Below are 144,179 nucleotides of genomic sequence, written 5' to 3' on the forward strand. Positions count from 1 at the left end.
GCCGTGACGACATATTACGTGGCGACCACTCGAACCCATATCGAAGGAGACACGCCAGTTGCTATCTCCTGCCAACGCGGCCATTCCACATGATGCCGTGACGACACATTACGTGGCGACCACTCGAACCCATATCGAAGGAGACACGCCAGTTGCTATCTCCTGCCAACGCGGCCATTCCACATGATGCCGTGACGACACATTACGTGGCGACCACTCGAACCCATATCGAAGGAGACACGCCAGTTGCTATCTCCTGCCAACGCGGCCATTCCATATGATGCCGTGACGACACATTACGTGGCGACCACTCGCACCCATATCGAAGGAGACACCCCAGTTGCTATCTCCTGCCAACGCGGCCATTCCACATGATGCCGTGACGACACATTACGTGGCGACCACTAGAACCCATATCGAAGGAGACACCCCAGTTGCTATCTCCTGCCAACGCGGCCATTCCACATGATGCCGTGACGACACATTACGTGGCGACCACTCGAACCCATATCGAAGGAGACACGCCAGTTGCTATCTCCTGCCAACGCGGCCATTCCATATGATGCCGTGACGACACATTACCTGGCGACCACTCGAACCCATATCGAAGGAGAAACCCCGGTTGCTATCTCATGCGAACCCGGGCATTCCATATGATACCGCGACGACACATTACCTGGCAACCACTCGAACCCATATCGAAGGAGAAACTCCAGTTGCTATCTCCTGCCAACGCGGTCATTCCATATGATGCCGTGACGACACATTACCTGGCGACCACTCGAACCCATATCGAAGGAAACACCCCAGTTGCTATCTCCTGCCAACGCGGCCATTCCATATGATGCCGTGACGACATATTACCTGGCAACCACTCGAACCCATATCGAAGGAGACACCCCGGTTGCTATCTCCTGCCAACGCGGCCATTCCATATTGTAGCGTGTGCAACAGCAGCCGCTAAGCGGCTGCTCATCGAGAGTCTCGTGCACGGACTCGAAGAAGTGCCCCGTGGCGTTCGAGAAGAAACTGAAGTTAGCTGCCGTCTCTCGGTGCTCCGACCCTGCTCTTCTGCGCCTGCTAGCTCAACCCCCCATTAAAACCCAACCTTCTGGTTACGGGCCTAAACGGCTACGTGACACTGGTGGAGGTGAGGCCTTGAACTACATGTCTCGGGCCTCTCGCAGCCGCTCATCGAGTCCCAACCGGCTTCCGCTCGTATCTACACCCGTTCATCGCTGCAGCCGTCGCCTCCGGGGTCTGACGGCGGAATTCGCTCCACTACCTGAACCGACGCCAGCTGACCAGCAGTTAGAGACTTCTGCAATGGCCCAGGCAAGTCAGCATCAGTTGCTGCTTCAGCAGCCTCGTACGCCCCCCCCCCCCCCCCCCCAGTTTCCTTGGCGGTACTGGGGAAGATGTCGACGACTGGATCGACCAGTTCGAGCGAGTGGCGCAATTTAATCAGTGGAACCCGGCTCAGAAGCTGCGCAATGTGTATTTCGCGCTTGAAGACTGTGCTAAAACGTGGTATGAGAATAGGGAGGCCAGTCTTCAAAACTGGGATTCCTTTCGCCAGCAGCTGCGGGAAACCTTTGCCAACCACGACCGCCGTGATCGCGCGCCGCCTCCTAGAAGCTCGTGTGCAACTACCTAACGAATGTGTGGCCATGTTCGCCGAGGACGTGACGCGTCTCTGCCGACGGCCTGATCCCGACATGACGGAATCAGCGAAGTTGCGCCACCTGATGCAGGGCATAAAAGAACCCCTCTTCGCTGGTCTGGTTCGGAGTCCACCTCAAACCGTCGCGGACTTCATCAATGAAGCTACCCTCATTGAGCGAGCCCTGCAGCAAAGATACCGGCGCACGGAGTCTGCCTGTGGTCAGCCCTTCAGCAGTGTGGCCACATTGAACAGGTCCACTGACGATCACTCTCTGCGTGAGCTGATCCGCGAGGTAGTTCGCGAGGAGCTCCTCAAGTTCAATCCTGGATCGCCTAACCCGACTGCCGTGGCTGTCACCGAAGCCGTGCGGGAAGAAATACGTCAGACATAGTCACCGCCTGAGTCACTGTCGGAGCCACGTTCGATGAACTACGCAGCGGCTCTTCGTCGGCCTGCAGTGCCTCCTGCGCAACAGCTTCGTTTCGAAGCACAGCCGCCGCCCACTTTGCAGCCACCGTTCTACCAACCGTCCTACCAGCCGCCATCCCAGCAGAGCCTCGTCATGCAGCCGTCCGCTCCTCAGCCACTGTTCTACCAGCCGCCATCCCAGCAGGGCCCCGTCATGCAGCAACCGGTTCGGAAGGCAGACGTCTGGCGCACTCCTCGCCAACGGCCGCTGTGCTACCACTGCGGAGAACCCGGCCACTTGTACCGTCGTTGTCCATACCGGGAACTCGGTCTTCTGGGTTTTGCTCGTGATTCCCCGCGTCCTCGGGTCGGCGAACGCCCTCCAGAAATCGAAGAATATCTGGCAACCCGTGCAACCTCTTCGAGCGACAGTACACAGTCTTCTCCCGTGCGCTACTCGTCACCCGGCCGCCGTGAGTTTAATCATGTGCCGAGGCGCCGGTCGCCAAGCCCACACCGGGGAAACTGAAGGCGACCTCAGGGGGGCAGGTTGCTGACGAACAGAATCGATGTCCCGAAGACCCTCCCGTGACGAGCTCAGCCCGATGCTGTGACTACGATGCCTCCGCCGCCCCATGAACCCGAAACTCCCAATCAACCTCAAGCCGATCACGTTGTTAGCGTCGACCTTTCCATTCTCGTCGACGGACACCCAGTAACCGCTTTGGTAGATACCGGAGCAGACTTTTCAATAATAAGCAAGAATTTCGCAGATCGGCTCTCCAAGGTTACAACTGAATGGCTGGGGCCGCAAATTCGTACTGCTGGCGGTCACCTTATGACGCCGATCGGACGATGCACTGCCCGAGTAACCATCGCCGATTCAGCCTTTGTAGCCGTTTTCGTTATCCTGCCACACTGCTGCAAGGACCTCATACTCGGCATGGACTTTCTACGTGAGCATGGGGCCATTATTAATGTTCCTCGCCGTACTGTCACGTTTTCGACGCCTGCAACGACGACCGCTGACTCCGAACGACGCCACGCACCTCTACGCATCGTTGACGGGGATGTATCTATGCCGCCACGTTCGTCTGCTCTCGTCACAGTCAGGTGCGACGACCAGTCCTGTGCTGCCGGCGTTGCCGAACAGAACACAGAGCTTCTGTTACATCATGAAGTCTGTGTTGCACGCGGTATAGTTCATCTGACTAATGGTCTAGCTCACGTGCTGATTACGAACTTCGGGAACGAACCGCAACGCATCGCTAAAGGCACCACGGTAGCCTACTTTGAAGGTGTCGCAGAAGCAGCCCATGACTGCTTTGTTCTTGAGACCAACACGTCTGCCAGCCAAACGCCCAACTTCGACCCTGATGTGAATCCCGCTCTATCACCGGCAGAGAAGGACAGACTCGTCGGGCTACTCTTTCAGTTTCAAGACTGCTTCTCATCCGCCTCCGCGGTTAAACAGACGCCCTTGACCAAGCACCGCATAATAACCGACGACCGCACCCGACCAGTCCGACGAACCCCTACCGAGTGTCACCGCGGGAACGCGAAGTCATTGCTCAACAGGTAGACGAGATGTTAAATGACGGTGTCATACAACCATCGAGGAGTCCCTGGGCTTCGCCTGTTGTCCTCGTTAAGAAGAAAGACGGAAGTTTAAGGTTCTGTGTGGACTACCGTAAGCTCAATCAAGTCACAAAAAAAGACGTCTACCCGCTGCCACGCATTGATGACTCATTAGACCGGTTGCGCCACGCGCGCTAGTTTTCATCGCTTGATCTTAAGAGCGGTTACTGGCAGATCGAAGTCGATGAACGTGATCGCGAGAAGACAGCGTTTGTCACGCCCGACGGACTTTATGAATTCAAAGTCCTACCTTTCAGATTGTGCTCCGCTCCAGCGACATTCCAGCGAATGATGGAAGCAGTTCTATCTGGTCTTAAATGGCAGATGTGTCTAGTCTACCTGGACGACGTTGTTGTGTTTTCACCAACGTTCGAGGAACACCTCCAACGTCTCTCCACTGTGCTACGGGCTATCAGATCTGCCGGCCTCACGTTAAAACCACAAAAGTGTCACTTTGGCTATGAAGAACTCCTGTTCTTCGGCCACGTCGTCAGCCATCGAGGAGTTCGTCCCGATCCCGCTAAAACAACAGCCGTCACCAAATTCCCTACTCCATGTAACAAGAAGACAGTTCGCCGTTTCTTGGGCCTCTGCGCCTATTTAGTTCAGTTCAGTCGTTCAGTCGTGTCCGACTCTTCGTGACCCTATTGACCATGTCAAGCCACGCTTTCCGGTCTCTCACTATCTTCCGAACATCACATAACTTCATCTGCAGTGCCTCGAGGATGCCATCGAACCATCGCGTTCGCTGCCTACCCCTTCTCCGGCAACCCTCAACCTTTCCCAACATCAAATCTTTCTCCAGCGACTCCTCTCTTCTCATCAGATGACCAAAGTAGCTGAGCTTTAACTTTAGAATTTGACCCTCCAATGAGCAGTCAGGGTTTATGGTCGACAATATTGACTGATTTGATCTTCTGGCAGTCCAAGGAACTCTCAAGAGTCTTCGCCAGCACCACAATTCAAACGCGTCAATTCTTCGGCGGGCAGCCTTTTTCACAGTCCAACTCTCGCATCCATACATCACAACTGGAAAGACCATAGCACGAGTTATACGTATCTTGGTTGGCAGACTAATGTCTCTGCTCTTTACTAGGCGGTCAAGGCTAACCATTGCTCTCTTTCCCAGAAGCAGGCGTCTCCTAATTTCATGGCTGCAGTCTCCTTCCGAGGTAATCTTGGAGCCCAAGAAGGGAAAATCTGTCACAGCTTCCACTTCTTGTCCCTTGATGCTCCAGGACTTGATAGGGCAAGACGCCATGATCTTTGTCTTTTTAATGTTCAGTTTCAGCCCAAACTTCTCACTCTCTTCTTGTACGCGCATCAGAAGTCTCATGAGTTCCGCTTCACTTTCTGCCATTAATGTGGTATCATCTGCATATCTAAGGTTGTTGATACGTTTTCCAGCAATCTTCACTCCAGCTGAAGACTCGTCCAGACCGGCCTTCCTCATGATGCACTCTGCATATAGGTTAAATAGGCAGGGCGACAGTATGCAGTCTTGCCTCACTCCTTTCTCAATCGGAAGCCAATCAGTAAGACCATGCCCAGTTCTGACTGTGGCCTCTTGCCCTTCATACAGGTTCCTGAGGAGACAGATGAGGTGAATTGGAACTCCTATCTCTTGGAGAGCTTGCCACAATCTGCTGTGATCTACGCAGTCAAACGCTTTCGTATAATCAATAAAGCAGAAGTAGGTGGGTTTTTGGAACTCTCTTGCTTTTTCCATGATCCAGCGAAGGTTGGCAACTTGGTCTCTAGTTCCTCTGCCCTTGCGAAACCCAGCTTGCACGTCCGGAAGCTCCCGATCCACATACTGCTGCAGCCTACCTTGGAGGATTTTCAACATCACCTTGCTAGCATGCGAAATAAGCGCGATCGTGCGGTAGTTGGAACAATCTTTGGCACTGCCTTTTTTTGGAATAGGGATGTAAACTGACCTCCTCCAATCCTGTGGCCACTGCAGGGCTGTCCAAATCTTCTGACATAATGTATGCAGAATGTTAACAGCGTCATGGTTAAGGTTTTGAAGCAACTCAGCTGGAATGCCATCAATTCCGCTAGCTTTGTTCTTAGCAAGGCTGGCTAAGGCCCATTCAACTTCACTCTTCAGGATGCCCGGCTCGAGATCAGTGATCACAACCGTCTTATGTTGGGTTTGCACATTCGGGTCCTTCTTGTATAGTTCTTCTGTGTATTCCTGCCACCTCTTCTTTATCTGTGCGGCTTCAGTGAGGTCCTTGCCTTGTTTGTCCTTTATCACGCCCAGCTTAGCACAGAAGCTTCCTTTGATATCTTTGATTGTCTTATACAGAGCTGTTGTGTTCCTTAATTAGCTGTTGTCCTGAACTGCTTGGCACTGTATGTTCAGGAAGGCATTCTTATCTCTCCTAGCTATTTTCTGAAAATCCGCATTGATAACCTTGTATCTTTCTCTTTCCCCCATAACTTTTGCCATCCTTCTTTCCTCAGCTACATGCAAAGCCTCTTCAGATAACCAGTTTGCTTTCTTGCATTTCTTTTGCTTTGGAACTACCTTAGTAGCAACTTCTTGTATTATATCACGAACATCAGTCCACATCTCTTCGGGTTCTTTGTCTTCTAGATCTAATTCTTGAAATCGATTCCTACCGCAGGTTTATTGAAAACTTTTCGCGCATTGCCGCTCCGTTGACACATCTCACCTGGGATGATGTCACCTTCACCTGGACGGACGAAGAGCAAAAGGCATTCGATGAGTTACGGCACCGCTTGCAGACAACACCTGTGCTTGCCCATTTCGATGCGAATGCCGAGACTCTGGTCCACACAGATGCCAGCAACTTGGGTCTAGGCGCTGTACTCGTCCAGTGGAAAAACGGTGCCGAGCGAGTTATCGCATACGCCAGCCGGACTTTGTCCCGTGCCGAATCGAGCTATTCCACCACCGAAAAAGAATGTCTGGCTGTTGTATGGGCGGTGATGAAATTTCGACCCTATCTTTATGGCCGGCAATTTCGGGTTGTGAGTGATCATCACTCTTTGTGCTGGTTAACGAACTTGCGAGACCCCTCCGGACGCCTTGCACGATGGAGTTTACGGCTACAGGAGTTCGACATGACCATCGTGTATAAGTCTGGACGTCAGCACAACGACGCCGACTGCTTGTCCCGTTCACCTGTCGAGGCTGCGCGGGAAGACGAAGAACCAGACTTCCCCCTTATCGCAGCCATCGACGCGCTCTGTTTCGCAGCAGCAACGTGACGACCCGGCTCTCGCACCACTTATCAATTTTCTGGAAGCGCGCTCTACAGAAGTTCCCCGTCTCTTCGCCAGAACGCATTCATCGTTTTGCATGCGAAACAATGTTTTATACAAGATCAACTTCGCTCCGACGGGAAGAGATTACCTCCCCGTCGTACCAGAGTCTCTTCGCGAAGAAATCTTACAGGCATGTCATGACGAGCCCACCGCGGGTCACCTGGGGTATGCTCGAACTCTGGCCCGAATTAAAAAGAGTTATTACTGGCCAAACCTTGCGGCCGCAGTACGACATTACGTGAAGACATGCCATGATTGCCAGCGAAGGAAAACACCGCCTGTGAAACCGGCCGGTTTACTGCGTCCTGTTCAAGTGCCAAGATACCCATTCGAACAAGTTGGCATGGATCTGTTGGGTCCTTTTCCAATTTCTGATTCGGGCAACAGGTGGATAATTGTCGCTACAGATTACCTCACGCGTTACGCTGAAACGGAGGCTCTCCAGCGCAGTACAGAAATCGAGGCAGCGAAATTTTTCATCAAACGCATCGTCCTGAGGCACGGCGCCCCGACAGTTATAATAACGGACCGAGGCACTGCTTTCACTGCCAAGCTACTGGAATCTGTCATGCAACTAAGCGGCACTACCCATCGCAGGTCAACCGCCTACCATCCACAAACTAATGGCTTAACAAAACGTCTGAACAAAACTCTCGCCGACATGATGTCCATGTACGTGGATGTTGAACATCGGTCGTGGGATAACGTCCTGCCGTACGTCACGTTTGCGTACAACACGGCGCAGCAGGAAACAACGCAAATGACGCCGTTCTCCTTATTGTATGGCCGCGAAGTTTCGACAATGCTCGAAGCCGTGTTGCCCCACGACGGCCGTGACGTCGAAGTTGGCGCCGAGGAGTTCACTCAACGCGCAGAAGAAGCGCGACAGCTGGCTAGGGCACGCATCCGGAACCAGCAAGGTCGAGACGCCCAGCGTTACGAGCACCGCCACCGTGTAGTGCCTTTCGAACCGGGCGATAGAGTGTAGCTTTGGACTCCGATTCGACGTCGGGGACTATCCGAAAAACTTCTGAAGCAGTACTTTGGCCCATACAAAGTGCTCCGTCAGCTGAGCGACGTCAGGTACGAAGTGCTTCCAGACGGCTTTTCTTCTACTCGTCGCCAGCAGAAATCCGAGGTTGTCCATGTCGTGCGCATGAAGCCGTACTTTTCGCGAGGAAATTAGCACACCGCCTACCGCATGTTTCTTGCTTTATTTTTTTATCTCTGATTTCGAATTCATCAAGTTGACATTTATTTTTTTAGAGAGGGGGCTAATGTAGCGTGTGCAACAGCAGCCGCTAGGCGGCTGCTCATCGAGAGTCTCGTGCACGGACTCGAAGAAGTGCCCCGTGGCGTTTGAGAAGAAGCTGAAGTTAGCTGCCGTCTCTCGGTGCTCCGACCCTGCTCTTCTGCGCCTGCTAGCTCAACCCCCCATTAAAACCCAACCTTCTGGTCACGGGCCTAAACGGCTACGTGACAATATGATGCCGTGATGACACATTACGTGGCGACCACTCGAACCCATATCGAAGGAGACACCCCAGTTGCTATCTCCTGCCAACGCGGCCATTCCATATGATGCCGTGACGACACATTACCTGGCGACCACTCGAACCCATATCGAAGGAGACACCCCAGTTGCTATCTCCTGCCAACGCGGCCATTCCATATGATGCCGTGACGACACATTACCTGGTGACCACTCGAACCCATATCAAAAGAGAAACACTGTTTGCAAACTCCTGCCAATGCAGCCATTCCATGTGATGCCGTGACGGCACACTACCCGCCGACCACTCGACCCCATATCGAAGGAGAAACCCCAGTGGCTATCTCCTGTCAACGCGGCCATTCTATATGATGCTGTGACGGCACACTACCCGATGACCACTCGAACCCATGTCGAAGGAGAAACCCCAGTGGCTATCTCCTGCCAACGCGGCCATTCTATATGATGCTGTGACGGCACACTACCCGCTGACCACTCGAACCCATATCGAAGGAGAAACCCCAGTTGTTATCTACTGCCAAAATGGCCATTTCATGTGATGCCGTTACGGCACAATACCCGCCGACCACTCGAACCCATACCGAAGGAGAAGCACCAGTTGTTACCTACTGCCAACATCCCGCAGCAAACATCTCACCAACTCCCCAGTTCCTGGTCAGGTCAACTGCCAGATACCACCTCCCAGAGGTATGCACCTGATATTTCGCTCACGACGTCGACACATGTTTTTATGGAGAAAAGGCCTTCAGCGCTACCATGCTCAAATTGGCTAATGCGTCACCCATGCAGCCCCAAAAAATCACGGGCATGCCTCAGGCAGGTGGCATTTGGCAGACATGGGCTGCGCACTAATCTTTGTTTTAATTCCGATGACATGCCATGCAACATAAAATGTTAACTACAAATAAAAGTACAGGTCTGATTCTTTGACAGCGACAGGTACGCATTGGTGGGGGGATGCTATATGATATAAATCCACACTCCATGGTTGAGTTTGAAATATATAGAGGTGAAATGGGAGGTGGTCGCACTCCCACCGACGTCCTTACACTGCCAGTTATACACGCTACTCTTATTCTTATACACTTACTGCTCGACCGTGCAATCTCTTTCAGGCCACTTTGTGAAAAAGTGCTTCTAAATCAAGGCTGGCTGGCTTTTACCATGATGTGACAGGAGGCGCAGGGTTATTTCCATTGTTTGTGCGCAGTTTTTAGTGCGGATGCTCTCATGCGATTTTCAGGGCCAAGCAACGACATTGCTTGTGCCCAACTCGCTGGCCTGCCAGATCTTGTACAGTGCGCGCGTGCTAATTGCTCGTAGTTCATACAATTCTTTCACGCAGTATCATTTGGTGTAACCAGGAAAAACCCCAAATACAGAAATTGTCTAACGCTTTTATGTACGCTTTTACTGGTTTCCCACTAAAACATAAAATAAAAAGAACGTCACGCTGGCGCGGATCACAAACCAGGTATTTCTCCCACGAAGCAAGTGCAGAATGTCGTAGCTATCACCGCAGCTTTTTTTTTTTCTAGCAGTACGCTGTTTTAGCTTCTGCTTAACGGTAGCTGTTACCACAGCCGATCGCCCGCCGTGTAGATTGCGGCCCATTGTCATGCTGTGCATTTCACGTCGCCGTCTCCGAGAACTTCCATTTAACCGCAGAAGCTTTCGTACGTCTTACTTTGTTTAAGCACGTTAAAGCCCTACGATTTTTCTTTATACTTATCGAACAGCCCTTTTCCGGCTGGTCCCTTTGTTGAAACGAGGGGCGTATGTCACTAAATAACATTCGTGAGTGTAGCATGGTGCGCAATTCACGGGGCGCTCATGTTGTCGCTTCCCTCCTGAAATGTCCGCAGTAATCCTCAGAAAATGAGGGGTTGGGTTGGTTAGACACATAACTGCAATAAGCCAACAGTCATCAGGGGCAAAGAAAGCATAGTTGATCGTTTCTTGTTCATTTTAACGCGGTAGCGTTAAGGAGCTCGTGTCGCAGAAAAGCCGGTGTCATCGGCGGCGTTGGCCGTGAGCGATAAATCCCGGCATGCACTTCATCAATAAACAGCGACTTCCAAGATAGGCTGGGTGGAATCGAACCAGGGTCTCCGGAGTGTGAGACGGAGACGCTACCACTCAGCCATGAGTTCGATACTTGAAAGCGGTACAAAAGCGCTTCTAGTGAATGCGGTGTTGCCTTAGAAACGTGCCGTAGAACGTTATACTGCGGTGTATATTGGTAATTATGAGCATGTTACTTACAGAAGTCGCAGTTACACGAGCAGCGAAGTACGTTTCCGCTACATTTCTTCTGCGCTCTGCGCACATGCAGAGCCATCTTGCGGCAAACACAGAACCCCTCCTCGCAATGTGCGGCGCTGCCCCGACACGTGGCGCGCACCCGCTTCTCCCCCTCGGGCCGCGCGGGTACCGGTGCGAGGATGCCCCAATACCCTTGCGTTTAATAAGTTTTCTCGCTCTCTCCCCTTCCAACATCCAGCGTGCGTCACTCGAACAGTGGTGTTTAGGCGACGCGGCTCCTCTTTCCGCTCACAGCGCGATTGCTAGGTGCAGCGTCTGATGCCGGACGCCTCTGACGTGATCGCTGCGCCGTAGCGCTTCTGCTGGGAAAGCGTCCCCTGCGATGTGTGCCGAGCTGCTTCCGAGGAATCATGCTTCTGCGTGGTGCTCCCAAGCGAGATCGAGGACGATCCCATCAAGGCGTCAGCCCCATGATCGCGTCCGCCTTCATGGCGCGTCGCTGCCCGGCTTTCTCCCTCCGAGACACCGAGTTCTTTAGTGGGCGGTGCGAACGAGGTGCAATAACGCTATCGCGTTCCACTCTTGAAGGCGAAGCTTAAGCGTCCTCCAAATTTTTGCAGTTGGCATGAACTATAGTAACGTAATCGTTTTATGCATAAAATATAATAACTAATTGCAAATGTTTAGTCCATTATACTTCGCCCATGAAAAGAGTCTAATACTAATTTATATCAGAAGAATATTTAAACAAAATCAGTCCTGAATGCTTTCCATGGCCTCAATGACGGTTGGAATTTTTCAGTCGCAGCCATGCTGGGTGATTTACAGGACTTCACACAAAACGGTTATGGTGTAGACAGTAAGACGGTCCTCCTTTTTTTTTCCCTCTATGGCCACGCCAGCACATCAAACGAATCGCTCCGCAAAACGAAGGGAAAGACAAAAAAGATTACGCGTGTGTCACTGGCTGAATTGTGAAATTGCTGCATTCTGTGGCTGTCGATAATGAAGAGATATTATTTGATACCACCGAGGTGTCACTTCGTTTAAAACACTAGTGAATAACTATAACCGTGTCCCTGAAAAGACGACGACGTGCGCGTGGAAAACACGAGCAGGAAGAACACGAAAAAGGAACGTTTCTGCAGATGATCGGCCAGAGTGCTTCGTCTCAGTTTTAGAACCACCTCCTCGAGATTTAAGATGCGAAGCCGACTTCCGGCCCCTGTGTCGAGCGTACTGGTGGATTCCCGACAAGAAGACACTTTCTGGCCGACCGTCAGCGGCGCCACCGCCGGGAAGACTAGCGACGCAGTCCTTCGCCGGGTACCGCGGGTGAGCACTACTCCTGCAGCCTCAAGGCGCCACATCCGAAACACCGATGCTTCTTCGAGCCTTTCCTTCCGGCCCCTTCCCTACGGTGGTGGCGAGGAAGCTAAGACGGCGCCCAAGAAACGCTTCCGGACCGCAGATGGCTGCATTGCTCTCTCGTTTCGGACACCACAGTGCGGCGGGCGTCGAGCTCTTCTCTCCTTGGGGTCCGGGTACAACGGAAGACGCTTGTGAGCAGCCATGGTGTTGCCAAGCGGATAACGGCATGAAGGGTCGTCGCCAATCATGGGGCAGCAGTTGGATTCCCCGACGTGGCATTGTTCTTGGAGCCCGGCTGTGTTCCCCGTTGCGGCTTCAGTTGGTCGCAGTGGAGATGACAGCAATGGTTAACCTGCGAAAGCTTCCCGAAAATACTAGAAACTTTATCTGAATAAATTCGCTACGATAAAAAAAAATGCTCTAAATGTAAGTCTTCATGCTTCCCAACTGCAACTTAAAGTGTTCAAGCAAGGCATAAAATTATTAACAGCAATTTAGCGTCGCTTGGCTCGGATATGCCTACGGGAGCAATTCTTAGAGCTCTTGTAGTTGCGTTTTGCTTCGTTCGGCTTTGCTTTGTCCCGTCTAACTAAGAATACGTTTTTCTTCCTCTTACCTTCTACTTCTCTCACAGCGCCGTCGTCATCAAAACCACAATTTGTGGCAGCAGCGCAGCGAAGTCGAAGTGACTGACTGGGCGGGAGCACAGAATTCAGCCTACCTGTCGCGTATGCGCAACATCATTCACATAATACAGGATTTTTGGGACCGTCTACCTCACATGGAACAAATGGCTGATCCGACACTTAATACGTGAAAGAAAAAAAAAACGTTGATGGTGGTCAACGCAGTTAGGCCTGGATATGTCTAACAAAAGCTACCAAATGGATTGTTCACACACTACGACTCGAATATTCTCATCACCGATGCACTGGCTACAAACCGTCCATTTGACCGCCTTCATCCTCTTCTTCCTCTTCTCTCTTTTCCCATTTTCTTTTACTCTTCTTTTGTCTTCTTCTTCTTAGCGTCTTCCCAATCTTCTTCCACCATTTGACCGGTGACCATTTGACCTAACATGAAAACACACACAAGTGAGACACAGTGACACGACATGAGGCTGACACGACGCTTCAACACGACACTTCAGCCTCGTGTCGTGTATTTTCACTTGTGCGTGTTTTTATGCTAGGATGTAGTTCCACATTAATATGCGCCAACTAGCTCAGATTCCGATCATTATTTTCTTCGCCTCCCTTTTCTCTATTTCCTTTTTATTCCTTTCATCTGTGGCTCGAAGCAACTAGTTGCCGTTACGGCGCATAGTTGACTACCAGCGCAGTAGTGACTACCAATGCTTCCCCAAAATGCGTCGCTCCCTAGCATAGTGCGGATTTCGCTACATAAGTAAATGCCAACGACAACGTCACACCCGGACCTGAGCCAGGGCATGGTCCCAGAATCATCACGGTTTCAGACGCTTCTGCTGAACACGTTCCCTGCTCCCTACCCCCCCCCCCTTTCCTTTTTTTTTTTTTCAATGAAGTTGTACTTGAGTATATCTCGGGGGATTGAAGCTTGTGTTACGAAGCCGACAGCATCCGGAGCACGGCTGCAAAGACTGGCAGCTTAGGATGTTTAAACTGATCACATATATATACACATGGCTTTCAAGATAAGATAGTGTTGATACCCTATGAAGAAAGTCGGAGAATGCTGAACATGTGTCTATAGATTGTTCCGATGCGGTTTTCTTTTGGAGTGTCTTATAGGAAACTTTCCAGAAAGATTTTCATTTATATATCCTGAAATTTCATTTCTATCTGTTAAGAATGAAGACGGAGTTCTGTATCATATCATACTGCTATTAGCTTTGCATAGCATGTGGAAACGCCGAATAGGTGCTCGTTATGCATATTTTCATACCAGAGCTTTCTGAGAGTATTTTGGGAATTTTTTCGGACAGTTCATTGATGTTCTGAAGATTTAACCATGTGTAACTGCGTTTACCCCTTCATGGATCACTGCCTTGTCGTGGCGGAGGGGCTTACAAAACTCGATGAAGTCGTGAGCTCTACTGTGTAGGGACACCCCAGATAGACAGGTCACGGCAGAGAGTTCTGACAAAATGTGATTCACTGGAGAAGGTAACGGCAACCCACTCCAGTATTTCCTGCCAAGAAAATCCTATGGCCAGTCACAATAGCATTAATGATATGGCGCCGGAAGATGAGCCCCCCAGGTTGGAAGGCGTCCCACATGTTACTGAGGATGAAAAAAGGGCGATTCCCAGTAGCTCCAGGACGAATGAAGCGGCTGAGCTAAAGCCAAAAGGACGCTCAGTTGTGGATGTGTCGGGAAGCGACCGGAAAGTCCGATGTTGCAAGGAGATATATCACGTAGCAACATGGAATGTAAGATCTATGATGCAAGGTAAACTGGATGTCGTCAAGCGAGAAATGGACAGATTGAACATTGATATCTTGGGTATCAGCGAGCTCAAGTGGACTGGAATGGGAGAATTTAACTCCGGCGACTATTATGTCTTTTATAGTGGGCGCGAATTCAAGAGAAGGAATGGGGTCGCTCTCATAGTAAACAGAATAATGGGCAAAGCAGTGCTAGGGTACAACCCCAAAAACGACCGAATGATTTCACTTCGGATCCAAGGTCACCCTTTCAACATAACAGTTATCCAAGTCCATGCACCAACCACTACTGCTGAAGAAGCTGACGTTGAGAGATTTTATGCGGACCTGCAATACCTTTTAGACCGCACTCCATCATCAGACGTCTTTTTCTCATAGGAGACTGGAATGCTAAGGTTGGGAGTGAAGAAATATCCCGAATTACAGGCAAGTTCGGTCTTGGTGAGCCAAATGAAGCTGGGCAGAGGCTAGTAGAGTTCTGTCAAGAAAACAACCTGACCATAGCGAATACTCATTTTCAACAGCCCAAGAGGCGCCTGTACACATGGACTTCACCGGACGGTCTGTACGGGAATCAAATCGATTATATTCTTTGCCGGCAGAGATGGAGAAGCGCTATATAAGCAGTAAAAACAAGGCCTGGGACCGATTGTGGCACCGATCATCAGCTTCTTGTTGCAAAATTAAGTTTCGATTGAGGAAAACGCAGAAAACTAGAAGGCCTTTCAGGTATGATCTGGATCAAATTCCTTCAGAATATGCTGTGGAAGTGAGGAATCGATTTCAAGAATTAGATCTAGAAGACAGAGAGCCTGAAGAGATGTGGACTGGTCTTCGTGATATAATACAAGAAGTTGCTACAAAGGTAGTTCCAAAGCAAAACAAATGCAAGAAAGCAAACTGGTTATCTGAAGAGGCTTTGCAAATAGCTGAAGAAAGGAGGATGGCAAAAGTTAGGGGGGAAAAAGAAATATTCAAGGTTATCAATGCGGATTTTCAGAAAATAGCTAGGAGAGATAAGAATGCCTTCCTGAACATACAGTGCCAAGCAGTTCAGGACAACAGCTAATTAAGGAACACAACAGCTCTGTATAAGACAATCAAAGATATCAAAGGAAGCTTCTGTGCTAAGCTGGGCGTGATAAAGGACAAACGAGGCAAGGATCTCACTGAAGCCTCAGAGATAAAGAAGAGGTGGCAGGAATACACAGAAGAACTGTACAAGAAGGACCCGGATGTGCAAAACCAACATAAGACGGTTGTGATTCGAGCCGGTTGTGATCTCGAGCCGGGCATCCTGAAGGCTAAAGTTGAATGGGCCTTATCCTGCCTTGCTAAGAACAAAGCTAGCGGAATTGATGGTATTCCAGCTGAGTTGCTTCAAAACGTCAACCACGACGCTGGTAACATTCTGCATACATTATGTCAGAAGATTTGGACAACCCTGCAGTGGCCACAGGATTGGAGGAGGTCAGTGTACATGACCTCCTCCAAAGAAAGGCAGTGCCAAAGATTGCTCCAACTACCGCACGATCGCGCTTATTTCGCATGCTAGCAAGGTGACGTTGAAAATCCTCCAAGGTAGGCTGCAGCAGTATGTGTATCGGGAGCTTCCGGACGTGCAAGCTGGGTTTCGTAAGCGCAGGGAAACTAGAGAGCAAATTGTCAACCTTCGCTGGATCATAGAAAAAGCAAGAGAGTTCCAGAAACCCATCTACTTCTGCTTTATTGATTATGCGAAAGCGTTTGACTGCGTAGATCACAGCAGATTGTGGCAAGCTCTCCAAGAGATGGGAGTTCCAATTCACCTCATCTGTCTCCTCAGGAACCTGTATGAAGGGCAAGAGGCCACAGTCAGAACTGAGCATGGTCTTACTGACTGGTTTCCGATTGAGAAAGGAGTGAGGCAAGACTGCATACTGTCGCCCTGCCTATTTAACCTATATGCAGAGTGCATCATGAGGGAGGCCGGTCTGGACGACTCTTCAGCTGGAGTGAAGATTCCTGGAAAACGTATCAAAACCTTAGGTATGCGGATGATACCACTTTAATGGCAGAAAGTGAAATGGAACTCAAAAGACTTCTGATGCGCGTACAAGAAGAGAGTGAGAAGTTTGGGCTTAAACTGAACATTAAAAAGACAAAGATCATGGCGTCTTGTCCTATCAAGTCCTGGAGCATCAAGGGACAAGAAGTGGAAGCTGTGACAGATTTTCTCTTCTTGTGCTCCAAGATTACCTCGGAAGGAGACTGCAGCCATGAAATTAGGAGACGACTGCTTCTGGGAAAGAGAGCAATGGTTAGCCTTGACCGCCTTGTAAAGAGCAGAGACATTAGTCTGCCAACCAAGATCCGTATAACTCGTGCTATGGTCTTTCCAGTTGTGATGTATGGATGCGAGAGTTGGACTGTGAAAAAGGCTGACCGCCGAAGAATTGACGCGTTTGAATTGTGGTGCTGATGAATGCTCTTGAGAGTTCCTTGGACTGCCAGAAGATCAAATCAGTCGATATTGTCGACCATAAACCCTGACTGCTCATTGGAGGGTCAAATTCTAAAGTTAAAGCTCAGCTACTTTGGTCATCTGATGAGAAGAGGGGAGTCGCTGGAGAAAGATTTGATGTTGGGAAAGGTTGAGGGTTGCCGGAGAAGGGGTAGGCAGCGAACGCGATGGTTAGATGGCATCCTCGAGGCACTGCAGACGAAGTTATGTGATGTTAGGAAGATAGTGAGAGACCGAAAAGCGTGGCGTGACATGGTCCACAGGGTCACGAAGAGTCGGACACGACTGAACGACTGAACAGAACTGAACTGAACTGCGTTTATCAGAGTATTAGAGAAAGCGGCGGCCAATTTAAACATTTTATAATCGGATGTGTTCCCTGTAAACGGGCAGACCTTTTACAATTCTTGCAGCCGATAGTCTTGGTGAACTAAAGGCTATAAACACACAAAACACCATATCATGCTCTGGTCAAAAACAGTGGCCAGTCCAGAAGATTTCTTTGATTCAGTCTAAATGCGAAATCCACCAGCGGCGAATATTTGTTCGTTTTCCTTTTTTTTTTATTGCTTCTTCATAGGAGGCTTCTCATCTTACTCGTCAAAAGAGAATTGTGCGGGTAGTAATGCTCTTGCGATCAAAATGCACCATCGAAAAATTGTCATTATCTGTTTTCAATGCGACTGGAAATACCCGCGTCCTCTTGTTTTTTTGGATTCACTTGTGCACAAGTGGAAGTTGATGAAGACGAGAAGATCCGCTGCAGAGCGCGAAAGACCGGTAGTTGTGGCGATGACGTAGTAGTGCAATGCGGCGGCCAGCGACAGTCCACCGCGGGTTCAACTCCACTCGAGCCCCTCAGGCGTATTTCCGTACTACAAACGGCACAGTGCTGGACGGCAACCGTCCACCCAGCAGAAATTAGAATACTGAAAATGGGAACAACACGATTAGTAGACCCCACAAATATGTCCAGCTATCGGCTAGTGCGCTGCTTTTGAACGCTTTGACAGCAGTACAAATCCCACTTTTGCTTGTATTATATATTTTTTATTTTTATATATTTAAGGTACAAAAGACATTGGTCATTCAGCCATTTATGCTTTAATTTGTTTTGCTTTTTAGGTTGTATTTTAATGCGCTTCAAAGCTTCTCTCAAACAATAATGACCGCCTAGGAAATATTCTACAAAATCGCCGGGGGTATGTTTCTCACCGTTTAAATTGTGTCCTTAGCTGCTTAGCCAAAATCTCTTCTTAGCTCTTAGTTCACAATTCTTAGCCAAAATCGTCGTTTTAGATCATTTCAGGAAACCCGGAACGTCGATGCATTGTACCGTGAACAATTCGGAAATACGCGGTCATACTGTATTTCATTTGTTCGCTTAAAGTAATCTGTGGATGTTACATCAAAATATGTCATCATTTTCTATATCAATGGGATCATTTGTTGTCATCACGTGTCCTTGCGACGTCATCACTGTCTCAACCAACAAGCGAATATTGTGAATAATGAAACGGTGTTGTTTCCGTCATGAGGCTCCTAATACAATCCCATCAACAATGATTAAGGAAGTGCCATAGTGAAAAGCTTAATGTATTTGTTCTTGCATTAATGTAGTTACGAACTCTTTTTACGTTACTAAATAATTTACATCTGCCAGCTCTTTTTAGCATGGACAGTAACTGTAATGAAAGGTTTTGAATTTTACCTCCATGGAAATGAGGCCGCCGTGGCTATGATCCAATCTGCGAACTCGTGCTCGTCAGCTGAACGCCAAGCCACGGAGCCAGGGCGATTAGTCGTATCCGGTATTTTCATTGCCCAAGAAAGTTGAATACTGTATTCTGATGTCTTTCTGATGTCTATTCTGACAAGCTGAATACTGTATTCTGATGTCTGTGCATGAAGCATAAAAAGAGAAGGAAATACGTCGACAACCTCGACAACCACTGAATTTGACGGTGCTGTGCATAAAATGTGAGAAATCTATAACAGCAGCTTCAACGCGGCTCAAATTTTATGGGGTGTTTGCTGTTCTCAACGATATAAAATTAGAAGATAATGAGACTGACAGGATCACAGACACTCACGCACTGAATATTATTCCATCCAGCTTATTGCAACGAGAAGACGAACACCAAGAGTCTCATGTCCGGAGTGGAAGGCCGACGGAGACGACGGTGATCTTTTCCTTCTTGGCGTTTCTGACAGCTGCATCCGCTGGCTTTATATTTGCCTTTATATTGATCACAACGTCACATGACATGACCACATTGGCAATAGTTAATGGGGTCGTGCAACATAATTTGAGTGTATTGTTTTGCTTGTTTTTAGCAAATGTTGAGTTGTGTCGATATTACTACCACTGGCCCTAACGCGTATAATTCAATATTTATTATTTTAATTTTTTCGAGAAATAAAATTATGGCACTCATGGTGTCAGCACACAGTATTGGCTCTTTACAGCGGATATGATGTCAACAGGCACGCGTTTGAAGACTGAATAAAAAGCACATGCACTGCAAATAGGCAATATCAGGAAAAACAATTTGTGTGGCATTCATCATCATCATCATCATCAGCCTGATTATACCCACTGCAGGGCGAAGGCCTCTCCCATATTTCTCCACTTAACCCGGTTCTGTGCTAGCCGCATCCACTTGACCCCTGCGAACTTCTTAATCTCATCCGCCCACCTAACTTTCTGCCTCCCTCTGCTACGCTTTCCTTCCCTTGGAATCCAGTTTGTTACCCTAAGCGACCATCGGTTATCCTCTCTTCGCACTACATGTCCTGCCCATGTCCATTTCTTCTTCTTAATTTCCACTAGAATGTCGGTAACTTGAGTTATTTCTCTGACCCACTCTGCACGCTTTCTATCTCTTAATGTTACCCCTACCATTTTTCGTTCCATAGCCCTCTGGGTTGTCCTCAACTTAAGTAGAACTCTCTTGGTTAGCCTCCACGTTTCAGCCCCATAGGTGAGTACAGGCAAGATGCAACTGTTGTATACTTTCCTCTTGAGCGATACCGGTAAGCTGCTAGTCATAATCTGCGAGTGCTTGCCAAATGCGCTCCATCCCAATCTTATTCTTCTTGATATTTCCTTTTCATGGTCCGGATCTGCGGTTACTATCTGTCCTAAGTAGACATATTCGCCTACTATTTCCAGTATTTCGCTACCTAATGTAAACTGCTGTTCCTTCCCGAGGCTGTTGAACATTACCTTAGTCTTCTGCATATTGATTTTCAAGCTACCTTTCTACTTTTTCTGTCTAGGTCATCAATCATTATTTGCAGTTCATCCCCCGAGTTGCTTAGCAAGGCAATGTCATCAGCAAATCGCAGATTACTGAGGTATTCTCCATCTACCCTTATCCCTAACTGCTCCCATTCCAAGTCTCTGAATACTTCCTCTAAACAAGCTGTGAATAGTACTGGGGAGATTGTGTCTCCTTGCCTAACACCTTTCTTTATGGGAATTTTGTTGCTTTCTTTATGTAGAACTATGGTTGCTGTGCAGCCACTATATATATCTTCCAGCACTTTAACGTACGGCTCGTCTACCCCCTGATTTCGCAATGCCTGCATCACCGCCGAGGTTTCAACTGAGTCAAATGCTTTTTCGTAATCAATGAATGCTATATATAAGGGCTGGTTATATTCCGAGCATTTTTCTATCACCTGATTGATGGTATGGATATGATCGATAGCAGAGTACCGTTTCCGAAACCCTGCTTGATCCTTTGCTTGATTGCAGTCTAAGGTTGTCCTGATTCTATTAGCGATGTGGCATTGTTGTATGTTATATTATGTCAATGAATCCAACATGTTTATTTACGCAAAGACACTGAAAAGCAAATGACTCAAAAAGCGCCAACACAGGCGCTGGTTACTACTTTGTATCAGACACCTTCACTGCTTTCAAGAACCTCTACACGTGGACTGCTACCTTTGGCTATGCAGCCAAAGTAAGGTGGGAAAGAATTCAGCCACCTCGCTACTCGCCAATCGCAGTTGTAGGATGCCTGTGGATAGGGAGAAAGGGGCAAAGAAGGAGCCGGCCCATAAGAAAAGCACAATAGACGGGGGAGGGGTGCATGGCTACAAAGTAATGTCTCCTCCCCCTGCCTGCTCGCGGTCTCTTTGTTCTTCGTTCTATTTCTGAGAGGTGTCATGGAAGAAATCTCGTCAACTTTAGTAAAAACGTGATATAGCGACCGGAAAATGATGATTGTCCGCGACGTTGCAGTGACGTGCTCATGTAGACTGTTTCGATTAGTCACGCACGTGTCGTCACCGGGCGAGTGCAATGGAAAAGCGAAAGGGCGGGAAAATTGAGTTGTGGGCAATTTTTGGTTCTCTTCTAGGTTGAAAATTCATTTTTTAATAACTTCGCTTCTAGTGCACTCATTCCTTTAGTTCTTTCTGATTCGGCATCGGCGTGATATAAACAATACATCGCAAGTGTAGCGGACAAGCGTTGCGGGGCTCCTTTAAAAACGCGGGTTTCTACTTCGATATGAGAGGGTGTGGTCGGCGGGCTGCGTGCGGTCATAACATAAAGTTCTCGAGTTAAGTAGCGGCTTTCTCTTTTGATATGGGTTGAAGTGGCCGGCGGGTGACTACCATCACGACACGACATGATTGGCCGCGTTAGTAGGAATTAACAAATTAACAAAAGTTCACGTCATTTATTTAATGAACTTTCACCTAGATTGAGCCGAAGATAAAAAAGTGGGAAACCAGCCACACATCATTTGCCTTCATGTGACTCCTCTTGAAATTATCTTTATTTTGCGTTTATTTATTTATTTATTTATTTATTTATTTATTTATTTATTTATTTATTTATTTATTTATTTATTTATTTATTTATTTATTTATTTATTTATTTATTTATTTATTTATTTATTTATTTATTTATTTATTTGATCATACTGCAGACCCAATGAAGGGTCCTGGTAGGAGGGGCAACAATTCCAAAAGAAAACAGAAAAGCATAAAGTGCAAAAACATGAACATAAAATTTACACAAGTACAAGCGAGACAGCAAATCAATGCACGGCCTTTTCTAAGGAATCAAAGTCCTGTAGGGATGATAATGGCAGGTTATTCCATTCGGTTATGGTGCGCGAGAAAAAAGAAAATTTGAAAATGTTAGTTCTGGCAAATAAGGTGTTAGTGATTCGGTGTGCGTATTTCTTGTTGCCCTAGACGATGCCGGTTTAAGATACAAATCAGGAGCCATTGATAATTTATTATTTTTTAGTAAAAAGAGGAATTTTAGCCTGTGTATTCTGCGCCGAGATTCAAGGGACTGTATGTTATGTTTAAGCATTAGGGTAGATGGTGAGTCAGTGCTGCGATATTTAGAAAATATAAACCGAACAGCCTTGCGTTGAATTCTTTCGAGAACATTAATGTTAGTTTTAGTGTGTGGATCCCAAACAGTGCACGCGTACTCAAGTTTAGGTCTAATCATGGTGTTATATGCTAGCTGTTTGACGTCGGAAGGAGCTTGTTTTAACTTATGTCTAATAAAACAAAGGTTACGGAAGGAAGATGAGCATACAGTGTCAATATGTTTGTTCCAGCTAAGTTTATTCGTTAGTGTTACACCGAGGTATCTGTAATCTTCGACTTCTGAAATGTTCCGGGTGGGAAGACTGTATGAAAAAGAATGGCGGTTCTTTTTGTTCGTAATTCGCATAAATACTGTCTTGTCAGCATTTAATTCCATTCCCCATTTATTACACCATTCGCTAATACTATATAAGTTAGAATTAAGTAAAATCTGGTCGCCTGGAACATTAATTTCATTATACAAAGCACAATCATCGGCAAACAATCTAATTTGAACAGGGTGAGTAATGACGTCGGTAATATCATTAATATAGATAAGAAAGAGTAGTGGCCCAAGGACACTGCCCTGCGGGACACCGGAGGTTACTGGAAGTTGGCTGGAACAGTTACCATCGATACTGACATATTGAAATCGGTCGGATAAATAAGCTGAAACCCAGTTAATAATAAATGAAGGGAGGCCAATTGTTTCTAGTTTATGGATAAGTTTACTGTGTGGAACTAAATCAAAGGCTTTCTTAAAATCTAGAAATATGACGTCTACTTGGCCGGAATGGTCAAAAACCTGAGCAAAGTCGTGAATGACAGATGTAAGCTGGGTGACTGTGGAAAATCCTTTCCGAAATCCATGATGGAATGGCGATAATATGTTGTTGTCGTCAAGAAAGGTTTTTATGTAATTAGCTATAATATGTTCAAGACGTTTTGCAGCATGAAGAGGTCAGCGATATGGGGCGATAATTATTAAACAATGTGGCATCACCTTTCTTATGTAGGGGTACTACACGGGCAACTCTCCAGTCACTAATTATGTTAACTAACTTCAGCCGCAACCTTTATATTCCACTAAAATATAAGCCGTCAAAGACTTTTCTATTTCAAACTCGCCCAAAAATGGGCGGGCTTATAACACCCTTTCTTCTTACTTCTGCTGTTTCATCAAAAATATGGCCGGCGTCACTCATCCTCTCACCGACCGCCCTAAAAGATACCCCTTTTCCATGGAGACCTCTCCAGGAGAACATACTTGCGACGCTAGTCTGCTTCTTCACTAGTCACCCACTTTGGCACGTCCTGACCCACCAGCACACACTGAGTTTCGCACAGACTCCTTTGAGTACAGGATTGGCACAGTCCTTGCCCAACGTCACCAGGGTGATGACCATGTGATATGCCATCGATCTATACTTTCCTCCGAGCAGTGCGAATTCAGTAAAGGAGCACGAATGACTTTCCCTTCCATGGTCTGCAGCTTTTTTTAAGCAATATCCAGTAGGATGTTACTCCTCAGCTGCCACATTACGCCGTTCTCTTGATTGACTCGCTTTACTAAAACCGATCGACCGCTTTGGTCCTTCGCCATTTTCTTCCATGGCCAACTATTCACTAGTGTGACCACTTGTTTTCTGACGCGATAGCGTTAAAGGCTCTGTTCACCAGGTTTCCTGAGTATTGGTTCGTGTCCCACTCGCATAAAAAGAAATGGAATGAAAATGTGTCCGATACAGTCTACCTAAACTCTTAAATAGCCCAATCCTCAACAATGTTCATGTTAGTTATAGTCCTAAGCATTGCTTGTCAGAGTATTTAGGATCCTTCCAAATATAATTTTGGTACCGGCGATTTTTTATTTATAAACTGTATAGGGATGTTTTATTTTCCTATCAATTGTATTCTCTGTTTTGGAACATGCAAATGAGATTTTTTGTTATTTCTTCCTTACTTCGAGCATAACGCAATGTCTTTTGTGATAGCATGTATTTTTACTGCTGCCTCTGCCGCAAGACGGGATCAGGACAAGTCACGTTTCCGCGTACAACCATCTCTCTAAATTCCGCTATAAAACTGTGCATTTTATGAAAATACATATTGTTCGTCTTTTTCTTCTTCATTAAAATCCGGCATCGTCATCTTTGTCGGCGTCGGCTTTGTGAGCGAAAAATCACAATCATGACGCAGGCAGGCGGTGGCTACAGCTGGCACACTACGCACTGACCGGCCGTAGGCAGGATCTGGTATCTCGGGCCTCTTCTTTGATATCGGGGGGTCATATCGGAATTGGCCTGCCAGAACGCTTGCATTTACGTTTCACTCTGAGGCACGTTCACACCCCTTGGTTAAAGGGGGGCTTCATATGTGGGGTGGTATATAGCCTACACTATCCATTCATGCTCTTAAATGCGGAGCTAAAATGTAACTCATGAATTTTCTTTCGTCTACCTTTTCCTGCCTCTCACCGTACTCTTCCTCGCTAACCTTACCTGGCGTATAGCACTGGGGTTGCGCTCTGCACACTCGACATATTTCGACGCCGACATCAGCACCGCAGAAACGGGGAAATCAGACACAGTGAAAGGAGAAGACAACTCATGTGCTTGTTACCAATAATATTTATTACAAGCATAACAATGTGCGACTCAATTTAACAAGGTATTTTTGTACGCACAGGGATCGGCCTCATTTATGTCACCCGGCATGTCGCTGTGGTAGGCGTCAAATGGTTTCCGTACACACCATCCCCTCGCGGACGATTCGATGCCTACTGGCGGAGGTATCCGGCGCAGGTTGGCGTTGTGCTCCATGAAGACCCACTACGATGAGGACCCTCCTCCCAGCTGTGCATGGCAAAAGCGGGAACTCGGTGGAGATGAACACGGTGATAGCGGGTCCTCCCAACCGCATCCTCGAAGAAACAGGCTGGGCACAACACCCCGTTCACGCTGTAAGACCGCTGCGTCGTCTCCTGGCTGTCCCTTGTAAAGTAGAGCAGGTAAGACACAGGGTGGTCAGATTCTATGGCCACTTCGGAAAGGAAAACCGAGACGACGTCAAGACAAACGCCTTTTTGTGATGTAATGCTCCGTAGGTGGGGAATGGCCTGTGTGTTAGCATACCTCCCACAGCAGTTCCAGGACCAGAAGCGCGGAAACTTGTGGACCGTGGCTATAGGCGGTGACGCGTCATCGGGAACTTGGTGACAAGGCTCCGGCACCATGTAGCCGTCGTCCGAAAACTCACTGCCGCCAGTCGTCTCGAAGCCTTGGGGATTCATGGTCTGTGTGGCAGTGCCAAGAGGTCTCGTCTGGGTACCAGGCTGCTAGGAGAGCCGGGTCACTGGGAAAGCAGAATGGAGGCGTCTGAACACGTCGACAGCTGCGTTCGAACTTTTTCTTCCCGAGTTCACGTGGCTTGAGAAGCCGGCACGAGATCGTTTGAGATAGAGAAGACGACGAGGAATGCACACCGCCTTGAGTGCGCTACAGCGGCCTTCCTTTCTGCCACTGTAACTACAGTGACTGGAATAGGGGCACTCCATCCCCTGTTATCAGGCCATTTCATCATATTTGCTTGTAATTAGCAACATCCGTTCCTTTTCCTGCATTATCAGTCTGACTGATACAAGTTTTCAATTTTTTAGCGACGTCTCATGATGAGCAAAAGCCTTAGGTTCAGATTCGTCTTCCTGAATGACTGTGTCGCCCGAGATCTTTATGGTATCGGATGCACGTACTGACCCCCCCCCCCCCCCCCGCCCCCCTTTTTATTTCTATAATAAAGTTTACTTCCTTCCGACAAGGATGTTATACTAAACCTATAAGAGTGGAAGTGGCAACCCAGCGCAGAACCAGTGGCGCCGCCGTTTTTTTTTTTCAGGGCATAGCGCATGCTCACGTACTAGCGCGCCAGTGATGGTGCCTGTTGTGCCCGGCCAAAGCCGCCCAGAAATTCAGCCGGACGCCAAATGTCTCCGGCGAACGCCTCCTTCACAAATTCTGGATACTTCTGTGCAAACACCGGTGCACTGGAGGCGAGCCGTGCCAAAGAGAGAGAAGCGACGTGTTTGAACATGAGCTGAGCATCCAGACAGCTCGGCGCCGCGGCCCTGGCGGTGGACCACTTCTCGCCCCGCGGCATATTTGAAGCAAGAACGCAGCGAACTCTCCCATTGGCCCTGCGAAAGTGCTGCATTTGAGCGTCAACGGTTTCTCGGTTAACGGAGACTCAAGTGCTTCCGTTCGAGACTCCGAGTGTGAGTTCGTCTCTAGCGTCCATCGGAATCAGTTCGCCTCCTGAGAGAGCGGACGCGGCGGAATCTCCCCGGCCATAGCTGCGCGAGGACTGTCGCATATGGCTATGTTAACTTTCGGCCCCAGAGCCGATCTCGTTGTGTAAATGCCTCTGCTCTTCTCTGCTCTTTTTTGCAAGACAGTGAATCTGATATAGTTGCTTTAACTGAAACTTGGTTGCACACCGGTATCAAAGACAATGAAATCTTTCCAGACGCCCATGCTTACAATATCTACAGACATGACCGTGCAGATAAAAGAGGGGGTGGGGTGCTTCTTGGTATTAAAAAAACGTTACCATCCACTGCTATCAATTCTAACTCAAACCTCGAAATAGTTTGGGTTGCCTGCAAAACTATATCTTCGAATTTACTTTTTGGAGTGTGTTACCGTCCCCCCGATTGTGTGACTTCTTTCATTCATGATCTTCGGTCTAGCATTGCTGCCGCTGTCGAACACAGTTCACCTAGCAACATCTACTTGTTGGGTGATTTTAATTTTCCTGAAATAGATTGGCCTTCTTTGTCTTCAACTAGTCATGCTGCAACAGAATTCATCAACCTAACACTAGATTTCAATTTATTTCAAGTGATTAGCCAGAATACGCGTGGTTCTAACATTCTTGATTTAGCTCTATCCACTGCTCCCGATACCATAGGGCCGGTTATGTATCTTGACGGATTTAGCGATCATAAGATGTTGCAGTTTGATATTCTAGTTCCGAGCTTGTTTGCAGGTATTACAACTAAAAAAATTAGAGATTATAGTAAAGCACGATATGATGAAATTAACACGGAACTTGCCTCATTTTTCAATGAGGCGTTTTTCCCGCTAAGGAACGAACGATCTACCGAAGAAAACTGGTTGCTCTTCAAACACAAACTATCTGCACTGATAGAGAAACATGTTCCTCTGATTACAATAGCTAATGACATAAAAAATCCATGGTTCAACAAGACCCTCCGTCGATTACGGAATAAAAAGACGCGCCTATACAGAATAGCTAGATCTGCTCCTTCTTCAACCTCGTTGGAAAGATATAAACTGTGTTTGAAGGCGTACTGTTCTGCTGTTACCGCTGCCAAAAACAAATACTTCACTCATGATCTGCCGTCACTTTTGCAGACTAATCCTAAGAAGTTTTGGCAGACTATATCTCCCGAAAGTAAACATGACATCATACAACTACACAATACTGATGGCTTGCCGCTAGCTGACACTGAATGTTCAACCGCGTTCAACAGATTTTTTGCATCAGTGTTTACTAAGGAAGATTATTCCAGTATGCCAATTGTTCTCGAGTCTGACTACCCATTCATGGAGCCCATCACCATTAGTGCTGAGGGTATCGCATCACTAATTAAAAATCTAAAGTTATCATCATCTGCCGGAGTGGACAACATTAACTCGAAGATACTTAAAAACACCATTTCAATTTCCAGCCAGATTTTGTGTCATATATTTCAGCAATCACTATCCTCCGGAGAACTGCCCACTGACTGGAAAAAAGCCAAAGTCATCCCTGTCTTCAAAACGGGTAACAAAACCTCTCCTGATAACTATCGGCCTATTTCGTTAACATGCATATGCTGTAAATTACTTGAGCATATTATCGCTTCTCACATTTACAACCATCTGGAACGAAATGACTTCTTCTTTTCAAATCAGCATGGTTTTAGGAAAGGCTACTCATGTGATACCCAGATATTTGAATTTACTACTGACCTGCATTTCAACATGGATGATAACCAGCAAACAGATTGCATTTTTTTAGATTTCTCAAAAGCATTTGACAGAGTTGCACATGGCCGGCTTTTTACAAAATTATCTACCCTTTCCCTTGATTCCCTCACATTATCTTGGCTTCGAAACTTTCTCTCATTACGTCAGCAATTCACAGTTGTCAACGGCTCTTCCTCATCCCTATGTGACGTAACCTCAGGCGTACCACAGGGAAGCGTTCTTGGACCCTTACTTTTTCTAATCTACATTAACGACCTTCCCACTAACATTTCATCCCGTTTACGCCTTTTCGCAGACGACTGTGTTGTTTACCGTAAGATCGCTTCTGAGACTGATCACCTGACCCTTCAAAATGACCTTGACACTATTGTTGATTGGTGTCAAAACTGGCAAATGATTCTTAACCCTAATAAATGTAAATCAATGACTTTTAGCCGCAAGCATGTTGTTTCTAACTTCATATACTCTATAAATAATACCTCTCTATCAAGGGTTACGTCGTACAAATACCTTGGAATTCAGTTCACACCAAATCTTTCATGGTCTTCTCATATTTCTGCAGTCTGCAACAAAGCGTCGAGGACATTGGGTTTCATACGCCGGAACCTTCGAAACTCACCTAGCTCCGTTCGAAAACTTGCATATTTTACATTTGTTCGCCCACAGCTGGAATTTATCTCACCTATATGGTCTCCCCATCAGAAATATCTCATAGATATGCTCGAGTCCATTCAAAGCAGAGCTGCCCGGTACATTTTTAGCAATTATAGTCCCCTCGCAAGTGTATCCCAGCTTAAAAACCTTAATGACATACAGATACTTGAAATTCGTCGCTCCATTTCACTTCTGTGTTTCTTCCATAAATATGTTCACACCCGTCCTTCGTTGTTACCTCTGGAATCACCTTTCCGCTCTTCACAACGCTTACACAATCAACTCAGCTTCAACCGGATATATGGGAAGACCCTGTCGTTTAATTCCTCTACATTACCTAGAGCAATAAAACTCTGGAATGATCTTCCTGACAACATAATCTCTTTCATTGATCCTGGTGAGTTTAAAAAACATCTATGTATACATCTATTGCCATAGTGATGTTCGAAATGTAAAACAGTTTCATTTGTTCTTAACGTTGTTTTTCGTGTCTCGTGTCTGATGTTATTTTAACTCGGTTTTGTATAAATTTCGTGTTCCTTTCTTGTATTGGACTTGTACCGCGTTCTTGTACGATATTCTTGTACCGATTTGCCCCCCTCACCCAATGCTCTTCGGGGCCTGTGAGGTACTAATAAATAAATAAATAAATAGTGTATAAAGCTTTTTCTTCATCTCACCAGCGCCGACTCGGATTCATCGCTACCGCCCAGGGAACTGACAGCCCTCGTTCACGAAACGGGTGACGAGCGCTACGCAACCAACTCCTTGGCACAACCCTGTTGACGGTGGGCTACTGTGTGATAACCCCACCGGCACAACATTGGATGGCAGCTTTGAGATTGACCGGCGTCAGGCACCTCGGCGCGGTGAGTACCTGAAGTTTCCCTCAAACGCCAGACTTTCTCTGACACACAGGGTAGCTTAGAGAAAGGCTGAGCGTAGCATTGTGTTAACCTTGTGTTTCAAGCCAGCCTGCAGGAAGTGTTTTGAAAACCAAGGGAAGCTGAGAGGGGAATCAGTGTGAGAAAGGCTTGCGCGTCTCTTGCTAGGAACGAGATAGCGAACGTCTAGTAGACTATTCTAAAATGGCAAACCACAAGAGGCCGGTTTAAATGATGGAGACTTACAATGTCAGAGAACTTATCCAAATTTGTGATGAGCTGGGCATCGATTTGTGCTCAACAAAAAAAAAAAAGGAAATTCTTGAGATCATGCAGGCAGAGTAAGTGACGGTTGAGGAAGCCGCAGAGGCCTGGGATGATATTCAAGAGAGAATAAGGAAGGAGGAAGCCGAAAGGCTAGAACTCCAAGAGCGCGAGGAGCGTGAAAGGCTAGAACTCCAAAAGCGCGATGAGGGCTATGAGCTTGAAAGGTTGGAATGCAAAAGGCGGTTCTCCCGCTTGAAGAAGCTTATGCAGCTTGAGCTTTCAGCACATGAAAAAAGTGTCGAAAGGCATGAGTCTTCAATTGTCATTCATGGTAACAGTTCGAAGCCGCGAGAGGGACTGCAGCCGTTCCTCGTCGCCGGGGATATGGCAGAGTATTTGGCAGATTTCGAGTGTTTCTGCAAAGGTCAGCGCTTCGAGCGAAATACTTGGGCACAACAATTCGTAGCTCATCTCTCCGCTGAGGAGTCGGAAGATATCAAGCGCGTGTTAGACGGTGACTTGAAAAACTACGATTACCTGAAAGAGTCATTACTAAAAAGACATCGCCTGTCACCAATGGAGCTTAGGGACAGGTATCGGCGTGAGAAAAACTGTACCAAAACGTTCTTGGATATGGCGTATGAATTTAAAGCCGCTATAACCGAATGGCTAGACAGTCAGGAAGTCCCGGAGCAACTTGTAAACTGTACCAAAACGTTCTTGGATATGGCGTATGAATTTAAAGCCGCTATAACCGAATGGCTAGACAGTCAGGAAGTCCCGGAGCAACTTGTACTTGCACCTGAGAATGAGACACAGCTTGAGGAAGCGGCCGAGCAACGCGACCGCAGCAGCGAGCCTATCGAGCCTCGAACAGAAGTGTTTCGGTTTACCTTGGTCAAGCAACTGGCAGCTGAGACGACGGTTGGAGGCTGCTCCATCGGCGAGGAATCCGCAGTGACACCACCCTGCACGCCGCCCCACGTAGCTGTAAGCAATCCACGAAACGAGAGTGGGAAAATGGCAGTAAATCAACCGCCTGACAATTGTGCCCCGCCAAAGCCGCCCAGAAATTCGCCGGACGCCAAACTTCGCCGGCGAACGCCTCTTTCACAAAATCCGGATATTTCTCTGCACAGCACCGGTCCACTGGAGGCGAGCCGTGCCGAAGGGAGAGAAGCGACATGTTTAAACATGAGCTGAATATCCAGACAGCTCGGCACCGTGGCCCTGGCGGTGGAACCCTTCTCGCCCTGCAGCATATTTGAAGCAAGAGCGCAGCAACCTCTCTCATTCGCCTTGCGAAAGTGCTGCCATCGGATTGGACCATTTGAGCTTCAACGGTTTCTCGGTTACGGAGTCTCAAGTGCTTCCGTTCGAGACTCCGAGTGTGAGTTCGTCACTAGCGTCCATCGGGAGCAGTTCGCCCCCTGAGAGAGCGGACGCGACGGAATCTCCCCGGCCGTCGCTGAGCGAGGACAGTCGCGTATGGCTATGTTATGTTTCGGCCCCAGAGCCGATCGCATTTTGTGAATGCCTGTAAATAGTGTATAAAGCTTTTTCTTCATCTCACTAGCGCCGACTCGGGTTCATCGCTACCGCCCAGGGACCTCACAGCCCTCGTTCACGAAACGGGTGACGAGCGCTACGCAATCGACTCCTTGGCACAACCTTGTTGACGGTGGGCTACTGTGTGATAACCCCACCGGCACAACACAACTCAGAAACAGAAGTTTTAAAGCGTGGCGGAGATGTAGCCAGGCTAGTAGACGACAAATTGGCGATTTCTGAGATGAGCGTTGTCGTAGATCATCACTCGCGGAAAAACGAAGTGGTGCTCACGGAAATTGCACAGCCCACGAGTATTGAACAGCGAAGGCAAACCAATGACGCGGACGCTGTCGAGAGTCACACTTGTGAAGTCGACAGCGAGCGACTAGACAGGAGCCATGAATTTTCGTGTCCTGACGCGCTCAGATGTATCGGCGAAAACAACAACCCCAGTTCGAACATGGACCTCACGCGATCCGAAGCGCCCCAGCTGTCGGACGAACTTGATCTTGCGCCGGTTAGCGCTGAGCGATGCGACACACCGGCGGATCAAGGTAACTTGAGTGGCGAGCCTGCAGAGGATATTCCCAGCCCGGGGGCTGGCATGAGCGAGCCTTTTCGGACGCCACGGGCAGTAAGTCATGCATGCTGGCCGCGATGCAGACGCGGCGCCGCACTCAGACGATGCCGGCGCCATACTCATTCCGGTTACAGACAGCTTGAAAGAGCTGGCACCAAAAGAAAGGAAGCAAGCATTCAAGTGCTGCCGCTGAAAAGAGCGGAAAGGCAGGTGCATGAAAGAACGCTGTCATCGAAAGGTGAGAAAACGCAAACGATTGCCAAAGGAAAAGAAGCGGCGATCCCAGGGGCACAAAGGCACCCGTGCTGAGAAAATGCGCGATTGGTGCGCAAAAGCGTAAGGAAAGAGGCAGATCGCTGAACAAAGCGAGTAACTTGTGCTCGTCCGTTCTTTCATGCACAAAGTAGAAAGAGAGGTCTCATACATAAATGGACAGCTGAGACTGTAGCGGAGGGAGGAAAGCCAAACCGCCCGAATACTGCTAGGCGTTCTGCCGCTTGCGGAAGAAAGCAGTACAGTGCGAACTAGGATGCTTCGAGTCATACATTCAAGACATAGCTACCTTCGACGAGCGTGTCGTCGCTAACGGTAACTTTGTAGCCAGATTGGGGCAATATTGAATGACCTCCTTGCTTCCTCAGTTGTGGTTAACGGCCCAAGTGATTTCAAGGGAACTCTTTTCCATTACTATTATTAATTTTCCCTGCGGTTTAATGTATCAATAATGTGCAAAATTGTTGTTTGAACCTTGTGTACTGCATCCTGTACACTTGTCTCTTGTTGTAGGGCTAGCAAAAAGGGGACAACAATTCAGCTAATTGAATTTGAAATTTTGCCTCTGTCTGGTGTTTGACGGGTGACTGAGGGTACTTGGTTGTGTTGGGTGTTGCCTGTTGTCGGTCGGTTTTGCAAGCCGCAGAACAGTCTACCACTACCACTGGCGAGAGGCAAGGGCATCGGAGCGACCCCAGCGAAGTTGGTCGACGTTCCCCAGCAACAAGGCTATCGGCAGAGATCCTGACCTGGCGAGTGGAACCCGAGGCACATGAGGCCACCTGGCGCCTGGACACTGGACGTGAGCTCGGAGGAACCTGGCGAACGAGCGCGCCCGGCATCCGAGTCACATGCGAGCAGCTCATCTTCCCATCGCATTGTCTGATGGCGGGGGTGCTGTTGTGCCCGGCCAAAGCCGCCCAGAAATTCAACCGGACGCCAAACTTCTCCGGCGAACCCGTCCTTCACAAAATCCGGATACTTTTTTGCAAAGCACCGGTGCACTAGAGGCGAGCCGTGCCAAAGGGAGAGAAGCGACGTGTTTGAACATGACCTGAGCATGCAGACAGCTCGGCGCCGCGGCCCTTGCGGTGGACCCCTTCTCGCCCCGCGGCATATTTGAAGCAAGAGCACAGCCAGCTCTCCCATTGGCCCTGCGAAAGTGCTGCCGTCGGATTGGACCCTTTGAGCGTCAACGGTTTCTCGGTTAACGGAGACTCAAGTGCTTCCGTTCGAGACTCCGAGTGTGAGTTTCGTCACTAGTGTCCATTGGGATCGGTTCGCCTCCTGAGAGAGCGGACGCGGCGGAATCTCCCCGGCCGTAGCTACGCGAGGACTGTCGCATATGGATGTGTTAGCTTTCGGCCTCAGAGCCGAACTCGTTGTGTAAATGCCTGTAAATAGTGTGTAAAGCTTTTTCTTCATCTCACCAGCGCCGACCCGGATTCATCGCTACCGCCCAGGGAGCTGAAAGCCCTCGTTCACGAAACGGGTGACGGGCGCTGCAACCAACTCCCTGGCACAACCCTGTTGACGGTGGGCTACTGTGTGATAACCCCACCGGCACAACGTGGCCTCATGCGTTCCGTTCGCTACACCCATCGCGTCAACGTTCCCTTTCTGCTGAAAATCCGGCGTCGGCATAGTGAACGAAATGAAAAATTACGGGCATGGCTCCGGCGTGCCGTAATTGGAAGGTGAATGCCGAACATTGATTCTTCCTTGGGTCATGTGACGTAACAGTACTGCATGATGTCACAATGTCCAGAGAAGCTGCCATTTTGGATCCCTAAACTGAGATGGGAGGCTGGGATAGACATCAACCTGACCTTACCGTGGGTTCCTGCATGCCGAGTCATCCTAGGCCATGCGAGAACGTTCGTGAGCCTTTGTATATCGGTGTCGGGTGGTAACCTACTCCCCGACTCTTTATAGTGGTAGCTTAATGATCGTATGCTAATAACATTGTGTGAGGTGTGAAAGGCACAATTTCAGGGCGAGATTAATAAGCGAGCAGGAACTACATATATGTGAACGAGGAACCGCAAGGAGCGCTGTGGATGGCAGTCATTAAAACTACCGCGACATGCCTCGAAGCTAATCTTATGTGTCGCTCGTATATATTTGGAAGGATAGCTCTGCTACTCAAGTACACACACGGGGACCACTTCGGTATGTCCAGATGCCTTTGAGGCTCCGCCTAGATAAAAGTGGGAATTGTCTCGCTTAGTATAGTGTGTTATGGGGAACTGTGGTGATGAGCATGAAGACACGACTTACTGACCGCTTTGACCACATGATTAGCGGACTGCTTTACTGCTCTCGAGTCGAAATGGATTACAGTTAATTAATTTTTTGATTAACAAATTACAGCCTACAGTCAATTAATTTATCGCTGGATAAACTGTGTAAGTGTAAATGTGCTGGACTATAATTACAGGTCTTATCTACCACTGATTAGTTATGAAAGAGCACTCAACAAAGGTAGAAGAGGGGAGGGGGAAAGCCTCAGTTCGCAGGGGGAGCCAACATTTCCGACAAGTGGACTTGTCTTCGTCTACGACGAATAGAAGTCTTTTTGTCGAAACTTTGACTCCACCTGGGAACTGAAGCTTCTTCCCACCCCCCGCCCCCTTCCCCCTCTACCCTTGTTGAATGCTCTTTCATACCGTGTAAGCCATCTGCTTCCTCTTGTTCTACATCGATTAGTTATTGTGATTTCATATTTGACTTTATGCGACAGTATCAACACATATATCGTTCGATAACGTATGTCGAGTGTGACTGCTCTTAACTGATTGTGAGTCCGCCGCTATTTATTTTTTTAGATTGAAAATTCAACGTTATGCCACAGCTTCAAGTCATGTATTGTTGCAGAGCTTATATTGCGTACGATTGCACTAGACTAATTGGAGGTATTTATCGCCGTTCATTTGTTATCTTTCTATCAAAAACTGAACAGTCACGACTATGGGGCGGCACGTGAGCAAAGATTTTCTCGAGTGACCTGTAGGACCCAGCCGCCCGAATCATTGCATCGTGACGAAATGGCTGAGAAAAAGAAAGCGTAAGCGTCGCCCTAATGCAAAAACTTCCGGCGTCACTGAAGTCTCCTTGAGTGCAGTCAGGTGTTAAGCATTAAGCGCCCCTGTGTCTATTCTGTTCAGTGTTTTAACGCGAGCGATAGCTTTAAAGGCCCCGTTAACCAGAAAGGGTGTCAGGATTTCGAGCAAAAAATATCGAGCATAGCACTGGCAGCTGCCATAGACGGGCACTTATTTTTAGATGGATTGTGCCGGGCTTAACGAGACCACGTGATGTGAGAAAGTTTGGGAGTGACTCGAATTGCTCATTTGAGGTGGGAAGGAGGAATAAGAAGAAATATTCCACTGCTCTTCGATGTCGAGTCAATCACCATACTCCTGTAGACCATGCAGGCACGTTCATTCAACTTGGTTAAGGCGGGGCTTTATATGTGGGCTGGTAGCCCACGCTATCGCGACATACCCTTAAAGGCGGAGCTTAAGTGCCCCCATATATTTTTTTTTCTTTTTTTTTCTAACCAGAGTCATATACGACATCCTCCGTTCACCTTGAACGCAGGATAAGCTCGTAACAGTATATCACCTTCCGTCCAACGAGCTTAACGAGCAGCTCGGTGGTCGCAATTGTTTTCTTATATTTTTATTTTTAACACTCGCGCTTTACTAAAACTCTAGAAGACACTTAAGCTCTGTATTTAAGGATATGAGGCGACAGCGTTAACGACTCCTGCCTGTTGTCCTCTTTGCGGATCCTCCTTCGCGTACATGAACTTTGCAAGTCGCCTAATCACTAATCTAATATGCATTTGTTCCTCTCCGCTCTCACACATGTTCTTTCAGCATATTGCCTTAAGCTGCCGCATTACGTTCGATACCATAAATTAAATATCCGCTTAACAAAACCATACGAACATGACTTCCTGGGTTAGGGGTATACGTTTCGTAATTGGGATCCACAGGCCCCGGTGGGTCCAATTCGCCGCGCTCTCCCTTGTCAAAAGAGAAACTCGAGTTAGTAGATCCTGCCAGCGCGACCATGATATGCTGCCTCATGATGTTACACAATCCGTCAACTAATCAGTTCCCGGCCATGCCAGCTGCCCCCTGCCTGAAGCACGCGTTAAATTTTTCGCTCATAATGACTGCGCCCGTTTTTGTGAACAAAGCGCCTTTAACGTTGCCACATTAGCATTAGCACTAAAACGACTATGTACAAAGCATTGGTACGTTCAAAGATTGAATATGCTTCTGCAATCTGGGATCCCAGTTTCACGAACTTGAAATCCTCACTCGAGATGGTTCAAAATAATTCGGCGCGTTTCATTCTTTCCAATTACAGTCGCACTAGCAGCATAACTTCAATGAAACTAACGCTATCTTTGCCATCTCTCGAGCTTAGAAGGAAAATTTCACGTCTTAGCCTTTTCACAAAATTTATCATCATAACGAATTGAGGCATACTTTCATTTCGCAGCCATCGTATCGCTCCTCCCGCGTTGATCATGCTTACAAAGTAAATGTCATAACTTGCAATACTAATGCCCTTTTTCATTCCTTTCTACCTCGTACGTCAGTAGAGTGGAATCGCCTTCCGCCCGATATCGCATTAATCAGCACTGATGCACCCCTTTCTTTCTTTCTACGCGACATGTGCGTAAGCGACATATCAATTTTATTATATAGCTGTGAAAAGATATTCCTGGAGCGCGCCTTATCAGGTCGTTCCTGAGCTTTAGGTGACACCTACGCATGTGACTACAAAATCTATTTAAGTACGTTTTCTTGCATGCAATAAAATCGGTTGGGAGTTGACGCTTCGTCCCGTCACTTACCTTTGTGTTTGTCTGGTTTTTGCGCCTTCAACTATTTTAATTATGAACCAAAACCAACTAGCCCAGCAGCAATTGCTTTTAGTCAGGTGCTTCCGATAGCCCGCAGCAAGCTCAACGCCTCGCAAATGTCCCAGAAGTCCTCCTAAAACCGCCAACACCGCGAAGACTACTACGAACAGAGGCCACTCTTGCGTCTGTAGACGTCTTCTCACTGTGCCGGCCTTTCCGATAAGCTTCTTTTCTCCTACAGGGACCATTAAGTGGCGTGCCGCGTGGCCAAAATCAAGTATGCAGCCTTAAACCCTACAACGTCGTTCATATTTCGTTAGCCTAACTAACGCTGAGTGCGTGGTTCCGCGGCAGGGACACAACTAGAAAGAGTAAAGGTGCGGCCATAATTAGTATACGGAGCACATAATTATGTTCTCATTGTAATCATGCCTTCCACATCATCAAGAACCTTTATTTCTCTATGTGAGAGCACACTAGTTTTCGCTGCATACCAACCTGCATATACCAGAGCTGCCAATTTCCCTTAGATAGCCCGTGAAAAAAAGTTATAAGGAAATAGCGCGCTGTGTTTACTTTTGTCTTCACCTGTACCTGCACCATGGTTGGAAGACGGACAGAGACAGTGATGAAATTCTCTCTTCTCTCCGCTGTTTACTACTAGCTATCTCCATTACCGGGCTATTGTTCCTATTACATACCTGCAAATATATTCTTCCTGCATCAATATTTCACGCCAAAATTTCCATACTATGTGTGCGGGGTGATGAACAAGCAGACAAAACCAGGAAATCACTGTGGTAAAAATATGCACTAATAGGAAAACAAGCGCCGCATAGTGCGCACTGTCTACAGGGCATTTTACGTAGCTAGAGCCAAAGATAAAAAAAAAACAAGCACTGCACCGCAACTGCGTGAAACCAACGGCATACTGTTTCCCTCTATGCGGCACTTTTCAAGTTATATGTTCGGTTTCGTTTATTAAGATTAATTTTGCAACTTCACTTTATCTTCACTTATGGTTCACTTTATGGTGTATGGTTATGGTTCACTTTATGGTCAAATACGCTTCGTCAGCTTGTAGGGAAGGGAGGGGGGGGGGGGGAATAAAAAAAACAAAACATTCGATTCTCTGTAGCAATGAATCTCCGGCATTGTCGATCTTTATTTTTAGAAAATGCTCAAAATATTTTAATGATGAATTAGGTCATTATGCTTTTGCGCTGCGATATATCAGTGATGCCAAACGCTTTTGCAATGAACAAAGCGAGCGCATTCTCTCTCCGTCTTTGAGCAAGCGGCTATCTCGCTGTAAGCCTATCCTTTAAACTTTTTCAGGCATGGTGGCATGCGCCGAAACCTGAGATAACTGCATGGTAGGCAGGCTAATCTAGGAAGCGCGTTTACTGAGCTACCACAAGCTACCAAACACCGAACATGATTAAGTTAGACTCCCTTTTCTGCATCTGTATCATTGTGCATCCCACAAAACTGTACTGTTCACTTTGGCGCGGTTAGCGTTAGCGTGTATGTTTCGTTCAGTGAAAACATGTTTGAGAAAACTGCAATATTCTATCGTGTGAACTATGTCACACGATTGTTTTTCATAATTTGCGGGCTTTTCTTCTACGGTGACGAAAAAAAGGCCACGCTGGAGGTGCGGTGCAAAAAAAAAAAAAAAAAAAAAAAAAAAGGCTGGATCGCTTATTTCAGAACCCCCTGTACAACTAAAGGAGTGCGCTTGACTCTGAAGTGAATATTAAAGAGTTTGCGTAATACATCTTATTATATAAGCTGATTAAGTGGAAAATAAAAATAATTTGAGGAGACGTCGCATGACGGCAAACGATATGTCGGTTTCCCGCTTTTTAGCATCAACGGGAAACTTCATTAAATAAATTGCATGATCTACAACATTACAGAAACTCTCCGCACTTATCACCATTTACCAGAGAGCTTCAGGCCCAACATGTGGTGGCCTGGAAGCTTATCTGGCTTACCCGTCATTATAACTGATTGAAGACGGGATATTGCAAAAAGGTCGTCGACAAGTTTATCTTCGTACCATAGTGTACCTCCTGTAAAACGTGTTCTGTCTGTAAGGCATTATAACATTGCAAAGAAACAAATTTAGGGGGCCCTGACGACACCGCACAAGGTCGTCAACATACATGGCCGCGACAGCTACGGATATTGACATACTCAAAAATTCTTGAAGTGAGCCTATCCTCAAGGTTGCCAACAGAGGTGGTGCTCAACCGGCAATTTACGCTGCTAGTGAGCTCCTGCGTACCTTGTCGCTGAAGTCCAAGAGCCTGTTGTCGCTCAGGTTGGCGCAGCCCAGAGGGACTTGATGTCATCTGCGACATACACATGTTATACCAAATTACAGTAAATCACAATCAGTAAATAAGACAAGATGAGGTCAAAGTCGACGGTACAATGGGCAAGGGAGTCGAAAAGTGATAGGTCGGACGGCGATAGGCGCCTTGAGGGGCTTAGGGCATATCTTCCAATTGCAATCAGCATAAAATTTATATTCTCTTTTCCGTGCACTGCGAACAGTGTGGCACACACGTCTGGAGCACTAATTAATATCTCCATACGAAAGTAAATTCATGGATGACATTGGAGGTTTGCATTTAGTTAAAGGAAAACATCGGCGTTTTATTAAGTACCTTTTACCATAAAAAAAAAAAAAGAAACTGCGCCTCTATTGACGTCACGCCGCGCATGCGCAAGGCAGTGAAATGCGAAATAATTTTAATGGTGTTTCGAGGCAAAGTAGCCTTTCAGAGGTAGTTTTCCGCTTGAGCCGAAATAACAACCGTTTCTGCAAAGCTATCTTTCTCTCTCTCTCTCTCTCTCTCTCTCTCTCTCTCTCTCTCTCTCTCTCTCTCTCTCTCTCTCTCTCTCTCTCTCTCGCAAGGCCACTGTTTCGAAGCAGGTACAAAAATGTTAATAAAACTCCCTAAGGGCACACTCCATTCAGTGAATTAACTGTAATTGTTTCGCAGAAAGTGCGGCAACTACCAGACAGTTTCTGTTAAAAGATTCTTACGGGGAGGGGTTTATTTGCAATATGAGCGGGAAACTGATAAAAGCAGAGCACGACCAGCGTCACGCTACCTCAGCACAGCGTCACGTATCGTAATCTGCGTAACACTTACTCAATGGCAAACAGCGAGTCAAGAGGACCTAGGATTGCAGCGTTTCAGCCAAGCCATTGTGAGCGAGCTAGGTCTTCCGGGAGCAGCGGCTCGTCGAGGTCGCTTTCGCGAAGACATAGATGACATCACTCAGCAGATTGACGGCGACAAAGATGACAGCGAGCGTCGCGTTTTCACCAAGCTTCCCGTGCGCCGAATCCGTTCAGTTTCAGTTTAACGCAAAAAAAATACGCATTATTTACTCGCACTACAGAACTTTAGAATATTACGTCTTCTTCGTTTCGAAAATATGCATGGCGTAATCTTGTCCATGGCTTCAAACTTCCCATTGTCGTTATTCGCTTAACAAAACACGTTGCTGGGCTGGTGAAGCATGTTTTCGTAAAAATATATTCTTAAAAAGATATTCAGCGCTACAAAAAACACGCACAATCCAAAAAGACACGGACAGTGTCCGTGTCTTTTTGTAGCTCTGAATATCTTGTCCGTTGTTTTTTTGTTTTTGTTTTGTTGTTTTTTGTAGCGCTGAATATCTTTTTACGAAAACATGCTTCGCCAACTAGCCCAGCCCAGCACCCACCCTATGTTTTCTTCCAGTGTCCGTGTCTTTTTGTAGCGTTGAATATCTTTTTACGAAAACAGCGTTAATCGCCTAACTGGGTTATTTAAAAAGTTTATTGGTATTTTTGTTTTTACTCAGATATGTAGTTTAATTTTTGTAGTAAATTACATCCACTGCGGCGGAGGATACGCTACTGAAACTATTTTTATATTTCGAGGTCCCCATCTTTAGATGGACAAATACAGCGCAAAGAAAAAAAAAGGACACACTGAAGACACACGGGACACACGAGCGCTGACTTGCAACTGTTTATTTCGAGCCTCGGAGCCGTATATTTAGCTGAAAAAAACCAACATCACACATGCGCAATGGGCGCAACTCATCATGAATAACCATCATGATGGAATATTCTATCATGATTAACCAACACGTCCAGACTACTACGGTATTGCCCATTTTTAGAGTTTCTTTTTTTTTTTTTTAGTGTTTTATGAAACACCCGGTATAGATACCTGCGTCAATTGTATGAATCATTAGTTTAGGACTAGAATAAACGTTAATTAACTCGAATCACGCTGAGGTATGCTCGTGGGAAAAGGTGGAAGAGCCTGCTTAATTACTTCACTCTGCAAACGTCGTAGCTGCGATCGGAACGGTGCCAGCTTTTGCGATAACCACTTCTACGCGTTTGAATCTGAAACGTCAAATTAGCAGGTTTGTCTCGATGTGCATCCGAGAGTGTGACCGACTAAGCGCGGAACTCTGCGAGCACGAAAGGTGGCGTCATTTCATCGGCACAACGAAGCGAGCAGACCGAGATGCACCGCCGAGCTCACGTTTGGCCATCGCCCGCGCCATCACTTCCAAACATTACGGCGACAGCAACGGATGCAACCACAGAAGATTAGTTTTGGGAATGAATGCGCTGCGGGTAAGCGTGAATAATCCCAGATTAGCGTATATGACATATATAAAGCCCGAAAATAATCTCATAAAGTTTTCTTTTATTGCGAAAGCACTCACTACCATCGACAAAAATATTGTCCGATCTCGTTTGTGCCGTCGCTCTCATTGGCTAAGCTGTTTCGTGAGGTCACAGCCATGTGGCCTCACGCGGGTAATTTGAAAGTGTGCTACATCTGCTCAAACGCACGATTCTAGCTCCCCGGGGGTTTTCTAAGTTCGCCAGCCAACAGAGAGAGTGGTAGAACCTATGACTAAACATTAAGCCCCATAATCTCTTATAGGGCTTTCACACTTAAATGTAACCATACGAGCGGATTGTAACCGGCCGGTTCGAACCCGGGTACTCGGATTCAGTATTCGAACGGTTATCCACTCATCCATCGCGGCGGGTGCTACCTATCGTTGTAATCAGGTTTAAGTCTCCCCCATTTGACGGGGCGGCTTCTAGACCGCCACAGTTAGGGTCAAACTCGAGGGCTCCGAGATCAAGCACGCTACTGTGCCGCAGCTGATCTCGGAGGCCACGGTTAAACTTCCGCCATTTACCACGGCTGCTCCCATATGGCAGCACATGCACAGCTGAAACTGCAGCTTCTGTGATTTCGCACTATAATCAGTTTAACTGAGATAACCTGCGCCATATATATTGTAAAACCTATTTTCACAGCAGCCAGACGGCGCCAATCGCATTCATAGCCAACAGCCCACATTATCGCACCTTATTCGTTGATCTAAATTATTATTCATTATAGGTTGGCCATGTCTTATCCAAAATTAAGATTGGAATGTACACCGAACTCCATTCGTAGGTTGTAACTGAAGTTAAGTACGTAAAGCAGGCTAAAATTGGTACGTTTATGCGAATACAGCCACATAATGCGTACTTGAACTATCTTTGGCTGCTCATAAGTCACCGGGGGCTGCAACTCCTCGAGGTTGATACAGAAGCAAGAACCAATTTGGATCACGGATAAGAGCTGAGCATTTCCTTTCGTGCTGTTCGACATAAAGCAGCACTCATTGCAGCCCCGCCTAGAAAGCAGGCGTACCTAGCTTTCGTGACTCAAAACGGCACCTGACACATCGATTAATCAGACGGCCATGGCACGCAATGCTCTGCTGCTCATACGCTTGGATACGCGAGGATTTCCAGTCTTCAGCTACAAGCACGCGTTAGAAAGGGCGATCTCGTAATGCTTTGCCGTAACGCTTCGGCAGCCAATATGTTACGTGTATAATAACTTCCCATCATCCGCTAAAATTATTCAAAATTTGTAATTTTGCAACATTTTTTGCAACCGGCTACAGCATTACAAAAGGGGCATCAGAAGCAAGAGAAACTAAAAATAAAATTGTGGCGCAGTGTTCTTGCGCCACAATTTCGCAAGAGCATCTAATACTATGCGTGGATACCAGAGGCGCACGCTGCACAGCCACTAACTTGAAAATGGTGACAGCCGATTTTTCTAGATGTGGATGTCACAGTTTTAATTGAGTAGTGGTGAAAATGGACCAAAAACACAGCCAGAAAAGCCAGAGAATAAATGTTTACATGGAGCAGTAATTCGATAAAGTTGACATCAGACTCCCTTCAAAGAAGCAGTGAGGAAGGGTCGTTCGCTGTATCGGTGTAGTTTGATCTGGTGGTGTGTGCGCGCTCTAGTTTTGGCCGCTCTTCCGGAGGCATGCGCGGCCGGTGCGCTTTCCGACTTTCACGTGAACGTGGCCATTTTCATGCAGAGAGTAGTTACCGGGTGTTCAAACGATGCGCATCTGCGTATTTTGTGTAGTCCGGTGGAAGAGAGTGTGGAGATGAGTTCGTGCGCGAGCGTCACTACGCCCTGCGTCATTATGGCGTCCTTATATGACCTGCCGTATGTGGCCGCCACCGCAGGTTGAGTATGAAAAAGAAAAGCCGAACAAGTTGCGGGCCCTGAGTGCTTGACCGGTACGTCCTCTGCCCTCGTTTATTCCTCGTCGCTGGGCACTGGCAGCTCGTATAGCCTTTCCTCTTTTTTCTTTTTTTTTTTTTTTTTTTTTTTTTTTTTAGCGAGAGCTACATTGGCCACAATCTCGCCATTTCGCCGTGCCTGTCCGTGCCTGTCCGAAGAGCGAAGGAAAAAGAAGTCGTAGAAGGCGGTAGCTGGCAGCTAACATGGCCGAGCACTAACTGGACGTAGGGCTTCCTGACATTAGGTTTCGCAGACGCTGCCAACTCGGGCCTCTCCTTTCATATGGTAGGATGATACCACAATCAGCCTACCAAAACCCTTGCATTTACGCTATCCCTAAGCCACGCAGGCACGTTCATACGTCTCGGTTAAAGCGGGGCTTTATATGTTGGCTGGTAGCTTACGCTATCGCGTCATCGCGAAGGTGGGAGTGAAGACAGAGAGAAAGAGGTGCCGTAGTGGAGGGCTTTGGACCACCGCGCGATAGAGGCTTTCGCCTCATCGCGCTTTATTGGTCAAAAGTGCCCCCTATGGCATAAATAAAGCTGAAACCATAGAGCATAAGCTAAACCACAGGTGTGTGTGTGTGTGCGTGTGTGTGTGTGTGTGTGTGTGTGTGCGTGTGCGTGTGCGTGTGCGTGTGCGTGTGCGTGTGTGTGTGTGTGTGTGTGTGTGTGTGTGTGTGTGTGTGTGTGTGTGTGTGTGTGTGTGTGTGTGTGTGTGTGTGTGTGTGTGTTCAGCAACCTCTGTATGAAATTTGCCGTATTCCAATACGCCCCGCCGGGTTGGTGCAGTGGTAAGACGCCCGACCACTGTGCCGGGGTTCCCGGGTTCGAACCCGACCTCGGCGGCTGCGCTTCGATGGAGGCGACGCGAAGAGGCGTTCATGTGCTGTGCGATGTCAGCGCACGTTAAAGATCCCCAGGTGGTCGAAATTACTCCGTAGCCCTCCACTACGGCTCCCCTTTCTCTTTCCACTTTCACTCCCACCTTCATCCCTTCCCTTATGGCGCGGTTCAGGTGTCCACATAGCAAGTGTGACAGATACTGCGCCTTTCCCTTCCTGTGAACCAATTATTATTATTATTATTATTATTATTATTATTATTATTATTATTATTATTATTATTATTATTATTATTATTATTATTATTATTATTATTATTATTATTATTATTATTATTCCAATGCAAAATATATATAATATAAAATTACAAAATACCTCTTGGAAGGTTACTTATGCTCAAAAAATCTAGGCCTTGTGGACCAGTTAAGCGCCCGTTTTAATCATGCTCCCACCTGTGCCAGCCAGCCGTGCCAGCGGTGCAATACTGTGATAAAACGTGTTTAACTTGACCAAGACCTAGATGCACGTTTTACGAACTCGCTACTGAATTGAAAAGAAAGCTTAAAATCTGCGTCCAACGATATATCAGGGCTTTCTCCAGTGCTATGTCTACTCAGCTTCAGTTTATGCAACCATCTGCCCTTGACAAGACGACGATGCATTCATCATCCACACTTACAGAAGCCACGACGCAGATGCAGAGCTCTCTCCAGTCCATGCACAAATCGTTTGCTGCAGAGAAGCAGACGGGCGCTCAGTTTTGGCATCGGGCAGTGCTTACAACAGCCGACAATTTGGCCAAAAGCGCTCTCGACTGTTCACGGCTGGATTGTTCTCAGTCGTATGGAGTGTTCGCATGAGCGTCCGTGATTCGAAAAGTCCCCGGCGCGGAGACCAACGCAGAAGCGGAGCCGGGCTGCGAATGTGAAACGTTTCAGGGAGTCTCGCCTCCGCGCAAACTTGAAATTAAACGGACGTCGGCCAGCGGAAAGCCGAGGGAGGCAATTTATTTTAGCGCCGCGAGCCCCGCGCTGGGAAGGGTTCGCTCGGAGGGCGGCGTTTGTTCCGGCGCTGGCGGCGGAGCGGACATGACCGTAATATGAGTTTGCGGTGGCGGCGGTCGCGGGCGCACACTGTTTTTCTCGGCCATTTTTCACCCGGCTCAGAAGACACGGTGCCTGATTTCCATTTTTATCGCGACTGCCGGACCGAACTTTCTAAGAACTCAGACCGGAGCCCCACCCACCTACCGCGGCAAACATACAACTTCGACGCGACTCGCGCGCCGGATGGTCCACCTTCTCGGCCTGAGTGTCAATTGAAACTCCCCGGCGCGGTCGCATTTCCCGCCGGGACCGAGCCACTATTCGGGAGTGGCTTTCCCCCGGCCCTAGTGCGCGGGGCCAGTGTAGAGATTGATCTCCCTCCGTAAAGAGAAAGGCTTCGCCAAGCAGGGCATTTTTTCATCGAGTTCCTTCGTGCGGATCTTTCAGTCTCTTCACGAATACGGAAGTTATTCGACCAGGCGGGCTACATTAACCCGGAGACCGTCGCTACTGCATGCCCCATAAGGCTCAGTGTTGCTTCGGTGCGTAAAAATGCATAAATTATGCAATTTAACTGAACAGCCTCGATATGTACGAGGGAGAAATAAAACGACGGCAAAGAAAAGGGCGCCTTTTACTATGCACGTTGTTACCGCGGACGAAAGGAAACAATATGGACGATACGACGTGTGAAACGCGCAACCGCAATGACTAATCTTTTTTAATGACCTGTCTCTAAAAATAATTATTTTCAACAAGGTTCAGTATTTCTTCACCGCTTTTGTTTATTGCTTTTTGGCATCGCAGCCTCATTACGAAAACCATCGCTGCATATAATGGAGATAATCCTCCGCCCTGTTTCGAAAAAGTTGCACCATATCATCATCATCATCATCATCAGCCTGATTATACCCACTGCAGGGCGAAGGCCTCTCCCATATCTCTCCACTTAACCCGGTTCTGTGCTAGCTGCATCCACTTGACCCCTGCGAACTTCTTAATCTCATCCGCCCACCTAACTTTCTGCCGCCCCCTGCTACGCTTTCCTTCCCTTGGAATCCAGTTTGTTACCCTCAGCGACCATCGGTTATCCTCTCTTCGCACTACATGTCCTGCCCATGTCCATTTCTTCTTCTTAATTTCCACTAGAATGTCGTTAACTTGAGTTATTTCTCTGACCCACTCTGCACGCTTTCTATCTCTTAATGTTACCCCTACCATTTTTCGTTCCATAGCCCTCTGGGTTGTCCTCAACTTAAGTAGAACTCTCTTGGTTAGCCTCCACGTTTCAGCCCCATAGGTGAGTACAGGCAAGATGCAACTGTTGTATACTTTCCTCTTGAGCGATACCGGTAAGCTGCTAGTCATAATCTGCGAGTGCTTTCCAAATGCGCTCCATCCCAATCTTATTCTTCTTGTTATTTCCTTTTCATAGTCCGGATCTGCGGTTACTACCTGTCCTAAGTAGATATATTCGCCTACTACTTCCAGTATTTCGCTACCTAATGTAAACTCCTGTTCCTTCCCGAGGCTGTTGAACATTACCTTAGTCTTCTGCATATTGATTTTCAAGCCTACCTTTCTACTTTTCCGGTCTAGGTCATCAATCATTATTTGCAGTTCATCTCCCGAGTAATATATGTAATTAAAATGCCCGGATTTTACTTTGCATTTTTAGTTTCCTGTCAGAAAACAAAGGTTTCTCTTTTTTTGTTTTTCAAAGGGGGGGGGGGGGGGGGGAGGTACAGGAAGAACATTTAGAAAAATCTCCGGCCCTGTTTTATTCTTTCAAAGCAGTCTAATTAGGCGCATAATTTCCAAACGTGCCCTTTTTAAAGTGTTTTATCATTCACGCGTGCATAAGGATAACAAGACGAAACAAAGAAAAGTGTGCGCGACCCTGGTGAAGGTTTCGTCATTTCATCTTCATCACGTCTATGCCAGCGATAAAATTATTTGGAAATGATTACGTGTGCGAAACCAACCAACCCAAAAAGCGGGAGCCGTATTATCACAGATTCCTGCAATTAAGTACAATAGTACCATGCACTCAAAACATAGTGGTTCAGAAAATCTGCACATTCATTGCATTCAGCTTGTCCCGACAACGTTCTGCCTCCGTTTGGTTGCCTGGTGCCATCGCTGACCCGCTGCCAGTAAATTAAAACCGAATTGCCGACACACGTTCCAGCTGGGGACGGTGAAAGGTGACGTGGGAGCAGCTGGCTTTCCGGGCCTTGGGGGCGCGGAAGTACGAAGTCATATCTGATAGGTAAACCCTTTGAGACCAGATCGATAAATGTCGTAATCAATAAATTGTCATCATCGCTGTGATTTCTCAAATTTATATTTTTCTTCCATCGCAATACACACATTTTACTCGCGGCAAAATGTTCGTGGAGTGGGCAAAAGGTGTTCCAGGTCTGTCAGTATTATTACTGGAAATGCGAGATCGCTGTTCCGCTTTAGCTTAAAACGGCACGAAGCTGGTACTAATGCCCGTGTCGCGCTTAAGCTCTTGCATCCCTGGCGGATATCGGCGTCAGGAATCCACCCTGAACTTGAGAAAAACGAATAGTTCGTCGACATAAAAAAGCGTACTGCGCTTATAGAATACAGCATGATTGTTCTCGCTGCACATCGCCCAACTTGCGAAGCTATATTCCTCTACTATCCTCTACTACAGACAGCAGAACTCCTGATACCAGTATAAAAAAAAAAGACCAAAAAATTGCACAAATGCACTCACGCTACCGGCGGATATGTAAAAGACTCTTCCTTCCATACTGCCCGCTGCAATTACTCAGTGTCTTTGGCATTCGACAGCTGAGCCCAAAGTCGCAGGATTTATTTCCGGCCACAGTGGTTGCAATGCGATGGAAACAAAATGCAAAAATGCCCGTACACTGTAATGTCAGTGCGTGTTTGAGAACTATAGGCGGTCGAAGTTGACCCAGAACCCCTCAATACGTCGTCCCTTACAGACCGCGCTAAATTCCGGTGCGTTAAGCCATACACTTCTATAGCTTCCAGCTCAAATAAAAGGGTATGCCTGGCACTATCTAATCGCTTATTTAAGTGAAAAAAAAATAACATCACATCTCATCCCTCTTTAAAAGGCAACTATCAAAAGCGCAAATAAATGGGGAGAATTGTATACTGCTGAAGACGACAAAGCCGTATTACTGCCGCAAAATCCTTGAAGCACGCTATTTATCATCACATGAGGTTAAAATGCGAACACGGCGGACAATGGGCGCAATGCGTAAAAAATTATTCAACGCCAAAATTTTCAAGTTCGAATTAATCGGTACCAAATTAAGAATGGGCTGAAATTGCTATTTAACGTGAAGTCGAGGCAGTTTTAATCGCATTTTCTCCAGGAATTCTTTTTGTGACGGAATTATTTTTAACATTTAGTCATTCGCACTGTACGACGTTTCCTTGCACCAGAGAATTGAATAACAGTCGCCAAAGTGAAACCATGCCCGACACACACAGATTACACTCGTTCTCATAGAAATGCAAGCTGTCAGACGTTCGTATATTCGAGCAAAATACGTCATTGTATTTCGTTGGATATTGTTGTTTTGTGACCTTCCTTTCGACATCATTGCGCTAGCTTTGTTCGATCACCTAATGGGCACAAGGAGACGTGCTGTGCGGCCTTTAAAAGTAATTTCGGCGAACTGGAAGACGATGGCACTCCAAGCAGCACATGTATTCTGCTTCTTTGATGTCACAGGCAAGCATGCAAATCTTCTTACCAAATTAAAACGGCGGTACACTGAGACCTTCTACTCTCGTGCTAGACTTATTCTTCTACGTCACATAAAAAAGTGAGAGAAAAATGAGACTATGGGCGAGAAGTTTCAGTGGAGTGTATTTTCAACGAATGCCTTTAGTGATCTTCCGTGTCTTTACTCCTTACGTCATAATATGAAGCTCAAAGTAATGCCTCATGAATATGTGAAAAAAGACTGCCCTCTTTGATCTGTTTTTGTAAAGGACAACCTTTAACTACAGGTAAATATGCTGTTCACTGGCATCGAAATCAGTATCGGGAGACGCCTTTCTGCGTCTATTTACCCCCACGAAACGACTAATCACTTTTTCTCGCGACTCATTAATTACATGAATCGACACTTTCACTTCACACGACTAATGATGCATGGCTCGTCAATAATACAGTACTCCTTTGTACCATGACTTACAACCCTCATCAGATCAGTGACTGATGATGTCACTTGATGACGTCACGAGGAGACCAACTTCCGGCGACACACTTTGCGGGCACTTCCGGCGCCAAAGTTGCCTGCTAATGCTTTCGCTTTAATAAAACAAGCACTAAGGAGAGAAACGACAAGACATCAAGTTAGAAACCTGCGCAGCCCAGAACTGTTCTTAATTCCAAACATATGCCGCTCTACGCTCAACTAACGTCATAACAAAGCTTGTTGTCACGTATTAATTGAATAAATTAAAATGGTGCCAATATCCTTGCCTGCAGTAAGGCTAACGCGACGTGACAGTTTTTAATTTACGTCGGTTTGAGAACTACGGCTGTCATTCACAAAACTATCGCCGTAGTGGACATGGACAGTCCACTGGTAGGCGACAGACAGTATAATAAAATGTTAGCATTTTTCACGGCACAGCTTCGGAACACACTTGCAGACTAGCAAAAACGTATAGCCGTAAACCAAGACACAAAAACTCTTTCCGTGTTTCGGTCACTCCAAAAACCAGGACACCGTTGTTTCTAACAGTGAACGACGTTAACGACTTCACCACATTCTTACTACTCTATTCATCCCCACCTAAAGCCATTTTTGAGTGCAGGGTAAGCAAACAATCTCCATGAACACGTGTAGTAAGCAGGCCAGGCTAGCTACCAAACATCTAAAAGTGCTGCGCAAACCGTTTCAATGACATCCCTGTCCCGTTAAAAAGTGAACGCAAAGAGGTGCGCAAAGTATAGCGTTCCCAAGTGTACGTGAGCGGAGAAGGATGTGGAAGTTGTTTTTTCTCTCGTTTAATTTCTTTATGTTCTAAAGCAGGCTCTTCCTTCCCAAGAAAGTGATATTCTCAAATATCCTTCAACCCGTAAATTGCATTACATGAACTCTTCGGCGTTGCGCCTTCGCTGCTCTTCTAAACGCGCTCTCCTTTCGGTCTCCCAGCAACGCCTCCCCCTCCCCCCCCCCCTTCCCGCTTCCACTTTTCTCTCTCCCTTATGACTTTCACTTGGAGTGCCAGGGACAGAAATGCGTTTCCTCGCAGGCCGCCCCTTCCGTGTGCCCTGACGCACGCCCCCGCGAGCGGCACACGCAAAGCGGGGTCGCGTCACAGTCGCCGCAAACGGGCGGCTTAAAATGGAAACGGCCGCGCTCGCCACTGTCGCCCTTGGGCCCGCGAAGCGTGCGGCGTCCGCAGTGTGCGGCCGATCCTGTTTACATTCATCACACGCAACATCAGGCCGGTCCTCTCCAGAGTAAGAATAACGCCAAGAAACAAAGAGAATCTTGAAAAAGCCAAGAGTAGCGTGTCGCCGAGGCGGAAGCGTAGTACATGAAAACAAAGAAAAGTAGATCTCAAGGATAGGCGTCAAAGAAAAACTGGGGCAGGTAGGCGGGCGTCCGCCGCTGGCGTCCCTCTAAAGTATCGCCGCGGCAAAGTAAATACCTTGAGCTCGCGCACCGCGAAGGGACGTGCTGTATCGCTGAAAGCCGACTCGAGTCAATGCGCGCTTAGACGCGCACCTACTCACAATGCCGAGATGCACGCACATAAACCAGCCGTATCCGTTTTTTCGTGCGTTCCTCCACTCGCGCAGACCCACAGAAATGCGTTTCTCCGGGGCCGGCAAAATAACAAAGATCTTGCGAACGGCCAGCTGTGGGAGGGCGGGCAGGAGGCGAAAGAGCGCCCTGCATAGGCACTCGGGCGCGCCGCGCGTTGACAAAATGAGCAAAAACAGAAGAAGCTGGAGAGCGGTAGAAGGGGGGTTCTGCTTGAGGCTTAGGTTAGACGCCGCCGACGCCGCCGTTTGGTTGTCGAAATATACGATCGCGTGGCACTGCTCTGCGCTGCCGTTTGTTTTGGCCATTCGCTCCTACAGGTTTTTGTTACTTGATGGATCTCCAAGCTGGAACAAGAAAGGTATATGTGCTTCTTTAGGAGCAGCGAGATCCTGGGGAAGAAATGCTACACGCCTTCGGCTTTAAAGCAGCAAAAGAACTAACGCTGGCTCGCTGTCTTCTCCGCTTTGGCCATTTCCATCGAGCATCAAAAATGCAGCTGTCACGCACATTTGCATCACCGTTCGAAGAAGTGTTCATACGTGTAGGACCAAGTTCAGAAACCCTGGCATTGGCATTGACGCGGAAGACAAAGCCGCGGGTTTTAGAGTAACTTCAGGGATCGTGGTTTGTTTGTTTATTCAGCGGGCCAGCACAGAGGCCGCACTGATGCTTCGCGCTAAAAGAGGGAACAGCGAGTCGGTGCTTGCTGCCGAAAGTCATCTAATACGTTACGAGCTCGGTTCTGATTTAAGCAGACTGCCAAACGTTTCGCCGGCTATAGGCACGCATAAACATGGCCTCTATCGGGAACTAACCAATGCCTAGTAGCAAACTGCCTTAACCACTGAGGTGGAATAACCTGTTTTCCGCGAGTGAATTATTAGATCACAGACGAGTGCAGTGGTTTTGTCGCTGTGGCAACGTTTGAGGCAGCATGTGGCCCGAAGTGTCGTTGCCTGAACAAGACCTTGCTTCGCTATTATCAACGTCGATACCCGTTCGGTTCCTCGTACAACAAAGCTGCGAAGTGAGCGCAGAAAAAAGAAACGAACGCCCCCATTCAGTGACAGTGAAAACCTGATTACGCGACGAGGGAGAAATTATGCCGCCACGTGTTTGACCCTTGGAGACATTTTAGGCTGCACACGAAGGGCAGCGCGACAAGAACACCATCACACGACTCCACAAAACTGGAGCGAAGAAAATTGTGTATTTCGTGAATTCCTTGCTTGTTTATTCTTGCTTCTGTGTGCGTTTGTTGCGGCTGAAAAAAAAAAACTTTTTTTTTTTTGCTTCGGGCAAACGATGGTCGCGGTTGCTAATCAGGCTTGAAATAACAACTTGTTGCCTACCATGGCCGGCCAGAACTGAGTACAATGGAAGCTTTGACGGCATTAGAGTCGAGCATGACGGCACCAGCAACACGTCGTTTCGATCTGGCCCCTCTAGATTGTGCGAAGGTTCAGTCTGCGCGTTCGAACTCCCACTATCGAACCAACGTTTGCAAAACTTTACAGAATGCCGAATTACTGCTTATTACTTAATTTTCGGAGCTGTCCACTACGGCGCGTCCCTCGTAGCCACAGTCGATTTCAGACCCCATAAAACAAACCAGAAACTGAACCTCTTTCTTCTATTTCAAGTAACGCCTTAATATATTTTTATTTTGTCTGTTTCAAAGGGAAGGACGTGACACGTGGGCATTAAAAACCCGCCTCGTGTTCTACTTTTCTTCTACGCAAGAACAAGACTCATAAAAAACAAAACAAATAACAATTCCGGAAACCTGATGTAAGCGAAGCAACAAGGAACCTAAATCCACTTTATTTCTGTCACACCAACACAATCGAGAGAAGAGAATGAAGCAGAGCGGTAGGGAAATGGATGGCATCAGGATAGCCGTAGGGAACCGTAGGTCGACAACACGTGCGTGCCGTTCGTGTGTAGCATACAGTAGTCCACAGAGAACGTTCTTTTATGCTCGGGGAGTGGGGTGAGATTAGCATCTTGAAAAGATACCAGCTACTCCATACACGGTGACACAGCTTAGGGGATGAAGATTCAAGGGAGTCGGGGCAAAAAACAAACAAATGCGGGAAAAGTTGCAAAGAAAGAGCTAAGAAAAAGATGGGAAAGAACACCAAAACACAAGCACTAAAATTTTAGATTAAAGCATGGAGATCGAAAAGAAGAGAAGAAAGGGCGAAATGAAGCTGTCCTTGCGTGTATGCGGCTAGCACCACCGGCGTTCAGGAGTCGTGTGTGCGGGAAAAGCAACGAAGAAAATGTACAATGGCTGGAAAAGTGCGCTGCGGAATCAGTGTTCGTAAATCAGTGTTAGCCGCTTGCACTACCCTGTAATCTGGCATCTGGATGATCACAGCAGTAACGGATGTAAACAAATAGCGTCTAAAACATCCAGTAATGACAAATCCGAAAGGCAAGATGTTTGACAGAAGGCTTCATTTGCAACCTGAAGCGCGTTAACCCTTTGACACGATACGTAGACAATTGTGTACAAAGCAAACTCGCGGCTTTCACTCGGAGTTGGCTGCACCTAACAGTGATTACTTTGTTTCAGGGGAATTGCGCAAGTTTCCTGTCGAAGTTGAGGTGGATCTTTATGCCATGCAGAGAACGCAGTAAGTAATAATCCGCCATTTTATGCAGACCCATTGAGCCCCAAGTAGTAACATCATTTCTGTTTTCGCAGTTTCAAGCCCCCCCGTAATGAGCACCCTCAAAGTAAAAATTACTTCTACGACCCTTCAGGTTTTTACTTGGACTCGTGGCATTCCAATGCTTAGTGTTTCCAGTGCAGCTCTCCTAGTTTTATTAATCATAACACTTTCTGCAAAAGTTTGCACACCTTTGTGAAAAATTTGCCACTGGTGCCCTAGGTACGCAGGAAAACTAGCAAAGGCATTTTTTAAGACCTGAATAATGGTATTTAGGCGCAAAAAAAAATAGTTCTTTTCGATGGAAATAAAAAGGCGTGTGAAAGGGTTATGCTCAGAATGAAAGCCCCCACGATGTGAACGTGCCGGAGTTAGCAAAAAAAAAAGAAAAAGAACTTAAGCATTAGGATCGTAGGAAATCGAATTTGTAATACCCTTGAAATACAAAAGTAGTGATGATGATGATGATGATGATGATGATGATGATGATGGTGGTGGTGGTGGTGGTGGTGGTGGTGGTGGTGGTGGTGATGATGATGACGACGACGACGACGACGACATTGACATTGACATTGACTTCTGTTGGCACAACAGTAGCTTCGGTCTACGAGCGTCGTGGCGCAAGGAATTTTCTTTGCGCAAGGCGCGGTTAGAGACCTCTTTTCATAAGTACTTCACCCGGTCAGGGGCAAGATTGCACCCAGTGCGTCACCGACGGATACCCATTGGTGGCGAGGGGGACCCAACCCCGAACCTCCCGCATGTGAGGAGGGGGCGCTCGGGCTACCAGGCCACCGCTGAGGTAAGAGGTTATTAGGGGCACAGTGCTTAATCGTTTAACAAATTACTTGTGCTAGTACTCTAGCGACACCGTTAAGGCTCTCGTTCAGTGGAAAACCGGGCGTCGACGTTGTGAGCGACAAGTCACGAGCATGCATCTGCCACGCGGTAGTTGGCAGGTGGCATGTGACCGTACTCTGATTGGTTGGCGGCTTGTGTGACATCACGACACCACGTGACACAGCCGAGTTTGTTGGAGCTTTTTGGAGGATGAAATAGGAATCGAACCTTCCGGGATCCCTGGATCTCCAGTGGCCTCTAGGCCATGCAGGTACGCTCGAACAGCTCGCTTAAAACGGGGGTTTATATCCCTGTCGGATGGTCTTTACATAATGGGGTAACTTACATAATGGGGATGGTAATGAATACTTGCGAGATAAGAGTCACGAATTAAGAGGTTAGTAATTAAGCGAGTAGCAAGCTGTATGTACGCAAACAAAAATTAGCATGGGAAGCCGCAGGCGTAAATCATTAATACTGTTGCTTCATACCCTGAAAGGCGGAGTTTAAGTGCCCCCCTATGTATTTAATGCAACATATCCTCGGCCCCCACCTCGTACATTTCGCGTTCGCGTCCTGTTTCAGAGCCTCGTGAATAATTCTTTGTTACTATGGTGCCTCGGTGCAGGCGTCGCTTTTCAATCTTGATCCGAAATAGCACTTCGGCCGCCTGGCAGCAGCATTGAAGAGTTTTTATTCTTCAAAGATGAAAAAGTTGTCTAGCCAATGTTAAACTAAGTTAAGCCCTTGCGCCAGAGGGTGATGAAGTTACCACCTCGTTTTCTGTCGATTTTCGCTTGTCCTGGTTGACAAGAGAAGGGCTTAAATATCGACCGTTTTGACAGATATTCAGCATAACTTAAAACGGGGATGTTATGTAAGTATACTCTTATTCTCAGAAGTATCATCTAATTAATGCAGTAGTGGGTTCTTAGCCTCCGCCTGGTTTACTTTCCGAGCTTGCAAAAAAAAAAAATTTTTTTTCAGGATGCTCGTCCCCCACCGCGATCTTTGTCATCTGGTAACACAAGTGCTCGTAAGGTGCGGCCAAGCGGATTAGAGAAGCCTCTCGAGCACCCTGCGCCCGTCCGCTTAGAGGTTATAACTGAAATGCATGGTAGTAGGACGCCACTAGATGCTTCGAGAGGCACTTCAGACGCATTGTGGGGGTCTGTAAATGGTTATTAGTAGTTCGCAAAGGTGCGATAGCATACGTCTTATAGTGAAAGGTCCCCTGAATGCAAGAAAGCGATATATCTCGCGATTGCGACGGTGATCGCATACCATTACGTGACCATGATAGCAGCATTCTTATCGGCACAGAGTACTCTTCCGCACTTAGCACAATACTCTCATCTGTGATCGTTGGGGAAGATCACTCCAGCATATCTTCTACAGAATAAGAACTTGAATGCCCATTGCTTGCCTTGTTAACAAACTTATAGTAATAACGCCTTCAGGAAACCATAGTATTATTAACTCTGAAATCATAGAAAAAAACCCCTCCTTAATTTTAATCAGATTCTATGCCGACCTATATCCAATGCTGTATATATTCTCTTTTGCATATTTCACCGGCATGTTCGAATCCCTATTTCATATCATAATAATTTCTTATTTTGCATCACACGGATGAGAGAGGCGGAGAGCGGAAGCTAAGATTCTAGTTTGACAAGCTCTTGCTTTCCTTGAAGAAAAATTGTTTCGTTTATGGTTTATGAGGTTTTAAGTCCCAAAGCGGCTCAGGCTATGGAAGACGCTGTAGTGAAGGGCTCCAAAAATTTCGACCACCTGGGGCTCTTTAACGTGTACTGACATCGCACAGCACACGGACGCCTTGCTTTTCGCCTCCACCTATTGATGCGCAGCAAAATGTTTCTTTTAGCGTTTGTCCTTCCCTCGCATCGAGTTTTTAAGTCTGCCATAGAAAACTAATAAGGAACGTTTTCGACGGTAGCAAAAACGTTAAAGTAAAGAAAGAAGCGAGCCTCCCGAGGCGAGATCTACGGATGCATTGACTGTCATAGCCGGATTTTACAATATGCAAAGGAATGCGTTCATTAACTCCTTCCCGTTGAAGAAAAAATTGGGGAGACAAGCTCTATTTTTAATAACGGTATGGCATGACATCATTAATGGCTCCCGCCTACAGCTCCCCTTGCGGACACCATGAAATTGGAAGACGGGCAGCCGCCGTCATAACTCTGTTAATAGAGCACCGGATGCTGCATATGTATGGAGATGGCGGGTTTGGTTCCAGCTGGCTGCATGTGGCTGTTTTAATGTCACAGCATTGCAGTTTCCGCCAAAGCAAAACCCCGTCGTCGTCAGAAACTGAAATTCCCTGACTCGTTGAGAGGTGCCGCCATCATAGAGGTCAGGTGACCACGAAGAACAAATCCCGGAGCACCACCCACCGGAGTGAAATTCATAAATGTTTCCCCGGCTCACCCGAAAAAAAAAACATGTCGTGTTCTAACCCCACCACCGATGGGTGTAACCTGATGTGCTGACAAATGCAACAGCGAAAGTGTGCAAACACGCAGAGGAAAGGCAGCTGAGAAATTGAATGTTATCGCATTCCCTATCAAAAAATTCTTAAGTGGCCCCGTAGTTATTTCATCCATTTTCTAGTCAATTATATTACAGTCATTAAATGATTACAACGGTAATTTCTTGTTGATAAACGTCATAAATAAATAGAAATATTAAAATATTGAGGGACACACAAGCTCTGCCTTTAAAGGTACGAGGCGAAAGCGTTAATGCCTCCCATGCTATGCTTGCTAAGTCGCTAATCCCTGATTTTCTTTATTACTTTAAAATCTCGCACATATTGGTTATCCTACAGCCCTAAGCAATCACATTATGTTAAAGACCACGCGACATAGATATAAAGTCTCGACTTAACCAAGCCGCACGAGCGTGCCTGCGTGGCCTATAGGAGAGTGTGTCTAACTTTGAACTTTGGGATCCAAAGGTCCCGGAGTGTTCCCCTCCCATCTCTTAGGAGTAGCCGAATTTTGCAGCTCTTGCTACCCAACTCGCCAAGCAACGTCCCATACCCCTGCAGTCAGTCGGTGCCCGGCCATGTCACCTGCCAACTACCACCTGCCAATGCTCGTGCTTCTTCGCTCATTGCGATGACAGCGTCAAATTTTCTGAAGGATGGCTGATTTAACGATGTCGCGTTAAATATTGAAAACTAGAAACATATTCATCTATACTCTCCCTAGTTTTCGGTTTATCGGAGTTTAACCTCCCAAAGCGACTCAGGCTAAGAGGGACGCCGTAGTAGAGGGCTCTGGAAATTTCCACCACCTGGGGTTCTTCAACGCGCGCTGACATCGCACAGTGCACAATCACGTTGATTTCCGTCCCCATCGAAAAGCGGCTGCCGCGGCCGGGATTTGATCCCGCGTCCTTGGGTTCAGTAGTCGAAGAGCCCTAACCACTGTGCCACCGCGGCGGGACTTTCTCTTAGTTTTGCTGACTGCTGGCTTCCCTAATAAGTACGTCATAACGGTTCCCTCACTTCCCTGCCGTTTTTTTTTTTTTTCTCTTGCAGCCTTGGTGTCATAGGGTGTACAAATTTGTTCTAGCATAGCTGCATCCTCGCCGTGGCCCCATTTCGAGTAGAACTAGCGCTAACACTGGACGTTCCATGTCCGCCGATAAGGATGAGGGTGTCACTGGTAGTAACTTCGAATTAAGACAGTGAATTGCCTCAGAACATTCTACGTACGGTACATTCCTAAAGCTAAAATCTGGTCATCAAGAGAATTTAGAATGAATGCTTTTGTTTTATAGCATGATTTGAGAACGATGTTTCCGAAATGTAAGTTCTGAAGAAGTTACCTAGCTGTGCTTATTATAAAAATTATTCCTATCCTCCAGGGTATATTTACTTTTTCAGGCATTTTCTAAAAGACAGGCAATATTCACAAAGGCCGATAGTGATCAAGCTCGTCCTTACTGTCTTTCCCGTAAACAACTGTTACCCTTGCGAGCTACATCTTCTGAGTAAATACACTATTCGATAGGCCCAGTTACGGTGCTACTAAAACCTGAATACAATCCGCATCGCAACTCCCAATGTTATTTTAATGCAATAAATGAATAAACGCGGATACGACTTCGGCCTCTACTGCAGGACTCAAGAAAAAAAAAAGCCCTATACAAAGCGCACTGTCTCTAGCCCGGAGCATTTTCATCATAATCATTTGTCTTCAGGTGAACAAAACATTAATGGAACGCATTAGCCAACTTGCTACCTGGAAATTCCTCAATTTCGAGAATAACATTTATAACTTCGTTTGGTGGAATATAGCCTTGTGTTTTATTTGTAGCTAACTGCAGTAAAAGTGAAAGCTGACCTAGTTAGTTCATAATTGGAGAGAAAGAAAAAAACAGCACTGCGACGACTGACCGAAGTGACAACGCTTGTCCTTCTTCTGTCACTCGTCGAAGCGCTGTCTTTTGCCTTCAGTTTGTGCTTATCAGTTGCATTTATTCAACCTTTGTGAGCTTCTATTTTATTATGCTCGAGTTTAGTTCTTTAGCAATGAGTTTTTTCTCTTCGCACTGATTCTTTGTACTTGCAGGGCTGTAACCCCCCTCGCCTCCCCCTCCTCTTGCTAAATGCCCCAAGCAGGGGCCTGCAAGGTACCGTGAATAAAAAAAATATAAGGAAGGGATAAAAGGGGCAGAGACATAAAGCACAGGCAGCGTTAACGCTTGCTCTAGCCGAGTTTCGCGATTTACCCAGCATAGCGCAACCGTGCTCAATTATTCTGTATTTGCGTGTCTCGACAGTCTTGCGTCAGACCGCTCAATACTGCACTTTTGCATCAATAGGCTTCAGCTGGATGAAGATGTCTGTTGATTTTTTTTTTTCTTTGACTCAATTTACGTGATTCTGTGTATAATAATCCTTCTAGAAAACACTGCCAAAAAGCTTTACCGTTTATACCCAATCGGTAAACCATTAGGTAAATCATCAGGGCGTTCTCTCTGCTAAGTATTTGCCTTGCATCATCAGTTTTGGGCTTTCTTTTAACGCAGAATCAAATGTTGCCGCGGCCGATTAATCGACGAGCCGTCTGGTGCGCTACATGTTTGCTTTCGCGGGGGAATCGAACTCATTTGCAAGATGGTGCTGACGGTTACCCGGGATGAAAAAAAAAATAAATAAATAAATAAAAAATTCTAAGTGAGCATCTATGACTGCCTCGTATTCAAACAATGAATGGAACAAACCATGGCTACTCGCCATGGTGGCTTGATGGCTACGGTGTTCAGCTGCTGAAGCCAAAGACTCGGGTTCGAATCTAGGCCGTGGAGGCGGCAAATAGGCAGATGCGTAGACGCCCGTGTCCTGTGCGATGTCAGCGCGCGGCAAGGAACTCCTGGCGGCCGAAATTATTTCTGAAAGCTCTTCTGAGGTGCCTCTCAATTCGCATGGACAGCTTTACGGCAAACCACCATCGCCATCAAACCTTGGCGAAATTCTAGCCTTGCTAACTACAGCTTCCCGATAACTTTAACCTAACACGGCAAATGTCGGGATGTTATTTGTCCGCCTCACGCCCTTGAAGTTTATGTAGAGAACACGCCGATCGTTACAAACCAGCATTTGTCCCATAATATTGCGCATACTGTCACCTGCGCACGCTTTCAGCGCCAATTTCCGCACTACCGGTGACGCAGATAGTCACTGCAGTGCACAGGCACTAATTCCGCTTCGTTAGCGGGTGATGGCGTCGTGTTTCTTTTTATTTCTTCATTTTTATATTTATTAGCTTTGCGTCATCAAATAAGACGAGAATGCTGGGCGAAAATGCTAATGTTCTGAGGTCTGTCGATACCACGGCAACCCATGAGGGGTTCTGTATTTCGCTTTCATCAAAAGAGGCCGCTGCAGCCTAGGGTCGGTTTCACAACCACAGGTTAAGCAGTCGAACACCAGAGGCACTGAGTCACCACGTCGGGTATAGAAAAACACTAGGTTACCTTCGGGCGATAGAGCGCCTTCACGACAGTGTCCTCACGAAAAAGAATATTGCAGCCACTCTCTAGGTCCGAAGTTTTTCGCTCCTTCTGCGTGCCTGGCTCGTCGACTGTACCGAACTGAGGTGATACGCCTGAAAAACCCGTAGACGGTGACAAACACACTGGACAGTGTTTCTCTGAGAACATGACGCATTTCTTAAGGCAAAAGGTTGACGGGGGAAAAAAGGGGGAAAAAACGTGCCGCTGAGATTTAGGAGACGGAGAGCGGGAGATGAATGGGCGTTTCCCAACGCCTCGGCCGAGAGTGATGCAGAGCCCCGCCGTGACGCTCGCCTTCGTCCCAGGCCGAGCAGTCACTGTAATTGGGTTTCCCGGAGGATGGAAGTCTCAAAACGGTCCCGTTGTGCCTGCCCGCGAACATCGCAGCAGGAGGTCCCCCGAGCGGTAAAACAGAAGCAGATTAACGCCTGTTACAAGCCTCGCATTGACAGCGCCCTGAGATGAACAAGCGCACAGCAGTGCGTCGAGCATCTACTGACAGCAATGTCCTCCGTAATTGCTTCCCTGAGCCTCCATGTTAGGCGCGACTAGTACTCAAGTCTTCATGCACAGCCCACCGAAAGCGCCTAATTGAATGCTAAAACTGACGTCCAACTATGATGATGTTACGGAATCTTGTTTTCGAGGAAAGCGTGAAAGGGTAAAAAAAAAAATCACCACCGAAGATGAACCACTGCTAAATACATTTTTCAGACCTTTAACCTTTTAGAAGGGAATTAAGCGTGACAGGTGGTACATCACGCATAAAATTAGTAGTGCATAAACAGGGCATAGCAGGTCAAGAGAAAGACGCCAGTACTGACAGTCAACTAAAAGAATTCTATTGGGCCACAAGCAATATATACAACACGATTTCGCCCACATCCCAAAAACGAAAAATTAAAAACAGTGCTGACACCAAATTCTTGTTTGCGTGGTTCTTCCTTTCAAATGATATTTCCCCATGTCCGCTAAAAACAATATATTTTCTTGACTATGTTTCGGCTTCCTTTCGTTGAACCAAATGATGGCAGCTGTGTCTAAGCGCTTAGGCCTTATCAGGCACAAATGAAACTTCAATATAAGAACTAATACGTTCATTCACTACAACGCTTAAGCGAGCTTGCTTCAAGAGCAGAAATGACAACTAACAATTGATCAGCTGTTATACTGCCGTTTGTTCTTGTCTTTTCATTTCTCACGTGACAAACACTTTTCACAGGTCACAGCCAGCTTTCGGTCGATGAAACCGAAGTGTCAGGGGAGAATAAATTCAGTTACATATTGTTTAGGTCCTAGGAGTATGCCACACAGGGATTCATTCTAATGCCTTATGTATCATTAAGTCCTACCGATTGGCGTAGCGAAAATAAAGCTAGGCGAAAATGAGCACTCAGAATCTAGAACAAAGCGCCCGTTAGCACATATAATAGGCCTTTAGGCGGACGCACACTATCTGAGCGCGTTTATACTCTCGTACGATGACCCGTATGATAATAGAATTTCGTAAACTACCCGTTTGCATTCCGAGAAACCCTTTTCATGTTTCTTTCGCCACTTTTCTGACTCAAGGTCTTCTCTGTTCTCCATCATGTATAGCTTTTCCAACTTGTTAGGTGCAGAAAAAATTAGTCCCACGCCGATACCACTTCTCTTTTTTTTTCTTTTTTTTTTTCGAAAATGTGACTCACACTGCGGCTATGCGGTATCACAACAGATTTTCTTTGCCTTTCTCTTGCCTGTGCCGTAGAGGTTTCCTCACGAAGATATTTTAAAACGTGCATGCAACACTAAGAGAACAGCTTCCGGGAACCCCGAAATGCGCAGGCTGTGATGTCGACCCTTGAAGATATCTCGGATACGATGTTGGCATGGTCTCTCTAGTGCATTTTTCGAAGCGTTTTTCGTGACGTTCCTAAGGTTGTTTACGACCAAGTTCTCTTTACTAGCTTGGAGAGTGCTGAAATGCCCGGCGCGAGACAATTCCCTGAGCGCGAAAAGTGCCACCACTAGGTTTTCTTACACAGCGTAAGTCCAGGAACTGCAGCTGGTTGTCTTCGGGCAATTATTTCGTCTAATATCAAAGTCCTTGGGAGTGGCGGAGATCTTACTAAGATCACATTGAGGTTCCGAATCGGATACTGTACTTTCTTTTTTTTTTTTTTTCTGCAACTTAGGCTGCATCTCTTAGTAGTTAGAGAGAAAGGGGAGAAGAGGGGGTGCTCTCCAAGGGAAAGCATGGAGGCACTGAGGCAACGAGGTCCCCATTACATAATTGCCAATGCGCGGTCTTGTGTTCTGCGCATGCGCGAGAGTATAAGGGCGTGAACTTTCGGTTTTCGTGTCCAGGCTCGCCTGCAACTGTGGTTTGAAACAGTCACTGAAAGAAGCCTAAAACTAAAACAAGAAAAACGGCGGGTTTTATTGAGATCTTATCCGTTCGCACAAATAGTTGTGTTTTCGCGATTGCGCAGGACGAAAGATAGTGCCTCGGCGTATGTCTGTTTGCGAGCCCCTTAGGCACAAGAGCAAATCTGCCGTCGTCAGTCATGCGCCACGTGGTAGGTGCATAATTATTGAACTCTTTAACAACAAAAGCATACGGCCGCGAACACGATTCGACCCCAGGGAAAAGCTCGCAGGTCAGCTTTCGTGGCTGCTGCACTAGAAAACTAGCCATCACCGCAGTACGGCATCGCACGCATGAAACAGTCCCTTTCTCGCAATGTGTTCCAAAGCAAGACCAAGGAGGCGCCTGCACTTGCAAGCCAAATTTTTAACCCGTGGCCGTGTCTCTTGGACAGCCGTGCTGTGCCGCAGACGCCAGTGGCTTTTCGAACTGCGTTGTTGTTGCAACAGGAAAGATCCGGGATAGAGCACGAATCCTACCGCCCACGCTCCTGGCCTAGATCCGGAGCCTTCTACCACTCCACACATGTCGGCGGCAAATGCCACTCAGCTCACGCTGACTGACGCGCTAAGCTTAGTGTCAAGTTTCTTTAAGGGTACTCTTAGCACGACCCACCGTTCCGGGTGTTGCAACTCCATGAGGTTCAAGGGTGCCCAAGGGTGTATGGGGACCTTTTACTTTTTGAAGAACATTATAGTTCTTCATTGATATGGTGTCAGCCAATCCAGCTTTCTAATGACAGCTGCATGTTTAATGTGTGCGGCTATAACTGCTACCTACGCCGACAAAATCTTGCTCAATCATCTCAGTAAGCGCCACTGCTTGCAATGAAGTTTCGTTAAAATGAAGTAGGCAAACACGGAGAAAGTATTTACGTCATGTACAAGTATTTGTACAAGCTGACACTTGGACTTGTTGGTACATTATACGAAGAAATACGCAGCACAACAAAGACACGGACAGGAAGGAAGTATTCACACAGCGCTGCGCGGATGTTTCCTTTCTGTCCCAGTGTTGATTGCGCTACGTATTTCTTTCAGGTATGCGGAGCGCTGACTCGCATCTGGATTCAACTCTATATCAAAATCACGCATGTTAGCAACACGACGCATGTTAGCATCGTGTTGTTGAGCGAGTGGAGGCTGAAGGCTGGCCACCCTGGAGGAGTCACTTACGCATGCGCAAGGACGCACTGTTGATGTTGGGACATAAAATGATGCACAAGTAGCTGTAATATAAATGTAAGCACATTGTGAGCAATAAAACGATGATTAGTTGAAATCTGTGAGTGGCGAAAAAGCTTTTTTTTTTTCTAATAATTTTATGGCAAACATAGACGTACGAGAGCGACCGAAGAGAACGACCGCTTGCTCACGTGTTCGCATTTATAGTGGACACCCCTGTACATCAACAGTAACCTCGAGCGATTGCGATAACTGCACCAATTGTCACACGTTCAGGCCCTATACAGCTTCAAAAAGTTTTCCTATCATTTCTAGTAGCTTAAACGTTTGCTCAATTTAATCTAGCTGATCCCGCTACCGTAAAGCTAAATTATTCCAGTGCTTGCTCTAACTAGCCGCCAACAATACTGCTTCAGTGTCATTCCTGCAGAGAGCACCAATTTTTCTTTCTCCTTGGCCCAAGTTGGACGCCTTGTATGCTAAATTATGGGCCTTATAGTTTTCATACTGTTTTTTTTTTTCTCTTTCACATAATTTCGTACAAGCAGTGGCCAGAGGCCAGCCTATGAAGCACGCTTCGCCTCGTATCAAACACCCCGTAACCGCTCCTGCCGTCGTTCAAATGGTCGTCAAAAAATTACGACTATGACCGCCGTTATGGTTCCCAAACCGCGTCCGCTGCTCTTTTTTTTTTTTTCTTTCTGTGTTTCTTGCAGCGTTGCCACTCAGAAGTGCAACAAAATGAGGTCTTGGCTTGAACAAACTGCCGGTCTCAAGCTCTGGCAATCACATTTTTCATGCTTGCGCTGTAACGAAAGTAGTGAGAATATAAATTGCTGGATATGCAAGAGCAGTGCGACAACTTTGCTAGAGGCAAAGTGTTTTAAAAATTAGTCAGCTCGCATAATCCAATTTATCACAGACCACAACTTTTTGAACATTTGGTGTCAAAGCTCCACGCGCCAGTATGGAAGCAATCAGTAATCAGGTTTCAGCCAAAATGTAGCACCATTGAGAGATTATGGTATACTCCGTAAACTTTATACATTAGACGAGCGAGAAATATCGGTGCATACGAAAGTGTAAGCGATAGTAGAGTTTCTACTGCTCCAAACACCAAACAGAAGAAAACGTGGATACTCAGCTTTAGAAGCAGTTTGAAACTACGTTTAGCCCTCAAGCCTAAATTTCTTGCGACACGACTTCGACAAGAACACTTTATATTTTTTTCACGTTGAAGTAAATCATAAATATTGAGGGGACCTGGTCGCAGAATAAGCTCGACCACCCACGCCCTTACAGGCGAGAACAAAATGAAAAAAAAAAAAAAAATGCGCCAGCCAGTCTCAACTCAATAACCTCCACTCGACGCGTTATAACGCGCTGTCATTAGAGACGCCGAAACTCACAAGCCTCAGAAGCTCTCGAGCCTGAGAGCTCGTAGCTCCTCCGTGATGTTAGTGCCATAATTGAATTTGAGTCAGGTTACGTCAGCTTTTATTTCTATGTTATCACGCTGCGCACCTTCTAAAATTACCTCATCCGAAATAGCTTCAAATCATTGTGCATCCCTGCAACACTATATAGTTTTATTCGAAGTATGACTACACGTAGAAAGGTCTACTTCCATTGAAGAGTCTCTCAGTAACCTGTACAACTATCGTTACTGGACGTGTAGCGATTGCGCATTTAAACGGTATTTTTGAGCATTGGTAAGGTGCCTATCTTCGCAAAATAAAAATATACGAGGGAGCTATTCTTGTGACCTACAGCGTTCTGCACTGTTCTTCGTACGTGTAAGTCAAGAAGACTAATACTCGCCTGCCCACGAGCCTCTAGCAAATTCAGCGCTATGTACCCGACTGCAAAGTCATGAAAAAGGGAAGGAAACGCGCGCTAAAACTCCTTGTAAGCGCATACGTTCATACTTATTATATTATTGCATTCTTTTGCGCATTTTTTTTTTTTTTAAATCTAGCCGATAGCTGTTTCTTCATATCACCAAGCGATTTTTGTGCAATATTACTGATAATACTGCGCTTATATAACGATGCGAATTCAAAAGCAATTGTCTTGTGTCGAGAACCAGCTTCGCCACCAACGCACAAACGCTTCCACACGCACTTCAACTTACACAAAGAACGTGTGTAGCCCTTTCGTTGCGTGTTGTAGTCAGTTGCATGGTTGGGACGTGGTCTAGTTATCCGAGTCGTTTCGTGATGCCATCAATCTGCCGCCTTTTGCAGATATTTTCTGGCCGCAGGCAAACGTGAAAATGTGAAAGCGTTGGTGGCATTGCAAAATGCTTCCACTACACGCACCGCCCATGAACAAAAAGACAACATCAAACGTCATAAGTACACGCTCTCAACCTTGACTTCCACCAAAATAACCTCGACGAGTCTTTTATCTACTTACACCCATCTCCTGCCACTGTTGTCTTTTTTTTTGTGTGTGTGTCTCCATTTTTTTTTCCAACGTGCATATTTAAGAGCTAATTAGCGTGTCGCCCATTCTGCACCTACGCTTGCTCCCCCAGGCTGGTTCCTCCTGCGTACAGAAGTGCCTTACAGGCAGAGCACGCTTCGCAGGAACCAGACAAGATTAAACATAACACGAGGCAAGCCTCATGCCTACAATTTATGCGACTTTCGCCATGCGCCGAGGTAAACGTAGCTGCCAGACGGCGCTTTAATGCTCGCTGGCCTTCAGCCACGCGCACCTCTTCAAGAGCAAATTCAATTTTCGATACAAGCACATGTCATGAAAGGGTGGGCGCCTTTCTCAATACATCCTTCCTTAGGAACGTAGCTCGAAATTGAGCATTCGATGGCCCCATGACGATAAACTTGCGGCTTGGGGGTAGTGTTTCAGTGATTGCATATTTCCATTCGTCTTCCCAACAGTGAGATCATAAAACTTGAAACTCCAGCCACTTTGCCAAATGCGACGCATCAGGTGAAGCAACGAGTCGTCAAAGTGAAGCGTGTTCCCAACTAAAATGCGAGACCCACGTACTGCCTCGTTTCAACTTCGCTATGCGTATTCTGGCCTAGGACAGCTATAACCGAAGACCGAAACAAAACTATACATTGCAACGCTGTCAGAACACCGCCCGTTCGTGCAAGGATCGCAAGTGCATGCCCTGCAAAGAGGGCTCTCGATTCGGCCTCCAGTTTGACGAAACGACTCGGATCCGATGCTCTCCACAGCGAAAACCACTGTCTAATACCGCGAAATGTACCCGTCCAAAACGGCTGTGCTCTGCTCAAGTTGAGCAGCTTTGGTTTGTTGAAGACCACATTACTGTCCTGTTAGTCGCGCATCCAGAAAGCAAAACAACAGTGAGATTGCGAAGACATGTCTCTGAGGCATCGATATGAGTTATTTTCAAGTGCCACGCTTCCAGCAATCAATGCCCACCTCTTCGGGCCCTTCGCACGTCTTAGTTTTTGCGAACTAACCGCATGGTGTTCTATAGCAAATCTTATTCGCAAACGCCATCCTTGTGCTTTATTCTGTGCCCGCGGTCTCAAAAGCAGCAAAAATAATATCTTTCTCTACCCCAGCGTTTATTCTATTCTCTTGGTGTATCGTTTTACTAGGTCTTAGAGTGGGGCCGAAAGCAATCGCGTGCTTCATGGGCATACGTAAAACAACTAAAAGGACTACTAGTTTAATTTTTTGTTTCAGCACATACTACTCCACAATTTTAGACCCTTTTGGCACTCCATGGCCAATTAATTTTGTTGCTATGACGTCGTTATATTCTCTATAGTGCTGATAACTGAGGTGAAGCAACGCTTACAGTTTTAGCCAATCAGCCATAAAAGTTTGACACACCATCAGGTTCCTTGATAACACACACACACACACACACACACACACACACACACACACACACACACACACACACACACACACACACACACACACACACACACACACACACACACACACACACACACACACACACACACACACACACACACACACACACACACACACACATATATATATATATATATATATATATATATATATATATATATATATATATATATATATATTGTAAGGTAACGCGAAGGTCGGACTTGGGGAATCAGGCTTTATTGCAGACCTGAAGCCTTGGTCGCACACTGCAGCCAAACACACTCCGCGATGACGAAGGGTATCTACAAGAGGGAGCAGGATGAAGATGAAGCAGCACTACGATGGCTGCAGCACGTTCAGCCGTGTGGAAGATGAAGCGGCACACAGTGCTCACACTATTTCGCCCGCGCAGTTGAAGCGGCCAGCCTGGCCGCAATTAGTCCGCAGGATTGCGCCGAATAAAATTCGGGCGTTCCAGCTAAATGTAACCAAGGCTTCCAATCGGTCTACTCGAGCCTCAGTGAAACCAACTGAGAACTTGTTGAGAGCCGCCTATTTTAGAGTGCCGTGTTTTTTCGTTGCCAAAGTTAATTAATTAGTAAGGGCTAATTAGTTTTTGTATATTGGCTTAAGGAACAAAATGTCAATACATAATATAGATATCGTCTCGAAAAATGGCCACCTACATTGTTTCTATCAAGCTGCAATTTATGCGGCTTTGTTTATTGGCCTTCAAAGAAAGCTGTCACATAACCAGCAGATAGCTTAAATCACTCGGACAGTGCGCAGATACAACTTCATCGGAGAGCGCGCTCCAGAGAAAAGCGAATTTTGTTATCTGATGCGCGTCTCGGGAGTTTGCAGTGACCCTGCAAGTGTTTCGTATATACTTACGGCCAGCAAATAAAATATTTCACGTAAACGCTAGCTTTACAGGAAAGCTAGCCGTTTTTCAAAACGGAAAAACGATCTACAAATGTTTTATTGGCCCTGTCTGCCTCAAGCTATTAATTAAAACGCTAGTTAATTAGCATCTACTAATTAACTTGGGCGAGCGAAAAAAAATACTGCAGGCTTGGCCAGGCGACCCTCAATATCTCTCAGCTAGTTTTGCAACGCTAGGACAAGCCTTTTTTAAAACTCTGGTTACATTTAGCTGGAACATCTGAGTTATACAAGAGACAGCTGCCTGCAACCCATTAAACATCCGGGCTCCAGCAAGAAAAAAATGGTCTACTGGAATAGTGCTTGAAATGACAAGCCCGCCGTTTCACCACGTGTCAAATGCGATTCTTTGAATCAGTATCAGTGCACAAAGACAGTTTTATTCTGCCGCTTACACCCTGGCGCCATCAGCAGAGGTTCCGACAACGTGACACCGTGCGTGTGTCGAAGACCATGCGACAACTGTGCAGCCTAGAGGAGCATCGCCGCTGCGTAAAGCCCTGCTGCAGAACCAGCAGCGCCCTCTATTAGGCGGTTCATCAACTCTGTACAGGTTATACTTACGCTAATTCTAGTACAGTACACTAGAATACTATAGGAGTGCGGAAAGCAGTACAAGAACTCCAGTCACGAAGAAATGTACTGCGAGATGCTTCCCTATTCCCAAAACATCACTCATGCTATTAAAAGCGCCGATTTTTGAAAGCTCCCGCTGTAGAAAATGCAACATATGAACTTAAAATGCGCTAAAAGAAAGAAAAATAGACGCTCTAATGTCAAGAACTTATCCACATATACATCTATGTAAATACATCCTACCATATTTTGCAATCATAGGTGGGTAAATACGGATTTAGTGGTATTAACATAGATGAAATGACTAAAGGAAGTGAGCAAAGATGAGCAGGAACCAGGTTATAAATTTCTCTTCCCAGTAAGTTCTAGGCAATGGCATAATATTGTTTCCAACATGTATGACCAGTCCCAATAGGCTCTTGCTCAAGAGTTCAAGAAAGATTTCAAATAATTAACATACGGCTTTTTTTCACCAGCAAAAATCTCAGCAACCACAGTTACCATTTTCTCTCACCAGGCAGCGAAGCAAAGAACTGTGCAATAATGTACTGCTTCCAAGACGTGTAGTGGCGCCGCTCATTTAGCATTCGTGGATGTCATGCTCGTTGGATAGGGTAGAACAAAAAATCTTATTTTCCAGAAATTTGGAACACTGGGGATGTGCTGCGAGCTGCACGGTGCAACTCAGAAGCAACCCCTCTAGGCTCTAAGCTTCTGACAAAGACAGTACATGACTTGGCATAATAGTGTATGCAGTTTGACTTGGATCACCATAGGCACTGCCACCCACCATCAGCAAACATCACGCTTACATTGTGATGTCTATGCTTGCTACGTGTTTAATGCACTCAGTTTGTTTTGCATGAAAAAAACTGCCAGATTTCCTCGTATTATAGCACTTTGGAGAATGTTTTTCTTCGTTAGCTCCACACTGGCACTAACCACCTAGTGGAGTTACAACACCTAGTAAGTTTTAGTAATGCAGTATACAATTGGAATAAGTTTACAGCAAGTAAACATATTCCTGAAAATATATTTTTTTATTCCAAAGTTCCTATATTTTAGAATTTCATGTGTTCACTGAATATATATATAATTGCGCATCATTAGGTCTAACAAATGTATATTCAGTCATCCAAGACAATAGGCGATCAAGGCAGTCTATCAAAGCTCCTACCATGAACCTGGCATTTTTACGGTACGACTTGCAGAAAACGCTTCATTATTAGATACTTCAGAGTATGATATATAACAAATTCCTCATCTTTACTGCCCCAATTTTTCAGAAATGCACTGTATTCAGCAGGAACCAATTTACTACCAGAAGTGATTAAGAGCACAAAATAGATTTTTGCAAAGTAAAATTTCTCCTTACTTTTGTTCAATATGCTTGTTTTTGCTTAGTGTTTTTAGTGACTTAGGAAAAAGCTTTAGGAATAAGCATTTGATGTCAATTACTGCTACTGCTCAGTTCAAAGCAGGCACCTTGGTCATCATTCCAGCTATATACGAGCCCTTCAAAAGGCAATTTATTGCGCATAAGTTTCACTGTAACTCCTGTTCTTCTTCCTGTGCAGTGCTCTTCAAGAATGCTGCCAGCCAATGACAGCTGTGGACCTTTTAGCGTGTATGTAGGCTGTGTACTTCCGTTTTATTAAAAAAAACACCAATAAATATCCGCCAGTAAAAAAAAATTACGGAAACAATAAAAACTGAAAAACACCAATGTTTGGCCTGTTCATACTAGCCTAGGGCCCATTCTTGATGGAAAATCTTCCCATTTCCTTCTTCCCTTTGGTAGGGTGAAATATAGGTACCTTCGGAGTATATAAACGGGCCAGCAGGCACTAAAAAAAAGCAATTCGATGGGGGAGGGAGACACCTGTGCTCTGCTGTGCCACCGCCAAAACGCACCCCTCTAGACTATCTATTACTGAAGTAATGGACCATTATCAGAAATCTGTCAGTCAGCTTTTCCCCAAGGCTTGCTTTCCAACCAAAACAACTCGTTCTCAGACAACTCTTCGGCATTCTTCATGGAAGTAGTACAGTAGGAGTAGTGACCCTGTCGCAGGGGAATTTAGGGGTGTCTAGAGCGAAGGGAGAAGTTTGTTTTATTCAGCCGAAAGCTTTAAAAAAGTTTTGTGTGGTGTAGGGCCCAGTGGCTGCCCCACATCACAGGTACAAAAATCCATCGCAATCCTTTTCCTGCCTAGCTTCTGCTGGCAGCCATATTGAAGTCATCTGCCAACATTCCAGAGTTTATTCAAAAGAACTTGCCTGTTTACTTTTTTTGTGCCTTTTGCTGACATAATCTTTGGTACTTTTAAAATTTTTTTCACTAATAAAGAGCACGTTTTAGTTTGCACCCCGTAACTAACCAAAAACACCGATTCCAAAAAAAATATATAGACACCGAAAAACATCTGCCAAATTTTCGAAAAATAAACTCTGGAAAGTAGTAGCGCACTAAAAGTGCAAACAAGTCTGGATTAAAACTGCAGATTCTTTTTCACAAATCTAGAAATCGGTATCAAAGAATGGTTTTTTTAGCTTTGAAACAAAATCAGTGACACTGCTCAATGCCACCGAGAGTTCATCCTAATTTGTGCTGAAAGATCAGTCATTACCCATCTTTTCAAGTTCTGCTGCCTCATCGGTCTTAGCCTGATATGATTCTTGTCCTACAACTCGCTTTCCGGTAGAAATAAGCCCAAAATTGTACATAGCATCTAAATTAGCCAGCTGCCATTCACTTTTTACTCACTTGGGTAGCAAAAATGTTCTCCATTTTCTCTCTTTCCACTTTCGCTCCCACCTTCCTCCCTTCCTTATGGCACAGTTCAGGTTCCCACAAGTGCGACAAATACTGCGCCCTTCCTTCCTGTGAACCAATTATTATTATTATTATTCATCCTCAGATGTCTTTAAAGATGTTGCAGGTGAGCTTAACTTTCCTTGAACTTTCCCCAGCTAGTAATACTGAGAGCATTTTTCTGTAGAGTTTTGATTTGCTTCTGTATCGCATGATACGAGCAGGTAATACATTTGTCAAAGATATCAGGCAGGGCAGCAACACCAAGATGTGGTTATCACAACAACAGCATTTATCAGGCAAGCATTGGCCGACATGTTGTTCAGCTCAAAAAAAGAAAAAAAAATTTAGTCAGAGTGCCCGGCCACGAATAAAACCTCAACCTGAAAGCATAGCCAGCTACGAGTGAACGTCTGCACCCCAACTCTAGTCGATACTATGAATGCCCTTTTGTAACAGAAAGTGCTTCCTCAAGTAGCCTTATTAACTCCAAAAATAACCTTTCCAAGCTAAACCTTCTTTTCTAGTTGACTCGAACGTACATCAATTCAAGACTTCTGCTATCACAGGCACAAAAAAAGGCACAAATTTCTTATTTTGCTTCTTTCAGAATATCAGAACATAGGCCATGAAAGACTTAGCACATTGTTTTTATCTTAATGGAAATTCACCTTACCTCAACCTTTTCCATCCGACACTACCACTTACAGCCACCTGAAAGCAAAATATATACATACCTCCATTTCCAAGAGAAGGCACCAAAGCCTTGTGTCATAAGATCTGCCATGCCTGAAGCACAGTCATAAAAGCAAAGCATATGACAATTTGGAGATAATTTGAGGTTATCTGTTCTTTTTACTCTGGATGAGAAGCATCTCATGCACTCAGATATCATACAAGAAGAAATGAAGTCTCTTGAAGCATCTATATTATGATCTTTAATGCAAGCATAAGCTGCAGGTTTTTATTACACACTCAGCTGAAATACTTGTCCCATGGCACTGTTAACACCTGCAAAAGAAAGAAAACATCAGACGTAACTCTATCAATGTAAAAAGACCTCAGTAATTAAAAGAAATAAAGAAACACTCCCTTTCTCCGCCACAAATGCAGCATAATAGAATAATGTATAAGGCTTCATTCACACAAGGGCCCAATTTTTTCACTGATTTTATAAATCCTCTAAGGTAAAAAATGGCGACGCATAAGGATACTGTAAAAACATACGTATAATGCGAACCCGCATATAATATGAGGTACACTTTGGAAATACAAAAATGAAAAAAAAAAAAAAAAAAAAAAAAAAGGCTTTCATCCGCATATAATGTGAGCGAGGAAAGGTCAGTAAAAGTATCTATTTGCACTACATTTCACAGCTGTCCCACGAGGTGTATGCTTTCTGCATTTTCGCGTTCAATGCCACCCCACAATAGACGTCGAATAGAGCCACAAGGCTTCATATGGCAGCGCTGGTTCGCTCCCCTTCTCGCATTGACAAACTAGATCAGAGAATTTCACGCACAAGAGAAGAGCAACTCACATTTGCCGAAGCAATCGTGGAAGCCACATAGTCCTCAGTTTGTTCTAAAACTAGTAGGCCGCTTCCAGCTTGGATGCGAGATGGCAGCGCATCAGCTGCCAGCTAGCATGCACCGCAAGAAGTGTTTTCAGATTCATGCTTTTCACGGTCGTCGTAACACGGTGTGTCGTTAGCCAGGAATCCCTTTCTAGAGGCATCTTTCTCTTCAGTGCCTCGAAACATGTTTGGTACCCCGCATTTCTCTCAGGCGCAACCAATGCGCCCCTAAAGAATGCTGGTCAGGCATACCGATAGGGCTAATTAATAACGAGGCCGGAACTATAAATTTAGGCTGAAATTTGTTCGGATCCATATATAATGAGAGGCTGAAATCTGACATAATAAAATCGAGAAAAAAACCATGTTATACGCGGGTTGTTACGGTAAGTTTGAATGCTTTATAATTCAGAAAAAATTATCTGTGAGATCAGCACACTATCACCATCATCATCATCATAAACTACATCCAGTGTAGGACAGGGAACAGGTTCCAGGTGGCGACGACATCGCGGTGACCACGGTTGTACTGACGGACGCCGAAATCGCTGTGGAAGTTCTTTAACATCCCACAGACGAAGCTCAGGCTGACCCCGAAGACGATGAGAACATTCCGACTTCACAAGTGCTTGCTGCATTGGATTTACTGCGCCGCCACTGCAGTGCTATTGAGAGCAGTGAGTTTGCCCTTGTTGAGTGTTTGTAAACTATGGAACAGGGCGTGATACGGAACGTGATCAACAAAAAAAAAGCAGGCCGCAATAACGCAGTTCTTTGCACGTAAATAAATGGACGTGACCCAAGTAGGCACCCTCCGAGTTGCTGTGCCTTCTCTGATTGAATTTTGCTGCTCTTGCATGTATTTTCTAAGAAATTTTATATTACGAATTATGGATAGAGCGAACTATTTTCCGATTTTTTAACTGTTCGTTATAACGAGGTTTCACTGTATCGCCCTCTCCTCGTATATGAATCTATTGTAACCGGTTTAAGACTGTTTACTCCAACCGACATAACCTGGAATCAACTAGAAACTTGCTCCTTTACCCAGTTTAACAACATAATGTTGTTCATGTGTAAAAGAAAGCCTGAAGGCAGGGTCGCACAGAAACTGACTGTGGGGCATGAGCTCCAACACTGGACGGTACAGCGCTAGTGTCGACCTAGAAGAGCAAGCGGCATCACGTGACTTCCCTTGCTGCTACTGGAGCAGACGATCGACTGAATGCACGCACTTTAAAAGCTGAAGGCCACATTTTTCTCTGTAGTTTTGCTTGTTATCGAGTGCCAGTATTGGACATTTTGTTCGTCTGTCAGCTGAGGTTACTGCAGTTTAAGCTGTTGCCATGGTTCGTTGTTACTTTGTACCCCAATGCCAGACGTATGTGACACTAACCTGGCGTAAGCTCCCTTTTCTACCCGAAAGATAACATGAGAGAAGATTGGTTAATGAAGCTGGGAATAGGTAATGAAGCAAGCGGTCATTCTCACGTATGCAGCAAGCACTTCAGCGAGCAAGATTTCGTCTATAAAGTTGGCGTTAAACAGTTCAGTGAGCAGCGGCAGAAGTAACGGCAAGCACATTTACATTCCTGCACTCATCTCCTGTGAAGCTAACAAAGACTGACTGCTGGCAAGATGGATAGATGGCTTTCCCACGAAGCAGTACCTTTCCAGAGCATGAAAGGTTTGGCCAAAAGCCGGGAGGTCTCAAATCTTTCCTCAAGAAGGCACTGATGTCCAACAACGAAAGTTTCACTGAAATGAACTAAATCATTCTGCCGCCACGCACAGCAGTATGCATGACAAGTCATCTTAGGCACCTTCAGCAGTACTGAAATAGCAATTCCAAATGACCAAGAAAGCAAATAAACATGAGCAAGAATGTCACAGTAATCTGCAGCAGTAAGAACCAACAAAACTACTTTGCGTGGGAAAATCAAACATCTGCCCAAAGCCCGAGTGGCAATGATTGCAGTTAGCATGTAAGAATTCGCAGTATGGAAAACACCTTTGCCCAGCTCCATTAAAAGGTTTCTCCGCGTTGTCCTCACTGTCCAACTTAGCTACTCTTACTACGTTCAAAGAAGCAGTTTAAAGGCGCCACTTACACTGGTACAGTTCGAAGGCACTTCGCATCTTTCAGGCACCTGATAGATCAACTCCCCTCACAGACATTGTTAAATTGATCACATAGTGTCTTCAAATTTCCCACTGGAAAATCTTTATCACCTCATCAATACAAGCCTTTTTTTTTTCTCTACCCATTAGTTCATTCACCATTTGCCAATTTTTCTTTCCATCACATTTGTTGAGCAAAAATTGTTGCATAAGATAGGTTCTTTTCCCCTGTCATATTTTTCCAGTTACTAGATTCCGCAGTATGCAGTACTCATATTTCAAAACCAGATTCTCCAGATTTTTCTCGCATTTTCGTCAGACATCATCTTCCCCAAAGCACAACTCAGCATCTCCTGCGTTATCCACTTCTTATATGGGTGTCATACTTTGATTTTGACGACTTTATTTGATTGCTATATATTGCCACCTAGCGCTGCCCCCCCAGGTGGAGCTTGGCTCTCCGAAAAAGACGTTGAAGTCGGACTCGTGCTAGTGTTCTGCGGCCACGCTTGCTGTCTGTGCTTGCCTGAATCCAGGTATTGGACCATTCCTCTCTGAGGACTCTGTGACTTTCTTTCAGAAGTGCGTGACAGTTTGGTGGAGCGTGTGCTGGGTACGACTAGACCATGCAAGAAACCCCTCCAGACAGCTGTTCTAAGAGCCCTGCACCTATTGACACCCCGGTACACCACTTCAGCCGGAGGCTCCAAGGACGCCCTCCGGAACTTGCGCCATCAGAGACTGCCATGACAACAGCCGCTGTTGTTCCAACTCAAGCAGCCGGCGCTATGCCAGCCCACTATACCCTGCAGACCCCGGGGGTTCCCAAGTCATATCACGGGGACCTTTTGAGGATGTGAAGGACTGGTTCGTTCACTTTGAACGTGTGGCTGCCTTCAACAAGTGGGACGCCGCCGCGAAACTGCGAAATGTGTATTTCAGCCTCGAGGATGGAGCGCGCACCTGGTTTGAAAACCATGAGGACGTTTTAACATCATGGCGAGAGTTCCGCCGTCGCCTGCTGGAAGCCTACACCAGCGTTGATCGCCGCAAACAAGCGGAGCGTGCCATTCACTCCCGCATCCAGCTTCCAAACGAAAGCGTACAGATGCACGTCGAGGACATGACGCGTCTCTTCAGACGAGCTGATCCAGCCATGCCCGAGGAAAAGAAACTGCGTCACTTAATGCGTGGAGTTAAGGAGCAGCTTTTCGCGGGCCTCGAGTGCAACCCACCAATGACCGTGGCTGCCTTCCTCACCGCGGGCACAACGATGGAAAAGGTTCTTCAACAGCGTTCCGCCACCTACGACCGGTCCGTGCATGCTGCTGCCGTCACAGCATCATTTACTCCTGTCGGACACCACCCAGATGAACTGCGTGAACTGATCCGTGCGATTGTGCATAAAGAGCTGCAGAAAGTGTGCACCTCACAGCAGCCTGCACTCAGCTCCATCTCAGCTATTGTCCGTGAGGAGGTGCAACAGGCGTTCCAGGGCCCTACTCCTGCGATCGACACGCCACATCTGTCTGATGCCTACCACCGTCCCACGTACGGTGACATTACACGGCGTCCTGCTCCCGCTTCGCCGCCACCCGCTCCCGTTTCGCCGCCACCCATTCACGGAATGCCTCTAGCCTCGCTCCCATCAGTGCAGCCGGTGCAATATTATGAAGATCAACGAATGCCTTTTCGGAAGGCTGACATATGGCGCACACCTAACCGGCGGCCACTCTGCTTTCACTGCGGGGAGCCAGACCATCTTTACCGGGATTGTTTTTACCGACGCCTCGGCCTGCAGGGCTTCCACATGGACTCTGCGAGGCACCGTGTCGGTCAGCACCCTTCGGAAATCGAGAACTTCTTTGCGGACCAACGTACTCCTGCCCGACTGCAGAGACAGTCATGCTCACTGTCACCGAGGCACTCTTCCCTGACCCCTAATGACCTCTCGCGAGAGGCACAAGGTCGATTCCCTAGTCCTCGCCGAGAAAACTGAAACCAGCGACCTTCGGGGGCGAGGCCGCTGGGAGGCGCTGTGCTGAAGACCTCCCATTGCAGCAGCTACGATCCGACCAAGAAACGACGACGCCCGCACCCGAATTAAATAACCGTGGTTCTTTGGACATTCCTGTGGTAATCGACGGTTGCGGAGTGAGTGTGTTAGTGGACACAGGCACCGATTACTCTATTTTAAGTGCACGATTAGCGATTGTCCCGAAAAAAGTGATTTTCCCTTGGCCTGGAGTGCACCTCAGAACTGCCGGTGGTCATCTCGTTACGCTCGAGGGTATGTGCACTGTTCGCGTTGAGATAAGCCAGTCCACGTTCGTCGTTAGTTTCATTGTGCTGTATGACTGCTCTCAGGATCTCATCATCGGCATCGACCTTCTGCGGGAATTTAGTGCAGTTATCGACCTCCGGAACCAAATCCTCACGTTTTCAACAGAACCAGCTGCCGAACTCAATAACTCCAGCCACCACAGTGCCGTTCTTCGCATTTCCACAGACTGTGTCACGCTTCCGCCACAAAGCAGTGTTTTGGTTGAAGTCGCTTGTGCCGAACATTCCGACGGCGAAACCTAACCGGTCGCTCATTCTCACTCAAGGCATTTATGTTGCTCGTAGCTTGCTAGCTTGCTTATTATTCGCGGTGGCCGGTCTGCAACCTTCGTCCCCAATATTTCTCCAGAATAGCGGCACCTTTTCCCTGGAACTGGCATCACTTCCACTAACGCTGTAGTCAATGTTCCACTCTGTTGTGCGTCCGGGGCAGCTGCCACTGACGACCATTTACCGAGCGTCCCTGACAACCAACCTCTCGCGGGCATAGACATCAACTGCAATCTGTCCGAAGGCAAGCACCGAGCTCTAGAGCAACTGCTACTGGAGTTTAAACAGTGCTTTGCGTCTTCATCGAAAGTTCGTCAAATGCCCTTAATGCAACACCGAATCATTACTTATGACGACACTCGCCCCATCCGCCAGCAGCCTTACTGTGTTTCTACCAAAGAACGGGAAGTCATCCATTCGCAAGTGCAGGAGATGCTTGAAGATGGTGTTGTTCAACCTTCCCAAAGTCCGTGGTCTTCTCCTGTCGTTCTAGTCAAAAGAAGGACGGCACACTTCGATTCTGTGTCGATTATCACAAACTGAACAATGTCACCAAAAAGGATGTCTACCCATTGCCAACAATTGAAGACTCCCTGGACAGAACTGCGGCACGCTAAGTACTTTTCATCAAATGACTTGAAGAGCGGTTATTGGCAAATTGAAGTGGACAAAAGGGACCGCGAAAAAACCACCTTCGTTACGCCCGACGGCCTATATGAATTCAGTGCTTCCTTTCGGCTTATGCTCAGCACCGGCAACGGTCCAACAGATGATGGCCACTGGCCCCAAGTGGCAATGATGTTGCCGTCTTCTCCGAAACGTTTGAGCAACATCTCCTGCGTCTGCGGGCTGTCCTCAGAACGCTCCATTCGGCTGACCTTCCGCTGAAGCCCCAGAAACGCCACTTCGGTTACAAAGAGCTAAAGTTTCAGGGTCACGTTGTAAGCTCTGACAGTGTTCGTCCGGACCCCGACAAAACAGCAACCGTCGCCAGTTTCCCTACTCCTACCGACAAGAAAGCTGTCCAGCGTTTTCTGGGTCTATGTGCTTATTATCGACGGTTTATTTCTGACTTCTCCCACATTGCGGAACCATTGACGCGCCTCACGGGAAATGACACCTCCTTTGTTTGGACTCAAGAACAAGAGGCAGCTTCCTCATTGCTCCGCCAGCCCCTTCAGACTTTTCCCGTTCTTGCGCACTTTGACGAACAGGCTGATACTGAAATCCATACTGACGCCAGCAACATTGGTCTTGGCGCTGTCCTTGTGCAACACCAATAGGGCATTGAGAGAGTTATAGCCTATGCTAGCCGCACTCTCTCTCGTGTGGAACGCAATTACTCGACGACCGAAAAGGAATGCCTTGCTGTTGTTTGGGCCACCATGTTTCACCCTTACCTCTACGGCCACCCCTTCTAAGTTGTAATGGAACATCACTGCCTTTGCTGGTTCGCTAATTTACGAGACCCGTCTGGACGTTTGGCTGTTAGAGCTTGTGACTCCAGGAATATGACATTACCGTCATGTATAAGTCGGGCCGTCAACACGAAGACACCAACACGCTGTCGCGCGCACCACTCCAAACTACAGGACCAGAACTTGATGACGACAGCGGCTTTCTTGGTACCCTGCACACTTCGGACATAATAGCTCGGCAGCGGGCTGACACGAACTTCCGACCTCTGATTGATCACCTTGAAGGTTGCGCCACACTTCTACCTCAACACTTCTCTCCCCGTCTTGGCTCTTTCTGTTTGCGCCAGGGTATCTTTTATAAGAAGAACTCGAGGGGCCAGGACAGAGCTGATCTTCTGGTGATTCCAGACGATCTTCGCGCAGACATTTTCCTAGCATGCCACGATGAGCTCACTTCTGGCCACTTGGGTTTTTCCCGGATGCTTGCCAGGGTATGAAACATGCACTACTGGCCCGGGCTATCTGTTGATGTCAAACACTACGTCAAAAGCTGCCGTGAATGCCAGCGCCGGAAGACATCACCGTGTAAGCCAGCAGGGTTTCTCCAGCCCATTCCGGTAGCCCGTGCTCCGTTCGACCAAGTAGGAATGAACCTCCTCGGTCCTTTCCCTCTGTCGCTGGCTGGCAACAAGTGGTTCATAGTCGCTACTGACTATCTGACTCGCTACACCGAAACCAAAGCAATTCCCCGTGCCACAGCTTCAGAAGTTGCTCAGTTCTTCATGCAGAATGTAACCTTGCGACACGGTGCCCCTTCGTACATTATTACTGACAGAGGGACGGCGTTTAGAGCTCAGTTACTCGACCAGATATTGCAGCTGAGTTGCACTGGCCACCGCAAGACTACAGCGTACCATCCACAGAGCAATGGACTAACTGAACGATTAAACAAGACCACTGCGGACATGCTATCAATGTATGTGGATGTTCAGACAAGACTTGGGATGAGGTGCTACTGTACGCAACATTTGCGTACAACACGGCCCTCTAGGAAACTATGTGCTTCAGTCCGTTTCGCCTCATGTATGGACGTGAAGTCCAGACCATGCTTAATGCCATGCTGTCGTGCCCCGCTGAAGACGACCAGCTCTCACCAGACGCTCAAGAGATCACCCAATGCGCTGAATAAGCCAGTCAGTTGGCCCGCTTGCACATTGGTCAACAGCAGGGCACTGATGCCCGCCGCTACAACCTTCGCCACTGACAGGTCGACTATAATCCCGGGGATCAAGTCTGGGTGTGGATACCTGTCCGTCGCCAGGGCGTGTCCGAGAAGCTACTTTGCCGTTACTTCGGCCCCTACAAAGTGCTGCTGTTAACTATGTAGTGCTTCCTAACGGTGTCACGCAATCGCGACGTCTTCAGAAGCAAAGCTCTGATATTGTGCACGTTGTGCGGCTTAAGCCATACTATACGCGGTATAAGCTTCACCGGCCTCCGTTGTGAGTGGCCCGTTTTTCTCCTTTCGATTTTTTTTTTTTAAATCTAGCGTCCCTACCATGCTGGTGGCACCACTGCGATGTCTCTTTTCTTTTTTTTTTTTTTCTTTTTTTTCGAAGGGGGAATAATGTTACATAGCGTTGCCAGGTGGTGCACGGCTCTCCGAAAAAGACGTTGACGTCGGACTCGTGCTAGCGTTGTGCGGCCACGCTTGCTGTCAGTGCTTGCCTGGATTCAGGTATTGGACCGTTCCTCTCCGAGGACTGTGTGACCTTCTTTTAGAACTATGTGACAACACATATCGCGAAAGATTTTGGCAGTCTTTTATGCAAGCTAATATGATCTAAAACTACAAGTATACTCCAGTTAACATTCTTAATTAACTGGTCTATATTTTTGCTGTCTAGAACAGCGCTCCTGACAATGTTTTCTTCTTTACTTCTACGGTTCTCAGACATGCTTGCAATCATTATGAAGTAATGAACTGCTAGTTTTTGCCTCATGACTCCAGAAGAATATTGCTTGTTTTCCAAACAGACCATTCCATAGCCAATACATGATCTATCTTGTAATAGTAGGGCCTAAATATTCCACCCAAATATACAGGGTGTCCAGGCTAACTTTAGTCAAGGGTTAAAAAATAACACATTTGAGTTAGGCCAGAGAAACCATTTGCATACAGGTGCCAGCCATCTGGCGCACCAGAGGCAACTTTTAATTTTGCAATTAACCAAAAACTAATTAGGATAATTTTTCTAATTTACTAACTGTTGCATTTAGCCAATAAATGTGATTTGCAAAGTTGGAGAGCACCTTCTGAAACCCCCATTCCATTTATTTCCGACAAAAAAAGCCTCCCGCGCATTGTTTTTCCAGGGTTTGAAGAAAGCCCGCTAAATACAAAAGCTACCACGTGACTGCTGCATTCATCCGCCACGATTGTGCTGCTCGCAACCTGGGTTTCAGTGAATGATGAAATCAGCTACGGCCTTGGCTCCACGACGCCGTTGCAAGCAGCAGGTCGATATGTTTGCAATGGTTTCTTCGCTCGCGTCAGCCAACCAGCGCATGTGACGGTGCAAGTCGTAGCAAGCTCGCCGCGCTGGCCGCAAGCATCACCAACGTATCAGCCTACCACTGGGACTGGGCTGTCGAATCACGGCCACTCGTGAATTCGTTCACTCAAACCACAAATAAGAGCATCACAATCGTGGCGCAACAATGCACCAATCGCGACATTTTTTGCATTTCGCGGGGTTTCTTTAGAGCTTGGAAAGAAGATACACGCAAGGCTTTCTTTATCAGCAATAAATAGAATGTGGGTTTCAGAAGGTGCTCTCCAACTTTGCAAATCACATTTATTGACTAAAGGCAATTAGAAAAATTCTTAATTACTAATTCATTAATTGCAAAATAAAAAATTGCCTACGATTTGCCAATGACAGGCAACTGTATACAAGTGGTTTCTCTGGCCTAGCTCAAATGTTTTATTTTTTAACCCTTGGCAAAAGCTAGCTTGGACACCCGGTGTAAATTAATTGCATTAAGTCCGAATTCAGCCAGCAAATTGAGGTAATCTGTGGTAATGCTTTTTTGTATCTTTCATCTCCAACTATAACAAAGTGTTCTTCACTCATGTGCTTATAAAGAAAAGCATACAGCTCATCTAAGAATTTATTAGCATTCATATTTGGTGGCCTATAATTTGCACAAAATGTATGTTCTAGATTTCCTTTGCTAATAAAAAAGGGCTGTCATCTCTGCGTAAATGAAACAAACTTGAGTTCTGTTCGTCAACCAGTCATTATTGATGAACACCATTACACAGCAACCTTTACCATTTTCTCGGCACAATGCATACCCAGTCAAGACACATGCACCTTCTCTTTACTTCTCCACATTAGCCTCAGTTAAAATAATGACATCCAATGGGAATGTAACAGTCTTGAGCAACACTCCTAGTTCATCCCAGCATTTTTCCAAGCTCCTTATACTGACATGTAACAAGCCCAGTTCCAGTTTACGATACAATCTCGCATCACTTTTATATTGTATCAACATGCATATGTATTACATTCATGGAATAAGTTGAAAGAAGCCATTATGTTAGTTTCCCGAGATCTCTTTAAGGGTCTAAAATAGTTATCGATGGAGCCTAAGATTTCCAGACAAGGGTTTTCTCTTTGCTCACCTGAAATCATTTGAGATCCCTGCTTTATGCAACCTTCTTGCATTCTGACAGCAATTTTTGCGACCTTGTCAAGTTTTCATTTACGAAGATTTTATCTTGGTTCAAGATACGGTTTTTCATCAGCCATAGGTCTCTCGTGGCCTTATCTAAAAGTGAACACTTACCAACAGAAACTCATCCTTCTGAGCCTTGAGCTGATGCAACGCTTTTATGCTCTGCCGGTCCAGTGTCTAGATATTCAACTCTGTGCCGAGGTCTGAAACTTGGAAAACATCCCGATTGGGGGAAGTAGGTATACGGTGTATTTAAATATTTCTAAGCCTTGAATACTGCTCTGCGCTTTCAACAGAATCTCTCAGCTTGGCCAGCTCATTTTGCTTCTCTGCCAACTTTTCAGCTAGTTCTTTAGAAGTTTTTCAACAATTTCATTTTCCTGAGTGTTATCCTTTGGCAAAATTTCGTCATACTTGGATGCAAGCATTTTCGTACATTTTCCTACAGCCTGCATAGTCGTGCTCTGATTGTCCACCCTGGTTTTAAGGGGTTCCAGCAGACTTAAAATTCTGGCCAGCTTCTGGCTCAAACCCTTCATAGGGAACTTAGAAGCTGCCTTGTTGGACGTTGTCCCTTTGCATGCATTCGTTTCATTCTCAACTCACTTGAGGATGCATATTCCTCGCTTTCCTTCACACTTACATTATCGCACTGTATCACACTTACAAGCTGACATTTCGCTTGATCCTAAGCTTTTTTTTACTCTTACCTGAGTAACTTTCCAAATTGGAAAGATTCTTCACAGGTCATGCAAGCCAAAAACGCAGCATTTTTTCCTATGCCCATCGAACAGGACAAACACTGTTGAGGAGTCATACTGATTACAAAGAAAGTGCAGTCCAGTGGAGCATAGAACAGAAAATGCGTCGCTTACCTAAGAGCAACAAGGCACTCAATGGTCCACCTAACTGCAGAACTCCGCCTTCAGCTGTTTCTTCCATAGTGCTGTAGTCCTCCGATCTGTGATGTTGGTTCAAATAAACACTGGTGGCGAAGTTATCTTGTGTTGCTTGTAGGCCTCTATCTTGATTTCTTGCTTCAGCTAGTCAGCATGATTGCCAGGCCAGAAAAAGGGACCACTGGCACCTAAGAGCAACAAGATAAGCGGTTACCATGCATGATATTCGATGCTCCAGCAGACTCCTTGCACCCAGTACCCCCATACCAGAGAAAGCACAATCTAACGAGGCATAACCGGCTCATCATTCCCTGCACCGTCACGAGAACATGTCATGGCCGAATTGGCAGGCACTGCCCACTTGGGCTTTGCCATTAAGATGGGAGGGTGAAATTGGAATCCACGCTTCCAGGACCCTTGGATCCCTTGGACACGCTGCCCCTAAGCCACACAGGCATGTCCATATGGCTTGGTTAAGGCGCGGCTTTATTCCAAGTCATTCCTGGCAACATGGACAGCGTACATCCCTGTCCTCTTCACGAGCATGCCTCTGGCAGGTGGGGCAGGTGGCAGGTGACATGGTCGGACGCTGAGTAGTCAGCAGTTTCTGTGAGGTCACCTGTCTTGGAGTTACTTGTCTTCGTGTTTACTTACAAATTAAACACACGTACGATGTCAGCAGTGATGTATGGGTTACATGGTTTAACCATATAAACTCGTGTGATGAGCCGGGTGAATTCAGCCTGCCTTGAAACGAATAGTAAGCCTGGTCGCAGCAGTTGTCGGAGGCTGAGATACGCTATGCCAAGCGGCTTGAACAACAGCAGGCGAGAAAACAGCGTCAATGTTATCTGCATCTACCATCTACCAAGATAAACTATGCCAAACTAGCACTTTCACACAATATAATAGGTTTAGCCACGTTAAACCTCTGGAATCCTTTTTTCATAATATTTGAGGCCCATTGCAATTCGTGCCCTAACCAGAGTAGCAGGCCTGATTTCCACAGGAAGAAAAATGCTGCGAGGCCAGTAATACTGGGTCACACAATGAAGTGGGACAGATTTTATTGTAATGGTCCTCCTTTTTAGACATGATAAAATCTCTCTCATGGCTTCATCATGTGATTCAGCATTCGTGGCTTACAGCATGAATAAATTACGTGATCTACCGGTCACCCCATACTGTGAACGCAATAACATTATGTTTATCCGACTATCACTAGGTGCCATAAAGCCTGAGGCGCAGTTATGATGCATGCGTGAAAATCCAGTAGACCGTAGTAACGAGCCAGCGACAAGCAGCAAGCAAGAAAAAACTGCCCAGACACTGCTTCACAAAAGCAACGACAGGCAGCATCTCGGGAGAGTAGATTTTTTTTGCTAAGGGAGCAATTACTCATTAGCATTCATCCGAGCATAGCTATATGGCTAAAAATGAAAGCCATACACAGCTTCCACAGAAACTTCGCAGCTGAAAAAAAATTTGTTCTGGTCCGGGGTTTGAACCTGGGATTACTGCCTCACTGGGGCAACCACTCTACCACTTGAGCTAATCAGGACAGCTAACAGTTAGTAATTGATCCCCATATGTCTATCACCTGCCAATTGCTTTGAATTTTCTATCTGCAGAAAAACTTCACATCTCTAATAGACAGCATGACAGCTGTACCATGCTTGCTTTATTTAGCTTGCTGGTAACAGCTGTAAGGTAGTGGGAGTATTAACGTGACAGTGTTAAAGGCCCCGTTCACCAAAAATCCAGCGTCGGTGTCGGTCAGCCGGCGTTGGCGTTGTGAGTGAAAAATCATGAGCATGGCCAGGCGGTAACTGGCAGCTGAAGTGGCCGCGCATTGAGTGAACATAGGGTTGCCTGAAATTACCTTTGGCAGGAGCAGCCAACTTGGGCCTCTCCTTCAAAATTGGAGAGTGATATCAGAATTGGCTAGCATTCACATTACCCCTAGGCCACGTAGGCACACCCACACTGTTTGGTTAAAGGGGGGTTTATACGTGGGCTGGTAGCCTATGCTACTGCACCATGCCCTTAAAGGGACAGAACACTGGCCAAAATATGTCATGAGATTATGGTGGAGATGAAAATATCTTGCCTCATATAATACAGATTGAGCACTACAATATCAAAGCAAAGAGGCTTTACAATTTTAATTTGCCATTGAAAATTGCATAAAAACAACCGAGGCGCTATCTAGCGGAGAAACCCTAGTACTTTCAGTGTAGCCCCCCATGTGACTACATGTCAGCAAAATATCGCTGATTTTCGTAACTGCACATTGTTCTCTTTTCTTCTAAGACTGCTTGCCAAAATTTATATTTTGCGCTCTCTCCAGTGCGTCCTTAAAGAAAAACCACCCCTGCTTTCGCACCGGGAGAGGTATGCTTTCAGGTGTTGCCCCTAGATGGCACCACAGTGTTTGCAATTTCGTGAATGAAGCAATGACAGTGCCCACTAAAACTTTTGTCGACGAGGGCGTGCGTTATAGTGCCGTAACATCATTGAGTGTGAAACTGAAAAAGACGTTACTCTATGCAAACAAAGTCTGATTACTGTCTGGAGAGTGAAAGTTATGTAGGAATGTGTTTATTCAGTTGACGCAGATGGATCCAGCTGCTCGGGATGAACTCGCAACGGGGCGTAAGGCGTAGCGATTCACACAGACAACGGCCAACTTCTTCGTCCTCGAGCGCGCCAGCACACGATGCATAGCAGTGGCTATGAAGAGGAAGATTACCCCACTACATTTTCCCCCCGGGTAGAGAAGGAGCCATCCTGGCGACTTATGGAGCCTAAGTAGTATGGCTTGATTCGGTTCACATGAACTGTTTCGCGTTCACGGCAACGCAAGTCCGCAGAGGGCGTAACAGGCTCAACTATGTAGTTGACAGGAGATGTTTGTTGGAGGGCTCGGTTTGGACCATGATATCGAGCAAGAAGCTTCTTTGAAAGGCCGGTAGTTGTGGCGGGGACCCAGAGCCACACCAGGCAGTTAGATGCATATGTAGAAGGTTCGCCGGTGTCGCGATGGTGTTTTTGTTGCCACTGGTTTTCCGTTGTAGGCGAACGGGCGAGCTGACGGCATTCTTCTGCGTACTGGGCGGCATCCGAGAGTGGCGTCGATTCAGACATCAGGGCGGTAGGGAAAGAGCGCGTCCATTGTACAGGTTGGCTCACGCCCGTAAAGAAGAAAGAAGGGAGAGAATCCAGTGGTGGTCTGTATCGCAGTATAGTACATGTAGGTTACGAAGGGAAGAACCTGGTCCCAGTTGGAATGAGCGTCGTTGACATACATGGCCAGCATGTCACTCAGAGTACGGTTGAAGCGCTCGGTCAGGCCATTCGTCTGAGGGTGGTAAGACGTTGCGGTGCGGTGAATGATGCGACATTCTTTCAGTAGGGCCTCAAGAGCTTCGGACAAGAAAACGCGTCCGCGGTCACTGAGCAGTTCCTTCGGAGTGCCGTGGCGAAGAATCAAATTGTTGAGAAGGAACAAAGCAACATCTTTTGCGGAAGCAGAGGGTAACGGTGATGTTTCGGTGTAGCGTGTAAGATGGTCTACTGCCACAATAATCCATCGGTTTCCAGCAGAAGTAGTAGGAAGAGGGCTATAGAGATCTATGCCAACGCGGTCAAACAGACGAGCAGGGCAGGGTAACGGCTGCAATGAAACAGGGGACTTCTGAGGAGTTGTTCGGCGTTGACAAGATTCGCAAGCGCGCACGAAATGTCATACAAAGCGGTACATTCCACGCCAGAAAAATCGCAGACGTAGGCGCGTGTAGGTTTTCAATACGCTACCGTGAGCACATTGTGGGTCACCATGGTACGTAGCACAAATGTCGGTACGGAGATGACGCGGGATGACTAGAAGCCACTTCCGTCCATCAAGCAAATAATTGCGGCGATAGAGAAGACCGTCCCGAATGGAGAAGTGGTGGGCTTGGCGAACGAGCGCTTTGAATGAATGAGCAGGAGTAGGCTTTGAGAGAAAATCCAAAAGTGCATTGATCCAGGGGTCATTCCATTGCTCGGTAGCCATGTCGATAGTGGCAAGAGTCGACAAATTGTAGGCACAGACGTGGTCAGACGAAGTATCTCTAGGCAATAGCGAGTGGGAAAGAGCATCCGCGTCCGTATGCTTCAGGCCTGATCGATAAATGACATGAATGTCAAACTCCTGGAGACGGAGAGCGCAGCGAGCAAGGCGACCGGATGGGTCTTTCAGAGAGGCAAGCCAGCACAAAGCGTGGTGATCGGTCACAACGTAAAATGGTCGGCCATACACATAGGGACGAAATTTTCCGATGGCCCAAATAATGGCCAAACATTCCCTTTCTGTGACTGAATGATTAGATTCTGCTTTCGTCAATGTTCGGCTGGCGTATGCCACAACATACTCGCTGTAACCAGGCTTACGTTGGGTAAGGATGGCACCAAGCCCAATACCGCTGGCATCAGCGTGGATCTCCGTAGGTGCAGTCGGATCAAAGTGGCATAGAATGGGAGGCGAAACCAAAAGGCGGCGTAAAGTGTTGAAGGCTTTATCGCAAGCTAAAGTCCAGGCGGAAAGGTCGGAGCTGCCGGCAAGGAGCTGGGTCAGAGGAGCGATGATAGAGGCGAAGTTCAAGATGAAACGTCGAAAGTAGGAGCAGAGGCCAATAAAGCTCCGGAGCTGCTTCAGGGAGGTCGGCTTCAGAAACTCTGCAACTGCGCGAAGTTTGGTGGGGTCGGGAAGAATGCCGTCCTTAGAGACCATGTGGCCTAAAATGGTGAGTTTTCGAGCAGCAAAGTGGCACTTCTTCAAATTCAACTGAAGCCCAGCATCGGCGAGACATGTGAGGTCATGCTTTAGGCGGAGAAGGTGAGAAGAAAAGTCGGTAGAAAAAACTATGATGTCATCCAGGTAACAAAGACAGGTCTGCCACTTGAGTCCACGAAGAACAGTGTCCATCAGGCGCTCGAAAGTAGCTGGGGCATTGCAGAGGCCAAAGGGCATAACGTTGAACTCGTATAAGCCGTCCGGTGTTATAAAGGCAGTTTTCGAGCGGTCATCATCAGCCATTGGTACCTGCCAGTAGCCAGAGCGCAAATCCAAAGAGGAGAAATACTCGGCTCCCTGTAAACAGTCCAAGGCGTCGTCGATTCGCGGCAGAGGATAGACATCTTTGCGCATGATTTTGTTAAGCCTACGGTAATCGACGCAAGACCGGATGGAACCATCTTTCTTGGTGACCAAGACAACCGGAGAAGCCCATGGACTGTTAGATGGCTGTATGATGCCCCGGCGAAGCATGTCGTCCACGTTGTCAGCAATAACTTGGCGCTCAGAGGCCGATACGTGATAAGGACGCTGTCGTAAAGGTGCGTTTGTACCAGTGTCGATTGTGTGCGTAACGACAGACGTGCGACCCAGAGCAGTGTGAGGAAGGTCGAAGGCAGAGGTGAAGTTCTGTAGAAGAGCAGCGAGTTTGTTTTCGGTACGTCTTTTTTGTCGACCACCAGTCGTCATCGCTGTCGCTGCTCATGGTTTTCAGCATCAGACTACCTAAAATCGGGCGCACGCATTGATCGAAAAATTCCCGGTAAAAATTTTCTACAGCGTTTCTAACAAAACCGTTATGAAATCGAACATTTCAGACATCAATCTTTTCACTGTGGCGAAAAAAAAATCGAGACCTAAATTCCAGTGTTCTGTCCCCTTAAATTCAGAGCTCTAATTTTTTTGCTTCCGTGGTGCTGTTAGCAAATGCGAGATATAAGCAAGCGCGAACGTTCACACGAACGCTCACTGCAGCATCACCAGTCGTTTGCATACCGCAGCGCAGCCTGCCGCCTACAAACCAAGCAAGCACCATTTGCCGCTGGGAGTTCGAAATATCTGTTTCATGGCGAACCATATGTAGAGCAGAAACTTAATGCTTGTTTAAAATATAGGCACAACTGTCTCCATGCTCCCGTTTTGAGGTTGCGCTAAGCAGCAAGCTGCAGTAAGCTGTAGGAAACTGCAGTCGGCTGTAGACATGGAAACCAAAAGTGGCAAACTCTGTGAACACGTGCAAACACGGCAAAGAAGCTGGTGGCTGTACTCTCTTTTACATTGATCCAACTGGGAGCCTACGAAATGACGCAAACTTCAGCGAGTGCTTGTAGCACTTCCTTTCTCCCAGCATTGAGTCGGACTTGTGTGCTGTGATTTCAGCATTTTCTCTTCTTTCTAATGCGTTTGGAGCAGCATTTGGTGTGGCTCAGTTCAATGAGTGTAAGCAGTGCAGGAAAATCAAAGCAAAGACGGTACTCTCGTGATGAGAAGTTGCAAACAATCAGTGCTGTCTTGAGTGGTCGTACAAAAAAAGACGTTGCAGATGAGTATGAAATCGTGCACAGAAGCTGTCAACATTCCTTGACGCTTACAAAAATTAAACCAGCGAATAGACACTGGACATGACAGGGGAGGTAAACACAAAATGCTGCACCCCTGTCTTGTCCTGCACCTGTGTCAGCTGGTTCCACTCTTGTAAGCATTATGAACCAACTTGCCTAGCAATTTACACTCTTCAACGTTTCTTTAAGACAAGGACAGATATGAGCGCAAGTGACGCAAAGTGAGACAGACCCGTCACGCCAGCAGATTCCCACCGCCACTTTTTATGACGTCGACGCCCCGTCTACACGCGGTTAGCAAACATACGCACGAGAAGGCTTCCTGTCACTGGGCCTTCGCTTTGTAGAAAAGCCAAGAAGTTTGCTTGTGCGTTCTGTGCTGAAGGCACGTTCGAGGCAACCAGCAGATGGCTGAGGAGTTTTAAAGAATGCAATGGCATCGTTTTCAAAACCTTAGCGCGGGAGAAGTTGATGTGCTGCGAGATCTTGCTGACAGCTGGCACGAGTTGACACTGCTCAAGGTCTGGCTCTTTACAAGCTGCTTCCTGAAAAAATGCTCTGCTAGAAGGCAGATCATTGCAAAGGCAGCAAGATGTCAAAGCAGCGCTTGACCATGCAGTTTTGTTGCAACACTGCAGGTACAAAGAAGATGATGCCCCTTGTAGTTGGATGGAGTGTGAAAATGTAGTGCTGCAAAGGCATGCATAGCCTCCTGGCTGACTATGCAGCCAACAAAAAAGCCCAGATGAAGGCAGAATTTTTTCAAGCCTGGCTTTTGCAGGTGAAAATGGTGCGGCTGCAGAATCACAAGATGGCCTTTGTTGTTGACAGCTGTGCCCTACACAACAAGCTCCCGCTGCTAGAGCCCGTCAATGTAAACTTTTTGGCACTGAATTGCCCCTGTTGCAGCCATTAAACCAAGTTATAATACGGTCTATGAAGGCATGCTACTGCACAAGAAGGCTGCAGAAAATTCTGCTAAACCTCGAGCAGAAGATTGAGCTACCAACTATGATAAACATTTGCCAAGCCATTGAAATGGAGTGCTTGGTGGAGTGCAAAACGTTATGCGTAACTGTTGGCAGAAGGCTGAATTTTCTACATCTTAAACGACACGATGACCACCTCAGAACTGACGAGTGATGACATCATCGATGACGTCAAAAACAAGAAGTAGGAGAAGGCCGAAGATAGCAGTGATGAAGAGCCTTCAGGCAAGTAAAGAGATATGACAACCAGAGAAGCAATACAATTGAACCCCGTTATAAGAGGCACGGATGCAAGAGGAGGGTATAGGAGACACTCTTCACTCACTTGGTTGATTGCCCTATCTCTCCCATTAATTTGACCTCTTTTGTAACAGACATCGGACATAGAAGACAACTGGTTATAAAGGACAAGTTATCCTTGCATTCTGGTCAACAATCTCGCTTGTAGCAGACATTTTAACCTTCGATGCAGTGCCATCAGTCGCTAATCGCAGTTGCGCCCATTGTGGAAGCAAAGGGGAACGATAGAAGTGCGCAGTCACTATTTATTATAACTGCAGCAAAGCCAGAGTGGGTCGGTCAGCTATAAAATACAGACGAGAAGCCCCTGCAATGGGAATGCAACATAGGAAAGCACTTCAAACTTACCGCCAAGAGTACGAGTGCGACTGCAGGTGCGGGCGTCTGCCCGAGGCAGCAATACCGGGAGCGTGAGGTGGGCACTCTCGTTCACACAGCTCCCAATCAAAAATCACAGGTGTCCTGTCCCTACTAAAAGTACCTACTTTGAAATAAGGGCTGATCAGAAAATAAAAACATGGTACCCTGCTTATAAGAGACCTCTCATATAAGAGACAAAAACTGCTCTCCCTTACGTGTCTCTTATAAAGGGGTTCAACTGACATTCTACGCTCTGCGGTTGTACCTTGTGTGGGTACCGGGTTTCGCCGTGGTAAATGCTGCGAACTTCGAAGTGACACGCTCAGCTGCGGTCGCACATTCCACCGGACGAAATCTCCAGAAGAAAAGTACCTTCTTCTTTCAATAGATGACTCTTTAATTAATGTCAAATAAAGGTTTTCTTTTTCTGAACGTGCTTAGCTCGCTCTATTGCATGCACCGCGGTGCGTGACCTTTACAACGAAGCGACCTGTATAAGAATGACTTTAGAGGTCCCGAGCGCTTCGTTATAAAAGCATTTGACTGTACGTCCTTTTGCTTTAAGGCAAAAGCCTTTAATGCCTCATCACTGTCGACAGAAGGCTGTCAGCAGAAGGTTGTCAACAAAGATGTCACGCTTTCGAGAGCGAGAGTTAAAAATAAATTAATAAACCTTGTCCCCACCGGGAATCGAACCTCTATCCCTTGGATCCCCAGCCAGCCTGGAGCCCAGCGAAACGCTCTTCAAAATTCCCCTTGTCTACCGTGAGGATAATAGCGGGATTCCGCGAATGACAGATACTGCGCCTTTCCTTTTCTGGAAATGAATTATAGAACGCCGGTGAACTTTGATGCACTCAGTGAAATGTTGGTTGTGTTCGCCAAGGGGTGCATGACGTACCGTCACGACAGGTCATGGCGTCAGCAGGCGATTCGTACATATATGAAGCTGACCCCGCCAAGTGTCCAATCCAGGCGTTAGTGCGCCGCCTTTCATTTGCCGCTTCCTCGAACGCCACACCACAGAGCAAACAGAAGCAGACCCAGATGTCTAGAAGGCGTTAGTACAGCAGGCATCAGCGGCGTTTGAAACTGATTTACAGGACAGAAAAGGCACAGTATCTGTCAATTCTCCGCGGACACATTACCACGCCGTAAAGGAAGGGAGGAAGGTAGGAGTGAAAGAAGAGAGGGAGACAGAGGAGTCATAGTGGAGGGCTACGATCCATCGCGCTTTAATGGCTTTCGCCTCACTGCACTTTAGTGGTCCAAAGTGCCCTCTAGAAATTTTTGGTCTTCAGCTCTTGCTTCATTTTTTATTTCCATAATGGTTGCTACTTCTGCACAAGTCTTATGCTTTCCTCTTTATGGCTAAACAGTTTACACACTCAAGACATCTAAAGAAACTCCCATATTTTTGTCCCCTTCAGCAGTTGCCAGGACAAGTGGTTGGCTGTGCCATATTAACGAAGCACGCACTCCCACGCTGGTGAGGTGCTGCCCATTCTAGCATTGCGTGCCGTTCCCCATTCGCTTGTGAGGAGCACAGGAATCAAACTAGAAACGTGATATCAGGGCCCTCGGCTCCAAATGGTCAAAAGACTGGTGTCAATCTGAGAGACACAATATTAAGACCAGCAACTGCCACTGGTTGAGATCCTAGTGTCATTCTGGATAAGTCAGGTTCAACAAATCTGACATCAGGAGCCGCTCTTACTTGTCTCGTTGAATGATCCTGTAGAGCTATGTTAAGCATTGTGTTGTATACCCTCGAGAAGACTTGTTCTGGAGCTAGGTGGGTAAACTTAACTCAAATGAAGTAGGTTTGTGGGGTGGCCAGAAAGACCATTTCTTACCAGCCATTGTAAACAGTGCTGTAAATGTCTTTGTAGGCAATGCTTTCGACCAGGAGGTGACAAGCTTTATAATATAGGTAGATTCAAATTTGGCCTCATATCCACTCCACAGGTACTACATGTAACAGACTTTTTTAGCCAAAAACTAGCGTTCGTGACTTATCTATGCTCTAACAACATGGGCACACAATGCTACTGGTACAACACTGCAGCATGATGCGTCATAAGCCATAGATGCAAGAACTGCAAAAAGTACCTCGAGCACAAACTTTCTTAGCCATGTGTCCATCTAACAAAGAACTTACCGTAAAAACCCGCGTATAATACGAGTTTTTTTTCCAACTTTCAGCGTTCCAAATTTCCGCCTCGTATTATTTGCGGATCCCAACCAAAATGTCAAAGTTTTGCGAGAAGTTTTGGTTTCGTTGTTGCCGCGTGGCTACGGCTTGGCTTTGTTATCGATGTGCGGCTACGGCTTGGCTTCGTTGCCCTAACGTGGCCGCACCCCGCAGTGGCCACGACGTCGAGGTGTCGTCTCTTTGTTGTTGAGTCGTCGAGTGCGCACAGCATCAGCGCATGTGCTCTCGTGCAAACCACGGTTCGCGAAAAAGTGCACGCTTTTTTCTTTAAGTGAACGAGCAGGATGCCAGGGTCTCGGAAACAGTACTCGGCTGCTTTTAAGAGAAAGGTGATTTTAGTTGCTGAAAACATCGGCAACAGTGCGGCCGGGAGGCAGTTTGGCGTCACCGAGGGAAGCATCCGCGGATGGCGACGACAGAAAGAAGCCCTTTTCGCGTGCAAGGGAATGCGAAGAAGCTTTCGCGGGCCAAAGAATGGCGCATTCCCGGAAATTGAACTCGCTCTGACGGAGTTCGTACGAGAACAGCGAGCATCGCATCTAGCTGTGAGCGTAGAGCTTATGCAAGCAAAAGCTAGGGAGCTTGCAAGGGAAAAGGGAATTCCGAGCTCCGCCTTCAAAGCAAGCAAGCACTGGATACATCGCTATATGTGCCGTGCTGAATTCTCGCTACGCCGGCGAACCTCGATTTCACAAAAGCTGCCCGAATCCTTCGAAGAGCTGCTGGTGGCTTTTCAGCGCCACGTGATTTCTTTGCGAAAGACCAAAAACTTTCAGCTGGGGCAAATAGGCAATGCTGACCAGACGCCGGTTTACCTGGACATGCCATCGCCCCTCACCGTCCATGAGAAAGGCTCTAAACAAGTTTGTATCCGGTCTACTGGAAACGAGAAGACGCGGGTTACAGTCATGCTATCGTGCACGGCAGACGGCCGCAAGCTCCCGCCCTATGTCATCTTCAAGCGCAAGACAATGCCGAAAGGTGAGGAGCTGCCGAAGAATGTCATCGTGAGATGCCACGAAAAAGGTTGGATGAACGAGGATCTTGTCCTCGACTGGGTGAAGTCAGTGTGGTGCAAACGGCCCGGTGCACTGTTGTCCTTTCCATCCATCCTCGTGCTGGACGCGTTTCGTTGCCATTTGGCCGACTCGGTGAAAAGGCTGCTAAGCGACTGCCGCACAGAACTTGTTGTGATTCCGGGTGGGATGACCTCACAACTTCAGCCTCTCGACGTTTGTGTCAACAAACCCTTCAAGGACGCAGTCAAGCGATGCTACGCGGAATGGATGCGGTCAGGTGAGCCTGCAGTGACGCCGGCCGGGCGGCTGAAGCGAGCATCGCCAGCCACGCTGTGCAAATGGATTGTGGACGCGTGGGCAAGCATCCCAGAGGAGCTTGTGCGCCGTTCGTTTAAGAAGTGCGGCATCTCAAACGCCCTCGATGGCACAGAAGATGAGTACCTGTGGGATGATTTGTCCGACAAAGAAATTTCCGAGGAAAGCGCTGCTGAAGATGAAAGTGATTGAAGTGTGAGGTCCGATTTCAATAAATGTCTTGTTTTTTCTCTCTCGTATTATATGCGGTAAAAACTTTTTTTTTCCATTTCGCGTCTCCAGAATTTCACCTCGTATTATATTCGGGTTCGTATTATACGCGGGTTTTTACGGTAATGCCACAGTGACTTACCATTTCATCGGTCTTAATCTCTTGCTTCTTCATTACCATCAGCCACAAACAACTACCTCCGTGCATTTTTCTGTGCAGTCTCAGCTAAACCAAATTCCCAGCACTGCATGAGCAATCAGCAAATAGGGCTGTGGATTCCTGCATGAGAAAAAGTTAGAAAGACAATTTTTCTTACCATCAAAATTTAATTTCATACTTAGCTGGCCACACTATCACAGAAATGCAGTGCAAAACCTCAAAAATTTGATCGCAGTTAATTCAGAACATCAGATAAGTTGTAGAATTCTGCAGTTGTATAATTTGAAATGTAAATTTTGACAAATAATTAAAGCCACAGTTTGCACAGGCTCAGTTGCTAAGTAGGAATGGCTGAGTTTGCTGCAGTATTGGAAACACACTACAGCAGCATTATGCAGCTCATAATAGGTACAGGAGTTTGTAACAGGCACGCGAGGCTTGACAGGATTTCGCAATGCTTTACACACCACCACACAGAAAGCCGTGGCACTCGGATACCTACACTGCAGCATGCAGCAGCAATACGCCAGCCAAAAAGAACCTTCCAGAGTACACCAGTGCTCAACATCTACTCAGCAGTATCAGGTGGGTGGCAGCAGACCATACCCATGCCAACAAGGAGCCTAATTTCTATTTTGTGCCTACCAGTGACACTGAGCCAAACTTGTCATGACAAAATACATCACACTCAGCTCAGCATGGCTGGATGGACTACACGCACACTCTTCTTTCAAGCTTCTGAAGCAAATTTATATGCTTTCTTGAGTACAAAAGCATTCAAATTAAATCACATCCTTTCAGACACCATCTGTTTTTTTAGTTCATGTTTTCATGTTCAGGACTATTATCCTGAAACATACCAGAGTGCAAATCCTTTTACTGCACCTTTTGGGCTAAAATTGTGTGAGAAGACAACTCCGGGCTTGTGTAATGTAATGTTGGACATCTTCCTGTTAAAATATAATGTTTCCGCAGTGTGGTCATCACACCGCGCACACACAAAAGAAAACATGCATAAAGGAGACAACTGTTCTGTTTGATTCACATAAACATTCTTTTTAAAGCTGACTGCCAACAGCTTATGTACAATCATAGTCGAACCCCGCAATAACGAAACCGCCGGGGAAGGAAAACCTTTTCGTTGTCGCGAGAATTTCGCTGTCGCGAAAATGGACAAATAAGCACACCCATTACCTTCCAGAACAAAGATTTAATTAAAAAAGTCGCTTATTTTGCTCTGCTTGACATTGCTGTGCAGGAGCTTGACGACTCTGGCTTCGCAGCTTGATAAGCTATGCATAGTTTCGTCGTCATCGTCGCCGAGAAAAGTCCAGATCACATCGAATGCATCAAGCACATCACGCGAGCTTACTTGCTTACCTTGTGCTTGGTTTTCGCTATCTTCGTCGTCACTCGCCTCATTTCCTTTGCGCACACTGTCGATAATAGCGTCGTCGCTGAATTCCTCGTGCACGATCAAGTCGGCGTCCGCACACAAAAAGTCCTCCAGTTCAACAGCCTCTGGCACCATTGTATCTACACTGCGAAGCGCGTTCCATGCTTCCGTTAGTGGCTGCAGATCGTCACCGCTTGCAGCTTCCGGTTCTGCCAAGGCGTGCTGACCAGCTGCGAAACCGGCGTGCCTGAAGCAGTTCTGGACAAGCGTGGCAGAAGTAGCAATCCACGCACCGGCAAGCATCTCCAGCGCCATGAAGAGGTCAATTTCCGTCGGTCGCTTCATTTCGATGTTTAGCAACATCCGCTGTATGAGCCTTCTTCGGTACGCAGACTTCACACTTTTGATAACCCCCTGATCAAGAGGCTGGATAACGGATGTGCAGTTCGCGGGGAAAAAAATAAAGTGGATGCTCGTCAGGGCAACGTCTTCAATGTGGTGCGCACTGCAGTTGTCCAAAAAAAGGCAGACAGATCTGCCCTGCTTTCGCATGTCCGTATCAAAGGCTTCCAGCCAGCTTGTGAATATTGCGCGTGTCATCCACGCTTTTTGGTTTGCAGTGTACTGGACCGGAAGCTTTCGGTTACGTTTAAAACACCGTGGAGTCTTGCTCCGGCCGATCACGAGGAGGGGACGCTTGTCAGATCCATCCATGTTTGAGCATAAAAGAATGGTGACCCGCTTTTTGCTCAGCTTGCCGCCATGGCATTTTTTTCCTTTCAGGTCTAGCATTTTTGAAGGCAACATTTCATAGAAGAAGCCCGTTTCGTCCGCATTATAAATTTCGGAGGGCTCGTACTCGTCCATTATGCCTTCGTAACTTTTCTCCATCCAGGAAGATGCTGCTTCAGCGTCTACGCTCGCACACTCCCCCGACAACACTTTGGCGACGATGCAGTGCCGCGCTTTAAATCGACTTAGCCATCCGGCACTCGCCTTAAAGTTGTCGTGCCCCAGAATGCACGCGTAGTCAATCGCCTTTTGCTGCAGGAGGCTTCCGGACAAAGGCACCTTGTTCGCTCTCTTGTCCAGGAACCACTGAAATACGGCTTTGTCCACGTCTTCGTAGACCGGCGCTGCCAAAGTCTTGTTCTGAGCGCGCGCGCCGTTCTGGAGTGCCGCCATGATGCCATTCCTTGATTTCAGAATCATAGAAAGCGAGCTGCACGGGATACCGAACTCCTCCGCAATATCAGTCTTCTTCCTGCCTTTTTCAGCTTCGGCGATAATTGCAGCCTTTTCCTGCAGCGTGAAAAACTTGCGCTTCTTTACAGGAGGCGGCATGTTTCCGACAGTAAAAAAAAAAAAAAAAAGACACTGTACACAGGCAAGTCGCGAGCGGCACAAGGCAGATGGCGAGATCGGCGAGATAGCGTGGTCGCGTGGTCGGCGCACTAGCGAAAAGAAAAAAAAAGGAGGTTCCTTGCTCTTCCCCGGTTGGCCGGCGGTGTCGTCACGTGGCGTGAAACGTCACATACATGCGTAGTGGCCAACAGACAGGCTAGCAAAAAGCCGCTTTCAGCAGGCAAAAAAAAAAAAAAAAAATATGCGTTGCTATCATCATTACCGAACCAACCGAAAGTAAACAAAAATGACTGCGCCGGTGCTTGTTGGGAGGTGAAATGAACGGGCTCGACTTGTCGGATGAGTGTGCTGCTGCAGTTTCGCCCATTCTATGTTCCCGACTGGCTGATGTGCCGAAAAAATGTTGTAGATCACTACCTCAAACTTTCGTTAATGCGGGACTGCTTTTTAAAAACCCTTCGCTGTTGAGAGGGGACAAATGCATTGAACTCTATGGGAGTTCGCCGGGGGCGCCAGAATTTTTCGTTGTCGCGAGAATTTCGTTCTTGAGGGCTTTCGTTATAGAGGGGTTCAACTGTATTACATTAAAACAATATGCCTAATGCATTTTAAAAACACTTCTGTTTCCTGTTAGGCATATCCCTTCTCCCAGCATTTTCAACTTACTTAAGAACTGTGCAAGAACAAAACTTTTCATTAGCGCACACAGCAGTATAATAACACTCTTGAATAACCAGTTATTTCCAAACTTTCCCATTCAACGCTAACGAAACATGATTTGCAGAAAATAGAATCCCTCCTAATGCAAGCGTTACCAGGGGCCATATGAATGCCCATTCCAACTTAAAACCTCTGAACACTTATTATCAAAACATAAATATATTGAATATTGATAGAAGGCTTTCTTTTGGCTGCATAAAATGCAAGATGGCCATTTATTGCTCAAATGCGGCTGCTTACCATGAATTGAATTTTGCAAGTTTGTAAGCATAGTTTTTATAACAAGATCCCGTAGAAACATCAGTTGGAGTGGTAAACTTAACTGCTGTGGTCTGAAACCTGCACAGGCACAGGCTGAGACGCCACGTTAATAAAAAAGCAGCGAATGAACTCGACCAAATGATACAAAATTATGGGAGACGCTTGAGCGCCGCCTTTAAGGGTAAGACACAATACCATAGACGTCTGGCCAACATATAAAGCCCCGCTTTAACCAAGCCACCCGTACGTTCCTGCGTGGCCAAGGAGTAGCGTGCTTGACCTGGCATCGAAGAGGACTGGAAGGTTGATTGTTATTCCACATTCCACCCTCAACCAGAGTTGGCAGCTCCTATTAGCTTTCTGATATCATGTGGCCTCTCAAGTCACACAAGCCATCTAAGAATCAGTGCTCGGCCATGTTGGCTGTCAGCTACCACCTGTCAGTGCCTGTGATTTGTCACTCACGACACCAACACCTAAGCCAACGCTGAATTTTCTGTGTAATGTGGTCTTTAACACTATCGCGATAAAGACACGCTGCACATCAAAGGAATTAAATACAAAAATGCCTCCAAGGAAGTGTGTTCACTCACTGCAAGAGAAACTTGACTTCAGGCACAAATGTTCTGAGGTCCAGCATCCCCATAGCATGAAGGAGACGTACAACAGGCTGCAGCACCAGTAACAGTTTGCGCCGCCCAATGTCACTTGCATGAAGATAGTGCAAGTTGACAGTGAGAAGCTGCAGACGAAGCAACACGGAAGAAGGCCCTGCGTATCGAGAATAAGAAGCAGACGACATGAGACACGAGGCATGAAGACCCCCCCAAGTGAGACGACATGAAGCCGACAAGAGGTGACACATCATAGACAAATGAAACACAATTCCTCCTTCATCATTATTTTGCAAAACACTTGCTTCATTCAAAAACTTGCCGTCTGTCATCAGGAGCGACCTTAATATATTAACAATGATTTTCCCGCTTACGTTCAATTTTGTACGGATGAATTCTTTCTCCTAGCGCGTACAATTCCAAACTAGACACCTCCTCCCCAGTGAAATTTCTTTGCCTTGTTGACCGCTTTTAGGCTACCTCCAACCATTAGAGCATGCAAGGTTATCTCCAATCAAAATTTACGCTTGACACCTCTGTCATTTTTATTCTGCCTGGGGGTGAAAGGCTTCCATGCTGTGGGGTGTCTTAGCAGATTTTTGGCTTAGAATTAACCGGTGTCTGGTTCAACTACCTACCGCCTGCTTCTACTGTGCATTCCATAATGATAACGAGATAATTCATTGCTTGAAGCTGAGGTGGTAGTCCTCGGTTAAAACCTATCATCTATTCTGCAGTGAAATCTTGAATTTTTCTCATCTCCCTCTCACCGCTAACTCGTAGATGGGATTCTCCCTTACTGGTTTTCCACTCTCTCTTAAAATTTAGGCTAATTCCGAAGCTTACGATTTTATAACTGCTATATTGTAACTTTCCAAGGATGTCCTTTTTCTCTATAATGCAAATCGGAAAGACAATTTGATGTCAAAGTAGTATATTAAACTTTTACGTTTTGTACCATCAGATTCATTAAATTTCTGACCACACAGCTTCGACTACATTTCCTTTCTGCTGCACTTGAGCAACAACAAGGAAGCTGTCCTGTACAGATTATACCGAAAGAACACAGAAAGTGACGCTTCTGTATTCCCTTTGAACTGAATTTCTTCGGCCATCAGGAGATGCTATGCAACCTTGAATGAGCACATACAAGGCACAAACATTTTTTAAGGCAATAAAATATTCCCAATGGTCTTGCAAAGTGATCTCTCAATGATTGTTATAGACCAACACCGTGCTTACAAACAAGGGGGGCGCTCGCGACACCGCAACAGACTTGGGGTGAAAACTAGGCTTCGCGCCTATCGAAATACTTGAAAAGCGAAAGTTTTCAAATCAGTTTTCTAATTACATGGGGCACTTAAGCTGTCGTCATTCAGTACACAGCAACCATGAACATCCTCAAACTGATTGTAAAAGCATGAAACGGCATTTCAAAGACACAAGAGTTTTTAAACACCGCGAAACGTATGGGGTGCGAGAGCAACCCATACAAACATATGTGAGCAAAACTTACTGCAATAATTTTCTGCTTTCGCAGAGCACCAGTAGAGGTGGCCTGCAGTTATACATTGGCGAGAGCTTTGAAGAAATGTGTGACAAAGTATGCTGCACCATTCCAGAGGCAATAGGCAATCTTTTATAAAGCGCTGCTAAAAATATGTTCTGAAGCCATACATACTGCCAATAGGCTTGCTATGCACTGGATGTTTCTCCGAATCGCGCAAGCTTCTCTTGTAGCCTGATATGCTGCCATATGCACTGAATTTGCTTACTAATAGTCATTCAAGGTGTGCAGCCTTGGCCCAACTACAATCAAAAAGCACTTCTCAAAGGTCATGACAAGGGAGCAAAAGAGAATGGTCCACTGTAGTAGTTGGCGGCACAGACGACGCTCCATTAAATCACGGACACCGCCGACGTCTGCAAATACTATCTGTGTGAGCAGACGGGGGATGTTGGTCGTCCAGCTGCTGCTGCACGCTGTTCGTTTAAAGTGCTGTGTGAGGGCTGCCTTCAGCTTAAAAGTTTGTATCACTGGAGCGGCAGTATATAACAGGGAATGTAGCCTGCATGGCAGCACGTCAGACAATACAAGAAGCTGTGACGATTGCGAGAAGCACCCAGCAGATAGCTAGTTTTTCAGGGGTATGCCAGTCTTTATACTGAATATTTATTGAAGCACTTTAAAAATTGGTGGGCATAAAAAGGACGCAGTATACTTTGTCACTCTTTTTATTCAAGACATTGGCTAACATTTAACCAACTGTTGTGTTTGCTGGTGCTTTCAGAAAATGGGAAACTATTTTGCAAGTTTCTAGCTTGCATGTGTTTCTATGGTACATGCTCCCGACTTGTACCCTTCTACGTTTCGCAATGTTTCAAAAATGCTCAGCATCTGTAATGGGGTTTCATACATTTATTAATGTTCCATGATGTTCAGTTACTCTCCACCAAATGATGACATCACAGGCACAATGTGAAATCAGAAACCTGCTTTGAAACCTTTTGGTCCCATGTATTCCTATAGGTTCTAATCCTTCCTTTCACCCCCAGTCGGCCCAGCCTGACGACAGCAGCACCACTGCATCTTGCCTACGTCACAGGTTGGTGTTGGTCTATATTCAAAATATAGATACAGCAAATATCATTAGGTCAAAACTCATTAGCCAGGCACATGCCAGTACATTAATTCACAAGTAGAGTAAAAAATTTTCAGCCTTGTTTTCCTTGCTTTAGTAAATATATGCACTTAAATTTATTATTTGTATAATTTAAACCTCTTTGGGTTTTATAATCATGTTTAGTTCTGCACCCTAGATTTTAACAGCTTGTGCCATTCCTGTGCAATGGCATTTGTTTAACATTCCCATTATGTGAGAAACAAACTTTATGCTTCCCCATTTTTGTCAAGAACTTTAACTTTGTAGCTGATTCCATTACTGGTTTACTTTCCCTGCTATTCCACACATCTTATTAACAGCTACAAGAAGTTTCCACCGTCAATGATTATGTGACCTCCATCCCTTTGCTGCTTTAAATAAACCATAATTTTACCTCTGACTTCTATTGAAAATGAGTTGGCCCACGTTATTGCTTAATCAATGCCATGGACCAACTATGCGAGTAAAAAGAACCAATCAAACAAGCTCACTCTGCATAGTAAAGACAGTGACATATGGCCGAACATGTACCGAATTTTCAAGATTCTAAGCCTCCCTTCCTTCTTCGCGAGGAAGAGAGTGTAGACAAGGCTACCAGCAAACTTGCTCACTCAGTCGAGCCGGAGCTGCTGGAGACCTGTGGTGCGGCGCAATCTCCAACGTCTTGTGTTGCAGCGCTCCAACACTACTCAATAGTTGGTGGCACAGGACAGCAAAAGCTGGCCGAAAGCGACCCCGATCACTCTATCAGTGTGTTGTCACATAAAGCTGGAGTCGGCAGCCATTCGGCGGATCTCTGCAGGTTTCACAGGCATCGCAGGCACATGCTGCTTTGTTTGGCATCGGCTGTTTGGCATCTGTAACAGAAATCGGAATGAGTTTGAAGTTTGAAGAGGCTGTCACCGCTTGACTTTCAAGCACACTGCAATCATATTTGCAGAAGATGTTTGCCAAATAAACTGTTATTTCTTGCGCCCTTCTCGTCAAGCCATCGACGCAAAAACAAGAGAGGGGCGGGGGGTAATTTCGGTTTTTCAAATCTCACTGCCCCCCTCACTTTGGGCATACGATCATGGAAAAAAGAAAAAAGGGGATGCTTAGAAGCGAGTAAATATGGTATTTTCATATTCAGTAGACAATATTTCCTCAATTTTCTTGTAAGCACGGCCACATAAAGACCTAATCACAAGAAGCAAAAGAAATAGGAGCCGGCAGTTTCGTTACTTCCCCCTTTGCAGTCACGATGATCTGCTTCAGAAGCTTGTTTCTCACCAGCATGTATTGATATTCCTTTATTTTCTTTTTTTTTAACTAGTCACGTATATCTTTACTAAACGCAGTTACACTGAACCTAGTTTGCTGGCATTGCTTGCAAAGCCCCATAAATTTTAGCACAAACAATCAGTTTCTGTATGGCTGATTGAATCAGGCTGCATTTCATACAACTCTTTCTAAGACAATCTATGCAATATTTTTACCCACAGTTATGTTACGTTACTATGAACAATGAATTACACAATGAGCAATTTCATCATGTCAGTGCTAATTATACCCCCATGCCAGGCAAACAACGAAGTAAAATTATTGAATGCCTTAAGTGTGTTACTGCCCAATCTTGCAGTTTGAACCAAAACGTGCAGATTTCAAGGGCACCGCATTGGAATTATACTGCTTAAATAATTTATTCTAGAGAAAGCTAGCACTCAAGAAAAAAGGCCCAGCATTTTCAATGGAGCAAATCACTGAAAATAAGCACCTCTTTCACTTCCTTTTTTCCTACGCACCCGGGAGCACAACGTTAGATAAACTGCTCCTTAGGAGTTTTGAACCCACATGTACCCATAGTAAGCCGTGGTGTAAGTAGATCTGCTACACCAGTGTTGGCACTGGCGCAGATGCACATGCCATGGGATTTTAAGGCGAAAGCATTTCTAGACTCATGGAACAAAATCCCGTGTGCGAGAACTGTGAGCGAGATCTCTCATGTTCCGCGAGATGTGTTCTCGTCCAGCATTCCTGCCATCTGCAATCCCACATTTGAACGTGCGCCAAGGAACACCACGCGACAGTAGTGATGGTGTACCGTCCAAACTCACACTTGCCGGAGAGAGTGTGACAGATACAGCGCCTTTCCTTTCCTGTAAACCAATCATAATTATATGTAGCACTGGAATGAACGCCGTTAAGAGGCAAGCGATAAGAGGCAAACGATAGGAGAAGAAGATAGGCTTTTGCCATTCTTCTCTTAAGAGACATCTAAGAGACCACCTAAATTTTTTTTTTATTGCGAAGGCAATACTACGACAGCCAAAAACGAGACCTTGGATGGCCGCAGCTACACTGTGAAGAGGCGTAGCTACGATCTCATAAAAAAATCAGCCTGCCATGACAAATGAATTCACGCTACCCCTATGCCACAGGCAGGAGCTGCCAACTCGGGTTGCGCCTTTCATATGGGAGGGTGATATCAGAATCAGCCTGCCAGAACCATTTGCATTCTCGTTACCCCTATGACACACAGGCATGTTCCTATGTCTTGGTTGAAGCATGACTTTATATGTGGGCTGGTAGCTTATGCTCTCGCGTCATACCCTTAAAAGATGAGCTTAAGTGTCCCCAATAATGTAGCACCTTACAATGAATGATAGGGCATGATAGGGGAATAACGTAGCAGGCAAAAGAAGCTTCCGCCATTGCTTCGCGATTCAACTAGGGTTAACCAAAGCTAAACCACAACTAAATATTTTTGTCATTTTACCAAGCACCTTGCGTGTTCCGTGCTATGATTCCAGTGCACCTGGTTATCCAACCAGAAAACAAAGATGTCAAAGTCAGCTAGGTCCTTCAATCCTGAAAGATAAAATACTCTGTAGTTTTTTTCTTCCCACAGGCATGTTCTAACCATACAATGCCTGCAAGGACACCTGCTGGATCGGATTCCCGTAATAGACTGTAAGAAAAAATTACTTTAAAGAGTTCTCTTTAAAGAGTTGTACAGAAATCAGTTGCAACGTACATTTATATATATAACAGTGTCTGTAATTTGAAAAGGGAATGCACTCATGAAAAATTGTATCTTAGGTGCCATTCTAGAAATCTAACTGTGAATTAAAACTAAACAAAAATTCAAAGTGATCTGCCGAGCCACCGGTGATGGATTTCTTATCAGCACTTGGGAGGGGAGCCAGCTGCTCTCCATGTTTCCATGCTGTTGTCGTGAACTGGACCTTAGATTAGATTTTTTTTAAGTCACTGTGACATAATGTAACTCTGCGGCACAGGGTTTCAATTATACACGTAACGTTTGAAACTGTTTTTCAAGGTGTCTACAGGTGTTTTCTTAAGATCAACGATTCTGGCTGCATTTGAAATTCCTGCTATAGTAGTCACATACAATTCGAGTCTGCAGTAACGGCCACACGGAATTTCTCCCTGACAAAATGCAATCCATTGTTTTAAACTTTTCTTTTTACCTAATTGAAAAAGTGGTATGGTCAAATATAAAAAACTGATTTCGTTTGCTCTTCAGCAGAGTAATACACACACCATTTACCATCCTTCACAATTACTAACAGGTGTCTTTTTAATTGTATCCTATTTTAGACAGAATGCTGTGGCTATTTAGTGCCTCGAAAAAAGGACTGCAATAAATAAAGGTGGATGTCACAGAATTTCACAGTGTCTAGAAAGCCCTGTCTAGTGCTGCAAATTTTACTCCTCTCTCATGGTAAAACATTTTACTACAGTGTAGTTGAGTTTTCATTGCAGAAAAACCTTCCGATACCAAGAAAAATGATTAATTGGACAAAAACGTATTTTTCTGAAGGGTTCGAATTTCATGAACATGGAAATAAGAGGCATGCATGAATTCTTCAAGTTTCTGAGCCATTCGTTCCAGTTTTGCAAAATACTATCAGGTTCCATGTATACACACTCAAAACTGCAGATTTTCCTCAAAAGTATGACATGATGCATGTCTGAAATGGATAAGCAGCATCAACTGCCGGTGTACTGCAACACAGACCATGGGGCATATTTAGCAAAATAACCTTCGGAATCACTTTATTTTGACATTCCACAAAATGCATCGGAGACACTGCTCCGAGTTTCCGGCTCGGCCAGCAACATGACCAAACTGACATGTGAGGTGATGTCAACAAGAAAATTAGTTGCTCATTTTGTATTGCTGTGACAACATGATTTATGTAACACAGTCCTAAATACTTTGTGGCACTTTTCAAGGCATTTTGTACTTGTCTTTGGAGCAAATTAAAAATGTGCTGCATCAGCGTGGAATGAAGATGTCAATGAACGCAATGCAATGCACTAAGCTCATGATATATGCACTAAGTGCATTACATGTGCTGAGAATGTTCTCACTTAATATTTCTGCCCACTTACCAAATCAATTAGGCTTCAATGAACAGGCAGTATAAGAAGACCAAGCAGTCATATTACCGTGTTTCATCTACTTACAAATATAGTGCACAGTGTGTCAATGGCATAAATAAGTTGTGCCGTATGCAACCGTAGTTGATTATGCTGAGAATTTTGGCAGACCTATGCACTCTAAATAAATGTCCAGCCAATCTTGCTTACGAATCAGTATATAGGCCTGCAGCCTGCAAAAATTTGAGTCAATGCATGCATTTTATGTGCAAGATCAACAATTGATGCCAACCACTGTATTGTCTTTTTGGCCTTTATTTTGGAAAGAGTGACCTCTCTGTTATAATGCGGCTGCCTATCAATACAGGCCAGCTTCCATTTGTCCTCAGTGTCCCTTCAAGGCAGTCCTCAAAAACCACTGACATTACCAGTGGCAGCACAGCCCGGCATACAAGCAACAGGTATGTAGCAGGCACACACTGCAAAAGGGAGAGTAGAGTATTCACCTTTACTCCGTCCTCTCCTGAAGTGCATCTTTACACCCGTTATTTCAACCATGTTCCACATCGCTCACCACCCTTGAGTTCAGGAGGGGTTCTCTACCAGATGGTAGCAGTGTTCTGGCCACACATCAATCAGCAGCCCAGCTACCGAAGCACTGTCACCAGGAAGGACACCGGAAGGAAGTGATGCTGGCCAGGCCATCGAAGAAAGATGGAGTCAGTATCTAGGTGCACCTTGTGCAGTAGAAGTAGACTCGTGCATCTGACCGCATCGGAAAGATGCCACACATGCCCCTGCACCAAAGGACAGTGTGAGAACAAAGTGGACTCCGAGCAGCACAGTTTTCAATGACAGTACAGGCATCATTATCCCATATAGTAACACAACCACAACTATGTCCAACTGCCACCTGCACACTTACCACCAGTTAACTAACTTCCCAGTTATTCCAGTCAACTAGCTTTTTAATTAAATTTTATGCCACAACATAATACATTTGAATGCAAAAGGAATCTCTCAGATATGAGAACATGATGAGAGAGCAGCACACCAAAATGTAACATGAGGACAGGCAACATCCCACCTACTGTTCCGGAGTACCTGGGTTTGATCCCGACCACCATCGGCGGCGTTGAAACGGAGAAGCAGCCATGTGCTGTGCGATGCCAGTGCACGTTAAAGATCTCCAGGTGGTCGAAATTATTCTGGAGCCCTCTGCTACGGCACCTCTTTGTCGCTTCCCACTTTCACTCCCACCTTCCTCTCTTCCCTCATGGCGGGGTTCAGGTGTCCACATAACAAGTGTGAAAGATACTGTGCCTTTTTCTTCCTTGAACCAATTATTATTATAGGACAGGCAACATAACACAGAGGCCCCATGTCAACACGCTGCCTTCTCAATATGTTATGAATTCTGCACCAACTAGCCCAACTACACACTAGCTTTCGAATCACTTAAAATTGCAACCAGAGAGAATAATTAATAATAAAAAGGCATGCTATGACGTACTGAATAAATAAAGTGCTTCTCAGTTAAAAAAAAGACGACACAAATATTAAAAGTTTCCACTGCCAAAGCTGAAGCATATCACAAGAAATTGGTAACACTTTAACAAACTGTTGCAGCCTATTATTATTTTCAGGTGTAAAATTTATAAACATACCAAAAAATGTCCAACTAAGCAAAACACTATCAGCTTTTCCTCGCAGTGTAAGCATGACAAACAAGCAGCCGCCACAGCTGGGATTGACGTTTACGTCATATATAGCACAAGCACAAGAGTGACAATAAAGTTGGTATTCCTCATACAGCAATTACAGGGGCTCAGGAAGCAGTTAAGAGGGGATATGGCAAATGTGATTGTTAATTTGGCGATCATTTTCCATTTCTTAATTTATATCATTCCCAGCCATCAGGTCTTCACCTGTCCTGTGATGAAGAATTACAGCAAAACATGCAATACATATTTAGAAACTGACATTTTTTTTATGTGTGGTCATCAAAAACTGCAAACGAGTCGCACTTCTGATGATTCCATGCATTCCATTCTTGAAAGTGCGAGGCGGATCTGTGGTTGGGCCGAGGAGCGAAAAAGGCACAGGAGATAAATGAACAAGGCAAAAGACTGCCAGAGAGATACTGCCAGGTCCTCACTTGGGAAAGGAGAATGAACTGTATATACACAAACAGAGGCAATGTGGCGGCGTGGCCGCTGATATAACACGCTCTTGCCAGGGGTTTTGAATGGGTATCGAGTTAATGCTGGTGTTTCCAGGGTACATTCACGTACACAGGCCCAGTCCAAGATCAAAACGGCATAGAGCCTGACATAAAGGCATGTGTTTTCAAGCAGAACAGAATAATTCGTCCTACAAGATGACTCTTGCTAGTCAATGTCTCAGCGGCACCAATGCGTGCCTTTACACAATAATTCGTCCCCCCCCCCCCCCTTATTCCCTCTTACTGCCCAGCTGCACCCCCCTGAGCCCTGCACCCGGTGCAGACTGCACCCCCCTCGTGACGCCACTTAGTTAGAATGCCACATTTCTTTGACTAAAAGATGGTGTGATTTGACCAAAAGCAAAAGCATACGAAGTGATAAGCGCGGCACAACTTTAAGGTTGATTTTCTCAGCTTCAACTTTTTCTGCGGCTGTTGTAATTCATCCCTGCTGCATTTCATAAACGACAGTAGAATGATTTTGTATATTGCACATGAGTCAAAGACAAGTCCCGTTATCAAAACGCTGGCTTGGCTTGTGAACTGTGGCTCCCCCTCAACCCTAGTTAAGTTCTCTTTCATGCTGTGCAGACATCTTCCTCTCGTTTTACAAATGAGTCCTAAGACATTTAAAAGTGCAAAAAAAAGTTCTTAATTTCTCTATAACTTCAAAACTTTCTAAATTGTTTTTTGTAAATAGTTGTAAAATTTGACTTTTATTGTTAGAATTACAAGGTGTTAGAAAAAAAAGCTAATCTCTTTACTACACACAAAAGCCTTTGCAAACATACTTAATGAAAAAACTTGTCTACTTTCTCCTTTACTAATAACACCCCAGTGCCTGCTTGACGAGAGTTAATTCCAGTTACTCAACTATACTGGCAACATAATTAAAATTCCAAAATCAGCACAGAAAAATATTTAACTGTAATAATGTTGATTACATTATCTGTATAAATAGTGAAGATAGCCTCAATTGCTGCACCCCCCTTTAAGATGAATCAGGATGCAGTTAATGATCTATCAGCATAAATTCGTACAACTGAGAACTCAATATGAGCCCAGACTTTCTTGCATACTTTCACTTGTTATAAACATAGTCACAAGCCTCCAACAAGTGGAAAAGGATGCTGAAAAAGAAGCTACTATGTAACTTTGGAAATAAAATTCACACTTAAATGGGTGATACCTTTTTCACCTCAGGTCACGACTTTCCTCACAACAGCCTTTAAGCCATAATGTAAGCCACAACAGAAACCATTGCTAAATAAAATTTTGTGACTTACAGAGTTACAAACAGCTCAAGGGACATCTGCAAACTTCCCACAAAGGGAACCATTCACTAACTAGAAAATTACATAGCCATACCAACAAAACTTCTTTTCACGGTGCCAGCACCCAGTTATAAGCAACCTGCTTCCTTCAGCTGGTCTGCAAACACCGTTCTGTTGCTGCAATCAGCTTAAAATTTAGGTGTCTGAAATGTGAAGCATAAATCAAAAAACATCCAGCTATAAGTATGCAGGCGACCTTTACGAAACACCAGGAACTTGCGATGCAACGTGAAAAGAAACGAACAGGAACACAGGGCCCCACAGGCAGATAAACTACATAAGTATGTTTTAAGTTGATTTGAATTATGCCAAGCTCTGAAGCCTAAAGAGCTTCATGCCCAAGTCTGGCGTAAACCTATTCTGCAATATGTTCTTCACAACACATTTACACTGTCACAGTACAAAGCAGAAGAAGCAAAAAATGCTGGCAATTTCAGCTATAGGAAGGTGCAGCTGCAGAATATACAGCACCTTACTATGTTCAACAGGTGGTAGATGCTTTTATGCTTGCAGACAACTTGTGGCTTTGCAAAAAAAGGCAGGAAAGGGAAAGAGATGGGCCCTTGTACCCATGCTGTGGGGAGTGGGTTGTTCATTGTTCCCATAGGGAAAGAGAGCGTGCACTAACTTATGATGAAGTAGGCCACTCCCCATGTGAAGGGAACAAAGGCCAATTCCTTTTCCTGCCTAGCCTCTTTTGCAGAGCCACAGAAATCTGCCTGCTAGTATATGTTGCAGCAAAACCGAAAATTTTACTTCCCACACTTGCCTCTCAATTATCCAGCCTTACCGAAAGAAAAAGAGCACCTCTTGTATAACAATGAGAGGATATCTGGAAAGCTGGCCATTGTAAACATTGAACACATTTTTTAGAGGCACACATACAATTTTGCTTACTATAATCAATGAGCAGAAACCGTGCCTTACACATAATGACAACTTACACTGAGAACAATTTATATGCAATATTTTGCACCCAGCTAAGGCACTTTCAAACAATTTCTGCAGCCCAATTTCAAGCAACTACGTGTCAGATACAAACAATCCCTGCTGGTCAACTGTACGCAAACGTGAGCAGTTCAACTTAACGCCAGTTAAGAAACCTTAGCATTGAAGTGCAGATGTTTTTGTGCAGTGTTGAATACCAGAAAACAGCGCTCTCCAGCAAGATTACAAAGGATGTGTCCCCTTTAACATATACTGTTGCTGTTGCCATCGGGTAATAAATAGCGCATAATAGCCCCGGGCATCTACCACATGGTGTGGGCTTGCCCATCCAACCCAGCTATTCCTCCTCACACCAACCCCACTCGGGAGGACTGGGAGGCGACCCTGCTCGGCTGCTATGACCTGCAGGCCCAAAAGGCCTTGGTCGAGCGCGCCCGGGCAGCGGCCGACGCCACTGGGGTCCCGTACTAAGGACCCCACCCAGTATCTGTAAGGGCTGGATGTTCATAGATCCGGCCGATGCATACATCTACCCCTTTTTGATTCAATAAACGTTTGTCACCACCACCACCTACGACCAAGACAGGACTCTCACCTTTTTTTAATTTTGTCTTTCCGGCTGCATAAAGCAAAAAGCGGATGAGCACAATCGGTAACAGATTGAATGCAGTAATTCAAAACTTCAACACCGCGATTCAGCAAACATTTTGGCGCCATTTACAGCAGAGTACTTTCAACTGATATTCTACGATCGTTTCGAATGAAATGTCTCAATGCTCTCCTTCTCCATGGCGCAGAAAGTACCGTCATGCCATGCGCTCGCACTACTACGCTTCAATTACGGACGAATGGATTTTATAACACACACAGCATATACTTACAGTTTCTCAAACGTCGCTCAAACAGGAGAAAGCGTGCACTTGTTTACCTGCGCCTGCGCCACCTGCGCAAGCGCAGTCGGCGCAGCGGCATGGCAGCGGCGCGGCTACAGTGGCGCTGTAGCGCGGCGCAGCTTTTGCTGTATCCGTAGCTACGTCAGTCAATGTAATTTTTTTCTAAACCCAATAATAAAAAAACTATCTTCTTTAAATAAACTTTCTAATTTAACTTATTAGTGAAATATATATTGTCTCATTTTCAAAAACGTGATATCGTTTTTGGAGCTCAAAACACTGGGCGCAGCAAGTTCGTTCTTGTGTGGCGCGCGTAGTGACGCATTTCATGTGTATTCAAACGGTTGCTTGGTGCGTTGTTTACCTCGCTAACCTCGCTTTTCTGCGATAGCAGCGGTATTTGAAGTGCATTGTGTGTACTCATTCGATTGCTCGAAACTTCACAATGGATGACAGTGGTGCAGCCAGTTCCTGGGATGACGCTGAGGGTGACGATCTAATAGCGAAACTTCACTTCGATGGCCCTGCCGATTCAAGGCCTCCCCTTCAGAAGTATCGTAATGGACGTGTTTACGTGTCGGACTTGTCAAGTCAAATGTACTGCGAACAGAAACTTCTCTACACGCTCATCGGAGTTCCCCGTCTGAAAGAGATGGGGTTCGACGTTGAAGAAGGAGAGAGTCCACAGGTCGTCCGTGGCTCGGATATCCACATGGCAAGGCAACTCGAAGTTCAAGACGTGGTTACTGTTGACACAAAGACGCGCGAAGACAACATAGCGGTACTGTTCCTGAATCTACTGCAGGCCGTACGTTCCCTGTTGTGCGGTGCACCCATTGCGAGGGAAGTACCAGTGTTTGGAAGAGTCTTTGACTGCGACATTTTTGTGAATGGAGTTGTTGACGAAATGCGCTGCGACGTGGAAACGCTTCAAATCGATGTTGTGGAATTGAAAACAACAACAGGCATGAGGCTGCCAAGCGCTTCAGTGCGCCGATCACACCGGTTGCAAGTTATGCTTTATCATCATCTGCTCAGTAATCTTATTCTGGGCAAAGTTGACGTAAAGGACATTGAAAACGGCTTCCGTGTAAATCTAGATTCGCAGTTGAGCTCTGTGGTACTTGAATTGTTGCCGCCAGAAGAACGACATATGAACAGCCTTGGTAGACTGGTACCATTTGTCCTCGTTACCGTTCAGGCATTGCCCCTTCCTAGTCAGCTGATTGTGGAATACTTCAGCCAAAAAACAAATACGACACTGTGCTTTGAAGGTGTTGATTATGATGAAAGTTGGTTGTTGAGCACTCTTAAGCAGTTATTCCCATTTTGGACTGGTGAGAGGCCTGCAAAAGGAATTCAGGACATAGAAGATGCATGGAAATGCAATTGTTGCCCATTCCAGAATATGTGCGAATGGCGCCTTGCCAAAGAAACAGAGTGTATTAAGCGTAACTCGAGATGTTTCCGAAAAAATCAGTGAATCATGCGACAGATTTTTTTATCATTTTATTGTAATATACATGAACGTAAAGGTTTTCACTTCATGTTTTTTTTTTATTTACATTTGTCATGATGTGTGCGAAACCATTGTTAGTTTGTGACTTTTGTCAGGCATGCTGTGTCAATATGTGGTTCGAGTAAGGCAGTGACAGCAGTTTTTGACCCTGCAAACAATATTTTGCTACTCACTTTCATCTTTTCAATAGTGCAAATACTGCATTGAGAGAGTACTGTTCATAAGCGGCTATATCTTAAGACCCCTCTTGGGAAGACATTGATATAAAGGTCATAAAGCCACAACCTGCAGGATACACTTGTGTATCGTGAGGTTGTGCAGGTGCTGTGATAGCTTAGTGGCATGCATTGAAAACCATTAAAGGCTTTTGGAAACGCAGTTAGATGAACTACATGTGTTTCCAACCAGGTCTGCTTGTGTCCTCCGCTTGTACAGATTTTTTTCTTTATCCTTTTTGCAGTGCGAGTGCTGTGCCCATCAATTCGTCTTTGTTAACATTTCTGCAAAACTGTATTGCTTGATTACTTTTTGTCTTTGCTAGCATAGATTGCTGCTGCTAAATCCAAACTTGAAAATTTTGGTTTTAGGCGTAGCATCATCACAGCCATGCTGGTAACATGTACTGTCGTGTGCAAAAGTGGGGAGACCACAGCTTCGACGGCCGGAGTGGCTGCGGGAACGCACCGCGTCGCTGCTATCTTGCGCGGCTCGCTCGTCTTGAGAGTGCCCGGCATGACGCAAGACTTTCCCTCACTCTCGGGCTGGCGCCTATCATGCCACACTAGAAATTTGTCAGTCATGATAAGCGCCATACAGAGAGCGAGGGAAACTCTTGCGTCACGACGGGTACTCTTGCAGCGAGCAAGCCGCGCAAGATAGCAGCGACACAGTGCGTCCCTGCAACCGCTCCAGCCGTCCAAGCCGTGGTCTCCCCATTTTGCGCACGATAGTACCTTAGCTTTGTTGCAGTGTGGAAGTGTTGCAGGTTGAGGCAACATAATGACCACTTCTCATAAAAGTATGGGCTAATGGCTTTATGGCTTTACAGTGCTGCAACAGGACACAGCATACCTGGGCCCTTTTTTATATTTTTATGTCATTTTCTATTCAATTGGAAGCAACCATGTTTTATGCTCTCAGGTTTGTGGTTTTGCAATTGTATATGCATATCAGTATGCGGTGAGAATGCTGACCAGTTCCTTCAAGTGCTTATGCAAACTGTATGGACAGTGCATGAAAATGTCAATACAATTCATACTGTGTTCTAGTCATAGCAGCCATTTTAGAGCAGTCTATATAATGGCAGAACAGCACATTTTTAATGTTGCAAGTGCTGAGAAGCACATCCAGCACCTTTGTCTTTTTCTCGCTGTCGATCAGCAACACCTTTTGAGATCAAAACTGAACCATGGAAATCCAGGACACATGTTTTAAAAAGAGTCTGTTGTACATACCAAGTCTTTTCATGGGAAAGACAGGAGTATCAGTTTAATATGCCTTGTTTTTCATCTAAAAGATCATGAGCAGAAAATTTTGGCTACAGAACTCTTTGGGTCACTGTGCAAAACATTAGTATACATTTGTCACCATAAAGAATTTGCCTGTGCCTTGTATAATTTATAATGGAATTTGTTTTTGTTTTTTTTTGTTTTTCAAATTTCAGTTATAACAGCTGCACGGTGGGTTTGAGTTAGAAGTTCGGTACAGGTGAGCGGAGGCCATTGTAATCGCTGCATCATCCATTTAATTTCGTAAAACTCATATGATAGCCTGTTCTAAAGCTAGAATGAATGATACACAATCGAATCCCATCTGCAATGGCCACAATTTAGGGGAAGCTAAATTCAAAAATGCCGAAATGCTATACAAGATCGGAGCACATTATTTAATCTGGAGCCCTCTACTACAGCATCTGAACCCATATTCAGCTTTGGAATACTTGAGCTCATGTAACTTTATGTACCATACAATACAGCAAATGAACAGGACAGCTATATTGCTGTTTTTGTATGTCTCCTATGACCTGACCTAAACTTTAGTTGTTGAGACTGAAATTGAAACGTGAAAATAAATTCAATTTTAAAGCATAGGTATATGTTATGTGAAAGTATATGTATATGTCATTACAAAAAAGGAATGCAACCAAATTTTACTCTTGTAATTGTTTAAAAGTTGAGAAAAGAGGCAGTGTGCTTATAAATAAATACATTTGCAAATCTTTTTCATATATCTTTGCATATGCAAGTGTTCTGTAGGTGTATGGGCATGACAATAATACCTCTGCTGTGACTTACTTTGTGCATGTTTTCTTAATTACTACACATGTATTTGAGACACTGAGTTAAGCGGACAACATGAATTGCACCTTGGACAGACTCAACCTGGTAGCAAGTTTCAGGCATCCTCAAGTTGCTCTAACTGCAAATCATGTCAGAAGAGTGCACGTGGGAAGTAAAATGTTGGCTGTAGTAAGTGTAGCAGGAATCTGTGCCAAGGCACAAAGAGGGGGAGAGGAGTCATTCTATGTTTAAGTTTATTTCATTTAAAAAGTACTGCCAGCCCTGATGTAAGACCTTAAGCAAGAGTGGAAATATTCCTGTTACATGAGGAGTTCTGTCACAATGCCTTTGGGAGAGCACAAGTGGGAACTTTTGTCAGTGTTGCTGGTTTAGACCACATATTTATCCAATATCTTATGAAGTCGCCAGCATTCGTGGTTCTTTCATATATGTGGACAGATTCTGGTATCCCCGTTTGTGTAGCGGAAAGTATGAAAATAAGCCTTCAGGTTGAGACTGATTGTGTGTAGTGTACACTAGGTTCTGGGAATCTTCTTTGTTTTTAGCTCTTCATATTTGATGGCACCTTCATGTAGAGGAAGAACAGTTGAAAGTTCATGTGATGTAAAAACAGCTCACCACAGCATATGCTCCAGCTAGCCAAAGAAGGTAGATAGCACGCTTCAGAAGATGACTAATGGCAACATATCTAAAGAAGCAGTCAAAAGTACTTGGTGCCACTAAGTATGCTCTACATGGCAAGTTTGCTGTGTGCTAGTCCTCATATTTTTCTTTGCCAATATAGTCGCCAATCTAATTCTCATATTCTAGTTTAATAGCTCTTGGGGCTCTATATTAAATATCTGTACAGTTCAATTCATGATGTAAATGTCACCTATTGCAGCTGAGTCCGAAATACTTAATTCGCTACACCAGAGCTGGCCAAGCAGCACCTCATGAGCTGCTTGTGGTTCATGGACCCATGTGTGGCTCGCAACTCTGGCACCTGTAACACCCCCCCTTCTCCTCACGCTTTTCACACCTAACTGAGCTTCTCCAGACTGAAATCACATTATTCGAGCAAAACTTCAAAAGTGCTCAAGCACAGTGAGCAATCACTGCTTAAGCACTCACTTTGACCGTCGTTTTTGCTGGCCAAGTAAAAAGTGCTTGCCTCGCCTCTTTTTACCATGGCTCTTGACAAAAAAAGTCAATCTTTTTATGGGTCTTTGCATATATGGCTCTCTGGTCACTCCTGCTCAAGAAAGGATCAGCTGTAGGTCCCAGTCTGTAATACTCTCACCTGTTTATGGCATAGTAATGTGAAGCCAATTGCACGTTTGAAGCTATTTCCTGGTTCTGCATACGCTAGCTTGAGCCTTTTCATCTATAACACTCCCATCAAAACTTTTCATGGCAGTTAGATAAGTATTTTCACTGAAGAAATTATATGTCATAAAAATATTTTATGCACTCTTGGAATCATTCCAGAAATCATAAGGGGAAGGGCAAAGTTTCTTTTGAAAACTCGAGTTATAACCAGAAGCGGAGGTGCTAAGAAGCACACTTTGGGTATATTCACTGCCATAATTTGTCTGATCCTGTTCTCGCCAAGCATCATGACATTAAAATGTAACTTTTATCACATTGCCCTGTGTCGTAATGTAGCTGCAATGGGCATGGATAAATTGCTTGTTTTGCAGTTTATCCTAATCTGCGAGTGATAAATACACGTTGGTCCAGGTAACACTGAACATTAGAATAATGTTATAAATTTGTTATCAAAGTTGCCTAAATGTTGCTTAACATTCTGTGACATAAAATAACATTAGTAGAACATTCAAAAGAAACATTTTACTAATATTGACTTTCGAATGTTATGATAATGTTACTCAATGTTTATGTTGCATTGTAAACATTATATCTAATGTTACAAAGAAATGTTGTTCTAATATTGTCTCTTAAATGTTAAAGTAATATTTGGATCATAACTATAAAACAACACAGCATATATATTTCAAACACTAAGTCCCAGCACTTTTGCCCTATTTCTTCCAGTAACCATGTTTTTTCAATAACACTTCTCTGCAACTAGAGCTTTGAGATGATGCCTACCATAGAATGCAAGCACAGCACTAATATTTTCCAAGAAGGTATTGCTTATCCATTCGCCACTATCACTCATGGAACACCCGTCGATGATGGATATAGGTAAAAGGTTGACTCTATGCTATTTGTTCAGAGGTGAGTGTAGGAATGGTGCTGTATTATGGAGTTGTGCTGTATTGTGGTCTTTGTAAAGCGTGGAAGCTGTGCACCATCACAAGCAGTGGGCTTACATGCTCGTGCAAGATTGCTCTACTTTTTCACGAATGTTACATTTATGTTGTTTAAATGTATATGGAAATATTACACCAATATTTATATAGCGTTCGACTGAAACAAAAATGTAACATTGCTCTAATGCTTCGGTGCTGCCTGGTTGCGATGAGCCGTGCAACTGTCAGATGTGTTCTTAAAAGAAGGAAAGAAAGTTCTAGATCGCAGGAATGTTACGTTTAGAACTAAGAGCACTGTGAAAGCTCGTGCAATTTTGCAATATGCTTGTTCCCATTTGCTCCAAACAGAATCGCAGACTTGCAGTCCATTACGTCGTGTATGATGGCGTGTGCAATCGGCCTGTTAAAATTTACCCGGTGTGCATTGAGGCTTCATAGGTTGTCCTAGACCTCCACAGGACACCCAAGGGAGTTTCATTGCAGGTATCTATATTTTCGAAATGATGGCATACACGAAAAGCATCTGCTGGGAATTTGTATATCGCCAAAAAGGATCACAAGTGCAGTTATTTCCGAAAATATTCCTTAAGGATCGTGCAGATGGTCAGGACTGGGTGCACTGCTGCACAAACTGACAGAGTGCACGAACGCGACCTTTTCAAACTTGGTGCCCCTTCAGGCAGCATATTTCATTTCGCACAATTCATGCAAATCTGCACAGGAAACCAGCATTTTCGTAATAAAAACATTTGCAAGAAAACTATGTACGTCACTGCATATATTGCCTTCTTTCCCATTGAACACAAAACACGTGTTACTGAGAGGAATCTCAAAGTATGCGTCCAACATGCCCATGAACCCCAGCTCGGCTATTTCCTATATGCCGCGCCATTTCAGTGTGCATATGCGCACAATATTTGGTTGCCCCAAGCGCTGCAGTAATCGCGGAAGGAAAGGTCACATGAGCACAGCCTCCACGCGGAAGGTTCTTGAGGCTCAGTATGAGCGAACAAAGGGGCACTGAACCGCCAGCGCCGAGAACTTAAAGGTGCACTAAAGAGAATTTTGTAAATTAAATGTAAATTGGTTCATATAAAACAAATTCTGGAGGGCACTGTTTGGACCACTAAGTGCGATTAGGCGAAAGCCTCTGTGCGCAGTGGTCCGAAGCCCTCCACTACGGCACCCACTCTCTTTTTTCACTCCCACCTTCCTTTTCCGTATAGTTTGGTAAAAGCGTCCACGGAGAATTAGGACAGATACTGCGCCTGCTCTTTTCTCTAAACAAATTTGAAAGGCCGCTGATACATGCTGCACTGCGTCTGCTTCTGTATGCTCTGTGGTGCGGCGTTCGAGGAAGCGCCAAAGGAAAAGCGCCGCATGGACGCCTGAATCGGACGCCCGGTGGGGTTAGCTTAGTGAACTAGAATAGTATTCTAGTTCACTATAGTATAGACCAAGACGGACTGAAGTAAAGACCTGCACAGATAGCACTACTCCAGCGTGCACTTCCTAGTTCATAACCTTCGCCGCTAGGGAAAGAACACTACAGACAGCCTGGCGCTACTGTAAACCTGTTGATAAGAAGTGTCTATTAGTTCTGTCATTTTTCTTCGTCGTTATTGTTTAATTATCTGTCCATGCTATAATGCACAAGCACCTGTTCTGCACATGCGCAACGGGTAACTGCACTGCCGTGTGCCGTCGCACAAAGCGGAATCGCGGTATGTCCTAGCTCTGGCGAGAGAAAAACATTATAAAAATAAACACTCTCTGCTAAAATACGAAAAAAGCAAAATTTTTTGAAGTATAACTCGGACAAAGGTTTTGTTTTTAGAATTTGGGTACAGTTTGTATAAATTCTTTTATAATTTGATGATGATGATAATTGCAGACGAACAGGTCAACCGAGCGCTCTCAACGGCGAGAAAGATAACGAAAGTTTGCGCACGCGGTCCCATAGGACCCTGTTTTCTGTGCAGGTCTGTATTTCAGTCGGTCATGGTATAGACTATATAGACCAACCAACAACGTGTTTACAAACAAAGGACTGGAGTGAAAAGGAGGGTTAGCGCCCATAGGAATACATGGAACCGAAAGGTTCCAAAGCAGTTTTCTCACTTCACGGGCCACCTATGATGTGGTTATTCGGTACAAAGCAACTATGAACATCGTAGAATAGATCATGAAAGTATGAAATCTCATTTCCATAGTAAACTATTTTTAAAACACCGCGAAACGTATGGGAGTGCGAGTTGGGAGGGCGAACCGTAGAAACGCATGTAAACACAACTTACCACAACATTTTTCGTTCCGCAGAGCACCAGAAGTGGTAGCAGGTCGTTAAATGTTGGCCAGCACTTTGAAGGAATGTGTGACAAAGCATGGTGCTTCATTTCGGAGGCAATCTACTTTTAAAACTCTCCGAATAATCTGTGTTGTGAATCCGGACACCCCCAAAAAGAAAGCTGGGTGTAGCGAATCGCACAGTTTTGTTTATAGTCTGATATACTGCCGCATGGGTAAGTTAGCTTGATAATACTGTCGCTCAAGTGATACAGCCTAGATAGAATTACATTTAAAAAGCAGCTGTCAAACACCATACGACAATATGGACCGAACGAGAATTGCGCATTGCAGCAGACGACGGCGCAGCCGCCTCCAGGTCCGGAGCGTCTGCTAGCGACGGCGCCGGTGGTGCATGGTCGTCTGCAACTGTCCGCGGTCAGTTTATCCTGCTGTGAAGAGGCCTGTAAATCGTCAGACTTTCAGTGCCTGCAAGGAAATGTAGTGTGTCATCCAGCAATGCCGGACTACGTGAAAAGCTTGTCGGAATCGGATAAACAGCGCCACAATGAAATGCTGTACACTGACGGCGTTGTGCACCCGGACCCATTTGCTACGTCTGAAACACTTTTGGAAGTCGTCCAGGCGCAGGTGCTCTTACACTATTGGGCATGGCAAATGTGATTTTTTCTCCGAGTCGCAGGGACTTGTACAATTTGTACAAGGCATACAATTATTTTGAATCAGGTGGTTGCGCGCAAGTTCATGTGCTAGCTAAATATTTTTCGTTTATTTTCTTTTTCCCCATGGTATCGCTATGGCTGTCGTATATCGGTCTGCGCTTTCTGTACAGTTTCCTGGTTTTTTTGTTTTTTTGCAGCGCGTTCACGGGCGTCAGAAATAAAGCCTCTCAAAACGTTTGCTTACGACTTGCTCACCGCATTCATGTGTCGCGACGCAACTACATATTCATTCATTTTAATACTTACCGTCTACTTAGCCACGATCGATATTTTCAGCACGCAATGGCGTCGTGCCCGTTATTTTGCGTTTTTTTCCTCTCAATTTACAAAATGAATCATGTCTCGACGACATCATTACTGCCTTACGCGGCTCGTGCAAACCGCCAGCCCTTGCAATGTGTTTTTTTTTTTTTTACTTCCGCCATACAACATGATGTCGGGGCATGGTACAAGACGTTCACAAAAAAAAAAGAAAAAAAAAAGAAAACGTTGTATAGAAGCCGCTTGGGCGACTCGTTTCCTAGACGTGGGGGTTGGTCTGGAAAACCCGACGCACATATTTATTGATAAATATGCTTTACAGAGATGTCAGATGCGAAATGCTGTTGAATACGTATAATAATGGCCTTAAAATAATGCACCAGCTCTTAACAAACAACTGCTTTCGTAGCCGCAGAAGTTAGTTTCTTTGCGAACCGTTCTTTACATATATTTTGTATGGGCCGCGCTACCGCAATGCATTTCTAACTCAGATTGGCAACGAGGTGCTTTAAAAGTAGACTGCCACCGCAATGATGCAGCATACTTTGTCACACACTTCTTCAAAGCGCTGGACAACGTTTAACGACCGGTTACCACTTCTGGTGCTTTGCGAAACGAGAAAAATGTTGCGGCAAGTTGTGTTTACATGTGCTTCTATGGGTCGCCCTCCGTTAACTCGCACCCCCCTACGTTTTGCGGTGTTTTAAAAATACTTCGCCTTGGTAATGAGATTTCATACTTTCACTATCTGTTCTAGGATGTTCATGGTTTCTCTTTGCGGAATAACGACATCATAGGTGCCCCGTGAAATGAGAAAACTGCTTTGAAATCTTTCGGTTCCATGTATTCCTATGGCCACTAGCCCTAATTTTCACCCCCAGTCGGTCCAGCCTGGCGATAGAAGCATCGCCGCATCGTGTTTACGTCACAGATCGGTGTTGGTCTATATGCTTGAATCGCCTGGTGACATCATGAACAGTCGTTAAGTCATCATGACGTCAGTCCCGGTTATTAGACATTGCTATAGATGTGACGTCATATCCGGTCATGGCGTCACCAGGTGATGACGTCATAGTTATAGTCATCTCTGTCATTATCATCCTCAGTGTCACAATCTACAACTAGCGGTGGCGGTCCACATGGAAACTGCGCTGGCATGACGCTACGTTTCTCATATGCCCGGCGTGGCTAAGTCAGGATGATTGACAGCTATAGTGTGACCGAACAGACGACAGTATCAGCCATTAAAGGCTTTCGCCTTAATAAAAGGCACAATGTCTGTCACACATCTCGGCGGACACCTGAATCCACGCCGTAAGGGAAGGGTGTAGCTATGGAAGAAGGAAAATATAGATTCCGTAGTGCAGGACAATAATTTCGACCACCTGGGGATCTCGAACGTGCACTCGCCCAGCATACGGACGCCTTAGCGTAACCCGACCGCGGCGGCCGCGTTTTGATGCAGGCAAAACGCTAAGACGTCCGTATGCTGTGCGATGCAATTTGAGGCCGTCTTTCAATCGCGGGAATTTGATCTACACGCTATCTGAGCATTCTTAAATGCTTCGATTTATTCCTCTGTGTAGCAGATTAGCTGTTAAAATCAGATAACAACGTCCCGGTGGAGCCTTTCATTTTATTTCATTCTTTTTTTTAATCCACAGAGAGGGGTCACCCAGCGCCCAGAGTTCGTTTCAAGGGATCGTGTGACCGCTTGCCGCTCAGCGCCAACCGTCAGCGGATCGACGCGGATCGAGTAATCTTGTGAATACGTATAATCCGCTTGCATCGGGCTTGTTTTTTTTCGGCTACGTGCTATCTGAACCGCAGATATAAAGCGGTTCTATCAAACCATTATTTGCGTCGTATCCAAGAAACACCAATAAAGATTACGTGTGTCTTCACAGATTGGCTTCATTAATGTGTGTCTTCACAGTGGGTTTTCTTTAGCCACCGCAGATGTGACGGCGTTGAGTCTCACGAAAGCAAACAGCACGGGCGTATTTTTGTTGTCGTGGGCTTAATTTACAACAACATTCTCTGTCACTAAATCTCCCCCCCCCCCCCCCCCCTTACCCCTGAAAAAAACAAAAAGCGAAAACGAAATTTTGCGGAACGCTCTTTAGTTCCCCTTTAACAAGGCCGGTGCATCCCAGCAGCAAACTCCACGATTAACGGATGGGTGATGAAGGGTCAGCAAATGAGACCGCGCGCACGGGTATGAGTAAATAGGCAAGAGGGCACCTCGTGACTAGACTGATAACCGCGCGCGCAGCTTCTTCACCGCCCATCCTGTAGTGATGACGTTCTCTGTGGCGACGGCCGAACACAGAGCGTGCATGTGGCGCGCATGAAACGTGCAGACTTCGGCCTCGAGACCCGCACCAACCTTCAGACCCTGACGCCCATTTAATTCACAACAGCCCCACCGCGGTGGTTCATGTGGTTACGGCGCTGAACTCAAAGATGCGGGATAGAATACCGGCCGCGGTGGTCGCATTTTATGGAGTCGAAATCTTGTGTGCTGTGCGATATCAGAACGCGTTAAAGAATTCCAGGTGGTCGAAATTTCCGGAACCCTCCACTACGGCGTTCCTCATAGCCTGAGTCGTTTTGGGATTTAAAATCCACTAACCAAACTTAATTCATAACAGGTAAATGCGCAATTCGGACTGTCATGCGCATGATAATCGCAGGCAGCATAAAAAAGCATTGCAGTGTAATTGTTTGCATTGCAATAGAGCCCACCCTCTTAAATATACCTTGCGGAGACAAATCCCGACTGTGCTGCGTGGCGTTGCTTTTTCTTCGGTTTAAAACGCGCAGATTCCGCATGCCGCCAGCGGGCAGGAGAAAATGTCGGCGGGCAGCCAGAAAAGACATGCCGAGGCCAACGCAACTGAGGATCCAACTGGGGTCCGATATTGCTGTCGCAAAGCATGCACTGGCGGAATAGTTTCGAGAAGTATGTCTGAGCATCAAGAAAGCTGGAAAGAAACGAACACTTACGAGAAGTGCTACATTAACGCCTTCGGTGTCAGAACACCCCCCGAAATTTTCTGATCGGTGCGTCCTCCCCCTGCGCTTCCGTATTTTTTTTTTTTCAACCAATGGCATAACCCCCCCCCCCCCCCCCTGAAAAATATTCCTGGCTACACCACTGGGTGATGATGCTGTATAACGAAGCAGTTTATACCGAAATGATTTACATAACGAAAAACTGGGTATTCCCCATGGAAGCTCCCATATAGAAGACTGCGTTCCTAACCTGTGAATTTTACGTAGTCATTTTTTTCTTTTTCAAAGGGATATATCGAACGTTATAACGGGATTTGTAGCGCAACAAAGAAGAAAGATCTCATTATTATGCCTGGAAACCTGCTAGCTAAGCAGTTAATTCTCTTAGGGGATACAACGAACCGCAAGCGAGCCTCGCTGGCCATTTCATTCTGAACACATCTATTTATAACGGCACTCAGCACTTATTTAACTGTACCCATTAGACCGATCCCACCGACCGATCTGCGCATGCGCCGGTTTTCCGGAAGGTGCACCACCGCCATGTGCCCCGTCGGGGTGGTGCAGTGGTAAGACGCCCGACTACTGCCCGGAGTTCCCGGGTTCGAACCCGACCACGGCGGCTGCGTTTCGAGGAAGGCGAAACGTAGAGGCTTCCGTGTGCTGTGCGATGTCAGCGCACGTTAAAGATCCCCAGGTGGTCGAAATTACTCCGTAGCCCTCCACTCCGGCTCCCCTTTCTCTCTTTCCGCTTTCACTCCCACCTTCATCCCCTTCCCTTACGGCGCGGTTCAGGTGTCCACATAGCAAGTGTGACAGATACTGCGCCTTTCCCTTCCTGTGAACCAATTATTATTATTATTATTATTATTATTATTATTATTATCACCGCCATGTTTGTTGTAGTCGGCTATTGGCTGGTCAGCGCGCGCACATGCGACTGCACTATAGCAATCTCCGCTTCACAGGAACTGAACGTACATATCCCATACCTCACTGCCGACAAAAATTCGCTGTCATTATTTCACAAATTTACAGTGACTGTTACAAGCAAAGCAAGCGTTCTAAGGGCCTTAAATTTTTTTTAACCAGTAGCCTCGTTCAGTTTGAAAAGCTTGTCGGAAATAATTGAGGGCTGCATACGAAAAATTCGAATCATGGTAATTCTTAGTTCTGGTGATTGATGGTTGATTATTGTGTGATAGGCTAGTGTGAGGTAAAGAAATCATTGTAATTAATTAATGAATTAAAGAAATGAAAAATGAATGAGTTGGATAAAGGAGTTTTCAACAGTGTCAATGCTCAGAATGAAAACCGATGCATGATGATGCTAATAAAAAAATTTGGTTATGTAATTGATGAATTAATTAGGTGAACTAATTGAACAAATTTAAAATTAGAAAAGGGGTTTCAAATTTGCCAAAATGCTCCCAATAAAAAGCCTGCTTGACGATCTAATAAAAAATAGACTGTAATTGTTCAAATAATTGAAATAACAAAAAGGAAAAAAAACGAAAAATGAGGTTCAAAGGTTCTAAATTGCATAGAACGAAAAGTAAATACTTGATTGATTGATCAAGAAAATTTAAAGGATGAAACTGACCAATTCTTCAAAATAAAGGAAGAACTGAAAAATTATGAAGAGGGGTCAAATACACATAATGAAAGGTAAATAATTGATAATAAAAAAATTAGTGTATAAGTGACCAACTAAATATTTCAATGATTGTATGATATGAAAAAGTGCATTTAATGATGTCAAATTAATGTTGACACCTTTAAGCTGCCTTTTCTATGAACACAGGATTTTCAATTATTTCAAATAAAAATTTAATCAATTACATACTCTTAATTTTCTTATTTACCACCATTTAGCATTCACTTTTCATCCCGGGCATTTTGACACCATTGAAAAGCTTTTCTGGGATTTTAACTTTTTCAATTATTTCAGTTATTTAACCAATTACACTCTTTAAATTTTCTTAATTAGTGTCAACACGCGTTGGCTTTTCATCCCGGGCATTGTGACACGTTTGAACCGCTTTTCTGGGATTTTAACTTTTAAATTATTTCAGCTATTTAGCCAATTACACTCTTTAAATTTCCTTTATTAATATCAACACGCGTTGGCTTTTCATTCCAAGCATTTTGACACCTTGCAACCCTTTTTTCTAATGCTAAATATTGCATCCATAATTGATCAATTACACACTCTAAATTTTCTTCCTTACAATCATCAAGCCTTGCTTTTGGTCTCATAATTTTATCACCTTTGAACTTGATTTTTTCCTATTTTTCACTTTTTCAATTGTTCAAAATTATTTGATCACTTTTCAAGTTTTGATTTTTTTTTTCAATTTATTTGCACATTCTAAATTTTCATAAACAGCACCAAGCACTGGTTTTTCATTCAGATAATAGGACACACAAGTTTTCATTTTTCAGTTATTTCAACTAAATAAGAGGCAAATTACACTAAATTTTCTAAGTTAGCATCATCGAATTTGCTTTTCATTCTGGGCGTTTTGAGACTTGAACCACCCATTTTCCTTTTTTTTATTTCTGTATTTAATCTATTAATCACGTTGATTCCATTAGCTCGTTATCGCCTACCAAAAACCAATCAATTATCAACCTCAGTAGGACCAATTATCATTATACGGTTTTTTATGCAGTTCAGTTCAGGCGTTCAGTCGTGTCCGACCCTTCGTGACCCTATGGACCATGTCACGCCACGCTTTCCGGTCTCTCACTATCTTCTTAACATCACATAGCTTCATCTGCAATGCCTCGAGAATGCCATCTAACCATCGCGTTCGCTGCCTACCCCTTCTCCGGCGACCCTCAACCTTTCCCAACATCAAATCCTTCTCCAGCGACTCCTCTCTTCTCATCAGATGACCAAAGTAGCTGAGCTTTAACTTTAGAATTTGACCCTCCAATGAGCAGTCAGGGTTTATGGTCGACAATATCGACTGATTTGATCTTCTGGCAGTCCAAGGAACTCTTAAGAGTCTTCGCCAGCACCACAATTCAAACGCGTCAATTCTTCGGCGGTCAGCCTTTTTCACAGTCCAACTCTCGCATCCATACATCACAACTGGAAAGACCATAGCACGGGTTATACGGATCTTGGTTGGCAGACTAATGTCTCTGCTCTTTACTAGGCGGTCAAGGCTAACCATTGCTCTCTTTCCCAGAAGCAGGCGTCTCCTAATTTCATGGCTGCAGTCTCCTTCCGAGGTAATCTTGGCGCCCAAGAACAGAAAATCTGTCACAGCTTCCACTTCTTGTCCATTGATGCTCCAGGACTTGATAGGGCAAGACGCCATGATCTTCGTCTTTTTAATGTTCAGTTTAAGCCCAAACTTCTCACTCTGTTCTTGTACGCGCATCAGAAGTCTCTTGAGGTCCACTTCACTTTCTGCCATTAAAGTGGTATCATCCGCATATCTAAGGTTGTTGATACGTTTTCCAGCGATCTTCACTCCAGCTGAAGACTCGTCCAGACCGGCCTTCCTCATGATGCACTCTGCATATAGGTTAAATAGGCAGGGCGACAGTATGCAGCCTTGCCTCACCCCTTTCTCAATCGGAAACCAATCAGTAAGACCATGCCCAGTTCTGACTGTGGCCTCTTGCCCTTCATAAAGGTTCCTGAGGAGACAGATGAGGTGAATTGGAACTCCCATCTCTTGGAGAGCTTGCCACAATCTGCTGTGATCTACGCAGTCAAACGCTTTCGCATAATCAATAAAGCAGAAGTAAATGGGTTTCTGGAACTCTCTTGCTTTTTCCATGATCCAGCGAAGGTTGGCAATTTGGTCTCTAGTTCCTCTGCCCTTGCGAAACCCAGCTTGCGCGTCCGGAAGCTCCCGATCCACATACTGCTGCAGCCTACCTTGCAGGATTTTTAACATCACCTTGCTAGCATGCGAAATAAGCGCGATCGTGCGGTAGTTGGAACAATCTTTGGCACTGCCTTTCTTTGGAATGGGGATGTAAACTGACCTCCTCCAATCCTGTGGCCACTGCAGGGTTGTCCAAATCTTTTGACATAATGTATGCAGTGTGTTAACAGCGTCGTGGTTGAGGTTTTGAAGCAACTCAGCTGGAATACCATCAATTCCGCTAGCTTTGTTCTTAGCAAGGCTGGCTAAGGCCCATTCAACTTCACTCTTCAGGATGCCCGGCTCGAGATCAGTAATCACAACCGCCCTATGTTGGGTTTGCACATCCGGGTCCTTCTTGTACAGTTCTTCTGTGTATTCCTGCCACCTCTTCTTTATCTCTGAGGCTTCAGTGAGGTCCTTGCCTCGTTTGTCCTTTATCACGCCCAGCTTAGCACAGAAGCTTCCTTTGATATCTTTGATTGTCTTATACAGAGCTCTTGTGTTCCTTAATTGGCTGTTGTCCTCAACTGCTTGACACTGTATGTTCAGGAAGGCATTCTTATCTCTCCTTGCTATTTTCTGAAAATCCGCATTGAGAACCTTGTATCTTTCTCTTTCCCCCATACCTTTTGCCATCCTCCTTTCCTCAGCTATTTGCAAAGCCTCTTCAGATAACCAGTTTGCTTTTTTGCATTTCTTTTGCTTTGGAACTACCTTAGTAGCAACTTCTTGTATTATATCACGAACATCAGTCCACATCTCTTCGGGCTCTTTGTCTTCTAGATCTAATTCTTGAAATCGATTCCTCACTTCCACAGCATATTCTAATGGAATCTGATCCAGATCATACCTGAAAGGCCTTCTAGTTTTCTGCGTTTTCCTCAATCGAAGCTTAATTTTGGCAACAAGAAGCTGATGATCGGTGCCACAATCGGCCCCAGGCCTTGTTTTTACTGCTTGTATAGCGCTTCTCCATCTCTGCCGGCAAATAATATAATCGATCTGATTCCTGTGCAGACCGTCCGGTGAAATCCATGTGTACAGGCGCCTCTTGTGCTGTTGAAAATGAGTATTCGCTATGGTCAGGTTGTTTTCTTGACAGAACTCTACTAGCCTCTGCCCAGCTTCATTTGGCTCACCAAGACCAAACTTGCCTGTAATCCGGATATTTCTTCACTCCCGACCTTAGCATTCCAGTCTCCTATGAGAAAAACGACGTCTGATGATGGGGTGCGGTCTAAAAGGCATTGTAGGTCCGCATAAAATCTCTCAACTTCAGCTTCTTCAGCAGCAGTGGTCGGTGCATAGACTTGGATAACTGTTATGTTGAAAGGGTGACCTTGGATCCGAAGTGAAATCATTCGGTCGTTTTTGGGGTTGTACCCTAGCACTGTTTTGCCCATTCTTCTGTTTACTATGAGAGCGACCCCATTCCTTCTCTTGGATTCGTGCCCACAATAAAAGACATAATGGTCGCCGGAGTTAAATTCTCCCATTCCGGTCCACTTGAGCTCGCTGATACCCAAGATATCAATGTTCAATCTGTCCATTTCTCGCTTGACGATATCCAGTTTACCTTGCGTCATAGATCTTACATTCCATGTTGCTATGTGATATATCTCCTTGCAACATCGGACTTTCCGATCGCTTCCCGACACATCCACAACTGAGCGTCCTTTTGGCTTTAGCCCAGCCGCTTCATTCGTCCTGGAGCTACTAGGAATCGCCCTTTGTTCATCCCTAGTAACATGTGGGACGCCTTCCAACCTGGGGGGCTCATCTTCCGGCGCCATATCGATAATGGTATTGTGACTGGCCATAGGGTTTTCTTGGCAGGAAATACTGGAGTGGGTTGCCATTACCTTCTCCAGTGAATCACATTTTGTCAGAACTCTCTGCCGTGACCTGTCTATCTTGGGTGGCCCTACACAGCAGAGCTCACGACTTCATCGAGTTTCGCAAGCCCCTCCGCCACGACAAGGCAGTGATCCATGAAGGGGGGTTTTTTATGCAGCCCTCCTTATTTCCGACATCCGACATTCGGTGCCGACAACCATTACTTCTACTACTACAACAACGCCGACGGCTTTTCGGGCGAACGAGCTGTATAAGCTTTTGCCTGAATACATAAAACTAGAATGTATGTACCATAGTACATACTACTGTGCGTATGTACTATCGGCAGAAAAAAAAAATAATAATTCGGTACATTCATGTTATCCCCTAAAATGTGTCACGGTATTAAGGAACGTGCAAGCCCTGTCCGCTGGCATTAATACCAATTGGTGCGCGAGGCAAAACTATATTGTTACGGATGGGATGCGTTTATTCACAGATGAGAGTGGATGGTGGGGGACGAACTCGAGGTAGAACCGGCAGGCCAACGTCCTTCGCACTTCGTCAGCCTCCTCTCCTAATTCTTTCACTTACGTGCTTCAGTTGCTGCGTAGCACGTGACAATTTCCGCCGTTGCAGACGAAGCTCGTCGTCGAGCAAATCAGGTTGGACGACACACGCAGCGCTCAAGACGAGTATGGCCACTTGGGTGGTGTGGGAGCGGCGATTGTACGCGGTAACTTTGGCGATCACATAGTTCGCATCACGTAGACGACTAACCACAACGAAGGGGCCAGTGTACCTGTACAAAAACTCCTGGTACAAGCCTCGCTTCCGTAAAGGTGTCCAAAGCCACGCGAAGTCTCCAGGAGCATGCGTGGCTTCAACGTGGCGCTTGTCATAGGGTTCTTTGGAGTGGAGCTGTGAGGAAAAAGTGCGCAGGCGGGCTAGGCGACGAGCTTCCTCAGCACGACATACCACCTGATAGACAAAAGGGTCGTCGTGTGGTGAGAAGGGGAACATGATGTCTAAAAACGTGCGGGGCATCCTGATGTAGAGCAAATAGAACGGGGAATACCCAGTGATCTCGTGCTTCGCGAAGTTGTGCGCGTATGTCACGAATGGCAACACGGTGTCCCAGTTTCGATGGTCCGATGCGACATACATAAACAGCATGTTGGTGAGGGTGCGGTTTGCGCGCTCAATAAGTCCGTTAGTCTGTGGGTTGTCTGTGGGTAGCGCGTGATAATATTCAGCGAATTATTTTCCGAAAACAAGCGTGACGTAAGCTTTTGCTGCCGCTAGTACATTGCCCTCTTACTGCCCAGGCTGCGCGAATGTTTGCACCAGGGCTTGCGCTCAAACTGCTCAAACTTCTCCGATTTAAAAAAAAAAAAAAACTGTTTATTTTTATTCTATGTTCAAAAACCAATATTCCTTAATATCTCTTTGGAAAAAAAAAAAATCTGTCATGTAGAAGCCCTATAAATTTTTCACAAAAGCTCAAAAACTAGGTTTCTGCAAAAAAAAAATCAGCAAAAATTCTTTCATTTTTGCGCTCAAAATTTTAATTAACCATATATATGGCTTCTACTTTTGTATAAGGAATAAAAAAAATTGTCAGCACAGAGTTTTCTGTGTGCTCTTTTAGTTCGTTTTTTTCTTTTTTTTTTTTTTCACTCGAGAAGGATCAGTTTTGAACATTTTTCGTTTTTTTTTTAATACTCCACCTGAAGTTCATGGGTAATATAAAACTCTTATTCGGCTTTCTATAACATGTACCACTTGAAAACAATTTTCAAACGAAAACTGAACTGAACAACTCTGAAAAAAAAAAAAAAAGCCTAATTTAAAAAAAGTGCGTTGTGCTGAGTATTCGGCCCAAAAAATTATACTGGGGTACGCGTTGCAAAAATGCACAGCAACATACTTCATCTGATAACATGGCTCATTATAATTTGGGTCAGCTTTTTTAAAGAGGTCTTCTTTCTTTCAGTAGAGAAAAAAGTTCGGCATTCTTTCAGTAGAGAAATAAGTTAGGCACGTTTTAATTAAGACGATTTGAGCACAAACTGTAGCTGAAACTTTGCCATCGCCGCAGCAGCCGAAGCCAACCGAACAGCATAGTTCGCTAGACGTTCGCTGCGAGTCGCGACGCACGCTTCCTTTCGCGGTTAGCCACGAGTTTCTACCAGTTGTTTTGGCGTTCCGGTTGTCCGTGCCGCTTTTAGGCTTCTTTCGCTTTCTCTTCAATTGTTCCGCACGTCTGGCTACATCGGCTGGATGCGTATTCATTCGGCATGTTCAAGACGTCAATTTCAATGGTACGCATTTATGTGTGCACGCGGCTATAGTCAGACGGCCTCGGGTTTTCTTCCATGGCTAATTAAGAGCCTTGTATGCAAGCTAACTATGACGCCACATCACGCAATGTGAATGAAGCGTCCCCACCCGTAGCCAACACCAGCCGAAAGGTGACACCATATAGGGGGTATTCACTGGCGCGCTGTGCGCGGTGCACTGTGGGTAACTGAGGCGCAGTCAGCCACTTTTGTGTCCACCGAACGAGCAGGGCGAACGTACGTACCAAGTACTGCCGTGCGGTTCCACGAGTGGTGGCATCCGCAGCTATGGTTTATTGAGCTATCGTAAACAGTTGTAGCCATGCACAGTGCAAGCAACGGAAGCTGAAGAGCTGCGCGAACGACCTCGACCATTTTCCGGTTCTGAAAATACAGATGAACGACTCCGCCCAAACGAAAGAACTCACCGAGATGCGACGTCACGTATGGCTCGCACGGCTCAACCGCGCGCAAGCAGTATCAGGAAAAATGCGAAATATATGTCGAAAATCGGCTGGGCTGGAACCTTTCGGATGTTATCTGGCAGCGAGCTGTTGCCACAATCCGGGCATAGTTGCTTTTTTCGCACTCGCAAGTCATATTCCAGGTAAAAGAGCAGCACACTAATATAACAGCATGCATCACAGTGTTCAGCCAAGCGCATGCAGTGCGCCGCCAACACCTCCTCGTCGTATTTTGTGACAATCTAAGCCTTCGGAGGGCTCAACAAACTCTGGCGTACCCGACTCATTTGATCAGAAGTCGGACGATCGCGTCGTCTGTGTCGTCTGCGAAGCAATATTCGCTGAAGGAACGTAGGCGGGCATAGTTGTTTTCCGGAAGGTTTAAAGAGCTTTACAAAATTATTTAGAAATAATGAGCGAAACTTAGTTTGGCAAAAAACAGCACGGTATTTGAAGAGATTTTTGCTGCAAAAAATCATTTCGAGTCTGCAACGCAACGAGGTGGGGCCACCGGGGTCATCGCTGTGGCAGCGGTTTCGTTTGCTTCGTTACCGCCACAGACGATGCAAACATCCGACTTCTTCTGATCGAATGAGGCAAGTACACCAAACAAGTTCCGTACAAAAAATACTGAGTACAAAATGCTATTTCTGTGCTAATTTAAGCTAGAAGGACTTAGCGGTTTAGCTGGGATAAGTATTGTACGGCACGCATGCAACTACGCAAAGCGCGAGTTCGTCTGCTCAGCCGCTTGTAACGTAGTTGTGTTCTTCGAGTGGTGTGTAGCCTTTCAGTTGGTTTCTTGTGACGAAATTCGTTCGCATAGCGCAGGGAACACATGAATGTTGCACATATTTATGCGCGGCCGCCGGTCGACGCTTACCGTGCAGTTGCGCTCATCGACTGCAAATGGGTCGGTGCCGAATTTGTTCTTTTTTTTTACAGGTCTCTGTACGCATCACGTAGACGACAGATAATTCGAACTGTTACTCATGATGCCGAGTGAGTTTTGATTAAAAAGGTGCTAGCATAAGGTAGAGCGGCACAGCAAACGGACACACACCAGCTAACCTAAGCCGCCGACCATACTAGTCAGAACAGGACGCAAAGATGGCGTCGACTACATACTGACGTCAGCTGTGACGTCACGTGAATACGCGCTGTGCGCGTTGCATTGTGGGTAATTGAGGCACAGTCGGCCATTTTTGTGTCTACGGAACGAACAAGGCGAACGTACGTATCAAGTGCTGTCGTGGGGTTCTACAAGCATGTGACATGTTGTTTATTGAGCTATCGTGGACAGTAATAGACGCGTGCGCACAGTGTAAACAACGGCAGCTGAAGAGCTGCGCGAACGATCTCGGCATTTTAAGGTTCCGGAGTACACCCGAACAACTCCACTCGAACGAGACACCTCACCGAGATGCGACGTCACGTATGGTTGGCACGGCTCAACCGCACAAGTATCATGTAATATTAGAAATGTATTTCAAAATGGGCTGGACTGGAATCTTCAGGATGTGCCCTAGCAGCCAGCTCTTGTCACTATCCGTGCATGACTGTTCTTCACGCACTCGGAAGACACATTCCCGGTAAAAGAGCAGCGCGGCAATGTATCGCTTCCGTTCATGCGCATGCATGCAGCGCGCCGCCAACACCTCCTCGTCGTGTTTTGCTGCAATAAAACCCTTCAAAAAACTTTTTGTTTGCCGTATTTGCCTCATTCGATCAGAAGAAGTCGATTATTCGCATCGTCTGTGTCGGCTGCTAATCAAAGCAGACCGCATGCAGATTCGGCGAAAGAACGTAGGCGGGCAGGGTTGTTTTGCAGAAAGTTTGAAGAACTTTATAAACTTATTTATGTCTAATAACAAATCAAGTTTAGCTTGGCCAAAACTGCGCTGTATTTCGAAAGTTTTGTTGCGAAAAGTTATTTCGAGCTTGCAAGGCAACGAGGTGGCGCCCCCGGTGTCATCGCTGTGGCCTGTGGCAGCGGTTTCTTTTGCTTCCTTACCGCCACTGACGATGCAAACATCCGACTTCTTCTGATCGATTGAGGCAGTGCACCAAACAAGTTTTGTATAACTGACTACCAAATGCCATTTCTGTGCAGAATATCAGCTACGAAAACTCAGCGGCTTAGTTGGTATAAACGTTGGACGACACGCACGTAAAATTGCACAAAGAGCGAGTTCGTCTGCTTCAACCGCGGCTCCTAAATCAACCGCTTAATTGTAACGTAGTTGCGTTCTTCGAGTAGTCAGTAGGCTTGCGATTGGTTTCTTGTGTGTGTGTGAGAGAGAGAGAGAGAGAGAGAGAGAAAGAGAGAGAGAGAGAGAGAAACTTTAATTGTTTAACGGAATAGCGTGGGTTGTTTCCTCAGTCCAGGATATCATTGGCCTGGGTTGTCTCCCGGGCCCTGGTGAGCAGGCTGCGCTGCTCAGAGAGACCCGTGTGGGCCAGCTCTGCCTCCCACTCCGCTTGGCTGAGTGCTCGAGCTTTATATTTCTGTAATTGCTCTTTGCAGTTCCATATCAAGTGAAGGATGTCCGAGACTTCACCGCATGCAGTGCATGTGTTATTTTTTATTTTTTCGGGCCAGATTTTGTGGTACTTTGCTAAGTTTGGGAATGTCCTATCCTGTATGTTCCTCCAGGTTACTGCCTCCTGTCTGTTGAGGTCTTTGTGTGTTCTGCGTATCGTTTTCTTTCTAATTTGAAGTATTGTATTAGATTCCCCATATGTGAGAGGGGTTGAAGGCTCTGGGGCAGCTGGCGCAGGTGCCCGGAAAGTATGCCGTCGGGATATCCTGTCGGCAGCCTCGTTGCCGTCGATTCCCTCGTGTGCCGGTATCCACAGGATTGTGTGCTTCATGTTGCCCGTCTTTTTTTCCTGCTCTATTATTCGGTGTGCCTGTTTGCATACGCGTCCCAGGAGGAAGGCACGACAGGCCTTTTGGTAATCGCTGAGTATTATGTGTTTTCTACCTTGGCTGCTGGCGTGTTGCCACTGCAAGGGCGATTTCAACTTCCTTTGCATCTTCTATGTAGTTATTAACCTTGATCGATGAGCTGATCACCTCTCTTCCGGTGTGGTCAACTGTGGTGGATACCACCGCTTTTCTCCCCAGATATGGACTGGCGTCTACATAGAGTATGTCGCTGTTGTTTCTGATGACGTTGTTTTGTATGTGGCGACTTCTGGCATTTCGTCTTTCGCTGTTGTGTAGGCGGTCCATAATTTTGGGAACTGGAAGGACCTGGTATTCAGCTCTGCTTTCGGGAGTGAGTGTTTCTCTTAGGAGGTTAGTTTTCTCGTCGATGAGTCGTCCCATGATGTTCAGTAGGTGTCTACCAGTCCGACTTTGTTAATCTGCGTTCTTAGCAGACCAGGATTACTTCTTTGTGTTCTTCGTAGGTGGCCGAGATGCCCATTGCCATTAAAGCCTCATTGGATGCATGACTTGGTAATCCGAGTGCTAGTTTATAAGCTTTCCGAAACTGCGCATCAATTTTCTGTGATTCCGTTCTGGTGACATTGTGGTACGGAGGTCCAGCGGGGGACTATCATCGCCTTTACTATTCTGATCGCGTCCTTCTCCTTTAACCCTCCTGTTTGCTATTCTTCGAATCATGCCGCAGATCTAACTGGTTGCCCGAGTCAGTAGCTTGATTGTGTGCGTTCTTTCCCCGTGGCTCTGTAGCCACATACCTAGTATCCTCAAGGTTTTTACTTCTCTGATTTCTTGGTTTTGAAGTCGGATTTGAATAGGCTTTCCTTGTGGATTCTAATGAACTCGGTTTTTTCAGGGGCGCATTGCATGCCGTTTCTTCTTGCAATCTCTTCAATGCCATCCAGGGCTCTTCGCAATTTGTCTTCCTTCTCTCCCACTGATTCTATCGTCGTCAACACCGTAATGTCGTCGGCGTAGAGTGAGTGACGAATTCCAGGTATGTTTTACAATTTCCTCGCTATAGGCACCATGGCCAGATTAAAGGGAAGGGGCGAGATGATGGATCCCTGCGGGGTTCCTTTCCCGGCAGTTGCTATTTCGTTGGTCCTGATACCGCCGACACTTATCGTTGCTGTCCGGATGCTGAGAAAGTCCCGGACGTAACTGTACGTTATCTCCCCGCACCCGGTTTCCTACATGCTATCGAGAATTGCTTTGTGGCTGATGTTGTCAAAGGCACCTTTTAGGTCCAACGCGAGGAGGATACCTTCGTTTTTGGCTGATATTCTAAGATGTCGTGCTTGATTTGCAGCATCACGTCCTGTGTTGACAGATTCTTCCTGAAGCCGAACATCGAGTTTGGCAGTAGTATTTCGCCTTCCAGGTAGTCTGTGAGTCGGATATTGATGATTCTTTCGAGCCATTTTCCTATGCAAGATGTAAGCGAGATAGGGGCGAAGCTCGTCCGTAGGACAAGGAATTCATGAATGTCGCACATATTTATGCGTGGGCACAGGCCGATGCTTACTGTGCATTTGCGCATATCGACTGCACACGGGTCGGTACCAAAGTTTTGTTTCGTACAGGTATCTGTCCGTATCGCGCACACCTTGCCGATAAATCTGTCACTCATGATACCGATTGACTTTTCATAACAACGGTGCTGGCATGAGGCAGAGTGACAGAGCAAACGGACGCGCACGAACAGCTAAGCTAACCGCCGCCCCGTACTAGTACTAGTCAGAACAGGACGCAAAGATGGCGTCGGCTGCATACTGACGTCAGCCGTGACGTCACGTGAATACTCCCTATAGTGAACACAAACCACCTTGGTGAACCCCAGGTCGGCATGATACAGCACTCCTAACTTTAGTCCATCCTAAGTAAATCTGTTGCTATGTGGCTTCGCAAGGTTAACTGAGAGTGAAACTTATGCATGTCCGAAAAATCGACATTTGCGTGTATAGCGCTTGCGCTCCAAAAAATGTTTGAAGCGCGCCGCGGCACTGGTCATGGTTGTCACGCGTACTGTCACTTGACTGCAGAACGCAGTTTTGGTGCTGGTCAAACTGTTTTTCTTGCGTGTACTCACGTGTTCAGACGTTGTTCATCCGCTTTGAGCGAAACCGACCTTATCACTTCTCGCGTGCTGTGTTTACAAGAGTAGTGCTATGCGTGGATCTCATAAAGTGACGTGACTGGAGAACGGACCTCAACAGCGAATATGATAGCTTAGGTAGACCGGAAGGCCTCGCTACAGCTGTTCCAGTTTAGTGTTTTGTGTGAAACCTGGATGCTCACAATAACAGTTCTGGAAGATACTACATAGACTTATGTTATTCGCATTATATTCTCCATACTTACTCGGAACACTTTCGGATTCACCCAGCGGCTTAAGCTGATGAACAGATAATTTTTTCGTTAGCTTCTTCGCTAGGATACTATAACAATGCACCTTAATTCGCTGGATGCGCTATTCGTTGAACACAATACCTTATAAGGACTGTTGACTTCACAGAACTCGGGGTTCCTGCCAAGGGCGTCGGCCCAGGCAGAAGAGGCTGGTGGAAACAAGAAAGCAGAGGGTCTACCGAGGCGGGTCAATGAGGTTCCCCGTGAGTCATTTGATTTCACCCTCACCTATAGCACTGTAAACAGCTCACGAGAAGCGATTATGCCGGCATTTCTCAAAACAAATGAACAAAGCTTGAATACGTGAGTTCACGGAAAAGTTTAAGCAGTGCAGAAATTGTGCTTTGCAATGAAGTGACAGTAAGGGGAAAGAATGACCAGTGCTGCGGCGCACAATCTTCTTATTAATTTTCTCTCGACTAAACCAATAAGGACCTCGATAAAAAAGGCTGGTCGAAATTAAATTGAACGTGTTATCACCTGAAGTGTGCTCCGTAATTTTGCAACTGGCATCAAGTATGCAATTTGCTGCTGAACGCAACACAACGCATTTTTTTTTTTTCAAATTCGTTTCTTTTTGCAAAGTTATTCAGTTCAATTTTAATTCAGAGTTTTTGTTTCAATAGTGCGTGTTATGGAAAGTCGATTAAAAGTTTCATATTGCTCATTAATTTAGTGTAGACTCTTAAAAATGTTCGCGAAAAAAAAATGAACTAAAAAACGCAAGAAACTCTGTGCTGGCAATTTATTTGTGCATGACGCAGCAGTAAAATTTATTTACATCATTCGTAAAAACACCTGAGCGAGAAATCGAACCCCATTTTTTGTTTCGTATTTTTTACGGAGACCTTGTTTGGCAGTTCTCTGAAAAATTGAAAGGGGTGTCACATGACGGGAAAAATTTTTTCCCCGGGAGATTTAATGGAAATTGCTTTTCAAAGGTCAATAAAAAGCCACTTTTCTCTTGTTAGAAATCGGAAAGGGCCGAGCGCAAACTCTGCCGTGTCTGACATGGAATGACCCTTCTTAGTTCTATCTTAAGTCGCTCTATATAGTTCTGGTTCTGGCATCACACCAGTTATGTCTTCGAACTGCACTGAAGCTCGGCGTGAGGGGCTTAGTAAAACGACTGTATACCTTTAAAAGTAAGGTGATCTGTCTGCAAGGAGAATGACCGATGGCATTATCCTTCTCCAGCTTTTATCAATCAATCAATCAAAGTGATCTTTATTTGTAGGAAACGAAATACATAAAGAATATTTGGACCGATAGCCGCGGGGCTAGTAGACGGTCCAGTACAGAATAAACTTGGTCAGGCAGCCGTAATGAGCGCATACACACGCACACACACACACACACACACACACACACACACACACACACACACACACACACACACACACACACACACACACACACACACACACACACACACACACACACACACACACACACACACACACACACACACACACACACACACACACACACACACACACACACACACACACACACGCACACACACACACACACACACACACACACACACAAGCACACACAGACACACACACACGCACGCACGCACGCACACACACACACACACACACACACGCACACGCACACGCACAGACTAAAACAGACAAACAAAAAGAATCAACAAGCACGGAGGAAAATACATTTCAGCAAGCAATTCATAGGCAATTAATACAAAACGGAAGCGCACACAAAAAAAAATGGGGGGGGGGGGGGAGGAGGGCGGGGAGGGGATCATAACTCTTCTTGGCTGTTAATAAAGAACATTTTACAACTCATTTTAAAGTTACCTGCAAGTTTCACATTAATAGGCAACGTGTTCCAATGTTTTGCTCAGAAAATTGCACTAAACGTTCTCCGTACACATTGTGGCAGGCAGGGAGGTTGAAATTGCCATTTAATGCGTGTCTTGTATTGCGAGATGGTAACAAGAAAATACCAAGTGGCAAAGGAATACTAGTATTAATGATGTTATTTACCGAATGGATATACCATGTGTACCGAATGGATATACCAATCGACACTAGCGATTTCGGGATGTCGTAGCAGTAGGAGGGCACAAGTTTTCACGTCTGATCCAGTGATGATAATACTAGAGCAGCCATTACAGAGCACATAGCTCGATCAATATCTGCAGGGTTTGCGCATGCGCGCTTCTCCTCATATAAGCTCTCCTATAAAATGAACAGCCAGCTATTATAGCGACCCGCTGTTGTGACTCAGTGTTTGAGCAGTTGGCTGCTGAGCCTGAGGACGCGGATCAAAACTCGACTGCAGCGGGCGCGTGTCGATGAAAGTGAAATGCATAAGACGCTCGTGTGCATAAGACAGGTTAAAGAACCGTGGGTGGTCGAAATTCTTTCGGAGTCCTCCACTAAGGAACCTCTTTTTCTATTTCATCTTTTACTTCCTCCTTCATCCTTCATCCAGATGAGGTGTCCACAGAATGCCGAACTGTTTCGTCCTTTTATTCAAATTCAATTTTGTAGTGAAAGCTACACTAGCAGTTGTGACTAGCTACGTTAGTTACTACTGCGCATTCGCCGTAACCATGGAAACTAGTTGCTCCGAACCACACAAGAAGAGAAGCGGAAGAAGCCGGCCAAATGGAGCAAGAAGATTCGGAAGATTCCAAGAAGAACAAGACACAAGAAAGGAAGACGAAGAAGATCAAATGGGGAAAGAAGATTCGGAAGAGAGAGAGGGAGAGAGAAAACTTTTAATGAGCATAATAATCAGTAAGAATTCGCAGGAGCTGGGTGGTCGGTGCCCTATAGTCCAGGGCTCCGCTGGCAGCAGCTGACTTGCGGACTAGCTGGATAATCCAGGCTTGCTGGTCCAGGTTGTCGCTGGTCAGGGCCGCCTCCCACTGCTCGTGTGTTGGGCATGGTACTAGTAACGTTGGGTCAGGTTTGTCCTGGCATTCCCAAGAGATGTGATAGAGTTTGGGGCTTGCACCGCACCAAGGACAGTAACTCGTGTATTTTGTTGGGCTTATCTTATTTAAAATGTGAAGATTAGGGAATGTGTTTGTTTGTATTTTTTTCCAGTCTATAGCGTCCGAGGAAGGAAGTTGTTTGTGTGGTGGTGAGAAAATTCTTCTTTCTAACCGTAGGTGTTCCAGCCTGTCGCCGTAGGGTCCTAGGAGAGGGGTGGGGTAGGGATGGGGATCCGCCCGGTTTGTGAGAGCTCGGGCTAGATCATTCGCTACCTCATTTCCTTCTAGGCCTTCGTGTCCAGCTGTCCATGTAATTGTGTGCGTCTGGGAGATGGAACGTAATATTGCACACGCTCTTCTTCGGAAGAAGCCAAGAAGACGCGCCGAATCGCCGATCACACTGCACGGTTTGCAGTCAGTGCATCGGCAAAGAGAAAGTTCGAGTCGGACTTTGTGAACAACCCGTTTGGTAG

General features: G+C 45.9%; 1 protein-coding gene, 1 long non-coding RNA gene and 1 pseudogene across 5 annotated transcripts; 2 read left to right on the top strand and 1 right to left on the bottom strand.

The window, feature by feature from the left end:
* Nucleotides 1–74,197: 74,197 nt before the first annotated feature.
* Nucleotides 74,198–114,536, bottom strand: LOC146205579 (uncharacterized). Of its 4 annotated transcripts, none has more exons than XR_014704212.1 (8): nt 114,439–114,536; nt 109,558–109,848; nt 105,274–105,519; nt 101,979–102,156; nt 97,626–97,763; nt 93,713–93,835; nt 85,653–85,864; nt 74,198–74,316 (listed from the first exon to the last, which is right to left on the bottom strand). It is a non-coding gene; the product is annotated as an uncharacterized LOC146205579 (long non-coding RNA). The 4 variants fall into 4 exon arrangements; XR_014704211.1 differs by lacking the exon at nt 93,713–93,835 and adding an exon at nt 114,153–114,176 and having other exon boundaries at nt 114,439–114,501; XR_014704209.1 differs by lacking the exon at nt 93,713–93,835.
* Nucleotides 77,629–79,001, top strand: LOC146205580 (uncharacterized; annotated as a pseudogene).
* A 202-nt stretch (nt 114,537–114,738) lies between the features above and the next one.
* Nucleotides 114,739–116,308, top strand: LOC146205581 (exonuclease V-like). The gene has a single exon (XM_084590267.1). It carries the CDS (start codon nt 114,896–114,898, stop codon nt 115,931–115,933), a length of 1,038 nt encoding a protein of 345 aa, XP_084446393.1. The 5' UTR covers nt 114,739–114,895; the 3' UTR covers nt 115,934–116,308.
* The last annotated feature ends 27,871 nt before the right edge of the window (nt 116,309–144,179 follow it).

Source organism: Amblyomma maculatum, chromosome 1 (assembly GCF_055883805.1).
Source record: "Amblyomma maculatum isolate TAMU_Amacu chromosome 1, ASM5588380v1, whole genome shotgun sequence".
NCBI lineage: Eukaryota > Metazoa > Arthropoda > Arachnida > Ixodida > Ixodidae > Amblyomma > Amblyomma maculatum.

What these genes read in the sequence shown, in the direction of transcription:
- LOC146205581 (XM_084590267.1), top strand. Translation starts at nt 114,896, where the DNA reads ATGGATGACAGTGGTGCAGCCAGTTCCTGGGATGACGCTGAGGGTGAC.